The sequence below is a fragment of the Perna viridis genome, chromosome 3 (assembly GCF_037379345.1).
Source record: "Perna viridis isolate PV_CMFRI_1.1 ecotype Kerala chromosome 3, ASM3737934v1, whole genome shotgun sequence".
Taxonomy (NCBI): Eukaryota; Metazoa; Mollusca; class Bivalvia; order Mytilida; family Mytilidae; genus Perna; species Perna viridis.
Genome location: NC_142447.1, coordinates 10,315,284 through 10,439,384, shown reverse-complemented (window position 1 = coordinate 10,439,384; position 124,101 = coordinate 10,315,284). Strand labels below are relative to the sequence as shown.

At 32.6% G+C, this 124,101-nt stretch overlaps 5 protein-coding genes and 2 pseudogenes across 6 annotated transcripts; 3 read left to right on the top strand and 4 right to left on the bottom strand.

Annotated features, from left to right (window-relative positions):
* Window positions 1–5,966: 5,966 nt before the first annotated feature.
* Window positions 5,967–11,577, bottom strand: LOC148620965 (uncharacterized; annotated as a pseudogene).
* Window positions 11,578–14,728: 3,151 nt separating this feature from the next.
* Window positions 14,729–35,702, bottom strand: LOC148620964 (delta-1-pyrroline-5-carboxylate synthase-like). Its single transcript, XM_088574894.1, has 16 exons — window positions 35,447–35,702; window positions 33,813–33,908; window positions 31,256–31,589; window positions 30,129–30,272; window positions 28,194–28,298; window positions 26,755–26,907; window positions 25,864–26,079; window positions 25,421–25,580; window positions 23,629–23,772; window positions 20,394–20,611; window positions 20,117–20,254; window positions 18,811–19,006; window positions 18,145–18,266; window positions 17,484–17,670; window positions 16,503–16,598; window positions 14,729–16,258 (listed from the first exon to the last, which is right to left on the bottom strand). Exons 3-16 carry the CDS (start codon window positions 31,559–31,561, stop codon window positions 16,041–16,043), a joined length of 2,403 nt encoding a protein of 800 aa, XP_088431020.1. The 5' UTR covers window positions 31,562–31,589; window positions 33,813–33,908; window positions 35,447–35,702; the 3' UTR covers window positions 14,729–16,040.
* A 2,774-nt stretch (window positions 35,703–38,476) lies between these two features.
* Window positions 38,477–57,341, bottom strand: LOC148620963 (CDK2-associated and cullin domain-containing protein 1-like). Of its 2 annotated transcripts, XR_015921047.1 has the most exons (9): window positions 57,159–57,341; window positions 48,909–49,035; window positions 48,237–48,345; window positions 46,652–46,750; window positions 45,297–45,399; window positions 44,725–44,814; window positions 42,259–42,400; window positions 41,319–41,424; window positions 38,477–40,584 (listed from the first exon to the last, which is right to left on the bottom strand). XR_015921047.1 is itself a non-coding variant. In XM_088574893.1 (8 exons), the coding sequence occupies exons 1-8, from the start codon at window positions 57,262–57,264 to the stop codon at window positions 41,370–41,372; spliced, it is 831 nt and encodes a 276-aa protein (XP_088431019.1). In that variant the 5' UTR covers window positions 57,265–57,331; the 3' UTR covers window positions 41,352–41,369. The 2 variants fall into 2 exon arrangements, 1 of the variants encoding a protein (XP_088431019.1); XM_088574893.1 differs by lacking the exon at window positions 38,477–40,584 and having other exon boundaries at window positions 41,352–41,424; window positions 57,159–57,331.
* A 202-nt stretch (window positions 57,342–57,543) lies between these two features.
* LOC148620961 (THO complex subunit 3-like) lies at window positions 57,544–91,774 on the top strand. The gene is made up of 6 exons (XM_088574892.1): window positions 57,544–57,731; window positions 83,312–83,468; window positions 83,904–84,108; window positions 86,502–86,663; window positions 87,224–87,324; window positions 88,371–91,774. Exons 1-6 carry the CDS (start codon window positions 57,552–57,554, stop codon window positions 88,532–88,534), a joined length of 969 nt encoding a protein of 322 aa, XP_088431018.1. The 5' UTR covers window positions 57,544–57,551; the 3' UTR covers window positions 88,535–91,774.
* Window positions 78,443–79,798, bottom strand: LOC148620962 (uncharacterized; annotated as a pseudogene).
* Window positions 91,775–94,348: 2,574 nt separating the features above from the next.
* LOC148620960 (uncharacterized) lies at window positions 94,349–95,943 on the top strand. Its single transcript, XM_088574891.1, has one exon. It carries the CDS (start codon window positions 94,370–94,372, stop codon window positions 95,816–95,818), a length of 1,449 nt encoding a protein of 482 aa, XP_088431017.1. The 5' UTR covers window positions 94,349–94,369; the 3' UTR covers window positions 95,819–95,943.
* A 230-nt stretch (window positions 95,944–96,173) lies between these two features.
* On the top strand, window positions 96,174–101,661 carry LOC148620959 (uncharacterized). The gene has a single exon (XM_088574890.1). The coding sequence runs from the start codon at window positions 98,288–98,290 to the stop codon at window positions 100,319–100,321; it is 2,034 nt and encodes a 677-aa protein (XP_088431016.1). The 5' UTR covers window positions 96,174–98,287; the 3' UTR covers window positions 100,322–101,661.
* The last annotated feature ends 22,440 nt before the right edge of the window (window positions 101,662–124,101 follow it).

Here is a 124,101-nt window from a genome sequence, read left to right as displayed (position 1 = left end):
AAAGAAAGGCCAAATGTTTTCCTTATTACTTGTTTTAAATTCATTTAGTGGATTGAAAATTCATTTTTCTTTCCTAGTCGTATGAATGAACATGACAGACGACGAGTCAAGGCAAGGCGAGTCGTATTATTCTTCTAAGTTTCAAATTGGACGAGAACCCATGGTAGAGGGAGCGGGATCATACAGGAGAAATCGCCCGGGACTAAAGTCGAGCCGAACATACGATACCAGAGTATTGCTGTCACAGTTCACCATGAAAGCAACTTTTATGCCTTTGAGAGTCAACATCCCGGCTGTGACGCAGACTAGAATTCCTGGACTGTGAACATGTACATGTGCCTCAGATGTCAGTTTCCACATATTTATACGGCCCTTTTAAGGCCCATCTAGATATTTCAAAAAGATTCTTAGTTTGATAGTTGAATTAAGATTTAATAATACAAATTAAGAAAATAAACAACAAAAACAAAAACAAAAATCCCTGCCCCTCATATCATTACCCACCTATACATGTACATGTACATGTACATGTACATGTACATGTAGTCAGAATAGCATATTTACTGATTTCTACAAAAAAGTCTAGTTCTAAAGTTCTTTGAATACATGCATACATGTATATAGAAAGTGACAGCTTTCAAAGTGTAACATTGTGTGCTACAAGTATTTCCTACGTGTGTATTAAGTCAAAGCAATTCAAACGCCAATTGATCTTTTCATTTTCTTTCATGATCATTTGTTAATACAACAAAAGGTATAAGCATCTACACGTATAAACAATGAAACGACGTATCTGTGTATATAGCCGTAAAGTGTTGTGAGCACTTCTCACCCCCTATCCCCCTTTAAGTATTTTGACTGAAAGACTTGTCCATTTACTAAAATCTATGTCAGTTACCCGAAATGATGATGATTTATTTTCATTGGCATCGCTTTGTTACTGTTTTAATATGAAAAGTCGCAGACGATAGTGAATTAAATGACTGCACGTGCAATACATGTACTTAGTGATTTGATATGCACCATGCACAACTTGTAGGTCAAATAAACTCCAACTTGACCGATCAAAACCTTCTTCCATGTAATGCCAATATGGTTAGAACTACATGTACATGTATATCTGTTCGACTGTCCAACGCTTTGGTCACTATTATACCCGTATCTGACGAAGGATAAACCAGAAAATCGCTAATGTGCTATTAAATAGAATATGTTAATCAATCGTATACAAGGGCGTAAGAGAACCGAAAACATGCGCCCTCGCGCATTTTCCTGCATTTACTATCTACTAGATTGCATTGCATACATGTACATGCACGAAAAGGAAATGTCAGATAATGGAGTTTTGATGTAAGAATTCTGTTTATTTCATAAAAAAAATACACATAGTGTTTACATGTAAGGGAGACAGAAGAAAGACACTGTCTGTGTGTGATTTCTTTTTTTTCTTTTTTTCTTTTTTTTTCAAAAGGTACGTGCGCCTTCGTCATTTGCTCAAAATCAATTCTACCGAGAAGTCAAATTTACTGATCATAGTCATAAATATTGTGTATTCACATAAGTAATGACCCTGCCCCTTTTCCATTCTCCGAACGACATTCTTCGTCAAAGTAAATTGACCAATGACAGTTAATTTTATTTAAAAGCGAGTACCTTTCTATCACAGCCGCTCTGTGACTACATATACAGTTTACATCTAGAAGCTTCGATATAGTACAACCAAGCCGATTGGCTAACATTTAATATGTTAGTTCAATCCGTCCAATAAAAAGAAAACTTGTTCCTATTATGTGTTGTAATTTGTTTGAATCCAATTTATAAGATCTAAATTTCAAGAAAGAAAGGCCAAATGTTTTCCTTATTACTTGTTTTAAATTCATTTAGTGGATTGAAAATTCATTTTTCTTTCCTAGTCGTATGAATGAACATGACAGACGACGAGTCAAGGCAAGGCGAGTCGTATTATTCTTCTAAGTTTCAAATTGGACGAGAACCCATGGTAGAGGGAGCGGGATCATACAGGAGAAATCGCCCGGGACTAAAGTCGAGCCGAACATACGATACCAGAGTATTGCTGTCACAGTTCACCATGAAAGCAACTTTTATGCCTTTGAGAGTCAACATCCCGGCTGTGACGCAGACTAGAATTCCTGGACTGTGAACATGTACATGTGCCTCAGATGTCAGTTTCCACATATTTATACGGCCCTTTTAAGGCCCATCTAGATATTTCAAAAAGATTCTTAGTTTGATAGTTGAATTAAGATTTAATAATACAAATTAAGAAAATAAACAACAAAAACAAAAACAAAAATCCCTGCCCCTCATATCATTACCCACCTATACATGTACATGTACATGTACATGTACATGTACATGTAGTCAGAATAGCATATTTACTGATTTCTACAAAAAAGTCTAGTTCTAAAGTTCTTTGAATACATGCATACATGTATATAGAAAGTGACAGCTTTCAAAGTGTAACATTGTGTGCTACAAGTATTTCCTACGTGTGTATTAAGTCAAAGCAATTCAAACGCCAATTGATCTTTTCATTTTCTTTCATGATCATTTGTTAATACAACAAAAGGTATAAGCATCTACACGTATAAACAATGAAACAACGTATCTGTGTATATAGCCGTAAAGTGTTGCGAGCACTTCTCACCCCCTATCCCCCTTTAAGTATTTTGACTGAAAGACTTGTCCATTTACTAAAATCTATGTCAGTTACCCGAAATGTTGATGATTTATCTTCATTGGCATCGCTTTGTTACTGTTTTAATATGAAAAGTCGCAGACGATAGTGAATTAAATGACTGCACGTGCAATACATGTACTTAGTGATTTGATATGCACCATGCACAACTTGTAGGTCAAATAAACTCCAACTTGACCGATCAAAACCTTCTTCCATGTAATGCCAATATGGTTAGAACTACATGTACATGTATATCTGTTCGACTGTCCAACGCTTTGGTCACTATTGTACCCGTATCTGACGAAGGATAAACCAGAAAATCGCTAATGTGCTATTAAATAGAATATGTTAATCAATCGTATACAAGGGCGTAAGAGAACCGAAAACATGCGCCCTCGCGCATTTTCCTGCATTTACTATCTACTAGATTGCATTGCATACATGTACATGCACGAAAAGGAAATGTCAGATAATGGAGTTTTGATGTAAGAATTCTGTTTATTTCATAAAAAAAATACACATAGTGTTTACATGTAAGGGAGACAGAAGAAAGACACTGTCTGTGTGTGATTTCTTTTTTTTCTTTTTTTCTTTTTTTTTTCAAAAGGTACGTGCGCCTTCGTCATTTGCTCAAAATCAATTCTACCGAGAAGTCAAATTTACTGATCATAGTCATAAATATTGTGTATTCCTATTAGTAATGACCCTGCCCCTTTTCCATTCTCCGAACGACATTCTTCGTCAAAGTAAATTGACCAATGACAGTTAATTTTATTTAAAAGCGAGTACCTTTCTATCACAGCCGCTTCATGACTTTGTAATTAACAAAGGTACGGACTAATTTTGTAGCGAGAGAAAGGGAATGGGATTATTTTAAAAAAAATTAAGATGTTAGTTTTTTATTTGCCACTGACATGAAAAACTATTTTTCAATATTTCCCCCATTTACAATGTAGATTTTTGAAAATAAAAAAAAGAAATAACTCTGGGTGCCGCTTGTGTGGAAAAATTCAATTCAACATATTTTAAAATCCCGGGCCAATCCAAAACCCCCTTTCTGAAAAAAAATCTGTGAATAAAACGTCTGATTCTATACAAGTCATATACATACACTAGGATTTGGGGTAGCAGAAAATTGTAATGATTTATGGAATGTGCCTTAGTGCACAGACACTTAAACATAAATCAAGAGTGGTCCCGTTCAAGGATTTAAGAAGAGGGATCCAACTGGCAAGGTGCGGGGGTTAAAGAAAAAGTAGGTTCTAGGCTATTTGCTAATTTTTTTTCCCGTAAATAAACAAAATATTCCAACAAAAGGGAGGATAGTAATATACTGTGCTAATCCCACTGTTTGTTATCTAGAAGTTGCATGAATCACCTTCCATTAATTTGTTCTTATGATATGGACATGGAAAAATATTCATCTTAGCTCCAACACAACAGGATGCACATTTCTTAGCATAAAATGTGATCGCATTGCTGCATATAATTTCAATATAAACCGCCATTTTCTATAATTTTTTTCACGAAAGACATACATCGGGCTTGTTTTATCCATTAATCTAGAGGTTAGAAATTATGGGGAAATGATTGAAAATTTATAATACATAAAAAACTGACTTTATTACTGAAATAATATGTACATATATAGCAATCTAGTTGAAATACAATTTATCAGCATCTATTGAATATATAATTTAATATAAAACATTTTCTTTTCGTTGTGTTTGTAAGGTGTACGTTTTCAGGACGTTAAACCTGCTTTCAACACGTCTATAGCACTCGACTACTTTCAGTATCTTTATTTTTACGTCAAAAACACTTTGATAGAGATAAAAGAGGCTTTTTATTGTACATGACACACTTATAAAGTGAGCCTTTTACAAATCTCGATACAAGTAACCACATGTTTGTTTGGGTATGTCTAAAGTATTTTTATACTGCTTTGTTGGGTAGATAGCAGTAGGGGATGCTAGGTAGAGTCTTTCTATGAATGAGACCACACAACAGAAATGACTCTAACGTCTTTGGTTGTGGGCTGAAATATATTAATATTAAAACTAAAATAAAGTTTTAATAATTTAATTTGTTCCTCGATGCACACATACAGATGATCAATATAAACAGATTAAACAGATAAAAACAATTCATACTAGTAAATAACTAATCGATATAATATAAAATAACATGTAATGAAAAGTGTCACTGAATTATAAATTGTCTCATGTACTGATAGAACTTTATGTTCGAGCATAAAATTATTGAATTATTGTTTTCTTAAGGACAAAATGAACACTGTCATAATGAAATCTATGCATAGGAACTTAATTGAATTAAAATAAGATAAACACTCTTAACACATCCGAATAATCAATAGAGAAAATAAAACACATACCTACAATGTATCATAATATTCGAAAAAGAGAAAAACATATAAATTCAATTCTTTCAATGAGAAAACGTGTGATCTGGGAAGAGACAGATGCAACGTATTAAAACTTAATTCAGAAGAGACATTTTGTCATTAAAAGTTTAACTAAAATGTTTTACTCCAAAAATCAGAAAACATCTATTTACATGTACAAGGCCTACGTGGGGACACAATCAAGGGATCATAATGCATCGAAAATGAATCGAAAGAAAATGGTATAAATATGAAAGGGAAAGCTAATCATTCTTAAAACATATTTTCAAGTTACGCCTTACAGCATTTGCCATTCTATTGTCTTTGTTTTGGGTAAATTTTACCATAAATACATTTGACAATTTTGTCCCTGAAAAAGCTTCATGAATTAACTCCCTTTAATTATATAAAATAAGTCTTTCGATTTCCGATATAAGACAAAAAAAAATGAAATTGAGTAAATTGAAAACAATAAACAAAACAAAATCGTAACCATTTACATACCAACAAAAAGAAATAAAATAATCGTAATTAACTCTACAGGATCTTTAATACATGAAGCTTTTTTTTGTTACGGCTTAAATAATAAAAGGGATGTTTCTTGAAAATATAAAAGTTAGAATAATTAAAATTTTAAAATGAAGCATCTATAGATAAAAAAAAATATAATTGTTTAAGTACATAAAGTAAGTAATTTAACATACCTGAAATATATTAATATTAAAACTAAAATAAAGTTTTAATAATTTAATTTGTTCCTCGATGCACACATACAGATGATGCGGCATCGAGCGAACATCGTTATTTATACAGGATTAGCAATTAAAATTTACGAACCAATAAAATCAAATCTTTTACAAATTTTGGAAAATGGTCAGTTTTCAATCAAAAATCTTGACCAATAATGTAGGACGTTTCATACATTTTTTGTTTTTTTGTTTTTTGTTTTGGCTTTTTAGGATTAAAATGTCAAACATAAGCAATCAGCTATTTACCCTGAGGTGTATGAAACAATCAACTTAATTACATCATATATCCTGACTTAGATATAACTGCCAATATTTCAAAGGTTTCAGACAAAAGAGTTGATAGGAAAGCATTTTAAAAATTAATCCTTATTACAAAATTTGCCCAACATATAGTAAAAGTTTCAATGTAAAGTGCCAAAGGAAAGAATAGATAATTTATTATGTAAACGGACAAATAAAGAAATGTTTCTAAATTATTTGTAAAATTTTATTAATAAAGCTAAATTACGAAATTCAAATTAAATGAAATTTGCGCATTTTATCTATTTTGTTGAAAAGTATTATTTACAAAAATATACAAAAATCACTCTATGATAAATCTTCCCTACTACGAAAGCTTTGGACCCCAAAGCTAAATTATGAAATCATGATATCATCTGAAAATATAAAACCACAAGTATTAATCATTAATATATAAAATATCAGATGGAATAGTGTTCGCCCTCCTGTCATGCAGGCGAGATAAACATAATAGATATAATAATTATATTAACAATAACATACATGTACATAGGAATGTTACATAATGATCATAATTGTAATTAAGTTCTTATTTGGTAAAGTACTATGGATCAATAGCCTTAACAAAAAAATACAATCAGTTAAAAAGATGCAATGTCTGTATTAATTTATAACTGCGGGTAAAGAGAAAAAGATTTTGGTACTATTTCGCTTTGATCTGGTAACAAAGTACAATAATTATTGTGAACAAACATTACATAGGCACAAAATGGTTGCTTTAATATCTTACGTAGTTTAAACCATGAAACAATATCAATAGGAATGCATGTTGGTACAGAAATATGTTGTGAAGTCAACTTATTTGTAACAATGAAGTTTGTCCATCCAGCTAATAATTTGAAAGTTGGAAATGGGGTGATGCTGATATTTTGAATACTGGGAGATTCAATTTCCCAATAAAATGGGCACAGAGACAAAGAAAGTATTGGTATAAACTTAGTAACACAGATGCATGAGTCCAAGAAAATTCATTTGTAATATAAGACATTAGATCAGTGGTTGATTGTGTAGACTTTGTAACATATTCATTAAATATAAATGAAGGTACTGTTTGTGATTTTACACTTGCAACTTGTTGTAATACTAACAATGCAGTAGCCATTTTACGAACTTTGAAAAATAAGTAAAAAATAGTGATAATAGATAAAAATCCAATACCTAATGCTACAAAAACTAAAACTGCATTGGTATCAGGCCATTCTTTATTTAGGGTGATATCTCCTGTTAACAAGGGTTCAGTAAGTGTTTTAAAAATCTGTTCGTCTTTCTTGGCTGCTTTTGCCATTTTAGTAAGACTTAAATGTTCTTTTTGGTCTGCGACCAAGATTTGTGACATGTCATGGTTATATATTTTGAAGTTTGGTATTTTTAATGAAACTTTGGTAGGAAATGTGGTGTCACCTAATATGTTGTTCAGCTTAGTGTGATTGAAAAATTCTGTTAGTAAAGCTAAATTCACAGGATGAGAAACAGAAAAGGCAGACAGAGGGTCAAATATGTTAGCTTCATTATAACAACTTATTAGTCTTGGTGCAAAGTATAGGAATGGTGATGACAAGGTACATCTGCAAGGTACATGTACTTTACAGAAGGAACAGGATGGAATTTGCTTAGTGTTATCAGGACATGTTAATGTTAGTGGATTGTTATTCTTATAAACAAGTACTGATGTGTGTGTTAGTTCTATGACTTTGTGTGTTAAAGGCTAAAAACCACTAATTCCACTTCCTATAGGCTTCTATGCTAATTTGACAATATTCAATGGCTTCTCTGGACTTTACCTTAACTTCAACCTGCAGAGGACTATATATCAGCATGATTCTACATATGTCAGCTCACAATCCTCAGAATGGCATGTGGGGTTAGCAGACTTGCAGTGCAGTACTGGTCACCGGAAGTGAAGGGTCTATAAAAAGCATGGGAAATCCCAGTGTTTTCACAAGATAGGGGTATATTTAGAAACCATTATGGAGATTAGGCTTCACATCACAAGAACCAAAATGCACCTATAAAATGTACAGAAATGTTTTTCCTTTCAGAAACTGTTTAATTTTTTTAAATAAGATGAGAACTTTTTTCACAGCACTATGAGGAACAGGGGTAATTTCTGCGTAGGACTATTTTTGCGTACATTCCAAATGCTCATTGGTTGAATTGGTGGTCTGTAACCTAAAGAGTCACTTTCTGTCTTAGAAAAAATAAATAACTATTCAAGTATCTTCCTATACACATATTGAATGCATTTGCAAAGTTTCAGTGAAATGTGACAAGCACTTTTTTAAATATTTGATTTTTAAATATAGGGTAACCAAGTTGCGCAAGCAAAAAAGTGACAATATTCTACCATACTTAAATGCATTAAATATTTGCAAAGAACTTTTTCTGACTTTTCAAATAAAAAAAATCAATCATGACTTGTTTTTTAACAATAGTAATAAAGAGATAGCCTTTAAAAGTAAACATTTTCTGAAAAATTGGTCTATTTTAAAAAATTTATGTCGGACATGCCTCCCCCTTTTTCTTGATCACATGTCAAAAACCCTAAATCTTTAAATTTTCACAAAAGTAGATATCTTTGGCTTTAAATTTGTAAATACAGTGTTTTCACATTAAAACATGACCAGTAAAGGGCACCTAAAGCAAAAAAAGTACTCAAAAATGGATTTTCCATGTTGCCATCAGGAAATGCTTATATGTCCTTAACCGCAGTAATGAAAGTGAGTTTTTCCTCATTTCTAACCAAATTTTTGCTCAAATCTACACAAAACTTGATTTCAAGTGCTGATTACCACCATATTGAGGTAAACATAGCCCTCAAAGTTTAATATTTGATATTTTTACTAAATTTTCTACACTTTTTACAAGATAGGACATAAAAATCAGCCAAAAAGACCAATTTTCCATAATTTGGACCTATAACTAAAAAAAAATGCATATTTTGAAGGATTTTTGTAGTGTATTCCTCTTATGGCAAAGTTTACAAGATCTTTAAGTAGTTTAAAGCTATTCCTTGAAACTTTTCATTTAGCCATGGCTTCAACTTAAGGCTAAAAACCACTAATTCCACTTCCCATAGGCTTCTATGCTAATTTGACAATATTCAATGGCTTCTCTGGACTTTACCTTAACTTCAACCTGCAGAGGACTATATATCAGCATGATTCTACATATGTCAGCTCACAATCCTCAGAATGGCATGTGGGGTTAGCAGACTTGCAGTGCAGTACTGGTCACCGGAAGTGAAGGGTCTATAAATAGCATGGGAAATCCCAGTGTTTTCACAAGATAGGGGTATATTTAGAAACCATTATGGAGATTAGGCTTCACATCACAAGAACCAAAATGCACCTATAAAATGTACAGAAATGTTTTTCCTTTCAGAAACTGTTTAAATTTTTTAAATAAGATGAGAACTTTTCTCACAGCACTATGAGGAACAGGGGTAATTTCTGCGTAGGACTATTTTTGCGTACGTTCCAAATGCTCATTGGTTGAATTGGTGGTCTGTAACCTAAATGATCTTGAATGAATCCAAAATTACATTCTTTCTTGACCATAGTTACATTGCTAGTAAAGAGTGCTATCATGCAACTTGGTTGTGAGGATTGAGTGAGCTGGAAATTCTCAGAGCATGTTAGAGTTTCAGCATGATCACAATTTGTTATGTCTTTAGTAGACAGTGTTGTGAAGTAATCATTATTATATGTGATTGCAAAGAAACTAGGAGTGTTCATTAGTTTAGTAGCATGTGACGAAGTATCATTTATTGGAACAGGAAGTGTTATAATTTTGAATAGGTTTAAGGGCTTGGGATGAGAAGAAATTTGAAATCGAAGAGTGATGTAGAGAGTAGAGTGGTTACGTGCAAACATGAAATTGGAGTATGTGTAGTAGTAAGCTGGGTCAAAATGAGTGAGGTAAAATCCTGGATAAGATTTTGTTAAAATTTGTTGGATTTTGTGCAAAACATGTGTTAAGGAATGTTTAGGGATTAGTAGAGGTGAGATTCTACCCTCAACTAAGCTTTGAATGCTTGTACTTAATTGGTTGAGGTTTTCTCTCAATATGTTAGCATCATTAACAAGAGTTGCAAGAATTTGTGAAATTTTAGACATAGAATCCTGAAAAGCAGAAAATGTGTTATTCATACCAGTAAATAACTAATCCATATAGTATAAAATAACATGTAATGAAAAGTGTCACTGAATTATAAATTGTCTCATGTACTGATAGAACTTTATGTTCGAGCATAAAATTATTGAATTATTGTTTTCTTAAGGACAAAATGAACACTGTCATAATGAAATCTATGCATAGGAACTTAATTGAATTAAAATAAGATAAACACTCTTAACACATCCGAATAATCAATAGAGAAAATAAAACACATACCTACAATGTATCATAATATTCGAAAAAGAGAAAAATATATAAATTCAATTCTTTCAATGAGAAAACGTGTGATCTGGGAAGAGACAGATGCAACGTATTAAAACTTAATTCAGAAGAGACATTTTGTAATTAAAAGTTTAACTAAAATGTTTTACTCCAAAAATCAGAAAACATCTATTTACATGTACAAGGCCTACGTGGGGACACAATCAAGGGATCATAATGCATCGAAAATGAATCGAAAGAAAATGGTACAAATATGAAAGGGAAAGCTAATCATTCTTAAAACATATTTTCAAGTTACGCCTTACAGCATTTGCCATTCTATTGTCTTTGTTTTGGGTAAATTTTACCATAAATACATTTGACAATTTTGTCCCTGAAAAAGCTTCATGAATTAACTCCCTTTAATTATATAAAATAAGTCTTTCGATTTCCGATATAAGATAAAAAAAAAAATGAAATTGAGTAAATTGAAAACAATAAACAAAACAAAATCGTAATCATTTACATACCAACAAAAAGAAATAAAATAATCGTAATTAACTCTACAGGATCTTTAATACATGAAGCTTTTTTTTGTTACGGCTTAAATAATAAAAGGGATGTTTCTTGAAAATATAAAAGTTAGAATAATTAAAATTTTAAAATGAAGCATCTATAGATAAAAAAAAATATAATTGTTTAAGTACATAAAGTAAGTAATTTAACATACCTGAAATATATTAATATTAAAACTAAAATAAAGTTTTAATAATTTAATTTGTTCCTCGATGCACACATACAGATGATGCGGCATCGAGCGAACATCGTTATTTATACAGGATTAGCAATTAAAATTTACGAACCAATAAAATCAAATCTTTTACAAATTTTGGAAAATGGTCAGTTTTCAATCAAAAATCTTGACCAATAATGTAGGACGTTTCATACATTTTTTGTTTTTTTGTTTTTTGTTTTGGCTTTTTAGGATTAAAATGTCAAACATAAGCAATCAGCTATTTACCCTGAGGTGTATGAAACAGTCAACTTAATTACATCATATATCCTGACTTAGATATAACTGCCAATATTTCAAAGGTTTCAGACAAAAGAGTTGATAGGAAAGCTTCTTAAAAATTAATACTTATTACAAAATTTGCCCAATATTTAGTAAAAGTTTCAATGTAAAGTGCCAAAGGAAAGAATAGATAATTTATTATGTAAACGGACAAATAAAGAAATGTTTCTAAATTATTTGTAAAATTTTATTAATAAAGCTAAATTACGAAATTCAAATTAAATGAAATTTGCACATTTTATCTATTTTGTTGAAAAGTATTATTTACAAAAATATACAAAAATCACTCTATGATAGTATTGTGTTTGAATAATCGAAAGCAACCACGGAATTTTAAGTAAAAGCTCATTTTGACTTTGGTCATTATCAGAATCTCTCATATGATATTATTACAGATAATAAATTAGAATATTTAATAAACTAAAATAAAAAAATCTTGCCTAATTGCCAGTGAAACTTTGTCCCATTGGTGGAACTGAAGGCTTATTTTGCAACGTACTTTATAATTTTCTTTTGTTGCTACACTCGCTTGTAAAGACGAAATAAAGATATGTATAATGCAACGACATAAGCTGTAAATCAAAAAAAAATATGTGCAATGAGGCCTTGTTTAGCAGTCAACACGTAGCTCTTGTTGTCAGACAAGCTCTTACATGTAGAACTCTTGTTGTTAGACAAGCTCTTTCGTGTAGAACTTTTGTTGTCAGACAAGCTCATACATGTAGAACTAAAAATACCAAAACTTAACAGCAGCAAACCAGTAAGACAACCATGTATTGTAGATAACCACTCATTTTATGTTTGATTTAGCGCGACATGCATTTAAGGTCCTGCAATTTTCTTTACCTTATTCACATTTTCTTCAAAAAATAAAAACCCGTGTACTTTTTTCTTACACATTGCCTCATTTTCAAAATAACGTAATGTGTTTGTATGCATTCTATTGACAAGATACAATTGCTATTAATAAACATTCGTTATGCATTCGCTATGCATTCGTTCCATTCGTTACCTACCAGTTTTCAACGCCTTTAGATCGTGAGCAAGCTGGGATTCGTTAAAGAGTAATCAAGGAACCAGGGTTATAGCGGTAATCAAAAGAATGTAATCCAGGGACAAAGACCCGACATCGAAAACAGACATACACAACAAAGAACATAAAGTAACTAAAATCATACATACAAAGTAACAAATGCAAATGAGCAACTCGGACTCCACTAAAAACTGGGAGCATGGACCAGGTGCACCGGTAGGGTAAGCGTCCTCTGCTTTTCTAGAAACACTAAAAATTCTGAAAAATTGTTCTGAATGCGCTTTACTCATTGCATATTCTTTTTTAACTGTCTTCATCGGACAGGTGAATTTTAATTTTTTTTGTATGCGATATGTAATTTGGTGCATGGCCGTTTTTTTTTTGGAAAAAAAATACATTCAGGAATTGATGTCACTTTTTTTCGGTCACATATCGAATATAAAATGATATTTATAGGTTGGGCAGATCCCTGGACCCATCACCTGTGATTAATGTCCTGAACAAAGAGGAGGCGCAACGGGGAGAAATCAATTTTATTTGATGAATGTATATATCCTATCATTGTCTATTTTAGAACGTTTTCCGTAAGTAGTAGAATAATTTGTTTATTATACTAACGTCTTTATTACAATGGTTTCTCGTTGAAATGAGTACTATTTTACATTATTGTTAAACATGGAAATCACACTGTATTTTCCATTAAAACAAAACGGAATTTTTCTTTTCATTGATAGTAACATATTGAAGCACCTTTATTTCAAATTCATGCTATTTCGTCTGTAACACTGTATTCATAACAATTAAATCACTGAATATCAACCTCTATTTTCTTTATATTTTAAAGTACATTTAGGCAACAAACCAAGTTGGGTTGTTTCCAGTAATGTTATAGTTCATTTCACATCAACAAGAATTACTAAGGTAATAAATACACGGGTATTTTGTATCAACAGAGGTATAGCAATTATTTCGAATGGTGCTGATATAAATCCTGCTAATATTTTTAAACTATTAAATGGTGACAATAGTATGACCAAGTGTGTAAGACAGTATTTTTTTAGAACTAGACAGTTTCTCCTTTTTTATCTTTACAATGTAAATTTATCTTGGCCTTCCCTTTGTTCATCAAATTGTTCTGTTATTTTTCATAGCTCATGCTGGGGTAAATGAGTTCAGTTAGATTTAAGCTAAAAAATTGTGTGTTGTAAAACATCCCTTAAATGTGATTTTGACAATTATATCCATTGGACAGTAAATATTTTTTTCCAAAGTTACTTTTTATTTGCACAATGAAATATATCGGTCTCGTATCTTGATCAACTAAAATTCTAACACTGTTTTTTTTTAACTCATTCTGCAAAACTAGTTATTAAAGTTATTAAAAGTATTGAAATAAAAAAAACTTTTATAATTTCTGAGAACCAAGTGTGCTTAGATAAAAACAAAAACAAAAAAAAAAAAAAAAAAAAAAAAAAAAAAAAAAGGCAAGCAAAATGCTAGGACCATCCTTGAAATAGCAAATTAGATGTTATGCAATCATCTGGAAAATGTTTTCATTGGGTCGAGATCTACCAACAGCCTAAAATTAAAGAACTATGCATAATGCATTTCAATGGGCTATAACTCGATAAACCAGACTCTGAACCCTTTATAATGTGTGCATTCAAGACTTTGTGTCATGTAACTCTTAAAGAGACGAAGGAAGGAGCAACATATTCATACAATGAGCCTAAATAAGCAACTATTCTACACATATTCAAAGCTTCAAAGTGTAACTTTTTCCCATTCATAATGGTCCCTTCATTATTATCCTGAACTTCACAAAAACTAGCTGTAGAAAGAATAAACAATCCAAAATATTTTATAACAAGCACTCATGACCTGACTAGATTCACTATATTTTTTCATGAATATTTGAAATATATTGTTTGCATGAAAGTTTATGAATTCAATATCTTCCTGAAATATTCTCAAGAACCACAAAACATTTACAAATCCATGTATCAGATATAAATATATTTTGATATGTATAGATCAAAATGTGTACAGTACAATCTGTCCATAAACATTTGCAATAAAATGAGCCAAGTTGTGTATTGCACTTGTTTAATATATTGCAATTGGCATTAACCAGCTGCATGCAACTATTTGACACTCAGAAAAATGTTGTAAACATGTATTTACAAAGTGTTATTTCATTCATACACCATGTATTTAAAAAAACTATTCTTTTTTTTACATGGAAGTCGTGTGACTTCTGAGTCTTATAACCATCTGATGTCGATCAAAAAGACATTCCTTTGATAACCTCCTTTAATTAAAAGTAATTCCATTGAAAAGAGATCTGGCGGATGAATATTAAAATGTATCACTATAAATACACTCCCATTTTTACAGTATACAATTGAAATTATATTTTCCATAATTGATTGTTAAAGAAAAAAATCAACTACATAATATAGAAATTTGAAAAAATTGCCATCAGCAGATTATTATTAACATCTTTAAGAGTTTTAAAAATACTTATAACCATCTGATGACTTCCCAGGTTTAGCGCCATTTGTGCTTTGATTATTCATTCTACTAGTATTAAAACAAATGCTAGAAGGTATGAAGTCACAATAATTTAACATGGAATACAATAATAACTTGTCGTAATATATGTAAACAAATAACGACTCATTTTCTAAGTTCAGTCAGCAGTCAGGTGATTGGGCAATAAATTTCTGAGACCTGGTGAATAAAAAATATTGAAAAAATACTATATTATGCTAAATGACCAGACTTAGTATACAGATCTTTTAATCTTATTGACCCCTGATTGGGTCATCAAATTTTTAACATTGTGGACAATTGACTAACTACTTATTAAAGTAACAAAACGAAATGAGACAAAATTAAGCCTTAGATTATGGCAATATGCTTAGTACATGTACACAAACTTACTGACAATATATTAACACAACAACCAATTAATCAAAATTAAATTTTCTATGTCTATACTTAGAAAAGTGACATATAAGTTTGGATCACTGTACAGGTTGTAAACAAAGTAGCCCAGCGGCTAGTAGGACATACTCTAAGTTCTGTGGTCAGGAATCCTGAAGGCTGGGCTCTGCTACCTCCAACTACTAAAAGAATCTCCATAAGGGGCAGTTGTGTGAGATCAAAGTATGATGTGAATGAGTCTCTTCTTTAACATTGATCATTAAAAACAAAAGTTTGTCTCATGGCAGAGAGATGGCTTTTATTTCTTGCCACATCTCATATTCCAGTGAAGTTTTGATGCCATGGAGTATTTTATTTAACTTCTCAACATCCTGTACATTACAGAAGATATTTTAAGTAACTTTAGTCTAATAAAACAATTTTCATATTACAGTGTATAAAATATGTAGTTATTAGCTTTGTTCTGAATTTTTGATGTCCTCATCATCACTGCTGTAAGATTCACTAGATTCTAAAGACAGACTTTTATGAATGAACTGTTGTTTCCCCTCTGTAAAATCTGACACTGTTTGACCATGACCACGCAAGACCCATTTAGTTGTCAGAAGACCTTCGACCCCTACTGGTCCCCTGGCATGGATTCTAGATGTACTTATTCCAACCTCAGCTCCTGTAGGTAACAAAAGAAAAAAAAAATGTGAGTTTTTTTTTTTCCAATTTCTGACTAATATTTCCTTAAATATTCATGTTTTTGGCTAGCTTTGTAGTTCATGAAATATAAACTGCTTAAAATGTGATTTTTTATTTTGACTCAGTCAAAAGTTGATTTATTTTTCATAAACAAGATGAAACTTGTTCAAGGAATATTAACAATAATTAAGATTGATCCTAAAATTCTGATATTTATTACTTACCTAGACCAAATCTATAGCCATCTGAGAATCTAGTACTGGCATTATGGAACACACAGGCACTATCTACTCCACTTAAAAACAGTTTAGCTGATGATTCTGAAAGATACAATGAACTCAGGAACAATTGCAATATTATTTAAAGTAGTTCCACCAAGTGAGTAAACATGTCTCTATTTACTTTTTATAATGCTAAAAAAGGCTCTGCTGCATCCCTAAAAGCCCTCCAGCATCTGCAAATTTTATCATGGTAAAATCCTGAAATTTCAAATCTGTTCCAAATATTTTCATAACCAGTCCGGAATCGACTTTTTAATTAGTTAATTGAATTGTCTGTGCGCTTGACAGAAAGGTAAAAGTATGATGTGAATGAGTCTCTTCTTTAACATTGATCATTAAAAACAAAAGTTTGTCTTGTGGCCTTCACCATGCATCAATTTTGTTTAAAAAGTGGCCTAGGCATTTTTTGTGTGGCCTAAACAGTATGCAAGAAAGGAATGAATGAAATTAGAAACAGTGGTAAACAAAAAAAGAAGCAAAAACTAATTTCTGTAAATGTCAAGATTTCACAATTGTCAGAACTATATCATTATCTAACTGTACCTGAACTATTAGATGTTTCATATCCACTATGTACACACATGTATTGTGTGTTTTTTATGGGAATTTATTAGTGGCAACTAGTATCATCTGTGAGTTTTTAAGAACTTTTAGAGGTATGTTAGGTTATTAATTTTGTAATGGTTTCATAAAATTACTTATTTTTCATCAGATTTTTGCAGTTATAAAATTATAAGAGGTTTAACAGCAAATAATTTTATGTTAACCCCTGCCCTCAGATATACAACCATCCTAATATTCAAAATATTTTATCTTGGATTCAATAGTTAATATGAGAATAAGTCCTTCCAAAAAAAGTTTACAAAGTGTGTATTATTTCATCTTTTTCTGCACGTCACTAATGTTTCCTAGTTAAAACCTTACCTTTTTCAGTAATTATTGAGTCTGTATGAGAACTGCTATATTTATTGATATGGTTGATGGCCTCTGTAGTATCCTCTACCATTTCAATGGTCATTTCTAAACTTCCATATTCTTTCTTTAATGAGACTGCAGGAGGGGGGCCAAACTTTAAAGCTCCTGATAGTCTAGGGCCAGCATATATCTTTACCTGAGAAAATAGCAAGACTTTTGAATAATCATTCTGCTTCTTCATTCCGCACTAAATAGCACTTGCACCATGAATAATACTTAGATTACCGGTATATTGCATATTAACTGAAACATCATAGGATCAATATCAGGGTTGATAGAAATTCACACGGATGTATAAGCATAAAAATTAAGGGGAGATAATCTATATCGAATTTCAAAAGGAATGATGCTCTTATAATGTCTTCATCTCCCCTGGGTATGATTTGACAAGAAGCCATGGCTGTAAAATTGAATTATTACACTGCATTCATATACACTATGATCATCCAGAATTGTTTTCTACCACTTCCTATATATAGTGTAATCTGTATAACTATTCTAACCAATATCAACTTAAAATGCTCATACGTGTATGAATTAAAGATATTGGGAATAAACTGTTTCATGTGTGTACTTGTACGAAATTATGATGCATGAGTACACTACTCACCCCTTCTTGTCTAAGTACATCACACAATACTTCAAAGAAATTGGTTTTGACAAGGTCTTTGTTGATCAGTACAGTTTCTAAGGAATTGCAAGCTGATGGGTACCCACACTTGGAGTCTTTTACTATAATATACATACTGTGAAAGTATCATTGTTCATGGGGTACCAAATTTTGTGGTTTTTGTGGGTAGGCCAAAGCACCATATTTAGGTCCCAACGAAAAAGAAACTTCCATTGATGTTCTTTCTGAAAACCTTAAAACCACGAACTCAAGAAACCACTTACTTTGTTTCTTCCCAAATCCACAAAAATTGATGTCCACAAATTAAAGTACTTTCACAGTAAGTTAATAAAACAAATTATACCATATCCAGAAATAACAGTTATGATTTATACACACAAAATTTAATTTTTTTGTGGGGTTAAATGCCTTTATTGATTGGTTTGAAAAGCACTAGTTTTTTTTTATGTCATAATCACCAAGTTTCAAAAGATGTCCCAAATGGAGGTCAGGTTATTTTATATAACTTGTCTTAATGCTTAATCCCTTACATGGACTGGTGTGCAGTGTGTGATTCAAATGTGTACAAAGTATACAATGTATGCAACATAGAAAACATAAGAGTACATCATAAGAGGAAAGCTTCAGGACAATACACCAACTTACTTATCCTAAGGGCCATCTCTGTGTCAGCTGCACTATCTACATAAACATGACAGACTCCCTCACTATGTCCGAGAACAGGGATACCCTTACTGGCAGACTGGATCTTAGATATCATCTCACTGGATCCCCTTGGTATGACAAGGTCTATATAGTTTGTCATCTGTAGGAGGTCATCTATATCTTCTTTTCTACTGACCTGAATTCACAAAAGGATAATATATTTCAGACATGATTTTGCCATCAAGCAAGTGAACAAAATATCTTTAAAAATAAGTAAATAAAAAATCATGTGCATTTTTTTGTTTGTGCAATTCAGGTTTTTACCTGGGAAATTATATGCAACATGCAAGTTGGTGTTTTCTTAACTTAATGTATTGTAAATAAACCTAATGTCTATTGTTGGTGACAATAATGCTATGGCCACACATTTCCAGAGATGGTAATAAAACATCTCAACAGGTTTTTGATTTTCAATGATTTTGATTTACCAGTATCTGAAATTTTCCTATTAAAACAAGAATTTATTAATATATACTACAACCAAAGAAAATATGTGAAGTACTACCCACTATACTTGGCGTCACATAAATAACATACTGTTAAAATTTGAATAAAAATATTTTCTACGACTTTATTGACACCTACCGTCGTTTAAATTGTCTTAAATGACTTGCTCATTCGTTTAGCCAAACGGCTTCTCCCTAAACATTGAATCGTTAAATTCCAGTCAGATTTTAATTCTCGGTGCCAATATTTACATTGTAAAAAGTCGGCCATGTTTACAGTGATCGGGTTGCTAGGATATGTTGTTTACGTTTAAATGGTTTGTCCAAAAACCGAAGAACCCAGAATGCATTTCGGCGTTATTTCGGATATCTCGGATTTATTTTACGCAAACAACGTACAATACCGAGAAGTTAATCAAGCAAACGATTGTCACCGGAGTTCGACGGGAACTTACGAACTTCGTTTGTAAACAAATCGTCCCGTAGAAACCAACATGGCGGATATTAGTATGGGATTTTCCCGTAAGGATTTGTTACGCATGATTTAAGCTAAAAGCGACTTGTTCAGGGAGAAGCCGTTTGGCTAAACGAATGAGCAAGTCATTTAAGACAATTTAAACGACGGTAGGTGTCAATAAAGTCGTAGAAAATATTTTTATTCAAATTTTAACAGTATGTTATTTATGTGACGCCGAGTATAGTGAAAGACGGGATATATCTATAAAAGAAACATTATGTTATCAAACAGTGAAAAAAAGTGGTCCTTAAATACACTTTAATGAACGTATTGAATAATTTACCAGTGCTATGGTTTCCTTGGGTACATGTGTTGATAAAGCTTCTTCAACCAGTTCATGCAGTAGTTTGTTACTATTTGAAGCCTCTTTACCTCCTTTTAGCAGTAAACCATTGGCACTACTGATAGCTAATGCTGCAACCTATAAACAGCAGGAAAATATGCTAAAATATCTTGGAATAAAATGCTCAACTTACCAAGCAAGTTAAGGGTATTTTAAGGTTTAGTATTTTGAAAGTTTTATGGCATCCTGGCTGGAAGTATACAAGTTAATATAATACCTGAGGTAATGCATCTGGTCTGGATTCAAATATGACCATCAATACACCAATAGGAACAGTAATCTGACAAAGCTCCATACCATCAGCCACTAACGTTCGTCGTAAAACTCTACCAACAACAGATCTACATGTTGATGCTATCTGCTTCAACCCAGTGTGTAATATCCTCAATTTGTTCTCATTTAATACCAGTCTTGATATAAGGACTGACTCTACACCTGTGTAGTAACAGAATTTTTATTTGAGACTTTATAGAACCAAATTTTTACAAAAAGTAGCAAATACAAGACAGCTGGATAAAATAGGACAGGATGTCAAGTCTCCTGTTTCTTTTAATTACTAGTATAATAGAATGGAAAGGACGAGTTTTGGATGATTCCATGCATTTTCTATTGCAATCTGTCAGCAATCATCAATCAGTTTCAAATTAGACATTGTTCTGTCAAATGGATCTGTAAAACTGATGATGACTTCTATTTTACACCCTATATGATAGCTGATCAGTTTATTACTTAAAGAATAATTAGCTCTGCTTTTTCGCCTTTTTTTTTTTTAAATTACTAAACTCATAGATTCAGACATAATTTTTTTTAATGTGAATTTAATATTTTAAATAAAAAGTAAATTTAAAATAGCATTATATGAAATTCATTCCAACAAAAATCATGAACTTCATACAAACCCATCATCCAATATTTTACTTAACAAAACCCCTATCAGATCAGTCACTGATCATTAGTTGTTGATCTGTCAGCAACCAGCAAATAATTGGTCATCAACCCATCAAATAGTTGCATGGATCGACTCAGGGACTATATATGCATTATCTAAGATGCCTGACAAAGTAAAACTAACAGTTGGCGGTAAGGACCACAGTTTAATTTATACAAATCAATATTCAATATAAGAAAATATCAAAATCAATTCAATCAAAGTCATTATCAATCAATATCAAATATCTGCAAATCGCAAGATGAAAATGTCCAAATGGTTACCGCAAAATGCTGGTATGGCAACCAATTCAAATAAATATTCATCACCAAAAATCATGGTAATGTAAAAATCAGATTTTGATCACCGTGGGAAACACAGGTGAGATATCCAAACCCCTTAAACAAGCTGTTAGCACAGCACGAAGTCTATAACATGCAGCAAATGTGCCTGTACACCATACACAATGAGCAAGTCCATCTTTATTATGAAAGTTGTCGAGTCCTTTTGCGATGTACTGATCGAGTCCTCAAGGGATGAAATATACTGAAACTTCATTTCTGGAATCCAATCTTCATATTAAACTGTGGCCGAACTGTTGATAATAGTTAATAACTGAACATTTGATGATATACAAATGAGAGGATCACTGATAAATCTGAAATGACAACGTTTTCTGGCACATCGATAACCGAATTTAAGCTAAATCTTAAATTCTATTATCTAAGATGCCTGACAAAGTAAAACTAACAGTTGGCGGTAAGGACCACAGTTTAATTTATACAAATCAATATTCAATATAAGAAAATATCAAAATTAATTCAATCAGTCATTATCAATCAATATCAAATATCTGCAAATCGCAAGATGAAAATGTCCAAATGGTTACCGCAAAATGCTGGTATGGCAACCAATTCAAATAAACATACATCACCAAAAATCAAGGTAATGTAAAAATCAGATTTTGATCACCGTGGGAAACACAGGTGAGACATCCAAACCCCTTAAACAAGCTGTTAGCACAGCATGAAGTCTATAACATGCAGAAAATGTGCCAAATTGACAGCAACATACTATGTTGTAGCTGTCAACCGCCATAAAATGGGGGTTTGCTGCATGCCCTATGGATCCTTACCACCCAAAATCTAAATTAAAAAGCTAAAACATATATACAATAGAATAATGAATACAAATGCAAGTGTGTCAATAATACATGTATAAGTCAAATCGACTGAATTTTATTTAATATTGATCTGGAAAAGTGATGGACATATTAAGAAGACTGTAACTTCTTTGAAATGTTTCAATAGCTCCCTGAATGTTATTCAAAAACAATTCATTGCCCAAATCAGTTAAATGGACACCGTCATCCTTAAATAGAGCAGGATGTGTTATACAGTAACCATAGCTCGGTGTCAATTGTATCCCAAGAACTATTTGGATCTGTAGCTTTGCGTAACCTATATTGCTCATCATAGAGCTTCCAGCTCATACCATGACATCTGTGAGCCCCCAAACGAACATTTGCCATATATTTTAAAAGTTTCTGGAAAAGAAGTGGGTGGACTGAACAAAATATACTTGTAAAAATAATGAACGCATCAGTCCACTGTTCAATCGATGCAATTTTTATTGAACTACTTTGATCATGCTGCAAGACCAGTTGGCCACCTTCTAATGAGAGTTTCTGTGTTTTTGATTTATGCTGGTTGTTTGACAATATAATCGCCCCTTTAAATTTTTTCCTTGATATTTTGAAGTACATGAATATTTAAATTTGAATAAATACTTGGTATTTGAGCAGGATTTAGTTCATGTTGTGTGTTTGATATGGGAAGGGAATTATTAACCACGCTATTACCTGAAGACTGAATACTTGATGACAGAATCAGAATTGTAGGATTAGGCGTCACCGACTGGTAGGCCAAAGTTGCTGGTACTGTGACTGTAGGCTCACTAGGATATGTCACTGGTAAAGGAGCCGTCATCAGCATGGCTGCTGTGGCATATGATACTTGTATGGATTGTTGAGTTACAGGTAAAGATGATGATGGTACCATTTCATCCACGTTACGTCTTGTAGTTGATTTTGGCTGCTTTCGAGATGAAACACTGGATAAAGCCAATGAAGTAGGTGTTCTCTTACGTTTTGACACCCAGTACATTTTGATGTAAGCTGAATCAAAGTTGCTTCAAGCGATGATGTCGATAGATTAGACTTCAAAAATCGTCAGACCCACACTATCTTTCTGATCAGGAAATGGTCAACGCAAGTGACGTCACTATTCAGATAATAAAACTTGACAAAAGACGGAACGTTTTCCGGCACATCGATAACCGAATTTAAGCTAAATCTTACATTCTATTAATGCTATGGTGTATGATCTACTGTCTATACGCTTATTAACATATCAAAACCTGGTCCAATAGAAAAACAATGAACAGTAATTTCTACAACAATTTTGCCCCAAGAGAAAGTTAAATGGATAAAATAAAAATTCTGAATAAATTAAATGAATTATACCATCTGCTTGTGCCTTTTCAACATCTTTCTCATTAGCTTTTAGAATGTCTGCCTTTCTCTGTATTAATAAATCAGCTAACTTATCAATGATAGCAGCTCTCTCTTCACCACTTAGGGACTGTAGTAAACGACTTCCTTCTCTTGCTATAAATATACAATTAGAACATAGTCAAACCTGTTAATGATGTCCATCCTAATTACTAAGAAAAAACTTAATACCGTATCTTTAGATTGAGACTATATTTACATAGATGTAACAGTCAAGAATGCCTAACAAAACAGGTTTTAACTGTAAGAACAAGGGTACCTTTACAGCAGGTTTGACTGTGGTATAAATCAATCTAGAACTGCGTTTGACTTCACTGAGTGACAGCCTTTGCAATACTCAAACATGGAAACCTTAAAGTTGGATTACCTTCCTATACAAGAATCTGACAATAGTCACCTAGGTTTATGCACATTTGTTTATTGAACTAAAAATTTCAATCAGTTTTATACAAAAAAAACCTATTGAATATTTAGTTGTGCACACAAGCTTAAGAACGTATTAAGTAGCACTCCAGTTAATAATCATGCAAAAATGTGATTCATGGATAAACAGCCAATTTTCGTATTTGATATTTTTTTTAATTGCCATAGTATCAAAAAATTAGCATTCAGTATTTCATATAACCTGTGTTCTCAGGATATAGAAAGATATATAGAATGCACTGTAGTTTCAAAATTAGGGGGGGGAACAATTTACATATCACTCAAATACAATAGAATCTATTGGATTTTCAATGTTGATTATCTCCTAAGAGTAGGCAGATTTGAATGAATAATTGCACATTTCATAGTATAGACACATAAAACAACTTAATTTACGAGTGATTTGCAAATGTCTTGCAATTGGTTTCGAGAATGAACAATCATTTTACCGTTTACTAAGAATGATTCCTATGCTATTACATTAACAGTACATGACTCACTGTGGTTAAATACAAACAATTAACCAATTTATAAAATATTAACAATTGCCAGTACACAGTGAATTGCTATTATTTTGGTCTAAACTTTTACAGATAAAAAACGAATAGTTTATGATAAGCTTACTAATTTTTATGATTTTATGAGTGTTTTACAAATGATTTTTCAATGTGGTTGCATTTTCTCATATAAACTGAAACTTTACAGCTATACATTCTTCAATTGAAAATCCAAAATTTGACAAGTTTCACGTGTTTATCTGTTTAGCCATTGCAAAAGGATCGTAAACTACTCACAACATTTGTAAATGAATTGTAAAACAATTGTATAAAATAGCAAACAAGCCTAAACTGCTTTTGTGAATTCTTTACAAGTTCATGTGACATGTTAAGGATGCCTAAGGAATTGTTAAGAGTTGTGTGCGAGCTCTTAACAAACGAAAAAAACATATGGTAATAAAGATTCATGAACTATTGCATAAAAATTTTTGACTTGTCAAAAAATTTTCATTTTTTGTCACAAATGGATACCAATATAAATGTTTGCAAATGTCTACAAGTTAAAAGATATTTACGGATGCTGTTAAGTAGAATATGAATGACTACATTTTGATTATTTGTAAGGATTTGTAAGAAGGATTCCTGTGCGTGAAAGTAGTATAAAAAATAGACACTAATCTTTATACTAAATTTCATAAAAATCCACTGAATGGTTTAGAAGTCGTTATAATTTTCATGTATATAGACAGATAGATCAGTGAGACCTACATCTTAAGTTGGCATATAAAATTAGTGAGATCCTTATTCATAATTATACTAAATACCTTGTAAAGCTTGAATTTCCACAGGCATAGAGCTTTCTGTTTTGGTAAAGAATGTTCCAACCTTCTTGGAAGCCAGTATGTCTGTTATTGCCCGGTCCTTGTTCCCATTACAGATAACAGTTGCTATACCATTTTCTAATGCCCACTCTGCCGCTTTTACCTGTGAAATAATGTTAAAACACTCTTCTAATATTCTAAACAGCCAGAGAGTGCTAAAACACCAAATCTCAACATCTCTATAGAGTTTCTGTGGGTCATTTAAAACATATGTGAAACAGGTTAAAATGAGCCAAAAAATACCACAACAAAAACACATCAATTTTAGCAGAAAATCAGGTAACAACTTATTTATTATACAAATGGAAAACAATAATTTGCTGAAAATCTAGTTGTAAATTTCAAAACAAAGAGGCCAATATTAAGAAACTCTTTTGAGCAAATACCTTTGACTCCATGCCACCAAGTCCAACCCTGGATTTGGTACCAAATGTGACTTTAGTACTGTCCTGAGGACTGTAAGTATAAAGTAACCTAGAGCCAATCTGACCTGGAGGTCCAGTGTATATACCATCCACGTCTGTCATCAGTATCATTAAATCTGCCCTGATCTCCCTAGCTAATCTTGCTGATAGACTGTCATTGTCTTTCACACTTATAACCTTAAGAAAAGGTATTCATAAAGCACTAAAAATTATGTTATCCGTTTTGTGTTTGGATCACAGATAAAAAACATTTAAGACTTATAAGACATGTTCAATTACAGTTTTCTTAAGTAATTTTTTTTGTATAAATGAAAGTCTTTTGTTTAATCTTTCCTTGGGACTGTGTTGTTTGTTTTTTTTCCTTCCAAATGTATTGATGCATAATACTGTATAACAGGTGATTTTTGCAGTGTGCTTATTTCGGCTATCTGTCTAAAAATGCCAAATTAAATTTTGCAAAATGTTTCTTTTGGTTGAAGAGCTTAGTGCACAACTCAGCATCCACTAAAATTAAAAACCATCAACAAAATACTTTGTATACCTTTTTATCTCAAAATCGCCAAATTTTACACCTGCTAAAATAGCCCGCTATATGGTACTCCTTCTTTTATAAAAAATCATCACACACATATATGAAAACCATACAAGATTAGTTAAAAAAAGTCAAATGTAATTTTTGTAGTTACCTTTGAGTTTTAATTCACTCAATGCTTCTGCAGAAATAAGTCAAAATTGAAGAAAAAAATTAAGGTACACGTATTGCTGCTGAGACAAATAATAATATTAAATATTTGATATTTAAACAACAATTATATATATACAAGTGTAGTTACTACAAAATAAACATTATACCCCAACAAGGTCACTATCTGGTGTAGGAGGAGGAGCTACAGCATCATTAGTATTAAGTATTGGTATTATCTTCAGCCTTAACAGCTCATTAAGTGTTCCACACAGATTTCTACAGCTCTCTGGATCATTCAGGTCTGGTTTGGTTATCAACACCTTCAAATAACAAGTTCATTGGTCAAATATTATAAAAACTCTGGCCATATTTTCTATATTACTAAGACATATTTCTATCTAACAGCCATAAACATTCTCAATGTTTGCTATATTTTTTTTATTTTATATTTTTATTCATTGCTTTTTGGGTATACGTTTTGTTAGAAACTCCCAAAATAACAATTACAACAAACAAACAAACTGCAGTGGTCAAACCCTGAATAGTTCGGGGACTGAGGACACAATATTATTTTTGACACACTTAAGCATAATAACTTACAATTCAGCATGGACACATCAAATGGTTTGGACACTATACTGCACAAGTTTTTAGTTAAAATAAAAATGTACAATCAGACCAAAAATTAAAATGGTTGATTTTTAGGTGTGGTCCCTTTGACCCCTTATAACTACAAAACTGTTTGATGTTTCTGAAATCTGATAGAAAGCATAGGCAACGATTTAGATGAGGAATCCAATGAAAAAAAATTGAAATCAAGCAACACCCCAAAAAAGTATATTTTTTGGGGTGTGGCCTATTTCACCCCTTAAAATGTGAGATATCTGAATCTGATTGAAAAATGCAGGTAAGGATTTTAAGGAGGAATCCAATGAAAAAGAATTTTCGAAATCAGACCAAACATAAAAAAAAAAAAAAGTTGAATTTTTCAGCTTTGCCCAACTTTGACCCCTATAACTTGAAAATGACCAAAATCAAATAAAATCTATTAATACATTTGTTTACCAGAATTAAATAAGGAACACAATAAAAAAAGGATAATTAAAATTGAAAAAAAAAAAAAACATTCGACATAGGTTTGAATAAAACACCTATTTTTATCCTTTTTGACCCCTTTTTCTAAAACATTGGGGCCACAAAAATTATATCAAAGATTATATCACATGTAAACAAATTGTGCTCAGAAGATGACGACTGATGATTGTACCATAACATACGTCAACAAATTTTTTGCAGTCACAGTGTTCTAGGATTCCTATTTCCCGTTACCCGGGGCAAGTGAAATTTAGGTCAGGGAAAGTTAGGTACTTAGTTACACTTTCCCGTGGCAAGTTGAAAACTTCATATGCTGTAAGGATTTGTTTTGTTAGAAAAGCAGTCATTGACTGTGGGAAAGTTGATTTTATATGGATTTTTCCTGAGGAACCTCGATTTTTGAAAAAAGCTAGAACACTGGGTCCTTTAAAAATAACAGGGTACTATATCGTATAGAATTTGTGAAACCACAGGGACAATTAAAATGACCTACAAATTATTTTAGACCTACCTGAGCTGCTTTTACTCCATACTGCATAAACATGGCTTCATATAGTGACATCAGTCCACTCTGTCCAACAGCCGCACATGCTCGTGGAGCTATCAGAAGACCACTCTATAATATATAAATCAGTACCTGCATATACATGCATTTAAGGTATGTCTTCATTAGGACTATAAGTTTTTAAAAATCAGAGTACACTTACAATGCATGTACAAATATACAAATATAAATGTCTATAAATGTAGTTACAAAATGAACAACACCTACCATTTAACACAACAAATCTGGCATTTTCAATCTATATCTGAAGACAGAGTTAGAACTAGTAGCCTGCCCGCCAGCCTGAGACTGGCTATTTTTTGGCAGGGCTGGCTAATTTTAGGAAAAAAATCTATATAGTCATACAATAAATGTATTGAGAAGTTGTATTCAGGACTGGCTAAAATTTGAGTGAGTTTCCTACCCTGCTCAAAAAATATGTCATCTTTATATCGCTATCTATGTTCTTATGTTAAATGTTGTTATAAAGAAACATCATAAAAGCACTTAGCATTAGAAGCAATACCACTAAAAGCATATTTTCCTTTTTACAAGTTTTCTTCTAGGTTTCTAAAGAAAAGCATCCCTAACAATACATTTCTTCTCAAAGAAACCTTGAAGCAATGGGGTATACATGTTTGCAACTGCATATATATTTAAGAACAAGCTGATCTTTATGAAAAGGCAATAAACCAATGGTTTTATATTGGAATCTAAAATATTTCAAGTAAGGTTATAAAGAGAAACATAACTATTGAAAGTTCTGTAACTGGACATTATGGGAGAAGCATTAATAATAATCAGTAGATTAAATACATGTACCAAAGTCTGAAGATTCCATGATAAATGCTCTGAGATATAGTTTATATAGTTTAGATAAGGTCTTTGAAGGAGACATTCAGATAATTTTTTTTTATTTGGGAGGCTCCATTTAAACAAGGAGGCAAAGCCGAGTGTTATGAAAGCAAAATCTGAAAATGATCATGGCAATTTGATAATATTTATTTCTAGCAACAACCTTGCAACTAATGCTGATGTCATGTACCGTCCCTCTGGTTAAACTTTTAACCAGGCAAGGGGAGATAACTCACCTCAAGAATCTGTCATAAATGTTAAATGTCTGATGCAGTTCACTAGTCATATAGTTCATAGCTTTGGGTTTTGATTAATCCCACTTTTTATTTGCTTAAGGCTACAGATTGATAAATAATACTTTGAGTAAGCTTACAAAGTGAATACCCAACTTCAAATAAAGTTCAATAATATGTAACCCTTCAATTATCTCCCTTTGGAGTCCTCTAACAGTAACTATGTTCCTTCATGCACATCTACATAAGATGACCTTATGGGGTTTTAACATGCTTAACCATTAATGTGGATTATCTCCTCTCGGAGACTAAATTCCATCATACATATTACATATCTACATATGATGTTTAACCTTCGATGAAAGTTTTATCAAGATCCTTTGAGCAGTTTAAAAGGGGTTGTGCTTACAAGAAAAAGACTGAAGGATAAGCAGACAGACGGGGTGATACCTAAAAAGAAATTTCGGGACTGAAAACTACTTTTTATCAACTCAATTCAATAAGATTGAAACAAAAACAATTTAGAAAGAGAAATCCTCACAATTTATATGTACATATTCATATTCATTAACTAGACATTCAGAAAAGACTGCCTTTTGACTGAAGTAAAATAAAATGTCCTGAAAGTCATATGTTTCAGATTATAATGCTAAATAATATTTTGTAATTTCAGTGTTCTAAGATTCCACTTTCCTGTTGACCGGGGAATGTGTAATTTTATTTTGGAAAGTTTTATTATATATTCCCCTTTTCTTTGTGCAAGTGTAGAATTTAATTTTCTGAAAGAAAACAATAGCTATTTTTTAATCCTCACCTTACTTCTTTTGTCAGAAGAAGATAGTGTCTGTCGCATGCTCATAGACATAATGATTTCTTGCTGAAGTTTTTGTTTCCCAAAGGCTATTGCACCACTGGTAACCATCATCATCTCCTTCCCTTGGTTTTGTAACTCAGCCACCTACACAGATCAATTTTACACAAATTATAGCAAACAAGCACTGTCATTAAACTAGTTAGCAAAATAGGAGAAAAAAAAGGTATAGAATCTGAATTTTTTATCAGAAAATTAATTATTTCTATGATTATTTTTACTACCTTACACATTCTAACAGCTTATGGTGACTAACTCTTTAAATTAATTCATATCATACTATTTAGATAACAATTTTGGGGTCAACAAAGCTTATATCAACAAAGGGACAGCATTGTTATGCAGGGGATAATAACTTTGGATTAAGAAAATTCAAAGCAAGAAGGCGAAAGTTCAATTTCTGCAATAAGTTCTGTTTTTTTTAAATATTTTTTAAACAAAGAACCATCTGCTTAGAACTTGTTTTTTCTTAAACCTGGTCAACCTCAGATATAGGTTTTTTAACACTGATTACTTATTCAATAATACATGAAATTGTCCCAGAGATAAACTATCGGTACCAGTATCGTATTGCATATCACTGAGCGGGTGTACGTCAAAACATGGATGCTATAAAAATATAGTGCATTTTCTTTTTGCCTCTCTACAAACTAATGTTTTGTCAAAAGATATGAACAATGACTTATAAAATAGAGCAAACATCACACTGTAAGATGAAGATCTTTTTTAAAAGAAAATCTAACATAATAACATAAAAATTTTCCACTGAAAAGGTTGGTTTCGTGAGTGCAAAACGAAAGTGAAAGTAGGGAAAATGGCTATTCATACTTCAAGACTACTTTTCTGTCTGATCTTAGTGGACTCACCCTGTTTTCTTTGCAAGAAATTATTTTTTCACATGTCCTTAGAAATGCTACATAAGTGAAAGTTTTATTGAATCAATTTACATATTTTTTCAAAAAATCCTAAAAATATGCACTTCACTATAGAAGTCTATGGGAAAATTAATACGATACTGAGACCTACAGTCATATTCTCTCAAAGTTATGACAGTTTCCAACACTGATTACCTGTTCAATAATACAAGAAAGTCGTCCCAGAGACAGACCACACTCATCTTCCCTAGTTATGACAGCACTACCTAACTTTACAATGACCCTTTTAGAATCCTGGAGTTCAGCCCGAGTGGAAGCACCTGACAACATCCTATTGTTAAAGTCTCTGTTCACTGGCTGAAACCTTTGGCATAAGGCAAGATTTTTTTTACTAGTTGCTGTATTTATGTGATAACAAGAGTTCCTCCTCATAGCAAAAAATTGCATAACATTTCTGACTGGTTGCTGACAACCACTTCTTAAAACTATACTTTTCATCATCTTTATAAGTCTTTGTGTACTGCTCTCACTGTAAATAGAAGATATTTCTTCCTATATATATATCTTAGTTTTCTCAAGTGCACACTTCACTGCTAATGTAAACTTGTATAAACATTAATATAAATGTACATGTAGCATCAGGTATGAGAGATATCATTAAGATTGTACCAGTCCATTTTTTAACAAGCGATCCTAGGCCAGAACGCACATGTTCCAGAGTTAACTTAGTAACAAGCAGGCTAGTTGCATTTCTCCCTCTGAAAACTTCAGGTATGGTCTAAAATGTGTAACCTGTACCCGTACCAACTTTTCCCCATACCCAAATAGTATTTTGTCACTTTCTTCATTATTACATGATATTTCCAGCTGAAAGTAGGTACAAGTATTTACAAAATGATATGATGGTTAGGCTAGATTTAATGTTTTTTTAAATATTTGTTAAAAAAAACTACTTGATTCGATTTTCTCTTTTCAAGAGTTCTAAAATGTGTAACCAGAAACTCCAGTACCAAAAATCAGTCCGGTATTTTTGTTATCTACAAAATTTTAATGCATATTTGACATTAGAACATCATGGTAGAATCAAAATTTTCATTGACGATAAATTAAAATTGCACCAGACTCTGTTTATGAGACTTTTTTTTCATTCTGGATGAGATCATATCCATGCTTTGCTGGAATGGGGATTGATGCTAGGTACGCTATGGAATTAAAACTCAATCACTTCTTTTTTTAAATAATATCAAATCTTTCAAAACTTTATCCAAAGTCTTAAGGTGAAGTTTCAACATCTTAATAATTTAAAAAAAAAAATGCAAAATTTGGACAGGAATGTGAAAAATAGTCAATAATTAGTTTGGTACGGCAACTTCCCATTACACATTTTAGACCTTTTACATTGTAACTTCAGAAAACTAATCAAACAAGAAATATTAGAAAAATATACATCATTTTCCTGATTAGAAAATGAATTGAAACAGACTTTTCCAAATCTCATGTGATTTTCAGTTCTTAACATACAGTAAGAATGAATATTTCAGAAAAAAACATTATTTGGGTAAGGGGAAAAGTTGGTAGGGTACGGGTTACACATTTGAAACCCTACCAAAACTTCATTCTTTCATTTTATGAACCTTAATCTGATAACACAGTTTACAACACAGTCACAGATCATGAAATCAATTACCAATCTTATGAGCTTATTTTCCATGTGATAGTTAATGGGATTTAACACGCTCTTAAGAGCATGGAAAATTACTTTCTCATTAAGTATCACCGTAGTTGTAGTTATATTTATAGTGAGCTCTACGGTTATGTCATGTACTTTCTAAATTTCCCTCAAGGTTCCCCATTATACTAATGAAAAAAAAGTAATGCCCCGGAAGTAACAAAAAATGACTGTCCTTATGGAGAAAATTCATCATTTCCTTCAATCAAACAAATAAAAAAATATAGGTTAAGATTATGTTTCAGTTTAAATAAATTCATCTTTTCTGATAGCTTTCAAGTCTTTTTCTATTTTTTTTTACTTATTTTAAGAGGTGATTGTTATGTTTAGAAAAACTTCGGGTAACACTTTGATGTGTAAGTATGTGTATGATTGTATCTCCGCTGTTCCACTGATGCAGTTGTCAAGAACTTAACACGCCTTGGAAAAAAATATAACTCTGATTGTATTATCAAAATCGAAGCATAGCTGTTTTAAGATAGGGAAGGCAATCATTTTCTTGTATGGAATTTGCAGCTGTTGTCTGCATTTTGTTTATGTCACATGATACATGTATGTGTAAAATATTCCCACCATCTGTGGAGAACTGTAATATTTCCGGTGTCTGTACAAATTGATCTGACAGGCCAAAACTGAAATGGATATTGCTAGAGATGCCCTTTAGGAATAAAAAATGTACAGTATTGCGAAGTGCTATAAAGTTATTGACCATTTTGCGAGCGGAAAGGGGGTGTGGGGTTGGAATTTTGGGAAAAATTGTTAAAGTTATTCATTTATTTAAAAAAAAAAACCTCCCCCATTAATAAGCTGGACAGATTTTCAAGTAGAAATATTAATTTTACTTGCTGCTTAAATATAAATAAAAATACTGCATTTACGAAGTAAAAATTTTCATCCGTGTTGACCCCCCTTCTATGTAATGTCCTTCATTATTTTTACGAGTCTCGCACTGATGGTACACGTATGGTAAAGCTCACGGTGCTCGCTGATTTAGGCAATGCCTACCCCATACTAATTACTTACTGTAATACAGTGACTTAAAAAAGAAACATCTTGTTCTTCCATCCACGTCTCGATCAGCTGTTTAGTCGGTATTTTATGTTGAATTCACAACAGTCTCTATATAAATAAGAATCTGATAAATTCACAGAAGAATAATGAAGAGTGCCTATAAAATGAAAAAAACATCTTCCAAGCGAGGAAATAGCGGATTTGCAACTAGTCCTGCAAAAACTCGTTCAGACCGGTACAGTTAGGGGTTGTTTTAGAAAGGGGAAGGAAACAACAAAACTTGAGAAATACATATTGATTTGCATCTGGTCCATGCTCCCAGTTTTTAGTAGAGTCCGAGTTGCTCATTTGCTTTTGTTTCTTTGTATGTATGATTTTAGTTACTTTTATGTTTTTTGTTGTGTATGTCTGTTTTCCATGTCTGGTGTTTGCCCCTGCATTGCATTCTTTTGATTACCGCTATAACCTTGGTTCCCTTGATTACTCTTAGATATTCTAAACATGTAAAAAAAACGTAATTTTCCGATTTTTTCAAAGGATCTTGTTACTTGTCCCTTTTTATCCCTAATTCCTAAGATTTTAAAGCCATGCACAATCACATTCTTCATTTTGTGTTATATTATGGCACCTTGTGCTACAATTCCGTATATATCTACATTTACAAACACGTTATTGTCCGGAAACGAAATGTCTACGGACGACGACGACGACAACAATAGCATGATACCATTATACGACTGCAATTTCTTGCGGTCGTATGAAAAGTAAATAAAATCAGAGAGCATGAGGAGTAATCCTAGATCATTAAAAAGCAATACCTGTCAAAGTTGTTTTTTTTAATATAACTAAAATGCTATGCAATTTGAAGCTTGATACGGCTGCAAAAATAGAACCCTTAATACTGGTAGTTAATAGGGATGCAGAAATCACCCTAAAAATAAATCCTAGTCTAATCGGTGTATGGTATGAAATTATACTAAGGTATGATTGAGTTTTATACAGTGACTACATCTATAACTCAATTGTGGCCCGTATTTCTAATAGAAATATTTATAACCATGAAAATCAATAAAAACCCGGCGCGGCTCCTTTTATGGTATGGGAACTTGTGGTACATTGTACAATTTCAGAAGACTATAAAGTTTTACACAATATATCATGCTATTGCTAGGAATCGAGAAAAAATCAAAACATCTTGTCTTATGTTTCTTTCGGTCCCGAATGCCCTAACGGTTCAGGTCATAGCCCAAAAAATCAATCACGGTTTGACCTATTAAGTATAATCTAACATTAGACCAGTACAATATTTTAAAGATCAGTAATTTCATACCTCAGTTGTGAAGTAAAATTTTACTAAATGCTTGATGTCCAACCTCTAGCACGGATTTTAGCAAAAATGTTACATTGAACTTCAGTTTACATAGAAATGAGAGCATGCAGCATTCCTTAAACTGTTTTTTTTCATATAGTCTTGGTGACTAGTTTTATCTCCACAAAAACACAAGAAGTCGCTTTATCTGAATAGGATGAAGAACATACCAAGTGTTAAATGCATGCATTTATCCATACAACATCGTACAATGTATATGTTGTGTGGAATTTCGAAGTTGATAAGAAATTTGTGTTGAAGATAATTATGTTCTTACCTTTATATCTCTTTTTATACTTGTAACTCTCAAATGCAAAATCAAAATAGTGATGCAATCCAATATGTCAGCTGTTTCCCACGTGACCTATAGATTGAAAGCTTAATTTTTGGTATACTGTTAAAAAGACCGTGTTATTTTCATAAATCCTACATCTGAGTGGCATATGGTGTAAAAGCCTATTGAGATTTCATATGGCGATTTACACTTTTACGCTTCATCGAGTGTTCAATTAACAGTGATACAAATGGACTTTGAAATCAGAACAGAATGGTTTGACTGATAAGAGACGTTCGTAAATCTTTTGTTCGTCTGAATATTGTGGTATATTACTATCATGAGGCAATTGTATGATAGGTGAAAGAATGGCTGTCCCAAATTAAGTTCAAGAGTCGTGCGGAAATTCACATAGTGTCGAGAAACATAACAGCATTCAACGACTTGGTAATTTTATTATTATCAGCAATTCCTTAAGGTTTAGTCCCATCTGAGCCTTGATGCTAAAGCATACTTGATATATCCGCAAATTATACATAAGCATCAAAGTACAATAGAACAATACAGTGATAATATACGGCCGGTGGATTTTTAATTTTAAAATGTTATGGGGTACAAAAACTAGGAAAATATACAAATAAAAATAAAATGATAAAATATTTTAATGAAGATTTATATTAATTACTAAGATGCATGTACGGAGGACAACTTAAGAGACTTTGCGTGAGCTTAAATTTTCATTGCAACAAAAAATATTGAAGATACTAAGAAAGGAAAATGACCATCTTAATAGAGACGCAAAAATTCCAATGCTTTTTAGCATACTTAGGGTGATATAGAACAATATAACGAGAATATGTCAAAGAGAAAACAATCGCAACGGTGAGAACTATATCAGCTCAAGAACTGTTTGTAAAATAAACAAGAATCAAGTTGGTTACTAAAAGTTGGCCACAACTATTATAAACCTGGGTACGTATAAAAGAATTGGTAAAATGATATATGATTATAAAACGAAGGATAGGTGTAGAAATATCGGGGTATAGGAAGACATCTGAAGTACTATGAGTATCATTATGTAATGTTCCATACAAGTTATCTCTATGACACGAACTTCTCCTCACTATTTGTATCTTTGTTAATAACGTTATTTATTTTCCTTCGTTTCGTGATACTATATATTTGGTTATTGTGCAACTGCTTTATCTGACAAGGTATGTGATTTTGTACAGTCATATTTGTATGCATCTTTGCAAAAGCAAAAATCAGCTCCCTATAAATATCAAAATGCATTTTATAGCTGGCCATGGGCGACTTGCATAGAGGTGTCATTAGTTTATAAACTACATTTATTACTGAAGACCCTTAATCTAACGTCCATTGCAGATAGCAAGTCTCTATGTTTTGGGCCAATATATTTACAATTTAACAAATCCGAGGATTTTTTTTCTTAACTCATAGTAATTCTCAATTGTAAAAAGAAACTTCTTTTTTCACCCTTAAACGGTCGGTGCAATAATTTCTTTACGTGAAGAGTACAAGATGACACGAATATCATAGCTTGTTATATGCTAGTTATCGACTTAGATAACACATAATACAGTATTTGGAATTTGTTTTTTAAAATGATGACAGGAAATTGCGACTACTAAATCCCCTTTTTATATCATTGGTAATGAGGGGCTCATTTTTATCCGGGAATGATTGAGATATATAACTAAGAGTACAGCAAACTGTTCAAATAAAATGGGAGAATAGTCACGATGTACTCCAGCAATGCTAGAGGTTGTCTGGCAAGCTATTTTCTGACTTGGTGCCATCCTGGAGGAACGCAATTCCAACCTCTTACGTTGTAGAAGTAAGTCACGATGGTACTGCATTGGGTGCATTCACTAAATTATAATTACAGTTTCACAAGTAGAGGCTTTAAATGCATTTTTTATGGTTGAAGGAAAGACTGAAATATTATATCACTTTGACATTTTTCATACGATACTCCATCAATGATAGCGGTTGTCTGACTGGCGAAGTACTTTTGACTTTGTTGGTGTATGGAGGTACGGAATTACAACCTCTTATGTTGTGGGAGTATCCAAACAATTGACTTTTTAATTATTTCACCAAATAAGTGTTAGTATTATAATAAAACGTAAATGTCAATATTATATAGTCTGGGGCGCTGGACTTAGTACAGGCCGTGTTGCCATTGATGTCACAGTGGTACAAGTTCGAGTTCCGCGGAGGGAACGACCAAAAAAGGTCTTCAATAAGTGAAAGCACATCTTTAAGTATGCTATGAAAGGGGTAATAAAATCCACGCCAACACGGAACGATGACAATTCTACTAATTATGTTCTATTTATATACTCTCAATTCCTGGCAAAAGAATTGTAACTTTCCAATATTTGTTCACAAATCATTTACTTGTATAGTTTAGGAAATCAATGTAGTAAGTGACTATAGAGAACATGTAACAACTGATTCCAACAGATGGTCAAACCAGAAACATTATTATATGGAATCTAAGAACTATTATTAAGGTATTTTTTCCAGAAAAGAAAGTCCATATTAAATCTACCTAACTGTACTGATCAAGGAGTAGCTCTCCTCAGCAAGAAATCCTCGCCACCTGATTTTTTGTCCTCTCCTGTCAAACAAGTTAACGCCCAAAATTGAAGAAAAAATGTCAAACAGATTGTTGATATTTTGCTTTTAAAAACGAGTTATCATAAACTGATAAAATTTTGGTGATCAGGTTGGCAAGAATTGGTTCTGTCTTGAAAATGTTGAGATCTACTCTCTGACCAGTACTTCTACTGGAAACAATATCTAAAAATGTTTTTTTGTAAACATCGAAGTATCATGGAAAACATATTTGGGTAATACAATTTGTACATGTACATGTCTTTTGCATAGTAAAATATTGTTGACTACTACTGGTGTTGATCAGAGTGGGTGTTGATGACTTCACTATAAAACTGGAAAGAAATTTAGACTATATGACTGACCTACTACAATAACAAAACAAATGGATTAAGGTTATTAAGTTTTATTTTAATCATTATTGTTCATAACAATAACAAACTCTATAATTGTTTGGAGTAGGGAGTCAATGTTTCATTCTTAATGGCTCATTTATACTAAATCTGTTCCAGTAAACATACATTGTTCGAGTATTGTGCCTTTAAAATATCAAAGTGTTTTAGTTTTTGTTTTACCATGAACATTTGATTGTGAGAATTTGTTAGAATTTCCATTATCTGTTAAAACATGAATATACACAGTGATGTAAAAAATTGTCTTATGATTTATTAACAATTGTAAAACAGATTAGAATGTATATAGTATTTTAACCTGTTAGTTTATAAAAAAAACTAATTCAGTAATAGAAGAATTCAGTAAAAGAATAAAAGGTTCATTTCTTATGACACTAAAACCATTACGAGTAACTGAAAAAGCCAAATTAAGGTTTTCCTAATCCCATATTCATTACAATAATTTACAGATATTAAATATCTGTTTTTCTAGAACAAAACTAGTAAAATGATTATGAATTTCTCAGAGTTTAATATTTATTTATTTGAACCATTAACACGGATAGTAAGTCTGTAGACTGGAAAAAAATCACATCAAAACAGAAATATATTTAAGCATGAATGAATAAAACTTAATGGTAGGTGTTATTTTTATATAGCACTTGACAGAAACACTGACTTCAAACTCCCACCATATGAACATTTAACAAGAATAGTTTTTAATACATTAGCAATCTTAAAAATGCACTAATACATATGTGTCACTCACAACTTTCAAACACATTTAATCAACAATTAATTTACAAAAAAAAAGACAGAATGAAAAAAAAACCATGCATAACTTTAATGCTGTTCCTTTGAATACATAGTTGTTTATTGTGTCTATATTACTGTCAAATTAGTTTTGCTCCTTAAAATGTGAAAGTCCATGAATATCATTTGGATCACAAAATTATTAATATTAACACACTCATATCAATAGAGATTGTTACTTGAGCTTATTTTTCAACACTTGGAATCAGGTTGTTTTAAATAACAAAGTGAATTTAGAATTTTGTAGAAAAAATATTTTGACATTTTTTTTCTGGTATGGGAACTTTTCTCAAATCAGTTTAAAAGAATAATAAAAAAAACAGTACACACAAAAAATATTCACATATTTAAAATTATATCAGCCATTAAAGTTGAGTAAGTGGGATATATAATTTACAGAAAATTAAAATAATGAATGTACAATAATTGAGAAACAGAACTGTAGTAATAGAATGAAAATAGGCATAATTCTGCTGTAAAAAGAAAGAAAAAAGAAAGGACAAATATAGTAAATGCCCATGATAAATACATTTTGTAAAAACAACACATAAATTTACAATTTCAGTAAACAAGCTGATTGGAAATATTCAGAAATATTGTGAAACCATATAGATACACTGCTGCTACAATTTTCATACAAATTTCACAGAAGCAAATTGTTAAAGAATAGTTGATAATATCATACACATGAATGTCACCATTTTCATACTTTGACAAGATAAGGGAGGAATCAAAACGCTATCTTTTTAATTCTACAAACTTTTATTCAACCTTACAATATACATTAAATTAACCAGTGTGGACAAGTGGCAGTCACAAAAATTATTTTTTATTTAATAATTCCTTTTCTACCTGAAATAAACAGATCTGATTATACGAGGTCAACAAACAAATTGGAAATTGGCAAAATCAGAAGTAAATATACAGTACCAGTACAAACAATCATAAATCTGGATTTCAAAAGATTAATTCCGAAAAAAGGCAGAAGAAAATAATGTCTGAATTATCAATAAATTAGCTTTTCACCTATTCTGTAAAGCTATGCTATCTGGAACACAGATTTAGAAAGAAAGGACTTTTTACCCCAGGAAATACAACATTTCAATTTTTTGTTCAATACTGACCCTATCAGCCAGATCTTGTGTTTAACAAAAGTTTTTTCAGTCACTCAGGATATTTACAATAATTACCATAAATTATCATATTTATAAAACAAATACAAAAAAAAAAAGCAGTGAAATGTCAAAAAGACCTTGTATATTCATGTTTTTGCATCAGCAATCTTGACATTATCTAGAAAATAAATAATGCATTCAGTTAGAGATATTGTTATTTAAATCTGCTGGATCGTTAGTTCTACCAACTATTTTTTTTCAGACTGACAAACATGTGAAAAATGTAAACAACACTTAAACTATTTCATTTTCATTTGAAGTTACTTATCCTCAGGCGTCTTGCATTAGAACATGTATTAAGATTCTTCCTTACTCCAAGTAAAAGTTCTCAAATAACCAATGTAGCACTGTATATTTGTAGCAGTATATTTAATAACGTGCTTCCAGAAATTCAACAAAGTTGTAATTTAACTATGAGCACTGTGCTACATTTCTGATAAAAAATATAAAGATCCATTCTATGCTAGAAAGCACTAAGCTATTTCAAATCCATAGAGAGAACACTGACATTATTCCATGAAATAAACACAGAATTTTAAGCATTGGTGAGGTTCTTCAATTATTATCCCTTGAACAATTTTTGAGTTCCATTTTCAGAATTAGGCAGCATTCATTTTCATAATATACATGAGATTGAGGAATCTGTATACAGTTAAACCTGCCTTAATCAAACCCCTTTATAATGGATTAAGTTTAGACAGATGTTTGGTTTACCAAGATTCAAAATATATTAAAATTGATATGCATTTAGATTAGGCAGGTTTTAAAATTATTCAGGGTTCGGTTTCAGACATGTTTCATTGAAAAATGAATAAGCAGTATAAATAATATATAGGTTATAGTAATTCTTACAAAATGATCACAGTTAGTTTTTTCTGTTGTGGTTGTTGTGGTTGTTGTGTGTCATTTTACTACTCCATCTTCTTCTCTGCATCTCTTTCTTGTTTGTTCACAACCCCTACAATAAAGACATATTAGTGTTAATATTTCTACATGTAAATATCAAGTATAAAAGATTAAGAATTGACAACATAATTGGGCTCTGTTATATATATAACACTATCAAAGGTGTCTATCCTCCATTACATGTCCAAAAGGTGTCCAATTTTACATCTCACCAATATGTGTCTCATGTTACTTCTCAAAAAGATGTTGGAAAATTTGGCACAATATTTTGACATAGCCCACAACACCAGACAGCACATTGACACAATCTACAGCCTTTCAAGGCACCCTGGCACAGCCTACTACACAAGACAGCACAATAACACAGTCTACAGCCTTTTAAGGCACCTGGGCACAGCCAATGGCATCAGACAGCACACTGACATAGTCTTCAGTCCATGGCACCAGACAGCACATTGACAAGGCACCTTGGCCAAGGCCCACAACACCAGAAAGCACATGGACACATTATACATCCTTTCAAGGCACCTTGGCACAGCCAACACCACCAGACAGCACAGTGACAGAACCTACCATCCAAGATGGCACATTTATACAGCCTAAGAGCTAGACTGCACATTGGTACAACATACCTATAGTTGGAAAGTAAGAAAACTAACCGTCTTAACTCTAACTGAAGGTGCTAACACTCTGCAGTTCAAGACAGCCCAGTAATACTTCCTATGGCTCTAAGTGCACACTAACACAGTCTTCAGTGCTTTGTTTGGGCTCTATTACTACCTGGACAGGTTTTGTCTGACCTCCTATTACAGATGTTCAATTGGATTGGATACATTTAAGAGAGAGAACATGATTCTTAGTGTTTCATATACATAAATGTACTTACGAATTAAAGCCATCTAATTTTCTCAGTTCTATTTGCATATTTTGTGTTTCTTCTATATATTTGTCTAACTCCGTTACAGATGTATGAGGTAGAACATTAGGAATAAACCGACAAAACAATTCTGGTTTTAATGTTGCATATTCTGAAAAAGAAAAGTATGACTATATGCTGAATTTGATTTAGAACAGATATAAAATTTTCAAATAGTAGAGGGCATTTCAAGTTAGCAATAAACTTAGGAAAGGTATTGTGCATAACTAATTGATGACCTGAGTCCAATTTCATACAACAAAAAACATTTCTCAATTTGTGGAGCCCAGTGCAGGTCCGGGTGTCTCAAGAATAGGCCTGCAGCAGAGCTAAGCTTGTTGTAAAAGGTGACTAAAGAGTGCTCAGTAACCTAGCTGGGCAAGGTGCTCTGCCCACAGAGCAACTGGGATGTGGGCCCCAGGTAGTGGAATGGGGTACCCCTGGCATGTTACATGCTAGGGTTGTCAGGCTATAATACAGAAAACCAGACCGAAAACCATAGTGGTGCACCGTGTTGGGAAAGATGCCTCGTCCCTCACACATTAAAGAACTCTGCTGTGGTATTGGATAGGAGTAGGAACCTTTGCACTCCGCCACAGGAGGCTAAATTGCCTGACCGTACCCATCCCTCCCTTTTATCTTGTGGCAATCAAAATTTGTCGACCCTATTATCCTTGTGTCCCATCCCTTTTTTCATTTCATCATCATCATTTCATGTTCATTTTATCATCCATTTCATGTTCGTCACCTGAATATACCTGAAATATTGCTACTCTGGCTTTAAACTCCAACAATCAATCAATCAATCAATCAATTAATCAATTTGTGGATTTCCTCAAACCATTCTTTGCTCTACTAGGAACAGCTATCTTGTGGTTTGAAAATGAAGGATTTAAGGAAGATCTCAGTCACACCCCATGAGCTGCTCTGGCTTCCAAAACTCTGTTGCCAAAAAATGTGCCAGCTGACAATATTTTTTGGCAATTTTCAGAAATTAGAGACAAAATGGGTGCCAAAAAAATTTTCTATTTTTTTTTTTATAAAATATTTCAGTATTAGGTTCACTGATGAGTTATCTTTGTCAATTCATCATATTTACACCTTCAAACATGTCATACGTACATCAAAGATTCCCTCTTGATGCATGTATAAAGCAGGTTTTTAGTTCTTTCTAGTCCTAGTTAGGATCTAAAACCATTAGTCACTTTTCATATGTAAAACAATTAAGTACTACTCCAGAAACATGTTTTATTTTATCAAGTACTTTATATTACTATGCTCATATAGTCCCTGATTTTAAAATATGTTGGCCTTTGTCATTTGTGGTCTAATTAAATTGATCTTAAATTCGATATAATTTGATTTTTTTATTTATAAATTTTCAATAAACTTGATTCTTTTTTTTCAAGAGATAAAATTTCTAGCAAACTATAAACATTGAGCTTAAATTGTGTCCCTTTTAAATTATCTCTTGTTCTCCTGATACCTGAATATTATGACTAACAGCTTTCAGTATTTCCTTAATAAGATTTTGGGAATCCCTACTTAATTTATTTACCAATTTTCCTGCCAAAAAGGTCATATGGCAAAAGTGTAAACAAATGTCATCCATTTTCTTTTTTCAATTCTTGCATTTCAAAGTGTTTTAGACACTTCCTGGTGGGATAATCATTGTAAATTAGATTTTAGGGAAATCTGTTTTTTAATGTATCATATATTTAAACAGGGCTGTGAAGCTATTGTATGAAGCCATGTGCACATGGCCATGATTGTGTTTACCTTTGATCAGATGATGAGAGTTTTGATTGACTCAATAATGTATTTACATGTGATTGACACCTTCCATGAGGATATTGTGAGTCATGGTCACCTAGTCTAATTACCTTCGATTGGCTTCTGTCGTAAATTGGTTATCATCAATGGGAAAAGACTTAATAAGTAAGATGTTCTTGTGCCTAATCCCTTTTGTACGTTTTTCGACAAATAAAATATGTTTAAATTTATCAATTAACTCTGACCAGGTGTCAACACAATGTCCGTTGCTGACAAACTTTCTGTCATTAACATAACCTAAGTGCCAATAAAATCGCCAACTGGTTATTTTTGTCGCCAGATCAAATAAAAAAATCCAGATTGTGACATTGGCGAAGTCCAGCGCCAACCTTGCATATGTCAGTCAAATACGGCTTTTCCAAATTGATAAACTTTTTGGTAGATACAGTAAAACCTGTTAACCAAACCCTGTATACACTGGTATCCTTCTTCTTTTCAGTACCTATGAACCTGTGTAAACTGAATATCTGCCTTAACAAATCAACAGGAGTTTGATCCTCACAGGTTTCATAGTACTAAAGACAACTGAAAAAAAAGTTTATACTTGCCCACACAATTATTCAACCAACAAAAGTCCGTGAAGTGGGGAAAACCAAAACTTACCTGGGTTAATGGAATGAAGACTTTGTATTGTGTTATACATCAAGGCAGGAGAGATAACAAAAGGTGTTCTGTTGGCTTCTTCAAGAACAGCTTAAAAAAAAACAAAGTTCTGTAAAGCCTCTGTTGTGTTAGAGTAATCAAGGGAACCAAGGTTATAGTGGTAATCAAAAGAATGTAAGCATGTAAGAATGAAAACAGACATACACAACAAAGAACATAAAGTAATTGAAATCATACATACAAAGTAACAAAAGCAAATGAGCAACTCGGACTTCACTAAAAACTGGGAGCATGGACCAGGTGCTAGGTGATAGGATCAATTGATAAATGATCATGTTCCTTTAAATGATGCTCACATCGATGTTAGATTTTTTATTTCATATGGAAAAGTCTTACTTTTCTTTTTTTCTTGGTGTAATATATTTCAATAGTAGAACTTCACAATGTGTTTCAAAATTTAAAACATCTTTTCATTGGCACTCTTTACTATGCCAGCCAAATTTACATCTAAACTGGTCATGTGTGAATAATCTAAATATGATAATTCCTTAATTTTCATAATTTTTACTTACTAAATAAATGTGTTATGTGGTTTTCTAGTATATGTTTTCGAAAAAGTTTCTTTAATTCTGTATGTAAATTTGTCTTTAGTTTGGATTCAACATAATATCTGTTCTGAAAAGCAAAAAGAAAAGTTCTTCCATTAAGTGAGAGGCCTGTACAAGTATTCAATTTTTTAAGTAGCACTCCCGCTAAGAATCATGGAAATTGTGATTCATGGCTGAAAAGCCTACATATTTTTATTTTTGCTATTTTATTTGAATTGGTATAGCAAACAGAAATTAACATTCAGTTTTTCATACACCCCATGTTCTTAGATGATAAAAATTATATAGAATGCACTGTAGATTTCGAAATTAAGGGTGATAACTCTGTAAATGAGACTCAAATACAATAGAATCTATTAGATTTTCAATACTGATAATCTCCTGAGAGCAGACAGATTGAAATGAATAATTACACATTTCATAATATAGACCCATAAAACAACTTAATTACAAAAATAAAAATAAGTAGTCTTTCTGGGGGTGTATCACATTTTTCATATTTTGCATGATTCTTACAAAGACAGCTACTTAATACCTCACTATATTCATTACGCTCTATGTTTTGAATGTTAAATAAACATGCACATTCACAAATCAGTCACAGACATAATATCTCTTGTACAATGTATCATCAGTACAATAAGATGGTGACCTGTAAGTCATATCAAGTGAAAAAAATTGTACATGCAAATTTACAACAAATAAAAAAAGTACACATTTCATTTTGTGCAGTCTAGAAAGAATCACCAGCAGAATGCAACGATTGTAAATTGCAGTCTTTATTGTTAAATTTCTGCCCCATGTCAATTTGTGCTTTGTTATTTTTATTATAAATAAGTTTTGAACTATTCAGTGAAAATTATGTTAAATATATACATTGTACAATAAGTTTATAACATTTTTGGACCTATATTAGATGGGCAACAATTGCATCAAGTGCTGGTAGTAAACTATTACAAACTGATTATTTATGTAATTTTGTGTATTAAATTGATTTGTAAATCAAAGTCTTTGCATATTTATCATATGTATCTGCATACAATCATAAATTCATTATTCAATGTGAGGCTGTTTCTGTAGTAAATGTTCAACCTGGGACTATTTACTTTGATAAGCATTTTGATCCAAATCATAAAGTAAAAAAACATGTAAAGTTCACACAATATCTTTCCTAAAAAAATTTCCTAAAAATTATTAAAAAAAGCTTTCACTACACCTGCAAAAAATCAAAACATACTAAAACTACAAGTAAAAATATGTTCTGATTTTTCATAGTAAAAAAATATTTAACAAAATGAAGAACGAATAGACAGACTTACCATATAATTAAAAATAGGAACAATACCAGCTAACGCTTGCTGATACTGATTCCATACGGAATAATACTTTTCTAAAAACTGTCGTCCTTCATCTTTCTCCTGGTAAAAGGAAAAAAAATTAAATGTTAGAAGTATCAAAACTTGTATTCTCTTACAATAGTTGCTGGTAAAAGTAATACAGTATAACGCAACCTATTGACTAATGAACAATTCAGTCATGGTCTGGCCTACAAAGTTGTTTGCTTATTTGTGGACATTTTCAGAAATGCATTAATTAGGTATGTGCAGTTGTATCCTACTTCATTTTTCTACATAAAAAACCCAAAAATTTGAGAAGAACCCCAAATCAGTTATTGTTATGACAGTTTTTTTTTTTTAATTATATTTTCATTTTGTAATTTTGTGTTCTATGCTTAAGCAAGTCAAAGATGTAATTTTTATGGATTATCTCCATTAGAATACAAATAGCCTTAAAAAAAACCACATTTATTGGTGTTATTTGATTGATGGTTTGGTGTGTTTTAATACTGTTTTGAGATGTAAATGTCACTATTAAAATGAATAAAATGTTTTTTACAAAAACTGTGTCAATTATAAATATGGTATTACACAAATAGTAATAGGATAATTAATTGGAAAGAGTAAATAACCAAAATATGACCACGAGTACCAAAGAACGCCTAGATTTAATGAGTGTGCCTAACTTCCTTCATGCATAAGTTTAATCTTTATGCCTTCTTGGCATGAGTGATTATATTTTGGTTATTCACAATAACCCATTGATTATCTATTTATAAAATAGATTTCCTCAATTATTCATTGCTATTTTCAATATGAATTTTATATTTTGTGAATGGCAGATTGATGTAAGTGTTGCGAAGTTTTGGCAGGAGAAAGTGCGAGAGTGAAATTACTAATTTATTTCACAGCGTGAATTATCAATTGTTTTTACACTGGGAACATTCGTTAAATCATGGCTATCTATATAATGATATAAATAAAGAACTCTTACATGTACTTTCCAGTTTCCTAACATTTTAAATTATAACAAAACATGTATTTTTATTTCATGATACATTCAAGTTACTGTACATTTGAACTGGTGTAGAATTTTTATAAGAATCTGGCCTGAGTTTCATAAAAATTCTCAATTCTTCAATTTCAAGCAATTTGATTAATCAAATTTGACTTAAGGAAGGATTTGAGGAAAATCTCAATATAATATTTCTTATGAAACTAGAACCTGAAGACGGAAACCTAACTAATTAAATAAAATCTAAGTTTGAAATTTCTTATGAAACCAGAACCTGAAATCTCAGAGATTTCTTATGAAACCAGGTTTTGAAGCACATGTCTTCTTCCCTTATAATAAAGACAAATGATGATTTTGATGTACATGTATCAGTTGGACATTTTTACGGATAATAAGCCAAACTCGTCCTTTAAAAGACAGAAAAAAGACCAAATTATATAAACCATTAAGATTATCTAAAAATTACCAAAAAAAATGAAAATTCCATGTACATGTACAACAAATGAAATTCCACTTAAGAAATATCAGTATACCCAAAAAAGGATTACATACCCATGCTTGGAATTCTTCATTCTTTTCATCCAAGTATTTTCCCATGTATTGCATCAAATCTGAATATAATCTTTCTGAAAACTGCTTGCATACACATTTATAAACACAACTGCATGAAATAAAAAAAACAGGTACAATGTAATTTAGATACATGTATTATCATATATGTGTCATGACATGTTTGACAGCTAATTATCTTCACTGACAAAAAAGCTAACTTAATGTAAATATGTTTATAACAGAGGCAATTAGTGAAATGTTTGGATACTCCACTTTTTCTCTGATTATTTTATGAAAATGTTCATTTCATCGAATAAAATTCTTGACCTATTTCTATTTGTATCATATCTCTAACCAAAAGAATTTAAACTCAGAATCTTTTATACTTTGGTGACAAGTGCATGTTTTTTTACTGAGTAATTATTTCATGATCACCTGCTAAAGCTAGTAAAATATTTAAAAAAAAACTACAAGCAGGGTATCAAATACAAATATTAAGCTACTGTTGATTTTAACTTTTGAGCTCTGTATTATTCTTCAAAATCAAAAGTACATACATGTACACCTTGATCTTAGTAAAATTACCTGTCAATTTGTTAATTGAAGATTATCTATTCAAGGTAAAATTACCTGTACATTTGTTAATCTGAGGTTAAATCAAGTTAAAATTACCTGTACATTTGTTCATATGAGATTGGTATTCCTTGACCAGGTACCATAGTCAACAAATGGTTAATTGCTTCCTCCAGTTTTGGCCAGTATTGAGATTCATAATCACCTGATGTTAATGTCATCATTACTAGAATTGAAAATTGAATTTCATTGTAAATTTGGTAACTCGAATTACGCATGAACATAATTATTTTTATACTTACATGTACAAGTACATAAATATCAAACTGGAAAAAAATAACAGTTAAACCCCATCAGCATTGGTAAAGAAGTAAAAAAAAATATGTTAAAAAAAAATAAGGGGAAAACTAGTCTTTCTTTCTTTTGACCTAATTTCTTAATTATCAGGCTGTAATATTTAATTAATACTTACCTTCCGTTAGTAATAAGAATTCTTGTTTTGATTTCACACAGTTCTATTTTAATTTACTCAAATTTTTACATTATATCTACATGTTAGAACAATGTAAAATGTACTTATGACTAGGGACAACAAGAAAGACAATGATGGCACCATATTTACATGATAGAACAGCAGTATTTTGTAATAGTAAAAAGCTCCTTAAGGCTTATGTCCAGGGGTGCTGTGCCCTTAAGTACCCATAAAGTGCCCCTGTGTCACTCTTGATGACTTCAAAGTGCCTCAATGAGATTTTGATAAACAATATTTGCAAAGTCATCTTTTTACACAAGGCATCTTTTTCTTTCAAGTGCCAAATATATGTTACATGTAAGTGTATTTCAAAAATCTGGCAAATCTGAAGGTTTGTAAATTCTATTATTAACCAACTACCCAAAATATGTTAAAATATGTCAAAAACTGACCAATTGATATGAATTCAAACTGAGCATCTATAGGGGGCTAATATGAAAGAAAGAGGGCCAATATGGATCAAACCAGGGCCAATACGGCATCATAACTTTCGGTCGTTTGACACCGCCATTGTGAGTTAGAATTGGATTTCATGATCTTTGATCACCATATCTAAAAGCTGCTGAAACATAAAAAAATCTTCCATTTTATACAAAAAGGATATTTAAGACTGACTAAAGCAAATAAACCTACATGTTCCTGGTAAAACATGACAACAACTGTTCTATAAATCATCTAGTTGAGTTGGCTAATAAAATTGTCAATAAATATGTAATTTCATATTGGCCCTGTTTTGGTCAATCATATTGACCTCGACAGCCGTATTGGTCCTCAGCGATGCCTCAGGACCAATACAACCACATCAACCAATATGACACACCTCAAACCTATAACAGGGCCAATATGAAATAACATATTTATTAACATATAATATGACATGCTTCAAAGCTTTTTAGACCAAAGCAAGTGCTGATAGCACTGAAGGTTTTGGTTAATGTAGAAATGGTAGCATGAACAAATTTTCAAGATTACATCAATAGTAAAGGAACTACAATTTGAAACCTAGAACACTGACTAAGATCCATGCTAGTCATGATGTATAAAATCAACCATGACATGATAGATATACCAGCTGCATCTACTTAACAACACTGAGGTGATGCAAGAACTCAGAAAAACAACAACTATACACAATTGCATACCAACTGAGACATCTACAAATTCTCATTCTTTCCAGAACCATCAGGGACTGGAACAGCCTTCAAGACAGTGCCAAACATGCCAGTACCATCTAGGCATTCATGGGGCAGCTAACCAACACCATAGCTGCACATGCCAAGAAATACCCCATAAAATTTCTTGTCTGCCCCAGCAGATACTAATTATCTTTGGAAACGCAGTAGTACAGATGTGGTAATTAATGTATATTGTATCTATTAACTCAGCACGGTCTAAACTTGGATTCTGGAGCGATTTGTCTTGGCATGGTATAGACTTCAGAAATTCGCATATAAGAAACGTTTTCTTCATTTTGCATTTACTTTTCTATTTTGGGGGGTGGGGGTAATTTTAAATGACGGTCTCAGATTGTTATATATTTACAACCACTATGATTAAATAAAAGAATGAAAAATAATAATAATTAAGAAATTTATCTGGCTAGATTACAGTTTTGAACCATGTCCAAGCAAACCAAATTTGGTACAAGATCGAGTGCCATTTAAAGAAGTTGTGCAACAGCATACATATTAAGGAACTCAACAGTACTGCCATTTCAAAAAAAAAGAAAAAGCAGATCCCTTTCAGAGTTTAAGGTTGTTTGGTTTAGAAAGAAGTTCAGTTTACCCAGGTTAAAATATATTAAAATTGATACAAAAAGACTTCAAGAAGTATCTGATTTAGACAGGTTTTCGGATTATTCAGGGTTTGGTTTTGACAGGCTTCAATATATATAAAAATAGTCAATTACAAGGCCTTTTCAGGTAACCTAATTTAAATTTCCACAAAAGCCTGGGTTTAACATGGCCTCAATCAGAAAATGAAAATTATTCATAAAAATAGCCTAAAAAATCGTAAAAAATAGGAAAAAGATTGTAAAGACTTGATTTTATTTCTTAAAGAAAACCTACAAATAGGGAATAGAACAAGCGCTGGGCAGACCTCTCAGGGTATTCATACTATATATAGAAAGGTATTCCAAAGTACACGAGTCAAGTCGAGGTTCTATATATCTACAAATGTAAATATCACCACAAAAAAATTACACAGATGTGGTCATTTATGTATCTAATATCTCAGCAAGGTCTAAAGTTGAATTCTGGAGCGGTTTGTCTTGCCATGCCTCATCAGCCATAGGCAGCAAGAGGCCATGTTTTTAATCTGTACATAATTTGGTTTTAAATTTGTAAATATGGGGCTTTTACCTGTGTCCTGGGTGCTACATGGAATTTACACTCTAAATGAGTAGAAGGAGAAGACTTTAAGAAGAAGAAGATGAAGACATTCACTCTGCTTTGGACATAAATAAGAGTAGTACATCCTTATGTACATACATATTCATACATTAATCTGGGTAAATTCTTTTTTAATATTTATCACTGCATACATCTGAAGATTTATTTCAAGTACATATATGTGTATATAGCTACAATTCACGTACATTTATTTTCTCCGTTCCATTTTGTTTCGCATTTTACAGTTTCGTTTTGCACTTTACACTTTCGTTTCGCAGTTTATAGATTTCTTTTTGATTCGTTTCGATTTTGTTTCACATTTTTTAGGTACCCAAAACACCCCCTGCCCCGCCCCCCCCCTCCAAAAAAGAAGAAAAAAAAACAATATGTAGAAACTTTAAAAAATGAAGTCCATCAAAATAAATCATAGAAACTCCATTTTATCATTGTTTTACGATGGGCTTTCAATTTATGTCATTATTTTATAACCTCTTGCTATTGCTTAGGTTAAAACATTGCCACATCAGTGACCAACCTGTGAAAAAACAATGATAAAATGGAATTTCTGTGATTGATTTCTGAATTTACACACATACACATGTAAGTACACTCCTCCAATGCCCAGGGTTCTCACTAGGAATTTTACATGGTGAGTCCTGGGATTCATCACTTTTTGGAAAGGTGAGTCCAAGATGAACTTGGTGGGTCCCACCCTTTTCCTTATTTAAACCAAATTTGAGTGCTACATTCATTAGTTTAGTGCGTACATAGTACTACATGTACATACATGTATGTACAATCACACAAAATTATATCTCACTGCAATTATGCATGTCATCCATATTAACTTGTGAAGACTAAACTCAGCATCTTTTTTTTTATTTGAAAACAAACTTATTCTGTTTGCTGGCTTCTTGATACAACTCAATACATAATGTGTATTTAGTTCCATGTATCTACATGTAACTACATTTATAATACTAACATACCTACCAACTTTTGAAAATCCCCGTGGAGGTTTTTATGCAGGACAATGTATGAACCGATATTTTCAGGACATATCTTGCAAACTGCTTGGGTTTTACTGTATGGATGTATGAATGAGATAATCACTATAGCATTATAGTGCCTTTTTCAGTTGAACAACATGCACTGAAGTTTATAAGCCCCTTTTTTGTGTTGGATTCCTCCAAACCGAATTAAAATTCCTAAGTTTTGTCGAATTAAAAAAAAAATAAAATAAATGAGAAAACTTACATATACATTCAAATTTATTTCTACTATTTCAGAATACATGGAGCAAAATTTCCTTCTTCCAATTGATGTCAGTATAAGGGGGTTAGGATTCAAGTTTAGAAATTAGAGAGTTACAGTTCAGCAAGTTTGAGTATATCAATGAAAGCCTTATTAGAATTATGTGTGTGTGGTGCTGTATACATTGAAGTTTCTTGAGAATAAATAGATGAAAACTTGGGCAACTCTTACTTTTAATTAAATGCATACCATGAAGTGCAGTGAGGAAATGTAACAAATATTCAAGCAAGTTGATACTGAAATTCCAAAATTGTCACAATTTTATAGAAATAGTATTTCTTTCAATTACTGCAAACAAAACGTAAGGGTAAAATAATGCACTGATGAAATTACAGGAAATGTGAAGACTGCAGGGGAGGTAACTCATTTTGTATAAACAGTGATAATTTTAAAATTTGTTCACACACCTGGTTCTACAAATTTGAGACCTGTTTAAATGACAGTATTTTCAAATTAATTGTGGAGTCGAAATTAATCTTTAGAAAATGATTGGATGTTCAAATAATAGTGGTATATCCAATCAGGATTCATTTTCCTATTGTCAATGATTGATTATGCCTTTCTATTTTCAGACTCAAGTTACAACAATCTATAGACATGCACATGTATTGTACGTGAGACTGATATCACAGTGCTGTCTATGAAAGTTCTTAGTACCCCAAGTACTCATGCATCATAGACATAAAGATGATTAACAAGTTGGAAGCAAGTAAAACCCCCAATTGGTACATTGCAACCAAATGTATAATCATAGGGTTATGCCTTTTCTGTAACTAAAGATAAAATCCATGTTCCTTTAAGCCTCGTTAGTTGGGAAAAAATGCAGCCGATGAAGGGTATGGAGGGTATGTCTAGCCTTGTGTTTTTTACAGGATAGCTTTTGCCGATTGATGTCCCAATTACATGATATGCAAAAGCCTTTAAGTGCTTTGGTATGAAGGTGGCGCTATTGTAAAATATAACAAAAAAACCCAGCCTGTCCATGTGGGTTGATACATGAATTTTGTATTATTCTTTTCATAGCCATGCAGTCCTTTTCACAAAAAGTTGTAAGTGTAAAACTAGCTGTAAGTTATGATGTCATAAAAGATCAAAGTATTGAGATTTCATAACTTACAACTGATTTTACATTTAAGATTTTTTGTGAAGTCAATCTGACTACAATTAAAGAGATACATGTACCCAACAATAGCAGTAACCAACCTACTCACTTTAAAATCTTGCAGCTGAGTTTGTTGAGAACTGCTGACATCACAAGACACTTGTATTTTTTACAAATGTATATTAATACCAATTTGAGCTGCATGATAATAATCAATATTCTTTGAAACTTTGGTTTATGTTGATTAAAATATGATTAAATTTTAGATTTAAAATAATGATAAATAATGACGTATGGACAATTTTTGTAATGTTTATTGCATTTTATTGAAAATTTAAAAAGGCAAAAACATTCATTTCCAAGTACATATGAAAATGTACATGCTGACCGGAGATGTGTTGCATGTCCACTTATTAAACTATGACTATGTATCATACAACTTTTACAACTTTCAAGAAAGCATTCATATTTGTTTTAAAATGTTGTTGACAAGCTTCAAATTAAGAAATTATGGGCTTGAAGTCAACATTTATTTAAATGTTGGTCATTAATGGTACAAGAAATGGTGTCATTTTCACATTTGTAAAAATCTCTCAAAGAATTTTTTAAACTTGCTGTCAGAAGGAAAGGAAATAGGAATGAAAGTATTCTACAAATTGAATATCAACAGAAATGATATTTTCACTCCCTGGTCTGTGATCCTTAAATATTGGGACATTATGATCAATATTTAAGGTGACTTTACCACGTGCTTGAACTTTTAATTGGTTTGGTAAATTTATTTCAACTATAAAGAAACCTCACTATTTATGTTCAAAATGGCAGTAACACAGTTGGGAAATGTGAAATTGACAGTTTCATGTTAATGGTCCCTGAATGCAGGGGGGATATATATATATATTTAAGTCCCTGTTATTATTACACTGTAAGAGTAATAATTTTTTATTACAAATATTGTTAGTAATCAAGTCTCGTCTCTGAAAAAGTCAGAGATTGCTGTCACGTCCAACAGTTGATTAGTCAGACAAGCTGGGGCTGTGGGACATTAGAGCTTGTTCCATACCAAAAACACAAAATTTTGCACACCAAATTTGGTGTGTGCCTCGACACTAAAATTTACTACTTTCTTGGCCCCTGAAAAGTTAAAACTATGTACAAATGTATGTGATAAAAGTTTAAACAATAAAAAATATCATGCATATGCTTTTCTGCAGTAATTGGTATAGTAAGCTGGGATCCCCATGGATCAAAATGAACACATGGCTCACTCTCCTGTGGACAAATTTTCATCGTGACTCGTGTCCTTTCGCACAGAAAATAACTTGCAAAAAGAAAGTGTGATAAGGTTGAATGTGACATACCAAATAGCACAAGCTACAATACAGAAATCAACAATGGTATTTTTTTTTCTGTCTCTATTGTGTATTTCAATTATACCAAGGTAAAGTTTTCCATTTCCTAAGCTTAACCATAGGTCCACAGCTCTAGAGAAATTAAAACCACTGGTAGTTTTGTCAATACCATTAAACCATGTGCATTTAATAAGTTCTTTATATTTAAACCAAAAGAACTTAAGACAGTAAAACGTTGTTTTCGTCCTAATTGTGTCATTAAACAATTCTTTAGAACTTTTGGGAGTCAATCCATTGCATTTTCACAAAAAGTTAGGCAAACTGAACTGCTTTTCTCAGTCAGATAATTGCCGATATCGTTAAGACATTGTTGTACAAAATAAGGTTGTCTTCCTCCCTCTTCGATCACGTCGATCTTTATCAAATTGAATTTAACTCTTGATACTTTCTATATTTTATTAAATGAAAAGTTGTCAAATTTTATTCATTTAAAAAAAAAACAGTAGAAATTATTCTTATCGATTTTGCCAATGATTTGACAGATCTGAGATGTGTCTACACACCTGTTTCACTCCCTGACACATTAAACCCCGTAAATTACCAATCAAAACATTGGAATTTATCGTTAGAATAAACACACGTGTCAATCTTGTAGATTTATGATAGATATAGGTAGTAATTGGGAAATACAGTGGCAATTTGCAATGCATGAATACATGGTGCACACCAAGTGAACATGTGGCGCTCATTTTGAATTCATGGCGCAAGGAAAGTACATTTTGTAACACATGGCACAGTGCCATGCAAAAAGAGGCCGTAGAGAACCCTGAGTAAGAAAGGAAATATAAAAAAAATAGCAAAATATTGTGATCTTGATCACAGAGTTAAATATTGTGAAATTTTGTAAAACTAAGCAGTGTGCAAATTTCAAATAGAGTGAAAAGCATGTCAAGAGTATTGTCTGATGTACATGCAAGCAACAAATAACTGTCTTTCTTTGAATTTACAGAATTTTGACTTTTTAGCAAAATCCATTGTTTTGAAAATGGGACAAGCTCAAACATCTCTCTGTTTCACATTTGCAGCATGTCTGGCAAATCAGCTATTAGACATCAGAGCAATCTCAGACTATTTCTTAAAAGGAGAACCTTTAGAACGAAGTGCCATACAAAAAGTTGGTTTGGAACGGTGCCAATATGATTTTGGAAACTGGAATCTAACAGAACATTTCATAATACTGGTAGAAAATTATGTGTATTCTTCTGTTCCATTCCAAACTGGTAAAAATAACAAGCTCTGTCTACTCTCTTCTCGGGTAACTTCACGTCTTACAATTCAAAATGTCATAAAAACCGGGTCTCTCATGAGAAATTATAATTACATGTACTTAAATAAAAACTGTAATTTTTGTAGCAAATAAATATGTTAGCATACAGGAAAATGATTAACAGATTAAGGAATTAAACTAGGAAGATGTGACATGGATGATTTCAAATTGAAAGTAGTTAGAAGGGTGTGAAAGGAGGAACTACACGATACCACTGAATGTTAATCTTTTGCCGTGGCACATCGTTCTTACCCCAACCCTAACATATCAAGAGAGGAGGGTTGCTGGGTCGGGAAATTCGGACTAGATGAATCAGTGGCAGTGCATACCCATACTTCCAGGGCGCAACAGTGGGTGTTCTTCAGCTTGTGCATTTGTTTCTTGTCCTAAATCTGGCTGTGTAGAATCGGCCTCAGCTTCCATGGGTTCATCCATGGTTAAATAACTCGCAAAAACAACTTTTTTATGTTTGTGTACACCGGAAGTATTAAAACTAATTATAAAGTCGACCTGGATTTGAATATTACGGGTTAGTTTAGTTTAATGAATATAACATATGGCATTTATAAAAATAAATTTGCACAGTATGCGGAATAAAATTTCTTCAATGAATATTTTTGTAATACGATAACTTTATATTTAATTCTATTCGAATATTTAAGTAAATTACAATAATTATATTTTAGTGCTTAAATAACGGAACATTCAGTATTTAATTTAGGATGATGGCGGCATTCGCTGAAAACACGAGAAAATATTTTGGTAATAATAATCGAGTCAAAGAACTTCAAGCGCACACGGCAAAAGTACATTCTGTTGCTTGGAACAGTGATGGAAGAAAACTTGCATCTGGATCTTATGACAGGACTGTCAATGTTTTTTCTCTGGACAGAGATCGGATGGTAATTATAAAAGAATGTAAAAGTATTTCTGAAAGAAAAATCAACAATACATTTATATCATTTATAAAAGCAGCGTTTCATCCAAATAAGGGAAGTACTTTACAAAGCAAAACAAGCATTTTTTACATCATATGAGGAATGGGTAACTTTAAACACTACGGAAGAACAATAGTAAATTCAAAGCACCCTTCATTAATACATGTAGGCTTCAAAATTTTTGTCAGCCCATAAATTGGCTTAATCCTGATATACATGTAAGGGAAATTCACCTATTTGTGGACAGTTATTCAAATCAGAAGTTTGATTGTCCTTTGAGGCTATATGCAGACATGCTAGTGCTTGTACAATGTATATGGCAGAAGATGATAGATGGCACTGATTATTAAAAATGCCTAATTTCCTCATGTTGTACCGAATTTAAAAGAGAAATACCAAATTTTTAGGATTTACATATTAAATTCGGTGTTCCGAGATAAATTCGGACTTGTGCCGTTAAAATAAGTATAAAATGATTAAATTAAGTTATCGATTTAAAATTCAGATATTCCCCATAAAATTCGGTGTGTACGATAAAGTTAGGATACACAGCGTATTTAAATTCGAGGTTGTTCCCATTTAAATTCGAACTTGTTCTTAATTAAATTTGACGTTGTTCTCGGTTAAATTCGGTGATGTTCCAGTTAAATTTTCACTAATTTTGTTTAAAATGTGTCATTAATTTCTTTTGAAACCTAAACTTTTCACGAGTGTAGGTGGTGCCCTTCGTAAAGAAAAAATACTAGTGCCTGGAGTAAATGCTTTAAAGATGCAGTAATTTGTAAAATTTGATCAGGCTACCGTGAGTAATAAATTAGCATACAATAAAAAGATTTTTATCATATATGATAATATTAATTGGTTATTGAAAATAAATAAAAAGTAATAAATAAAAAATACATTATAAAGGGTATTTGTTAATAAGCAATTGTATTTCAGCTCCTCATTTTTAAACATATGATTGTAAAAAAAATATTTAACCACCTTTACGAAAATGTTCAACAAAAACATAATAGTCTGGCTATAAGAAATAATGCATCATTTCAGAACTTCAGTCGCAATAATAAAAAAAACGAAAAACAAAAAATGAAAAAACGCTCATTCTAAAGTCAGTGGTCGCAACAAAATGTGACGTGTTTGCATGTGAACGAAGTATTGAATATTGATAAATAAATATATCATTTGATGGTCAGATCTAAATTACATTTCGAACATGAAGATTACATGCGTTGTCGCGCTAGGTATGTTGCCACTTGTACAGGAAGTTAATATCGGACATCATCCCAAAAGTCGTATGTATGTGTCATCTATATAAAGACACCCACCAAATTTAAAACCAATCCATCAATTGTGAGCCCTGAAGAGAAATTTAAAAAAGTGAAAAGGGAAAAAGGCTCACAGAACAGGATATCGGAGAGAATCCAAAATCACTTACAACATATGCCCTTTGTAGGTACAGCCTAACACCAAATTTAAAATCGTTCTAGCCATATTGAGAGCCGACAATATTTGACCTGCTGAAATGACAGACAGATGGACGAGGTGTCCACTTGTTAAGTGGGGGTATAAGTTACACAAGTGGTCGTTTACAATTGATTTCTATTGATGCAAGCAGGTGCGACAACAGATAATGTTATTGTGTGTATTTTAAAAAAAAATTGTATATCAAAATTATTTTTTTCATTTTGATACTTCAAATTATTTACATTTATTTAAAAAAAATATATTAAAGTAAACCTTTTGTTGTTATAATAAATTTTTATTCATATTTTGTGAATATTATACCGTAACAGATCTTATTGAATACATGTAATAAATTTATCGGGTAATTGTAGAAAAAAAACTTGCCAGCGACAAGATGTGCGGAACTACCTCCGAAATCTGTTTACAGTTAACTTGCATTCTAAACTAACTGATAGACATGTACATTGTATATATATCCATAAAAGTTATATTTTACCTAATTCCAAAAGAAAATGTCAAGAATTAAAAGCTCCAATAAACACCCTTTAACCACGTCCGTATTCTGTAATGTCGTATACTTGTTTTTGATGCAGTTCTTTATATAAAGTCATCAAATAAAAGATTGCAAACTGCGAAATGCGTTTGCAGATAATGGAAGTTGCCAGCTGACACTGTGCAAAGATATAAGAAGTCGCACGTGCTACCACACCAATCCAGTCACTTTCGCGATAAGTGCAAGATGTTTATTAAACTCTCAATTTCCAAATTAATTCAATTAATCGTGTTTAATTACATCGGCTTTGTTTATTCTAAACACTCACATGTTTCACGCACTATAAAATACATTCTAAAGTGTTAGAAGAGCGTTCCCTTGGCGAGCATGCAGAACAAAAAACCATGGTACATGGAAAGCACTAAAGAATAAAAGTATCACACACTTATTAGTAAGAATGTCTTGTGTCAAATATTAATCTACTTTCCTCCAAGACTTGTTTTAATATACTGTATACCGAATAAACCAGTCATATGTGAAAGTCCTAATTTTTTTAAAGCATTGCAAAATCAGGGGGAGGGTCATATTACATTGAAAGGGGGGTCTGATCCAGATTTGTTTCACTCTTCGGTACGTTGACTTACTTTAACGTGTTTAATACTCTCAGACCCACATAGGGTACATTTGTATGAGAGTGAGCCAGGAAATCAACACAGACACTTGGCTGTTCCATGTAGTAGGACATATTTGCAGGAGTTCTTGGTGAGATTTCACGAAAGCTGGCTCTGCCAATATCTACTAATCAAGATCTCCGTAAGGGGCGCTCATTACATACCAAAAAAATGTATACATGTCAAGTCTAAAAAACATATGGTATTAACAGCTTGTTTTATTTTAAAAGACGATTCTTACCAAATGCCCATCATTTTGCTTTTAATGGATTAAATTCTCAATTATAAAGGGGATAAACACACTTAAATAAACATTAACAGTACCTACATGTGTATACATATAACAACAGAATTATGTAACATGTGTGACATGGTTTTAATAGTCTAAGTTTGAAGATTATAAATGCATCCCCAACATCATTATTAAACTAGACGATTATTGGGTATTACATTTTGAATCCTATACAAAATTTATATGTACTGCGTAAAAAATGGATGAAATTGTCTGTAAACATGTACTGTATTTATGGACATGTAGATGTAATCGGATTGTGCACTGTTTATATCATCCATAGGACCATGACAAGGGCCATTCTCGATTATTTTTTGTGTTCATGTATCAAGTGTTTTATAAATATTTTTTAGAATATTGTTTTTTTTTTTCTGATCTTGGGTTTTGTATACCCCGCCAGGCGAAATAGCGAGGTATTATGCGAATCAGATAACTGCTTTGAAACTACATGTATGCATAGTATTTTGAGTACCATGCAATACGAGCAATCCATTCAGTTCCATTTATGAAGAGTTGGTGCATATTCCGAAGACACAGATAAATCTTCATGCAATTGAGATATAAGTACAAGTAGGTATGCAAATGATTAGGGGTTGAAGTAGCATCAAGTATTTGTAGTGGAATAAGCAGGAATGCAGCAGCAGGAACAGTTTGTATGGGGCCAATTATTTTTGGTTTGAACCACATGCCGTGTGTATGTTTTTTTCGCTGTACCAATCGAGGTTTGAGTGATAAGCCACACCTCTATGTATATAGGTATACAATACACCATCATTGAAATGTGTACACGCAAATAATATTAATATCTACAAGTCAGGAAAAAAAACAATCACCCTTAAATGTCACACTGACAAGATTGTAACATGTTTAGCTATTTATATGGCAAGCCAAAGTGGACGAAAATAAGTATTTTCTAATATTAGAAAATGATTTTTTAATATTATAAATTCATTTTCTAATATTACGAATTTGATTTCTAACATTAAAAAACTCTTTTTTAATATTATAAATTCATTTTCTAATATTACAAAACCCTTTTTTAATATTAAAAAATCGATTGAATTTCTAATATTAAAAAATGATTTTTTAATATTATAAATTCATTTTCTAATATTACGAATTAGATTTCTAATATTAAAAAATGATGTTTTAATATTAGAAATTGATTTGCTAATATTAGAACGGTTTCAATCTGCAAGCATGAATCCAAGGACGGGGGTATCGGGTGTACGCCCCTCCACCAAAAATTGAAAGTTTTTTTGTTTGTGTATCAAATCTTCATTTTTCATAAATATTACCTCCAGATATTGGGTTTATACAAACTAGAAGTACCAAAATAATATAATTTGAAAAATGTTAACGGGAAATGAAACTAATATGATCAATTAAGGCCTTAATTACCTTTGTCCCCCCTTTTTTTTAATCTCGTGTATATATTATCAGAAGTATGAATAATAGTATGAAGTACTAAAAATGAAATAAAAATAGCATACATGTACAACAAACAAAACGGCTTGTATGGATTTTTTCGGCAATTGGGGAAGGGGTACACAAGCTTTTTTCCTGCAATCCAGACAGTTAATGTTATAATATTTAAGTGGATAGAACTCCTCTAATAATTAGGGAAAAAAATAGGGGATAGTGTGCTTTTGATATTATATTATTATGTGTCAAATATTAATCACAATCCAAGTTTAGATACGTGTACAGCTAGAATAGTTATTAATTTATTTAAAGTTGATATAAACCATTTGTGTCGATTTTGTTCTGGCCATGGACAAGCATTTCTGGCCATAGCATTAATGTGAATTAAACATATTTGACCTGTTTTAGTAGAAAAAAATAGTTTTTTGATTACTTGAAGTATGTTAAACAAATCACGGAAAACAGAGGCATAACGACTGTTTGAATTTTCAAGATACACACTTAGATTTATGCACATATGCGCAATATAAGAAACAATATGAAGTGCATTGGGCCGTTAATTACATGTATATCACACTGTCAGTGCAGGGTGTTTACATTTATTTTACAAAACCATATCCACAGACCCCTTGTGAATTCACTTGACACTCGTGTATTGCATAGCCGACCGTAAGTAGGTAATCCCGGCCCAGAGGTTAAGTCATTAATTAATGATACACTCTACCAAACCAAACAATCAAACTAAATCAAAATACCGTATTGCAATTAAACATATGATATACATAAGTAATGACTATGACAAAAATTTGAACATTACTGAATATTAAGCATGTTGTGATAATAATATTGTCCTCAGTTCCAACGATGGCTTAAAAATAAGTCAATAACCCAAAATACTGAACAACAAAAAGGAAAAAGCAGTCCTATTAAAAAGATATTCCTTTTTTTGTGTCATTTTATAAATACATCTAGGGAAATAATTTTGTTATCTAAGCAAATATTCTCTCGAATTATTATGTTAACAACTAATACAAAATTGAGCTTCATCTTCAATTTAAGTACTCGAAATTTTAACGTTTGTCATCCGCCTCAGTGGGATGGCACAAATAACAATGCATTCTACTTTTGTTTTACTATGAAGCCTGTAAGTAAAGTGTTCATTTTTGGAATCTACTAAAATAATAGCAGTGTACAGTAAGCTAAAAAGGGGATTTTGTCTGTCTTTTTAAAACAAATTCTAGCCCAGTGCGGATCAGGGTGTCAAAAGAATAAACAGCAGCAGCACCAGGCTTGTTGTAAAAGGCGACTAAATAGTGCTTGGAACCTTGACCGGGGGCCAGGGCGCTCTGCCCACAGAGCAGTAGGGTTGTGTGCCCAAGGTGTACATGGGGTAACCCTGGTATGTTACATTCTGGGATTGTTAGGCAAAAATACTGAAATCCCGACTGCACATCTTATAAGTGCAATTTGTTGGGAAAGATAGCATTCTCCTCGTACGTTACAGAACCCTGTGTGGTATTCAACCGGAGTAGGAACCTTTGCGCTCCGCTACAAGATGCTAAATTACCCGACCCTACCCACCACTCCCTATTTCCAGTGGCAATCAAGATTTATTGACCCTATTATCGTTGTATCCCGTTTTTTTTTTTTTTTATTTATTCATAATTTCATGTTTACTGTACATATCATTAATTTTATGTTCATTGCTTGGATATTCTTAAAGTTGATATTTAATTGCTCATCTTTAAATGACAAAAGATTACCTGAAAACGAATTGTTCGAAATCAATTTGATAACATGATCTTTGAAAATTATTACTAAGTGAAGATCTATAAAGGGTTAATCTTATCTGTGCAGTTTATACCTGCATCAATTAAATCTAAGCGTGTAGTTTACACACATTAAGTAAAAGTGGCTAACTATCAAAATCAGTACATATTCCGTCCATCTGAAAATAGAAAAAAAAAACCATACATGCATATGTTATTATATTATATACTTTATTGTGATTAAAAAAAATGATAAAATCAATGAGGTAAATATTTGAGTTGTTCTTTGGCTGGATGAGAAACTCAAATCTTTTACTGCCATAAAAAAAGTTTTGTTGCGCAACAGAAAATACAAACAAAAACATGCATTGTTTTTGTAAAGAAGTTGTAGCTCCCCAAACTTGTGGCATGTTTGTGCATATCACACATACAAAGCATAATTTGAATTACATTTTAATATTTTTTTTCAAAATCGTTGACAGTTGGGTAGAACAGCACAGCGGCTCATACCTATCACATCGAAAGTTATTCCCCAAAGAAAACCTCGAGGTTGAAGACACCGATTTTTCAACAAGCCATACATGATTAGGAACATGATGTTTATTTCATTTATATAATTAACAGGTAGTGCCCTGGAGCGTCAATCAATCGGCACGTAGTGTGTGCTCGTGGTTTGTATATATTTGAATGTTTACAGCTCAACTGTCGGGTCTGTCACTGAACATAATATATAGGTATACATAGTGAAGAATGCTGTTTAAGTTGTGTGTAACAATGCTTTTCCTCCACAGCTTGCCGAAGAAGTTTGCTTAGACACTAACCTCGCTGTACACAGCACATGTGGTTGCACTGAAGAGGAAGAAACTGATGGATGCTGTAAACTGCTACCTTAGTGAAGAGGATTATGGGCTTCTGTTAAATCAAATTAACTTTTATTTTTTGTTATTTTTTTTGGTTCTTTTTTTTATTTTATATTCATAAAACTTGAAATAACTTGTAATTAATTAATAACTCCTATAACGTTTGCTCCTGAGCTAGTGAGTTTTTGTGGAAAGCAATGGATACTAACAAAACACTTTAGAAATTAGAAATTAATAGTTACTGACCAACATATTTCGTAAAAACAACAATTTTGATGTATACCATAATACATGGATGTTATGTCACTCATCTAATTTCCCCTTTTATTCTTAAAATGAAATTTGTCATTGTGAAAAGCTAGGATTTAAAAAGTTATTACATAATATTCTCTTGAGAATATATGCATGTACAATATAGGTATTGACCATGGAATAGTGACCTCAAGTAGTAAAGCTATACTATGTATTATATAGAGTCCTTGATACAGTCCTATAAGATGAAAAGGTATTGGGGTTACTGAAGTACGTCTTTACAAAATTATTTTTTTAAGTAAAACTATAATATTTGTTTGAGAATATACTTTGTAAAGTTAATTTCAGAAGTTAAATTGTAATTATTGTTGTAAGGTCATCCAGATTTCCTTTTTACAGTACCGCACAACCATAGACCTGTAACTATAGGTCTATGGCACTACCCGTGGAGACTTGTAATGCAGTAGGTAGCTGCCGAATACTAGTAAATAATATCATTAGAAACAACGTGTGCATGCAAAAATCTATAGAATGTATAAGAGTCATAAAATTTTGCTAATTTTGTATAATATCTATTTTTTTCTTCGAAAGATCACCCATCAGTTAGGAATCTATGGGCCGGACCGCAGTTGACACACTTTTAATGTGCACAGTGTATTCGTAATAGATAGATAAGCTAAAAATCTCACGTACAGTACTAGTGTACTGCCGATTCTGTTCGAATCTGCTTAAAAATATGACATACAGGAAATCAGAATTTCATATGGTTGTCTTACTGTAAAATAAAAAATAAAAACCAATACACATCCCAAAAATACAGCATCAACTTTTCTATTTACTAGCCTGAGACAATTAAGCAATGACACCAGTATTTTAAAATCTAGCAAGTGATATTATAATTATATAAGAGGATGGAATTACACATTCGTCTATACTCTGCTCTCATGCGTATAGTTCCAAGTTACAACATTCATTCCTTGAGAAATATCCCTTAACTGCCCAGCTCCTATAAAATTGTTTTAATTTACAACAGCATAAAGTCTGTACTTTTATGTAGTGGTGGTATCTATAGTTCATAATTTTATATTTCATTGTTACAACACAAAAATTTTTGCTGTTGTACATTGAATCCAACACCTTTTAGCACGTTCACTTTTTAATTTTACAGGTTAACCCGTCTTTAAAGCATTTACCCCGGGCACTAGCATTTTCTCTTTACGAAGGGCGCCACCTACACTCGTGAAAAATTTAGGTTTCAAAAGAAATTAATGGTCTCAGTATCGTATTAATTTTCCCATAGACTTCTATAGTGAAGTGCATATTTTTAGGATTTTTAAAAAAATATGTAAATTGATTCAATAAAACTTTCACTTATGTAGCATTTCTAAGGACATGTGAAAAAATAATTTCCCGCAAAGAAAATAGGGTGAGTCCACAAAGATCGGACAGAAAAGTAGTCTTGAACTGTAAATAACCATTTTCCCTACTTTCACTTTCGTTTTGCATTCACTTAACCAACATTTTCAGTGAAACATTTTTATGTTATTATGTTAGATTTTCTTTTAAAAAAGATCTTCATCTTACAGTGTGATGTTTGCTCTATTTTATAAGTCATTATTCATATCTTTTGACAAAACATTAGTTTGTAGAGAGGCAAAAAGAAAATGCACTATATTTTTATAGCATCCATTTTTTGACGTACACCCGCTCAGGGATATGCAATACGATACTGGTACCTATTACTAATAAACATTTCAATATAATCATAAAAGTTGTTATTTTTCTGCTAGAGTATTCATTTTCATACTGAAAATTCAGAATATCATTGCCCTGCTACAAACATGAGTTTTCTATTAAAATTTTTATATAGGTACCCTATTCCAGGTATAAGACTAATATCTCAATGTTAGCCAGAAAATATTACTTTTGATAAAAAGCTGCTGCATTAGTCAAACAAAGCAAATTTGTGGTTTATTCTGACATGGTAGATACATAAGCTGTACTATAAGTTCCAAATCATTATTTAATCCCCACTTGTGAGTTCCATATATGGAAATATTAATATCTGAACCTCCTTTTTTGTCTTTAACTCATGGGAGTCTCTTGTTTAAAGTAAAGTATATGTACCAGTACAACCGTTTTAAACTATAGATATGGTCATTTCAATTTCAATAAATCCAGAAAAAATTATACCAATATCATAGTTTTAACAAAATATAGCTTTTCATATGCAGAAAATACAGATTTTAAGCCATTTTGGTACCCCAGGCAGATACAAATGGACCTCAATATGACAGGAAAAGGATTTTTTCTTTAAAACAGATAGCTATGATGCAAGAAAAATAGTTTACTGGTATAAATATTATAATAACATTTGTCTGCTTTAGATACTTTTTGAAAAAATTCAGTTTTTATATGAAAAAACACCATTATTTTTCTTGCTGCATTAGAATCTGTCCATTTGAACCACTAAAAAAAGTCCACTAAAAAAATGGCTGTTGACTTTTGTGACATTTCTGTGTTTAAATCAACCACACAGTTATATGGCCACTCATTTTAGCTATTTGAAAGAAAAACAAAAAATAAAAAAAATATTAATTTTTTCATATACAAGAGGCAATGTATGGAAAATGACTATTTTCATGTCCTAACCACATACTTAAAATGTGTTGTAACTTGAAAACTATCCTTTATGCAGGAGTATTACTTGCTTCAGGTTACCTGAATATAGATATGCTCATCATAAATAGTCAAGATAATAATTTTATTGAACTGATATCCTATGAATTCATGAAAAAAAAAATCATTTCCAAATTTGGTAAAGATTAACCATAAATGAAAAAAAACAGAGCTACCATAAAAAATCAGGTTCAAAAGTTGGCTAAATCATCTTAAAAGTGATACTTGCATTGGGGTACTACTTTTTCAGCTGATAAAGACCACTTGCTGAATATCCAACTTTACTTGAAAAACTGGCTTACTAGGTCTCAGTATCGTATTAATTTCCCCATAGACTTCTATAGTGAAGTGCATATTTTTAGGATTTTACAAAAAATATGTACATTGATTCAATAAACTTTCACTTATGTAGCATTTCTGAGGACGTGAAAAAATAATTTCCTGCAAAGAAAAAAGGGTGAGTCCACGAAGATCGGACAGAAAAGTAGTCTTGAACTATAAATAGCCATTTTCCCTACTTTCACTTTCATTTTGCACTCACCAGACCAACATTTTCAGTGAAACATTTTTATGTTATTATGTTAGATTTTCTTTTAAAAAAGATCTTCATCTTACAGTGTGACGTACACCCGCTCAGGGATATGCAATACGATACTGGTACCTATTACTAATAAACATTTCAATATAATCATAAAAGTTGTTATTTTTCTGCTAGAGTATTCATTTTCATACTGAAAATTCAGAATATCATTGCCCTGCTACAAACATGAGTTTTCTATTAAAATTTTTATATAGGTACCCTATTCCAGGTATAAGACTAATATCTCAATGTTAGCCAGAAAATATTACTTTTGATAAAAAGCTGCTGCATTAGTCAAACAAAGCAAATTTGTGGTTTATTCTGACATGGTAGATACATAAGCTGTACTATAAGTTCCAAATCATTATTTAATCCCCACTTGTGAGTTCCATATATGGAAATATTAATATCTGAACCTCCTTTTTTGTCTTTAACTCATGGGAGTCTCTTGTTTAAAGTAAAGTATATGTACCAGTACAACCGTTTTAAACTATAGATATGGTCATTTCAATTTCAATAAATCCAGAAAAAATTATACCAATGTCATAGTTTTAACAAAATATAGCTTTTCATATGCAGAAAATACAGATTTTAAGCCATTTTGGTACCCCAGGCAGATACAAATGGACCTCAATATGACAGGAAAAGGATTTTTTCTTTAAAACAGATAGCTATGATGCAAGAAAAATAGTTTACTGGTATAAATATTATAATAACATTTGTCTGCTTTAGATACTTTTTGAAAAAATTCAGTTTTTATATGAAAAAACACCATTATTTTTCTTGCTGCATTAGAATCTGTCCATTTGAACCACTAAAAAAAGTCCACTAAAAAAATGGCTGTTGACTTTTGTGACATTTCTGTGTTTAAATCAACCACACAGTTATATGGCCACTCATTTTAGCTATTTGAAAGAAAAACAAAAAATAAAAAAAATATTCATTTTTTCATATACAAGAGGCAATGTATGGAAAATGACTATTTTCATGTCCTAACCACATACTTAAAATGTGTTGTAACTTGAAAACTATCCTTTATGCAGGAGTATTACTTGCTTCAGGTTACCTGAATATAGATATGCTCATCATAAATAGTCAAGATAATAATTTTATTGAACTGATATCCTACGAATTCATGAAAAAAAAAATCATTTCCAAATTTGGTAAAGATTAACCATAAATGAAAAAAAACAGAGCTACCATAAAAAATCAGGTTCAAAAGTTGGCTAAATCATCTTAAAAGTGATACTTGCATTGGGGTACTACTTTTTCAGCTGATAAAGACCACTTGCTGAATATCCAACTTTACTTGAAAAACTGGCTTACTAGGTCTCAGTATCGTATTAATTTCCCCATAGACTTCTATAGTGAAGTGCATATTTTTAGGATTTTACAAAAAATATGTACATTGATTCAATAAACTTTCACTTATGTAGCATTTCTGAGGACATGTGAAAAAATAATTTCCTGCAAAGAAAAAAGGGTGAGTCCACGAAGATCGGACAGAAAAGTAGTCTTGAACTATAAATAGCCATTTTCCCTACTTTCACTTTCATTTTGCACTCACCAGACCAACATTTTCAGTGAAACATTTTTATGTTATTATGTTAGATTTTCTTTTAAAAAAGATCTTCATCTTACAGTGTGATGTTTGCTCTATTTTATAAGTCATTATTCATATCTTTTGACAAAACATTAGTTTGTAGAGAGGCAAAAAGAAAATGCACTATATTTTTATAGCATCCATTTTTTGACGTACACCTGCTCAGGGATATGCAATACGATACTGGTACCTATTACTAATATACATTTCAATATAATCATAAAAGTTGTTATTTTTCTGCTAGAGTATTCATTTTCATACTGAAAATTCAGAATATCATTGCCCTGCTACAAACATGAGTTTTCTATTAAAATTTTTATATAGGTACCCTATTCCAGGTATAAGACTAATATCTCAATGTTAGCCAGAAAATATTACTTTTGATAAAAAGCTGCTGCATTAGTCAAACAAAGCAAATTTGTGGTTTATTCTGACATGGTAGATACATAAGCTGTACTATAAGTTCCAAATCATTATTTAATCCCCACTTGTGAGTTCCATATATGGAAATATTAATATCTGAACCTCCTTTTTTGTCTTTAACTCATGGGAGTCTCTTGTTTAAAGTAAAGTATATGTACCAGTACAACCGTTTTAAACTATAGATATGGTCATTTCAATTTCAATAAATCCAGAAAAAATTATACCAATGTCATAGTTTTAACAAAATATAGCTTTTCATATGCAGAAAATACAGATTTTAAGCCATTTTGGTACCCCAGGCAGATACAAATGGACCTCAATATGACAGGAAAAGGATTTTTTCTTTAAAACAGATAGCTATGATGCAAGAAAAATAGTTTACTGGTATAAATATTATAATAACATTTGTCTGCTTTAGATACTTTTTGAAAAAATTCAGTTTTTATATGAAAAAACACCATTATTTTTCTTGCTGCATTAGAATCTGTCCATTTGAACCACTAAAAAAAGTCCACTAAAAAAATGGCTGTTGACTTTTGTGACATTTCTGTGTTTAAATCAACCACACAGTTATATGGCCACTCATTTTAGCTATTTGAAAGAAAAACAAAAAATAAAAAAAATATTCATTTTTTCATATACAAGAGGCAATGTATGGAAAATGACTATTTTCATGTCCTAACCACATACTTAAAATGTGTTGTAACTTGAAAACTATCCTTTATGCAGGAGTATTACTTGCTTCAGGTTACCTGAATATAGATATGCTCATCATAAATAGTCAAGATAATAATTTTATTGAACTGATATCCTATGAATTCATGAAAAAAAAAATCATTTCCAAATTTGGTAAAGATTAACCATAAATGAAAAAAAACAGAGCTACCATAAAAAATCAGGTTCAAAAGTTGGCTAAATCATCTTAAAAGTGATACTTGCATTGGGGTACTACTTTTTCAGCTGATAAAGACCACTTGCTGAATATCCAACTTTACTTGAAAAACTGGCTTACTAGGTCTCAGTATCGTATTAATTTCCCCATAGACTTCTATAGTGAAGTGCATATTTTTAGGATTTTACAAAAAATATGTACATTGATTCAATAAACTTTCACTTATGTAGCATTTCTGAGGACGTGAAAAAATAATTTCCTGCAAAGAAAAAAGGGTGAGTCCACGAAGATCGGACAGAAAAGTAGTCTTGAACTATAAATAGCCATTTTCCCTACTTTCACTTTCATTTTGCACTCACCAGACCAACATTTTCAGTGAAACATTTTTATGTTATTATGTTAGATTTTCTTTTAAAAAAGATCTTCATCTTACAGTGTGATGTTTGCTCTATTTTATAAGTCATTATTCATATCTTTTGACAAAACATTAGTTTGTAGAGAGGCAAAAAGAAAATGCACTATATTTTTATAGCATCCATTTTTTGACGTACACCCGCTCAGGGATATGCAATACGATACTGGTACCTATTACTAATATACATTTCAATATAATCATAAAAGTTGTTATTTTTCTGCTAGAGTATTCATTTTCATACTGAAAATTCAGAATATCATTGCCCTGCTACAAACATGAGTTTTCTATTAAAATTTTTATATAGGTACCCTATTCCAGGTATAAGACTAATATCTCAATGTTAGCCAGAAAATATTACTTTTGATAAAAAGCTGCTGCATTAGTCAAACAAAGCAAATTTGTGGTTTATTCTGACATGGTAGATACATAAGCTGTACTATAAGTTCCAAATCATTATTTAATCCCCACTTGTGAGTTCCATATATGGAAATATTAATATCTGAACCTCCTTTTTTGTCTTTAACTCATGGGAGTCTCTTGTTTAAAGTAAAGTATATGTACCAGTACAACCGTTTTAAACTATAGATATGGTCATTTCAATTTCAATAAATCCAGAAAAAATTATACCAATGTCATAGTTTTAACAAAATATAGCTTTTCATATGCAGAAAATACAGATTTTAAGCCATTTTGGTACCCCAGGCAGATACAAATGGACCTCAATATGACAGGAAAAGGATTTTTTCTTTAAAACAGATAGCTATGATGCAAGAAAAATAGTTTACTGGTATAAATATTATAATAACATTTGTCTGCTTTAGATACTTTTTGAAAAAATTCAGTTTTTATATGAAAAAACACCATTATTTTTCTTGCTGCATTAGAATCTGTCCATTTGAACCACTAAAAAAAGTCCACTAAAAAAATGGCTGTTGACTTTTGTGACAATTCTGTGTTTAAATCAACCACACAGTTATATGGCCACTCATTTTAGCTATTTGAAAGAAAAACAAAAAATAAAAAAAATATTCATTTTTTCATATACAAGAGGCAATGTATGGAAAATGACTATTTTCATGTCCTAACCACATACTTAAAATGTGTTGTAACTTGAAAACTATCCTTTATGCAGGAGTATTACTTGCTTCAGGTTACCTGAATATAGATATGCTCATCATAAATAGTCAAGATAATAATTTTATTGAACTGATATCCTACGAATTCATGAAAAAAAAATCATTTCCAAATTTGGTAAAGATTAACCATAAATGAAAAAAAACAGAGCTACCATAAAAAATCAGGTTCAAAAGTTGGCTAAATCATCTTAAAAGTGATACTTGCATTGGGGTACTACTTTTTCAGCTGATAAAGACCACTTGCTGAATATCCAACTTTACTTGAAAAACTGGCTTACTAGGTCTCAGTATCGTATTAATTTCCCCATAGACTTCTATAGTGAAGTGCATATTTTTAGGATTTTACAAAAAATATGTACATTGATTCAATAAACTTTCACTTATGTAGCATTTCTGAGGACATGTGAAAAAATAATTTCCTGCAAAGAAAAAAGGGTGAGTCCACGAAGATCGGACAGAAAAGTAGTCTTGAACTATAAATAGCCATTTTCCCTACTTTCACTTTCGTTTTGCACTCACCAGACCAACATTTTCAGTGAAACATTTTTATGTTATTATGTTAGATTTTCTTTTAAAAAAGATCTTCATCTTACAGTGTGATGTTTGCTCTATTTTATAAGTCATTATTCATATCTTTTGACAAAACATTAGTTTGTAGAGAGGCAAAAAGAAAATGCACTATATTTTTATAGCATCCATTTTTTGACGTACACCTGCTCAGGGATATGCAATACGATACTGGTACCTAATGGTACAAGATCACAATTAATTCCCCTTGACTTTTCGTTGTATACAAATATAGTGTGTTTTTCCTGATTTTTTTCTTTGCTGTCATAAACTTTATTGCTTAATATTAACTGCAGAAATGTAGGGCAAGGATCAAATTTACAAGGGATTTTTTTTTTCATTCTGTAATTTTTTGTAGAAGTTGTGATTTGGTCCTATGGAAGAAGGTCAAAATTTAGGACATTTGGCAGTGGTCACTTTTCATGTCTAGGGGGTCTCCGAAGCAAAGTTGCTAAAAATAAAAAATGATGGTGAATTTTTCGGGCACTCTTATAGAAATCTGCTTTTATACATGCTTCCAAATTGGTGAAGTTTGAATAAGTTTGAAACGGTGGAATTTTTTTTATATGTCAAGATGGGTCTGTTGAAATGCACTACGAAATTAATTGTGTCCTCGTACCTATTGACACATTTTAAACAAAATTAGTGAAAATTTAACTGGAACATCACCGAATTTAACCGAGAACAATGTCAAATTTAATTAGGAACAAGTTCGAATTTATTTGGGAACAACCTCAAATTTAAATACGCTGTGTATCCTGGCACAAGACCGCAATTAATTTTCAAGTGCATTTCAATATACACATTTGAGCAGATTAAAAAAATTCCACCGGCGCAAACTGAATGAAACTTCTCTGGCCTAAAGATATGTACAAACAGGATTTTATATATAAATTGTAGAAAATTTTACCATCATTTTCTGAAATTAATACATATAATTCAGAGATGGGGTAAACATGACAAATGAACTGAGTTAAAAGTCCTAAATTTTAACCTTCTTCCACTGAACCAAATCACAACTTTTAGTCAGAATTGATTAATGAAAAAAAATCTCATGTAATTTTAACCTATTTTCTACCAATTAGAGGCAAAACTTCAGCAAATAAGTTTCCAGTAAAAATATGAAAAAATGTGGAAGGTACCTACTACCAAAGTTGGAACTATATTCGTATACAAGAAAAACCAAGGGGAATTAATTGTGTTCTCGTACCTATTAGATCAATAAATGTGCCCAATTTGAATAAAAACTGCACTCATGTCAAGATGAACCTTTTTTGACTTCAAGTACAAAGTTTCATCATGATTAGTTGAAAAATATATGTTACAGCAAATTTAGTATCAGTGGTACATTGCATGACTCGCATGTCCAATGGTCGAAGGAAATAAGGCCCCTCTAAAATGTACATTTTTTTTAAATGCAATATTTTTGTGATTTTTTACATTGGTTGCATCATATTATGTGTATTTGATGCAATAAAGTTCAGTTTACTCAAGTTCCAGCTGCTTTAAGGCCAAAAATTGGGTTTTTATACATGCGACCATGGTCAATGCACTTTTAGACCATGTATAGGGGTACACATATGAAAACTCATTTTATGATGCTGACAATGACTTAAATTGATCAACTTCAAAAATAAAGTGGTCTACACATATCAAATGTACATTGAAAACAATAAGAAGTTGTTTCAAAGCTAAAACTGTCACTCCAGATCAATTTAAACCAGACCTGTACAGAGCTTGTTCAAGTGCGATTGTGTCTGATATTAAACGTTAGCCTTTATTTGGGTTTTGAATGATGAAAAATCTGAAACAAATGTAAGATAATGTAAGGTTCTAAGCTTATCAGGTACATAAGCAGACAGTCAGCTGTACTTTTCCAGTTTTTTCTACAAAAAATTTCATTTTTGAAACCTTATAGTGTATGCGGAACTCTAAAATTAGGTGTTTTTTAGACATCACAAGGTATATACATGTAGTGACTTACATTAGATGCATGAATATCAATGGAATGAATATATTAGGTTTTTTTCACATTATTTATATTATTTACTAGCAAATACAAAAGATTCAGACCAATAAAACACATATCTGTGATTTTATAGATCCTAAGACAAGGCTGTGAAAACCCCAGATTTTGCCATATTTCATTGACTGGGTTCATAAAAATTACACTAAATTGTCAGATTTCTGCCTAAACCTTGTTCATAAAGTATGTTTTTTGTTGATTTGATGTTCCTAGTGTATAGTTAGAGGAGAAAAACTCAAAGCTGTACAATATTTTCCCCACTGGTCTATATTTCATACCTAGCACCTTAGCAAAAGTGCAATTTCAATGGAAAATCCCATAGAAACCTTTTTTTTTTATTTTAATTTCAGAAAATAGAGAATAAAGGGCAAAATCTTATTATTTCATGTAGATTTACTGAATTCTTGAAAATAAACACCAAATTACCCCCAGCAAATACTAGCAAATACAATTTCTGATACCCTGGCAACCCCCTTATTAGGCACGAGACCGCAATTAATTTTCAAGTGCATTTCAATATACACATTTGAGCAGATTAAAAAAATTCCACCGGCGCAAACTGAATAAAACTTCTCTGGCCTAAAGATATGTACAAACAGGATTTTATATATAAATTGTAGACAAATTTACACTATTTTCTGAAATTAATACATATAATTCGGAGATGGGGTAAACATGACAAATGAACTGAGTTAAAAGTCCTAAATTTTAACCTTCTTCCACTGAACCAAATCACAACTTTTAGTCAGAATTGATTAATGAAAAAAAATCCCATGTAATTTTAACCTATTTTCTACCAATTAGAGGCAAAACTTCAGCAAATAAGTTTCCAGTAAAAATATGAAAAAATGTGGAAGGTACCTACTACCAAAGTTGGAACTATATTCGTATACAACGAAAACCAAGGGGAAATTAATTGTGTTCTAGTACCTCCTTATTTTATCGTACACACCGAATTTTATCAGGAATATCAGAATTTTAAATCGATAGTCTAATTTAATTATTTTATACTAATTTCAACGGCACATGTCAGAATTCGGAACATCGCATTTAATATGTAAATCCTAAAAATTAGGTATTTCTCTTTTAAATTCGGTAAAACGTGAGGAAATTAGGCATTTTTAATGACCAGTGTGGGTATCAAATGAACTATTTCACACGGTTATACACTACACTCAGTGACTTGTTTCTCTAACAATCAAGTCGGATATTTTAATCCGTGTAGGTCGGTAAAAAACTGCCAGTCAGATTTTTTCACAGTGAAATGTCAGTGATACACAGAAGTTAATCTCATTGTTCTCCGCCAACAGTATGGATGTTATTACCCGAGCTCCCAGATCACTGACTTCCAAAATTCATTGGGGACCCCTGAAAAGCACAACGGGAGTCAGGGGGACTTGTGAAAATTCTTAATCCAATTGGCGAAATCTATACTAGTAACACAGGTCAATAGTTGGTCTGTCCAGCTTTAATCCAAGCCATTGGCACAATAAAACACCGGTTGAGACAATTAGCTCATGGTATTAACAATTGACAAAGTATACTTGTAATGTGAAAATTGTGAAAAAGACATTTATCGTTGATATATACTTCATAATTGTCTGTATTGAGAACTTAATAATTAATTGTAGTCCATTTGGTGACTAGACATAAATCAGAGACATTGTATACAATGTGTTCATTTAAATTTCTAAAAATGGACAACTACATTGTATATATGTACCTGGTGGTTCATCAAGGGATTATTTTTAAACAAATAAACATAGGTCAGCATCAATTTAAGTTTGAAATTGTTTAACAAAACTTATCATTAAGATAAAGATAAATGTACTTAAAATTTGAAAATACTTTAAATACATTTTGTAAGAAATGTCTAAGAGTTAACTTGAAGCATTTTCAGTGGTTCAACTTACATGTATGTGTTACAGAACCATTCCACTCTGAGTGTAGACTACACTCAAGAGTGGAATGGTTCTCTAATACTTAAGTTGGTCCACTAAAAATGCTTCAAGAATCTTCAATCTATCAATCAAGAGAAACCATATACACTACTAGTATATATGTCTTCTCGTGATTAGTAAATGGAAGACTTTTCAATCCTGCAAAAATGCAACATCGTCGGTGTATGGACAGTGGGAATTTAATTGCAGACACCTTGAGGCCAAATTACGGACACTTTTTCAAACAGCACTCATACACAACATGCAAATAATTGAGCTATACGCCTTTGGATAACAACTTTTTAAATTTATTTGCTTTGTTTAACTGTTACACTAGTCACTTACATGTATTTACATGTACAATATGTAACCTTGTTTAACTCTTTTATTTATAAATACAATTCCTGATCTTGTACTCAGTTATATGTACAATTTTTTAAAAAGATTACTTGAAGATCTCATGTAACTCTTTTTCTTATAAATACTGTCTGTAAATCATGCATTAGATGAAATAAAACTGATTAATTGAATAATTTACTGACTAACTGACCATGTTATTTGGCACACAAACAAAAAATATGCACTGTACTAATACTAGTACATGTAAATGTACATTTAAAGGAGCAACCTGGACTCCACTAAAAACTGTGAGTATGGACAATGTGCACCAGTAGGGTAAGCATCCTCTGCTTGTCGTGAAACAGCCACCTACATGAAGTTGCTCATATGATGTCACATCAAGTGGTAAAAAGGTATACAGTATAGATTTATTAATTTCAGTTACAAATGTGGATCAAAAATATGGATTAATTGGTTGATAAATTGTACCATTCACAAATTCTTAAATTAAATAATTACTGGTTACATGAAGACATTAGGATTCATTTTTGCTATGTATATGAAGATAATCATCGCCTTTATCACACAGACCATTAAGACACCAAAAAATGTATAAATGCAAATCAACAAATCAAACAGTTATGAAAAACAATAATTGTTGTTCTGCATACTGTGAAAGTACTATTGTTCGTTGGGTACCAATTTTCGTGGTTTTCGTGGATAAGCCAAACCACGAAATTGGGTTCCCAATGAAAAGGAGAATCCCATTAATGTGTATACTGAAAACCTCAAAACCATGAATTCAAGAATCCACAAACTTTCGTATCCATGAAAATTGGTATCCACGAATTAAAGTACTTTCACAGTATTAGATTATGCCAAGAAACCTGATAATCTAGTTTTTTCAGTTCTCCGTCTTAACTTTTTGCCCTTTTTATTTTTACTTTTAGATGCATTTGGTGATTCAAGTTCAAGCTTCTTTGCTTCCCTCTCAGCCTTTCTTAGTTTATTTTCTGCATTTTTCTTCTCTCTTTCCTCTTTATTCTGTTGAAGCAGTAGTTTTTCCTTAACCACCTCTTCACTGGCTAACAACAGATGTGATTGTTTAGAACCATAATTTGATTTCTTTGATTTAGTTACAGCACTATCATTTACTTGAACATTTGATTCGACCCGGGGAAACAAAGAATGAACTCTCATCTAGCTCTACAGTTTCATTCTTGTCTGTAGTACCAACAACCTGTGTCTTGTCTTGTAAGATAAGTTGGAGTTAAGCTTCAGTGTTTTCCATAGTTACATTTTATATGTAGTTCTATCTTGTACTGGTACTTGCGGTTGCAGTAGATTAAGGTGTAGAGATTTTATCTTTGTTTTCAAAAGCCTCACTTCGTAGATAGGCCTCTGACAGTATGGCAAGTGGATTAAAGGGGCATATCCCACATGCCCTAAATTCCCTTTTTATGTTATCAATGCTAAGGGCTAAGTTCCATGCAGCTTTAAATAAACTTGGAAATGTCCATTTGTTAACTTTGTGGAGCATATTCTCCTGTAGGAACTCTGTGGAGCATATTCTCCTGTATGAACATACTTCGTCATATTGTTTATTGAAAAGACCAAACAATGATTGATCTAATAGTTGAGTAATGTACATTTTATGGTGTGAGGTGGTAAAGATAATATAACAATGTTTTGTTTTCTTCCCTCTTGTATTAGTGTGAGTGATTCATGTGACAAGTGTCTGTCAAGGATCAACAATTGTGGTCAATCCTCCCTGCATTGCTTGATAAATAGATTTTTTAACCACTTTTCACCAGTTCTATTGTGCATCCACCCATTTTCTTGGTAGTCCTACCTTGTTCTGTCTGGAGCATCTGTCATGTTAAATCCAAAAAGTGACCTTTCTGTTTTGCCTTGAACAACAATCAATGGACTCATCTTGTGTCCTTCAGCATAAACACATGCTACTATTGTAACATGAGTGCTCATTTCACTTGTTCTTCCAATGACATTCCTGGTGCCTTTCTCATCTACACTCTCACTGGTTCGTGCTCAAGACTTGCCAGTCTCGTCCATATTCCAAATGACTTTCTGTTGATCTTTAATCTGTTTTGAAGTAAGGACTAAGTCTTCTGATGCCTTGAAATATTCTTCAACCTTCTGTTTGTTCATCATCTTGCAGCGTAAGGAGCCAGTTTTCCACACTTTTTAGCTCACCTGGCCAAAGGCCATGTGAGCTTTTGCCATCACTTGGCGTCCGTCGTCCGTCGTCCGTCGTCCGTCCGTCGTCCGTCCGTAAACTTTTACATTTCAATCTTCTTCTCTGAAACCACAGGGCCAAATAAAACCAAACTTGACACAAATGTTCACTGGTATGATGGGATGAAAGTTTGTGATTTTGGTGCCGATCGGAAATTCAAGATGGCCGCCACCGAGGATCTTAGTTTAACATTGGACCCTATGGGAGAAACATGTAAAAATCTTCTTCTCGGAAACCACTTGACCAAATTAAACAAAACTTGACACAAATGTTCACTGATATGAGCGAATGAAAGTTTGTGATTTTGGTGCCAATCGGAAATTCAAAATGGCCGCCACCGAGGATCTTAGTTTAACATTGGACCCTATGGGAAAAACATGTAAACATCTTCTTCTCGGAAACCACTTGACCAAATTAAACAAAACTTGACACTATTAAATGTTCACTGATATGAGGGGATGAAAGTTTGTGATTTTGGTGGCGATCAGAAATTCAAGATGGTCGCCACCGAGGATCTTAGTTTAACATTGGACCCTATGGGAAAAACATGTAAAAATCTTCTTTTCGGAAACCGCTTGACCAAATTAAACAAAACTTGACACAAATGTTCACTTTTATGAAGGGATGTAAGTTTGTGATTTTGGTGCCAATCGGAAATTCAAAATGGCCGCCACCGAGGATCTTACTTTAACATTGGACCCTATGAGAAAAACATGTAAAAATCTTTTTCTCGGAAACCGCTTGACCAAATGAAACAAAACTGGAAACAAATGATCGTTGGCATGAGGAGATGAAAGCTTGTGATTCTTTTGCCATTTCAAAATGGCTGCCACTGTGGATCTTAACTTAACCAAAGTTTCCGCTCGAGAAAATATACATCTAGAGGGCGCCACATGATCTTCAACAAGTGGGAAATTTCCTCCATGTAGCAAGCTCTAAATTGCCCCAATAAAAACAAAGTGGATAAATCAGTGAACACAATACTGAGGGGGGGCTGGAGGGGGTCTGATCCCGGAATCCCGACTTTATTTTTACTAAATCCCGAAATCCCGAACAACAAAGGAACTTAAAAACTGCTAAAATCCCGATTCCCGGTGGATTTATTTCCCTAAATCCCGGGCTTAATTCTCAGAAATCCCGAAATCCTGAGCTTAAAAACCTCTGATCCCAGCATCCCGAAAAAGGTCCGGCCCTTCCTCAATACTATATCAGTTTATCATTTATGGTAAGAAACTAAAATGTTTAAAAAAAAGACAACTACATGCCAGTGACTATATTTCCTGCCTTGGGACAGGCGCAAACAATATGCAGCGGGGTTAAACTAGTTTTGTTGGATCCAAACCCTCCCCCTCTATACGGTCAAAGGCTAAAATAAATACAAAGTTAGACACACAGTAAAAATCAACCTGAAATACATCCAATTCATTAGAAAAGTACCTCAACAATTATTAACAATAACATAGAAGACAAACAAATGAGGTATAAACAATGAATGCTCGCAGTTACTGAAGGCAAGCTCAGGACACAAATAAGGATGACAAATCTTCAAGCCTCCCAACACAAAAAATATCAGTTACAAAACTTCCAAAGGATTTAGAACTGCAACATCATAGACTATGTTGGTCTAGCAAGAAGTTGTGCAATGACTAAAATGCTAAAATATGAATGATTAAGTTATAATGTAATGATCTAATAAGAGTATCAATATTTTTTCCTACAAAGACAAGATTTAATGATCTGACAACAATGTCGAATTTATATCCTTTATGAATCAGTCTATTTAAATAATTCTTAAGATTTGATGGACATTGTTTGCATTTATGTGCCTTGTAAACTATATTTCCATACAAAACTGGATGTGAAATGCCTAGTTTAATAAGATTAGTTTTTTAGCAAAGTAATCATGTTGGAGGCTAAGAAACGCTGTGTTTTGCAGAAATTTCATGGATTCCGCAAAACAATGGCAATTTCTGCATTTTTAAAGGCCTGGTTCCGGATTTTAGTATGTTGGGGTTACAAACTATGCATTATGTCCCCTTTCCAACCTGTCCCATGCAATAATTCCTGTTTACCAATGCTTTAAATTGCAAGAAAATCTTCATCTAAGGAAAATTCCTTGTAAATTTACGCAAAATTATATGAAATATTTAGCAAGTAATTAAACCAGGTGAGCGATACAGGCTCACGTGAGCCTCTGGTTTTGTAATGCTTTTACCAATTCATTTCATCTTTTATATGGAGTCTTACTATGAGAAGTTACAGATTAAGTTCAAAAGAATAATTAAGGCAACAAAGGTTTTAGCGGTAATTGAAAGAATGCAATCCAAGGACAGAGACCAGACGTTGAAAACAGACATACACAACAAAGAACATGAAGTAACTAAAATCATACATACAAAGTAACAAAAGTAAATAAAGAATTTGGACTCCACTAAAAACTGGGAACATAGATCAGTTGCACCGGTAGGTTAAGCTCCTCTGCTTTTCTAGAAACACACACCGAGTTGCTCATAAAAAGTCAAGTCCGAGGTAGACAAACGAGGAAAGGAAAATTATGACAGTCATTGAATAAATCAGTTTTCATGGTGCAGATGGGTATACCATAACAATCCATGAGTTCATGATGACGACCATAAAACTTCTCTTGTGATGACTTCAGTTTTGTACAAAGGAAAATAATGCTGTTCCAGAAGCTTATTTGTTAGAATTCTAGCACTATACAAAAAGTCCACTAAAAACTGGGAGCATGGATCAGGTGTACTGGTAGGGTTAGGGATGATCAGTTAATCTAGTACTTATTGTCATTCCTATGTAGTTTTGACTATACCAATACAAAGTATTAGTAAGCAAGAGCAATTTACATTTTTACAGAATCATTATCAAAAGAATTTTTAGTGAGAGATGTCAATTCTAAAACTAGCCTCTCATACATTTTCCAAAGACATTAAATTTTGGAATTGCTCTTGTTCTGTGAAGTGCCACAGAAAATGAGAGAAAAATTATGTACATTGTATACAGAACTTGAGCATATAGGGCAAGATGTGATGTTCTGTCAAATTTAAAACTGACGCTATTCTATTAATCAGCGACACTAGTCAATAATGTAATGTTATTAGATATTGCCAATATTTCTTAAGATCATGACGGTAGCGGTGCTAGCCTGAGATGCAAAATTATCAGACAATAGGAACAATTGAAAATTGATAAAGTTGCCGATAAACATGTATCTGAGAAGGATGATGTGACTTCCTGTAGGCACATGTAGATGTATTTATATGTTGCTATAATTAGATCAAAAATCCAATTTTGCATGGGTTGTTGAATTCATCAAGTATACTTGTCATGAAATGCATTAAATAAAACTTGGATGTACAACCAAAATCAATCAATCAATCTTGCATATTTTGCCCATTACTGTCACTTGTAACAAACATGTGGGTTATGTGTTTTTTTTTTTACAGAGCAAAGAAATCACTTTCCGTGGTCATGGAGATAGTGTGGACCAATTATGCTGGCACCCTAAGAATCCTGATATGCTTGTAACTGCTAGTGGGGACAAGACAGTCAGGTTGTGGGATGCTAGAAACAATAAAGCTGTAGCTACTGTCAACACTAAAGGTAACATCAGCACAGGACAGATTGATATGTTCATTGTATATTTAGTATTTTTTATTCCCTATTTCTTATATACAGGTAAAAATTTTTCCCAGTTTCCCTTTGAAATGATCTTGTATTAATTATATACATGTATATATTTTTTAAATTGTAAAATTTTTAGAGAAGAATATATTGCATGTTACACAAATGTAGATGTATCTAGTTTAGTTCTAAACTCAGTTGTTTATTCTCTGATATGTTGTCAGCAGCATCAATGTATAGTACATTGATTTATGATTTTATTTCTAAATCCGTTTATTGAAAGTTTTGTTCCACCAGTATTTGATTTGATTTATATCATCTGTCTTTTATGATATCCAAGGCTGCTATGATTTATAACAATAGTTAAATTCACTTGCATGATCACTGTATAAGTTAAAATATCTTTTTTTATAGGGGAAAATATCAATATATGTTGGTCTCCTGATGGTACAACTATAGCTGTAGGTAACAAAGAAGATTTAATCACATTTATAGATGTTAGATCTCATCGGTCCAAGGCAGAGGAACAGTTTAAGTTTGAGATCAATGAGATCTCTTGGAATAATGATGGTGATCTGTTTTTCCTTACCAGTGGCCAAGGCAGCATCCATATCATGAGGTACATTGTACTTAACATGACCAAAGACTTTTCATGCTACATTGATGTTCACATATGCACAGTATTTTTAATACTGATTTACTTTTTTAGTGATACTTCTTTTCTTTAAAGGACTTTTCATGTTTAAAGCTTGTTAGCTCAACTATTTAGCCATTCAATAGAATGTACTTTAGAAAGGAATATATAAAGGATGATAATTTATTTTGAGCAGTGATCCTTCATTTGCATAAATCAATATTTCTTGTTGATTTGTTAAAGAATATCTTAAATAATATTTTCATAATAAAAATTTGATAATATTGTAGCAGATAATAAAACATAAACTTTATATGTTTAACTGCTGTTAATATTAGATATGATATGAAATACATTTAAGATGATTTATACTGGTGTATATACACATTTATGTGATGACTTGATGTATTAGAACTAAATAACATACCACAAAATTTCCAAATTCCCTTTTTTCCACCATGTGAAAAAATGATGGAAGGGAAATCTCCGACACCTTTTTTGTCAAAAGTTTTAGGTTACCAAAAATAAAAGCAATTTTGAAGGGACAAGCCCCCAATAGGATAGGATGTGATACTTTTTTTTAAAAGAGTCATAGTTTTAAGCTATTTTTAACACTGAATTTTCTAATCACTTTGACATATTACACTGTAATAATAATTGATAATTGCCAATACTATTTAAATGGGTTTTGTTTAAAATTATTTTTTTATTTTGTCGTAATTTTTAAAAGTTGGCTGTTTTTACTGTTTGATACTAGCTATATAGTATGATGGTTCGATTATCTATTTATGTGGAAAAAAAAGAAACTACTTATCATAATGTCAATATGAATAACATACAGAAAATTTTAAGTGACATCTTTCCCAATGCATGGATCACAAGGCTGTATTATGCGACTCTTGACTATTTAAAATTATTTGTTATGATTTGAATCGTTTTTATCCTTTATGATTGTGGATAGTTGTTAAATTGATGTGTATCTTGAGATGTACATAAATCTGTTTCTTCTCACTACATGCCTCACAGTAATATTAGTGTACCAATGTTTTTCAAATGATACAAGTAGCTGTGTGTACCTGCTGTAAACCAAAAAATTTTCGTGTGATATAAACTTTCGCGGTTTTTGGGACCCTGTGAAAGTCGCGAAAGTTTATATCCTCGAACAAGTCGGGGAAATTGGATTGATCTGGTTGGGTGTCCTTTGTAGAATTTTTCCATCGAATTTTCAACTTCTGGTTGATCAAATACATTTATCTTTCTTTGATTTTAATTTTCGTCTTAATACCTGGAAAAAAGGAAGATAGGTATATAAAATATTTATTTTTAATTCACAATAAAATAATGTTTTGAAGCATTAAAATCATTCACCCATAAATATCGATAGGCAGTGGATAAGACAAAGCCAATAACATTAACTATACAATAAATGGCGGTTCCCCATCAAATAGAAGGGATATCCATAGGAAGAGCCTGGTGCGGGTCCGGATGTCAAAAGAATAGGCCCGCAGCAGCTCTAAGCTTGTCGTAAAAGGTGACTAAATAGTGCTCAGAATCCTAGCTGGGGGCTAGGGTGCTCTGCCCACAGAGCAACTGGGTTGTGTGCCCTAGGTGGTGGAATGGGGTATCCCTGGCGTGCGACATGCTGGGGTATAAAACGGAAAACCTGACCGCAAACCATAGTGGTGCACCATGTTAGGAAAGATGCCACGTTCCTCACACGTGAAAGAACCCTGCTTTGGTATTTGATAGGAGTAGGAACCTTTGCGCTCCGCCACAGGAGGCTAAATTGCTCGACCCTATCTATCCCTCCTTTTTTCTAGTGGAATCAAAATTTGTCGACCCTATTACCCTTGTGTCCCATCCCTTTTTTCATATCATCATTTCATGTTCATTTTATCATCCATTTCATTTTCATCACCTGAATATGGCTGAAATATTGCTGCTTGGGCATTAAACCCCAACAATCAATCAATCAATCCATAGGAAGACATGACAAGACAAAGAAAAAGTCATTTTAATTTGTATTTTATTTGACAAGATAGTCGTAGATCCGCGAATATTAATTTTCAGTGATGTCAGTATTGCAAAAATTAGTATCCACGAATCAGTCCATTGACTAAAATTCTTGAAAGTTTACTAAGGTGAATATTAGTTGGTTTACAGTATACATAATGTAAATCACAGCAAAATTAAAAGTGGCAGTCGCTGCTTCTCTGCCAAGCATATAATATATTGGGACAGAGTGATATTCACTCTATTCCCTGAACTGTTTGGCTCAGATTCAGAATCATGTTACTGCCATATGACGTTAAAACATAATCAATCAATTAATCAATCACAAGGTATGTAACATGTATTCATCTGTTTTATAACTGTAGCTATCCCGAGCTGAAGATGCAGCATGTACTGAATGCACACCCAGCTAACTGTATCTGTATAGAATTTGACCCTACTGGCAAGTATTTTGCCACAGGGAGTGCTGATGCTCTATGTAGTTTGTGGGAAGTTGACGAACTTGCTTGTGTCAGAACATTTTCCAGGTTTGTATAGTGCCAATTTAATTACTGGTTCATGGTGAGAAATCAAAGATAGATTAAATATTAAATTTTTATTGAAACTGCCAGGTCTATAATCGTTTTAGTTAGAATATTAATAACCTACTTTTTGTCCTACAAATAACATCAATAGGACTATACATGAATTTACACTTGTCATTTTGTTCTGAATGACCCCAGATTTGTCTCTTAATAACCTTTTAACATCAATGAAACAATTTTATTTTAAATTGTAACATCATTATTTAAGTTGAAAGAGAATTCAGTACTAAAACAACGGGAAAATATATTATTTTCGCCATTGGCGTCCACAAGTGTAAATACGTCTATTTGAGCTCAAAATGTCTGAATTTCAAACACTGTTGGTTACAGCAACAAAATTCCACTCCACTGTCTCCAGTATGAATTATATCTAATATTGTTAACAACTACATTAACATGATTACCTGATTGTATGGTTTTGGAAGAAGAAATAATCCAATTTTGATCGTAAATCTATATCTTCGGAATTCCATGAAAACAAGTAATGCCTGTTTTATTTACAGATTGGAATGGCCTGTGCGAACATTAAGTTTTAGCCATGATGGTAAAATGTTAGCCTCGGCATCAGAAGATTTGGTTATTGATATTGGCCATGTTGATACAGGTAAGTCATATATCCAATTCCTAAGTACTGAAAAATAGTAGATAGAGAAATTGGAAAAGAGCAGCCACTACATTAATCAATTTATCCATTATATAAAGTGAGACATTGCTAAACCATGCAAAGTTCTTTGATGTAAAAAGACACAAAAAAGGTTTAATGCGAAAGAGATAAACATTTTATTTCCTCAGAAGAAGAGTGGCCTGGTTTATTTAGCATTCACTTATAACATGTATAACACTTCTTTTCATAATGAAAGTATATTTGTATAGAGTTGTTCCCCCTTGGCAAAAGCAGTAAAGGTGTTATTAAAATCTCATGCATATTTCATCCTTGTTTGTACACCTATAACAAAATACCATGAGTTTTTGGGACCAGCTGGTATTCATTGTTCTCTGTTATCAGCAGTATGTCATTAACTGAAAAGATCATCCATGAAACATTAGGACATATTTTATTGGAACCATTTAAATTGTATTGTAGGAATAGTGAATGATGTATTGGTACATATTTATAAACAACTCAGTTTTTGAACATGACTTGAAAGTAAAACTTAATTTGTTTGATTTTATCTTGAATGAACGTTTTCATATGTTGACTTTACATTATATGCATCATTACATTTTGAATAACAGTGAAAGAAATTAAAACTTAAATTTACCTGGCATGTTTAAAATTACACGTAATTAAAAAAATTAAGTGATACACAATGTATTATGAAATGGAGTAAGTATTTTTGACGTCACCATGAATTGCAATCCTTGTTCATGATTTAACTCTACTTTTTATGTACATTGTACATAAAAATAGCATAGATGATGTGAGAATTTCATTTATATTTTGAGTATTTTGATGTTCGAATAACAAAATTGTATGCTATTTCTGAATTCACAGTAAAAATAAATTGATAATTTTTTAAAAAATGATAAAATAATCTAAAGTGGAGACCTATAAATAGCCATTTAGTCTTTAAGCTGAATGCAAATTTCTATTAAAAAAAGAGAATAAATAATGCAAGTCACTTTAACAAATGCTGTTCAATTTTTCAGGTGAAAAAGTGACTGAGGTGACATGTGAGACACCTACATTTACTGTTGCTTGGCATCCAAAGAGATACTTACTTGCCTATGCCTGTGACGACAAGTATGAACGTGATAGAGACAGAGATCGGGATGCTGGAACTGTCAGAGTTTTTGGTTTTCCTAGTGACTGAGAAAAAGTGATGATGAACAAAAGGGACCAAAAAGTGCAATCCAGAATTCACCTGAGTCATGGTTTTTGGTGTTTGGATAACAACTATTTATTTTGTTATTCAGGAAAGCACGGAGAGGATAAAGATGGTTTATTTTGATAAGGAGTTATGGTGTTAACAGTGTAAATTATGATAACAAAGTATTTTTTCAATGTAAATGTCAATGTTATTTTGACATGTCCACACTTACAATGTTATCGCAATGTTACTGTTGATTTTCTTGTCCTCTTAGTGTTATGAAATGATCACAAAACATAATTTTCTGTTGAATCAAAATATTTTTGTATTGTTTTTGTCTTGCATGCAACTTTTGTCCTATTGAAGAAGTTGAGACTAAGGTCTATTCCAACGTCAGCATCACATTATGATTTTAGTGTTAAGTTTTCTAGTTACGTCAGTTTTAATGTAAACTATTTCTTGCATTCTCATCAATACATCCCAACTTCTTAACTGTTTTATGCATATGCCCCCCCCCCCCCATTCCCCCCCAGTCATGATCTATTGACATTAAAATTCCTTGTCGAGATTTTAATGCTTTAGTTTCCTAATTAGGTCAGATTTGCATGACACTTTTACAACTTTACATTTACATCTCATGTTAAGGCAATCATATTTACTGCATTGGCATTTCTATATTACACTTTCACATCTGTTACATGCATATGCCAACACAATATCAAATTTTGAATAATAGTGACCATGAGAGTCAGATAAGACATCTATCTGTGATAACAGTTTATTTTCAAAGTATTTTAAAAAAAAGGTATGTGTGCAAGTTTAGGGTAAAGCATTATGCATTAGTGATTCTTCAATCTAGAATTTCATACTCAATAACCTGAAAAATTAGCTCATTCATCAGAAAGGCTGGGCATATTTATCTTTTTCAGTTAATTAAATGTAAATGATCAATATATAGATGAGTGTGAATCCCCTTAATGTAGGATAATCACTACAGGGATGGATCCAGAATTTTTTGAAAAGGAGGGATGGGGCTATTCCAAGCTTTTACCCTAATTTTGTAAGAAATTGGCTCTTTCAAATACATGGAGTGGACAGAAGAGCTAGCAAGTCCTTAGTTCGACATTTCTACTATTGAATGAAAAAAGCAAGATTTTGTTTTCATTTGTGTGAAAAACAATGTAGTAGAGAGACACAAAAGATTTTGCAACCCAAAACATGTTTCAAATTTCTTAAAACATTCTTTAAGTTTTTTTATTATTGGGTTATGAGCCTAATATTTCATGAACTTTTTTTTTTTTAATTTTTGAAGTTGCTAATTTTTGTGAATTCTTTCAAGCAAACATATTGGTCAGCATTACATATTGCTAAAAATCAATTTCACAGATACTATTTTTCACAATTTTCTGTCCACTGTGAAAATACTAAAGAGTAATCAAGGGAACCAAAATTCTATTAGAAATTAAAAGAAACAAAGACCAGACATGGAAAACAAACACAACAAGGAAAATAATATAAATAACCAAATTAATACATACAAAGTAATAAAAGTAAGTGAGCAACTCAAAACTCAACTAAAAAACTGGGAGCATGGACAAGGTGCACTGGTATAAAAAGTCCTCTGCTTTTCTAGAAAATCAGCAAACCGGAAAAATCAATAGTTTACAGTGCATTTTTTAAAACAAATTGCTTAATGTATGATTGTAAACTTTAAAGTTCTTGCAAAATATTCATTTTGGCAAGATTTTGCTGTGACAAACAATTGTAAGTAATCACAATCCAAAATGTGTGTACTTCTTCCTAAACCGATCAGGTTCGACCTCAACAGTCATATTAAACCTTTGCATATAAATTTTATTAAAATATGGTTCAATTTAAAGCACAACAGGGACACCCTTGAAGCCTGTTCCAAATAAGCATCAAAAGTAATTAGTCGGATGATCCTGAAACGTACATGGGTGTACCCCAAATGTGTACTAAACATTTGTCAAGCTTGTATTTTACATTCCTTGCATGTAACATATTGTCAATCGTCCCAACTCAATGGTCACTTCATGCGTGGAAATTTGTCACAGTCGAAGTATATTTATACAGACGTACACCATGCATGTCAAACGTTAACTTATTTAATGGGGGTGTGGACGTGCATCTGATATATACCTGAAAGTCGATATTTTTTTCGTTTTATTGATTCGCCAATGTGTGACAGTATCATACCATTTTGTCTTTAACGAGCTCTATATATGCACACTTAGTCATGTCCAATCATCCTGACAGGAAATCCCTTGGTGATTTTCATTTGGCACCATTTTATTGAAAAAGGTAACCAACTAACTGCGGCAATAATATAGCTTGATTGAATGTATGTTTTCGGTATGAAAACTCGATATTTTAATGTTTTAAACCTAAAAGATATTGACTGGCTAGTACACTCTAAATTGCTCCTTGGGGAGCAACCATTTGATTTTTGTAGTGGGCTAGGATGAGTTTCTATCCTACATTTTTATTTGGAGAAAATATAAGTCCTGCCTTTTTAGTACATCTGGCCTTAAGGCCATGTAAGCTATTGTCGTCATTCGTTGTCGTGTTTGTCATCGTCGTTTGTCGTCGTTAGCTTATGCAGACATCTCCTCTGAAACTACTTGACTAAATGGATTGCACTTTGGCATGGATGTTCCTAAGGATAACTTGCACAAACTGTTCGTTTAAAATCTTTGAAATTATAAAAAAACATGGCTGCTTTACTAAAAATAGAACATAGGGGTCTAAATATATTTTTTATAAATAAATAAAAAAAAAAAAAAACCAGTTGAATTCAGCAAAGTTCTGACGTAAGGTAATATTGTTCACCACCAGAAAACAAACAACAAACCTAGATGTGCATTTTCCTGATGTCCAGACATTAACTTTACTATTATTTATTTTTGGTCCTATATCGATCTTTTTATGTATCTAGCTGCATTTTTCAATCTCAGATATCTTAAAGATTTTTGAGTTTAAGGGGTCAAAGCCCCCCCCCCCCAATAAAAAAAGAAAAAAATCGACTTTTTATTTTTTTAGTCCTATTTGGTATTTTTAGTCGCCAATATTGTTAGTATATTGTTATGAATATTCATTGCTAGCTGCTTAATCTGCTTCCTAAATTGGTTCCTTGATCGACATCTTTTTTAACACATACATTTGTATATACATGTTTTCTGTTTGTATTAGAACGGGAAGCATATAATAAATAACAGGTCCCGGCTTCGTATTTTTGTTTTTGGCCTTTCCTGCCTTTTTATTAATTGAAATTGTCATTCCGTCCTAGCCCCCACCCCCATAAATCAAATGGAAATTTCCTTAGTAGTACTCAGAGCAGGCGTAAAACGCAATTTGAACACATCAACTCACTTCTGATTTCACACACTTGTGAAAAAGTGCACACCAAATCTGCACAAGTGAGCCTGTTTTAGCAAGGAATCACATTTTCTTTTAACTGTTTGTAAATAAAATGGTCACCGCAGGGCCGGATCCAGACACTTTAAAAAGGAGGGGTGCTACCCGAGGTTCCTCAGAAAAAAGGGGGTGCTAGGTTATTATTTGCCATTTTTAAAATAAATTTTACACATGAAAATGACACCCCATCTGGATTCGCTACTGTACTGTTGCTTACTATTTAAACATTTTTATGAGTTCTGTACGCAGACTTCCCTTTTGTGAAATGTAGGGGAATTTGCAGAGTATTTTTAGCTCATTGTCTTGTTGGAGCTGGTGTTCCTCTGCAAGGTAGTTAACCACACAAGATATTTTCAGAGTCATCAGTGTAAACATGCAGCTTTTAGGTGATATATGATAGTCTTCTACTGGTTAAACTTTAGGTAGAAGCTCCATGACACATGGAACTTTTTAGCATTGGAGTTTTTGCCATGTATAGTGACATTATTGATCTATATATATATAGCCTATAACTTTCCGGGTTCTTGATTCGGGCATCTAAGATCTTTAGTTTGTTCCCCTTGGCTCCAGTGTCAATGGTCATTACGGGTTCGCAGTCTGTCCGTTATACCAAGGAAAGTGTAAAATAAAGTCAGTCTGTAAAGTGTGGTTCCGCTCAAATGTTTTCTGATTAAGATGAAATAACGTATGTAATTATGCAGCTACATGGGTATTTGGACAGCACGATAAGCAGAATATACTCTTTTAAATGCATTTGAATTTAAAAAAATTCAGATAACTTTTTAGTCCACTAACAATTGCTGTCTCTCTGTCTGTCCGGAAAATCATTTTTCTCACTTGCTTATAGATATTCAAACAGTGGCGGGTTCAGTTTTACAAAAATATAGGTAAGAGAGGGGCAAAAAAAAATTCTTGACAGGATCACCGGTGAGGATCACGAAGTGATCCGAATTTGCTAGGGGGTTTGGGGCATGCTAATAAAGAAGATTTTGAAATGTCATGCAGTCTGCTGGTATTTTGAACAATTTTTCAACAATTTTTAAAAATTGCAATTTTCACCCCCCACCCTGGATCCGCCACTGTCAAATATTCTATTAGGGGGATTGCTGAATACCATGAGTTCAAATTTTCTTTCAGTATGTTTATCTTTGCTGATTTTAGATTCCGTACTCCTTAAGGCTACTAACGACTAATGTCACTTCCCATAGGTTTCAATGCTAATTTCGCTAAGTTCAATGAGTTATGGAGCTTCTACCTTAAGTTTAACCTGAAGAAGACCATACATCACATAAAAGCTGCATGTGTACACTAATAGCCCTGGGGTTTACTACCTTGCAGTGCGACATTGGCTCCTAGAACACAATGAGGTAAAAATATAATGAGAATTCTCCTTTATTCACAAAAAGGGGTCTTCATACAGAACTCATAAAAAGTATTTAATTCAGTAAGTTACAGTGACCATCTTATGTATAATAAAGAAAATATCATTCCCTGCCAAAACACATGCTCACTTGTGCAGATTTGATGTGCACTTTTGCCACAGCAACATAACACAAGTGCACTAAAACTTGTGTAGGATTATTTGCGTTCGTTTTAAAGCTCATTGGTTGAATTAGTGGTATGTAATCTTAATCAACAAAATATTTAGGAGTTTTCTGCCGATAGGGGAAGAGGTAACGGAGGGGAGTATTTATCCCCGATTCCCTCCCCTAGACCACCGCCTCCAACCCTCCTGATCACCGCCTGTTAAATCCCGATCCCTTTTATTTTAACCCCGGTTGTTGTTCCCAAACAACATACCCGCTTCCCGTATATTTCACTCTCCGTTCCCGGCCCCTTAAACCACCGTTCCTCGTCCCATCCACTACCGTTCCCCACCCTTTCAACCACAAATTCCCGTCCTCTTATCCCCCGTATCCCCACCCTGCCATGGGGGACAAATTAAATTTTTGGTTGTCATGGTGCTGTCCCTTTGTTTTAAATTCAGTATAATGTACTGATACACACATATTGACGATGGTGTTATGCAATCTTTCAATATAAAAACGCACAAGCACATTAAATATAGGCTAACTTGCCCAATTCACGGCTTATAAGTCTCCCAAGTTTGGTCTTTATACCTCTTAGTATTGCTTTCTTATAGCGACACAAACAAATCTTTTTATTTTGTAAAATTGAAATTCTACTGCCCAGACCATAAGTTGCATGGTGAATTTAACGTATAGATATAAGCTATTCAGACTAATCGAACAACTGGTTAGACGAATTAATTTCTCGGTCATTCCTAATCAGTTTCTCCTTGGAAAATGTGTTGGATGTGCATTATCTAATTCAAGGTACATGTACGATGTAAATCGGTTCAATGCCATTCGATGATTCAATTATCAGAACTAGTTTATCTCGATGTCGTTAAGTCCAGTAAGAAAAACAAACATGGACGAGACCAGTAAGGCATTTGAAATCAAAAGAAACGTTTCTTTCGGTAGACGACTTTCAGCAGTTGGCGGGAACAGTTTTGGTGTGAAAAGGGCTCGTGTATCATTTATGATCATAGTTCTTGGTTTAGGAATACTATGTGGAAATTTTGTATGTCGCTTGTTTTTCTCCGAGAAAAAGGAGACTCATATTAAAAATGTGAAAAGACATAGTATACATGAACCCCCGAGTTCCCGCACTGGATTGAGTATCAAGAAAGATATGAGTATACAGTTCCGAGATTATCTACCGAAGCATATATTCATTACAACTGGAAGCTGGTATCAGCAAAAGAAAAGTTTGGAGTTATTTCTGAAGACATATCCGAATGCAAAGGACTACTATTTGTATTGTTTTCTGTTAGACAGTTCTGAAAGGCACTTTTTCACACCCATAAAAAAAATTACTATAATTGAAGGTCAAGTCATTTCAGATACCAATACAACGTTTGAAAAGCGTGTAAAAAGATTTGGAAAACCAGACGTAGTGAAGAACGTTAGCTCCATCAACTTCGGAGCGTGGCTTATGGATACTTTTCATCAAGACGATTATATTATTGTTCGGATGGATAGTGCTGATGAAGTCGCAATTGCTCGTAGACTACATAAAACTGGTGCTTTAGACTGGATTGACAAATACTACACGTCGACGACCGACAATTCCACATTTTCTAAAGTTCTAACAGTATTAAAAGAAATGAATGCTCTTCCATACATTTGGACCAATGAAGAAATGACATACGATGATCTCAACAATCTAACTAGCATCGACGAATCTCTTACTACAACATCGGTCTTCAAGACTTGCGGATACTACGATCAATTTATAGTTGTATTTTATGTCCCATTTGTAAACGAACAAGCAATTTACTCTCTTGAAGTGATGAAATCTTTTGCCACCCAAGTGTTTTTGAAAACGGCAGTGTTTTTATCAACAAACTTTGTTTTGACCCAAAAAGAACTGACAGAGTCTTTGATTCATTTGATTAACGTCGGAGTTTTCCTGGAGAACAAGACAAAACAGGATAGTGTACCATTGTTTAACACCATAAGAAATGATTTCATTGAAGTTAGGCGAATATTTAAGAATTTCGATTCAAATCCAGTTGAACTGCAATATGTTTTAACCAAAAGTTTTAGTGATGAGTTTAATTCTAAATTGTGCAACGACCGATCAATTGACGTTTTCTCTGACGTTAAAAAGATCAATTATTTAGTACCTTATCTAGTTAAAAACGATACCGTTGATATTGAAAACATTAATCGGAAGCAAAACCAGATTTTAGCGATAGACCTAACCGAAATAGATTCTGAAATGCTTTTAATTTACATTCTTACAAATTTTAGATTTTCAATGTTAACCATTGATAGTTGCTAGGTAAATTGTTAAACTCTTTAGGAACACTGCATCGGCTCATTGTCAAACTAAACTGTTCATGATATTGAAAAAAGTACTCAGTGACTGCGCAGGTATTAAAATTCTGATTTTTTTTTAGATTAAAATCTTTACCTAATAGACGATAGAAACCGGATGTGAAGGGCTTAGAAGGTGGTGGTATCCTTTGAAACAAGATAAATCAGTATTGACCTTAATAGTCTTCTTGAGTAAACAACAGGTTCACTCGTCGTTTTGCTTCCTATTATTATTGAAAATGATCTCCTAAAGAGGGAAAAGGGAACGCTAACCGATTATAATTTTTAATATTCTGTATACTGCAAAATGACGTGTATATTGTGCCAATGTCCAAATAATTGAATAAATATATTAAAAGAGTAATTAAGGGAACCAAGATTCTAGCGGAAATCAAGCGGTAATCCAGGGACAAAGAAAGACATGGACAACGGCAACACACAACAAAGAATATAAGATAACCAAAATAATACATGCAAAACAACAAAAGCAAATGAACAACTCGGACTCAAAAACTGGGATCATGGACCGGGTGCACCGGTAGGGTAAGCGTCCTCTGCTATTCTAGAAACACACTCCGAGTTGCTCATAAAAAGTCAAGTCCATGGCAGACAAAAGAGGAAAGGAAAACTATGACACAATGAACAAATCAGTTTTCATGGTGCAGACGGATACACCGTAATCATCCACGAGTTCATGATAACAACCATAAAACTTTGTAGTGATGACTTAAATCTTGTAGCAACACAACCCTGATCCAGAGGCATAACGTATGAGTTATGATATGAAAACTCCATATGCAGTTGCTGAAAGGATCTTGCCTCAGATGAAAAGAAAGTTGACTACGGAATGAAAAGTCATCGTGTTTGTCGTATAGTTTGGTCAATAGTTTTCCTTTACCATCGATCTCTAAGTGTAGGTCAAGATATGAAGATATGCGTTGGTATTTTATTACATTACGTGTATTACATTGTACAGTGGCGGATCCAGGGGAGAGTGCAAGGGGTTGGCCATAAAATGTGTCATTTTCATATGTGTAAAAGTGACAAAAAAGATCAAATAATGTCCTAGCAACCCCTTTTTCTTAGGAACCCCGGCTGGCACCCCTCGATTTGAATGTGTCTGGATCCGCCCCTGGTACAGTTGCTACATGTACAATATTATGTAAAAGTCTATGTAATATAAACATATATTGTTATAGGTACAGTACCACATCCCATTCTTTACGTTGAGTTAACATGTAGTATTATAGCTGGTGATCCCTTATTGCACTACGCATTTCTTTCTATAGGTTGCAGTCTCTATTGTTCCTCCGTCTATTTTATCACATACACACAAATAACATTTTTTAACACCGTTTAAAAGTAGGGGACATGTCCGTCCACCCATCTGTCCCTTGGTCCGTTCCTGGTGTCTATCAACGACTCTCCTGAAACTGCTGAACAGAATTCGATAAATGTGCACGCACATTACAAGATGATGCAGTTGTGCATCTATTATTCTGCATTTCCTTCTGAATGTTTGTTTTAGGATTTCTTGATGCAAAACATTGACCTTGTCATTCGTTCACCAAGGGGGTGGTCTTCTCGTCTGCAACTCCCCTGAAATGCTGAATAAAGTTCAATTAAACTATTAGATGATAGTTTTTGAACACCTTAATTTTGCATTTCCATCTGAATAACTTTTGGGGTTACCTGGTACTAAAATATGTAGTTTCCGGGAAGGGAAGCGGAGGTATCAATAAGTGAGCTTTGCTCATTGTTTTTCTACTCATTACTTGTTGTGTCCATTTAGCTTACCAACCCTGCATGTCCCACATCTTACAATGACTTAACAGCAATCATAGATAAAACACTCCCGGCCTACTAAATTATGCAATTTATCAAGAAAAAGTTAACGGCACATCAATATAACAATCTACACCCGTACAATGGCTTCCCTTGTGTAGGATAATTGTAATAAATTATCTCTATGTTAACGAAAATTAACTTTGTTGGAACTTAATCAAGTTTTTAGAAGTAAATAACTACCATATGAATCAAAGGTAACATGAACTCTTTCGAAATTTTCTTATAACAGCGAGGAAGCTATTAAATTGTTAAAACCAAAAAATACAATAGCGACCGTTGTGGAAAAAAAACACTGTAGACTCTTATCAGCAGCAGTATATAAATTTCAACCAAACTCGATAATAAATGTTTTTACAACAACTTTGACACCAATGCCTACAATCCCTAATTACTGGATAGATGTATGACACAGTCGCTCTCATTGGCCAAAATATGTAAACGTTATGCCATACGCAGTTTTTTTTGTAATTAGCCCACTTGCTTTCCAGAACAATTCTGACGTACTTCATCATAATTATGTTGATTTTTGGCCAAGCATGTTGAATTAAATTTTCGGAAGGATAGAAAGCTTATTTTTCTCTTGTAAATGGAACGATGGGCAAGGCTTACTTTATACTTTGGATTTTGGTTTTTTTTGGTAGTCATTTCAACTATTCTTAACATATTGAACACCAACTGGAATGATGCAAGCATTTTCAGCGGTACCATTTTGATTTTATTTCTTTCGATCTTGCAAGGCTGTGTATTGGAATCTCCTGTACAAGCTGTATTTTGTTTGATCTTTGGAGGTTATCGTAGAACGGTGAAAAGTGCTGATGGACGTAGCTTCACTGCAATTCTTAATTATAATTTGCTAGCAACTAGTAAAGACGAAATTGATGAATGCTTTGAAAACATGTTTGAAGCATATATGGGAAACTTAAGTCCAAACATATCGTGTGTATTGGTTAGTGCTACAAAAACCGACGAATTAAGAGATCGTGAGCTTTTAGTAAGAGATAAATATAGATCTATGATATTTGACATTTTATACCAGGAAGGAATAGCGTTTTGTTCGGGAAGCTTAAAAGACATTGACCCTATTCACATGAAATTCATATGGACAAGATATGAAAATGTACCTAAAACTGAGTTCAGAAGAATTCTACTTTTTCAGATATGTTGCATGTTTGTTGAAAACTTTATGGTTATCCACAGGGTTTCGACAGTATTGCGTAAGTGTGGGCAATATCAGGATTTAATGCTTCTTTCCGAAGGGGAGATGAATGCATTCACATACTGTGACCAAAAGCTTTATTCAACCGCTGCACGGAAATATGGCGAACAAATGTTTATTTATTCGGAGGATGTCAAAAATATAATTAATAGAAAATTTAATTACACTTTAGTTCTCGACAGCGATACTGAAGTTCCAAGGGGAACTATATTTGCCTTGCTAGACATTGCTGCAGCTCATCCCGATCGCGGAATAATACAACCTTCGATAGCTCTTGATTGTAAAAAAGATGCTACATTGTACATGCACCTAGAAAAACTACGACAAGAGATCAACGAACCTTTAACGAATAGTAATGCAGCAATTCTTCAGCAATCTTCCTTTTTCGGAAAGGGACTTCTCAATAACAAAATTTATATAGATCATATTCTAGGAACAAAAAATAAACTAATAGAACTTGTTCCTATTGATGTTCTCAGTCATGACACTTTTGAAGCTTCACTTTTACGTCCACTCTATGTCGGTAGTCTTCGTTTGAAAGAGGCTCCCTCCTACAATTATGTTACATGGAGCATTCGAGAACGTCGATGGAACAAAGGAGAAATATTATTGGCAATATATTTTTTCGAAAACATTTTTGGTAGGCCTGTGAGATTTTTACAAAGACAGTTGCAGAGATCAAAATTCGTGACGACAAAACTTCGAACTAAAACCAAATTGGATTTTGTCAGCTCATATATCGCCCATTCCGCATTAAGAAACATGATGGTGAAACCTATCCTTTTAGTCTATATATTTGTTCACTTGTTCGGTTCTTTGATTTATCCCTACATTTCTATTACTTTTATTTTGTTTTTAGTAATCGTGTTTCCTAAGTTTGCCACATGTAACAAGAGAAATTTTAAATACATTCTCATAGAAACCTTTGCTTCTATAATGCAGTTTACTCCGGAGTCCGTCACGGGCAGCATACGAATTATTAGGGCTTTTAAGGCGATACTTTTGAACAATACAAAATGGACACCTCAGAGGGCTGTAGAAATGGAGTTTCAAAATTCAAATGCTTTCGTGTTGTCATTTTATCATTTGTGGGGATACTCACTTTTTGCTGTTGTACTTAGTACAACGGTGCTCATATTCGTTGAAGACAGTTATCTTTTCCTGTTTATGATGTTTACCGTGATAACATTACCAGTTTTCACAGGAATAACATCCCTAAGGATGGGAATTACTTCCAAATATAGACCAGCAGTTGACGTTGCTGTTACGAATGCCTCCAGTACAATACACTCTAGTACTGACATTTCCCCTCGCATACAATCAAAAATGAAGCAAATACGAATAATACAACACACCGGCCAAAATGATGCATTTTATGCTCTACCAATTGTGTCAATAAATTAACAATTTATTGCAAAAAATTAAACATTATTTGTTTTCTTTATGACCTTTGGCATTGAATAATTATTTGTAGCGAATGTGTCATTATTGTACAGTATTTCTTTTTATTGTTTCTCTGTAGAAATTATATGACAATACGTCGCGCATACATCTGTATCAACAGTAAGGGCCATGATAAAATAAAAATTATAGTAATAGAGAAATAACACACGCGAGCACACACACACACTGACAAACTACAATTAAAAAATACACGATCTATTATTTTTATTTGTATCCTAATCATGGGTGAAGATGTAAAAACACCTTCAATTTCCGTTTATAGTGATAAGAAATTCTCACCATTCAAACCAGTCATACTTTGGTAAATTGATAATAATAAATATCTTCATATTGAATTCGAATTTCTGTGGTTTGTCTGTGTCTCGGTTTCAGTTGGTACTTAATCTAGATGTTTTGTCATCTCTTTTTCCGTGAAAGTAAAAAAATGTTTAAATTCAATATTCCCTTTGTCATGATCGAATACAATTTTAATATAATACTACTTTACAACAAAACTACAACATTTTAGAGAAAACAAATGTGAAATTAAAATTTTCCATCTTTTCAAAATTCAACAAGCGTGATTTATTTCGATTCTAAGTATTACTAGTCCCTTCATATTTTTGAATAGACGCAGCTATGTGTTGGACATGTGTTTATCACTTTTTAACCATGGCTATGGTCTAAAGAGCTTTAAAGCACGTCATATTAGAATAAATATTTATTTCTTCCGTGAAGTTCAATTTTAAGAATTCATGTACCCTCGCAAACATTTGTTATGTAGTTGACGATTTTTGACGAAAAAATTCTCGTTTTAGTAACTGTCTTCATCTTAATTATTCTAAAGAAGCCTTAGGGTACTTTACAGAAACGCAGGAGTTCAGGGCTCTCATCTTGAATTAATATTGAAGTACACAATTCAAAATCTAGCAACTAAAGTCTATGGTACATTATGTATGTTCGACAACGTCATATTTCCCATTGTCACTTATCCCTTTCTATAATCCAGTCGGTTTATCAAAATGTAGTTTCTACGTTCTGTTAGAAGCGTTTGTCATTACACTAATATTTTGATATGTTTCAGGGGATTCCACTTAAACTATCCAGAGTTATCATCCAATGATATATTTAACCGCTGTGGGAAGTCATTTTCCAATACGATAAAGGAATTCCACTTGCCAAAAATGTTTTTTTCTACCACTGGCCATTACCTTTAACGGAAAGCGAGTCGGATGTCTAGAAAAAAATAATAAAAAGATCATTTTATGTCGTGGAACTGCTTCTGTGCTCATTGTTCTAGGTATGTTTCCAATGTTACTTTGTCTAGAAAAAAAATAATAAAAAGATCAAGAACAAAAATTGAGTCCTTTATGTCGTGGAACTGCTTCTGTGCTCATTGTTCTAGGTATATTTCCAATGTTACTTTAATCTAAGCACTTTACAGCGAAAATATAGTTCACGGAATTGCAAGTTTTGTATATTTGGGAGTAATAATTAACTACGTACTTGTTATTAGTAAAAAAATATGTGGTATCGACACCTTAGTTCGCGTCAGTATAGTTTTACTCTTGATGACAAATAGAGGTTGTCTTTAATGCCGAAATACCGAATAGAATTATATTTGTAGATTTTGAAGTTGAAGTCGTTGACTTGTGGAACAGAAATCTCTTAGATACTATCAATTTGATTAATATTTATTTACTTTGTTCTTGTAATTGTGAATTTAAATCATTGAACAGATTTTACAAATCAAATCAATGAATAGTTCTGGTTGCAATCCACGAGACCTAGTTCAGGTTACACCACTTAACAATCTACAACAATACTTCAATATTACCCTACGTGTGGTATTTATAACACTTTTAAGCCATTTATAACCGTCATATCTCTATAATTGACCCACCAAAAGGTTGATTTGTTTGACCTAAAGGTATCAGTTACTATATCGCAACCCTGTGAATGCCGCAATCAGGAAGCAATTAAATTGTTTAAATCCCAAGAAGAAATAATAGGAGTGGTTGTCTAAACATTGCATCAACACTATACGTCAAATAAAATGGTAGGCGTCAGACGACATATTTATATTGGTAGACTATTTCTCTAAATTTTATAATTTTATCATTTCGTGTAATATTGCTATTAATCTATGGTTTCTTCGCGTGCATTTTAAAATTAGTAATATATATTTTTTTTTAAATTTCTTTCAAATATCGAGAATTGATAAGACTTTAGTAGTCATGTGTTTAAATGGAAGCAATCTGTCCTCGTTGACCTGAAGGACAAAGATTTAATAAAATGTAAACAAAGTCATTCCTTTGACATAGTATAAATGAAATAAAAAGTATTATTCCCTATCATCAACCTTTTTATAATTTTATTTTTTATACTTATTATTTAAATGGTTTATAGGACTAACTCATAATGTCCATACAATTCAACTGGTTAGGAACTGGTGGTTTCCTCAATGTTATTCTGAATTCTTAAAAAAAAACATATCGGTGCACAATTGTTACATGTAACAATAATTGAGAAAATTTTACAGGTCAGTTTGTCCATATGCCTGGATGAATGCCAAAGACCTAGAACTCCTACTTATCGTTTATTTAGTGAATCAACGTTTACATATGACAGTTGGAAACGCATGATGTATATATTTCTTTACCTTTCCGAACTCGAAAAATGAGATTAATCGAAAAAAGATATTTTATGAAAAAGAGATAGAATTCCATGAAATAAAAAAAATGTGGATATCACTAAAATATGAAGATAGATATGTTGCCGATTCCCCAAGAGACGAAGATCAACTATATAAGTACGATAATCAATAACCTTAATATTCTCATGTTGTATGTTAATTAACGTTTCCGCACTATATTAAAAGCAATTCTAGTTTACACTGGACCAGAACAGTTATGTTTTTTCAAACACTGATGCCAAGATACCATACGTGGTTTAATCAGGAAATAAAGAAGTAAGGTTTTAAATAGAGAGACTTATAATGGCTGGAATGAGATGTGACTTAGTGAACTGAATCTATTTCCTGATATGAAATCGATTGGCAATTAAAAGCAAGGTGACGTGAAGAACTTTTCAACTTCTCTCCGGGATACTTCCAACATTTCAAAGATATGTCACAATTCATCAGTACACAAATATAAAATACAACTATTGTAGATTTATCTTAGTAAAGAACTTATGTGCGATTGAGTACATAATGTTTCATTGAACATTGAAGTCAGTATTTCTATATCACATTAGGTTTAAGGGTGTTATATCCAATATGCGGGAAAGTAAGAAGTTGCTCTCAATGTTGTTGATGAGTAGCATGTGTGGTAGAGATAGATTTTTAATATATATAAATCTAGGCGTTCTTCGGCACTCGTGATAACATTTTGGATATTCACTCTTTCCAATTAATTATCCTATAATTACTCATCATTGTTATCTTCTGCCCAGACATAAAATGGAGGGTGTTAACATAGGACCATGTGCTTATTGTATGTATTGATGACATAAATATTAAAAAAAACATAAGACGGCATAAGGTGAAGGAATGTGAGTAGTATTATGAGCTATTGCCATCACTTGGCGTCCGTCGTCGTCGTCGTTAACATTTTTTCAAAACTCTTCTTCTCTGACACTACTTGACCAATTGGAACCAAAATTGGTACAAATGTACCTTGGGGTATCTTTTTCATTTTAGTCTGTTAAGCAATATTGGAGTAATTGCCTTTTTTCAACGTTTTTTTTTGCTATTTTTAATGGGATTTCTTTCAAAACTTTTTTCCTCTGACACTACTGGACCAACTGAAACCAGACTTAGTTCAAATGTTTCTAGGGTTATCATGCATTACTCTTTCATACCACTGGGTCGATACCTCTTCTGGTGGATTTTGTCCCCGAGAGTATCATTAACCCAGTAATATAATTTTTTTTTAAATTAATGATTTTAACAAGAGGAACGAAAGAAAAACTGGCTCAGACGTCGCCCAGTATAAAAAGTCCAAACCTGACAGCAGAATGTGATGTCCCCAGATGGGAATCTTTGCACACTCACATCTGGTATGGAAAGTGCCCCGACCAATTCAACTAAAAGTACCCAATCACACGTTCAGTCTGCAGACCATCTATTCCAGTACAAAAAATCTGACTATTTCAAAATTATCAAACCATGTTCCATCACTTTAAATGATATATTTGACTACAACGATGACGAACCACATTGTACCATATCAAAATGTGGTATTAAACATTACAAAATATGCTACATTCTTATAACCGACTCTTACTTCTCCAGTTCCCTTACAAACAAAACCTTCCATACAAGAAGTCACGATGACTTAAGTTGCAAATCAACAAACTTAATATATGGATTAGAATGCAACGTATGTGGTTTAGTATATGTCGGAGAAACGCAAGAACGATTAAATAAAATAATTTGCGGTCATTTTTCGGGAATTAACACCACCAAATTCCCGACAGTTTATCAACACTTTAATTAACAAGATCATTCAATCCTCTCTATGAAAGTTCGTATTTTAGGAAAAAAAACCACCCTACGCACAGTCCCGTTCTAAGTAAAAACTATCGTAGGGAAAGAGAGGAATACTGGATACGCAGACTAGTTACTGCAATACCTTACGGATGCAATGACAACATCAAAAGTATAAGAAACCTTTCAAGCCAATATAACAATAGCATAAATGTGATGAATTTATTTGACAAAAAATCCAAGACGGGAAAGGAATCATGGCTATCGCCACTATACGTCACATAAGTTACATGATGTCTCCATAGATGATCTCCTTCTTTTCATACAAAAACCTCTTGGACTTCATCGCATTAGACCCAAACTTTATTCTATACCTCTCACATTACTACACCCCCTTTACAAAACAAGTCTTGACTCTCCTGTTTCTGACCCCACCTCATCTTTATACAGACTTGTTGCCATCATTTCGGATATTGGTTTCCACAGACTCTTTAAACCAGTTTGTGTGAAAAGTCAAGATGAAGAAAAACGATCATTTCTTCCAATACATCTTGTCAACAAAGGTATAGATGCAATTGGCTAACATCCTCCATCACAAAAACGTTTCCAACAAAATTCCCCCATTTTCAAAGACAAATCCATACCAATAATTTCACATTCCTATAGTTCACCCATTGCATCCAAAATTTTTAATTATAAAAGGCTATTGCAGAACTTCGAGATTCAGGACTTCAAGGCCAAACCAACTGACTGTTCTTGCAAAAACTCTCCATTCATGGTTCTTATGGTCACGTCGTTACAGGAGATTTAACCTTCATCGAAAACGAATCTCTGCGTAATATCCTTTCTAAAGGTCCCAAGTATCATGAATCTCCATAAATTGGAATTATAACTTCAAAATTCTTATTGATGCCGTCGAGGACTATGCAAGAAAATGGATAAAACGAGAACAAGACGACATTTATTCTCTGTCAGGGTGGTTACAGGCCGTGAGGTCTTTAATTTTGAAACGAATGAAAGTTTTAAGTAGGTCAATAAGTGCCAAGGCTACATCGGTTTTCAAAGACACCAATGTAGCAAAAACATTGTCTACTATACATGACAAATATGTTGTCCTACCAGCAGACAAAACAACATTGTTTTTGTCTGCAAAACGTTTTACATCCAATGTTTATTATCAGAGGTAGAGGTAGAAAATAATAGCAATGATAAGACCTATACTGCTCCCACATTCTCCAAAGAAGAGATTGTGGAAAACCATAAATCTGTGCTATCCTCTTTTGGTCTCTCTACCAAGGACGATGATTGTGATTTACCGTCTATGTAATGGATTCCTAAACTCCACAAAAATCCATTCAAACAACGTTTCAGAGCTGGATCTGCAAAATGTACCACGAAACCTCTTTCAAAACTGTCAAAGAGGGTCTACAGTCCTACCACAATACTTGTTACTCCCGTAGTGGTATTAATTCAATGTGGATTCTGAAAAGTTCGAAAGATCTTTTGGAGACAATCAGTTCAAGACTATTATCTGAATATAATAGCATTAAAACCTATGATTTTTCAACACTGTATACTTCCATTCCCCATACTCAGTTAAAATCCCGACTTAAAAACATTATACAACGTTGTTTTCCGAAAAAGATGGTATCCCTAGATACAAATATATAGCTCTTGGTAGAGATTCCTCATACTTTGTAAGCAATAATTCCAAATCATCTTCCAAAAATACAGAGGAAGATATTAACAAAATGCTGGAATTTTTAATAGACAACATATTTGTCCAGTGTGGTGGACGTGTTTTTCAACAAACGGTCGGCATTCCAATGGGAACAAGTTGTGGTCCTTTACTTGATGACCTTTTCCTTCACTCTTATGAGGCTGACTTTATAGCTGATCTGATCCGAAAGAAAGAATATCGTTTAGCTAGATCCTTTAATCTCTCTCAGTTTCCGCTATATAGACGTATTATCTTTAAACAATCCCAATTTTTGGGATTCGATACATCGCATATACTGCAAAGAACTTGAGATAAAGGATACTACAGACACTGTGAAGTCAGCTTCATATCTTGACCTACACTTAGAAATCGATGGTAAGGGAAACATATTGACCAAACTATACGACAAACGTGATGACTTTTCATTCAAAATTACCAACTTTCCTTTAATCTGTGGCAACATTTCTTCAGCACCTGCGTATGGAGTGTTCATATCACAACTCATACGTTATGCCAGAGCTTTCCGAAACTACTTTTTGTATTGCGCTAGAACTCCAACATATAGGCTTCTGGAACAGGGTTATGTTGCTACAAGATTGAAGTCATCACTACAAAAGTTTTATGGTCGTCATCATGAACTCGTGGATCGTTGTGGTGTATCCATCTGCACCATGAAAACTGATTTATTCAACGGGTCATAGTTTTCCTTTCCTCGTTTGTCTACCCCGGACTTGACTTTTTATGAGCAACTCGGCCAGTGTTTCTAGAAAAAAAAACAGAGGACGCTTACCCTACCGGAGCACCTGGTCCATGCTCCCAGTTTTTAGTGGAGTCCGAGTTGCTGATTTGCTTTTGTTACTTTGTATGTATGATTTTAGATACTTTATGTTCTTTGTTGTGTATGTCTGTTTCAGGGATAATATTAGTCTGACAACTCCTTGTGAGAGTTATTGCCCTTGAAAGGGGGAAAACCTAAACCTAAACCTACACATTCCTGTTATATTAACATCATAAAAAACGGAAACCAAACTGTTAATAAAGATAAACGTAAACTTAATGTCCGTGACAAAGTATGTTATGACAGGAAATACTCACTGCAGTAGTGTATAAACCCTGATCCAAGCCAAGGTATGGAATGTTTTAACCCGAACTATTTCGGCCAACCTGTCTCGAACTGTTTGAGACCCCCGTTTCAGAAAATGTTTTAAACCTGTCTCGGACAGTTTGTTCCAAGCCCTTTTATTGTGACCAAAGCAATACTGGTACACCACACCATGCTTAAAGCCTTGAATTATTTATACAACCTTTATAAGTAATTCCCTTTCTTTATATATTTTTCAAAATAATTTCTTTACTTGTACAGCTGCGATCACTTCTAATCTCTCTTCGATCCTGTCAGGATTCGCTGTCATAGAACAGTTCTGAACTGTCAGAAACGGTTCTGACCCGCGACACACCTTGTCAGGGTCTGTCAGGACTTTGGACAAGCTCTGTCATAATATGTCATGTTTTCTGACACCCTCTTGTCAGGAAATGTTCTAGGTAGAACAGATACGTGGATTAGAAGAGTTCCTGACAGATTCTGACAGTCATTAGCTCGAGAATACTTCTCTGACTGAATTTGCATACAATACATGTAAAAAAAAGGCGTAGCACCCGAATCCCGATTTGTACGACGGGAAAGAATAAGACCACGTTCAATCATTCTATTCATTAAAGATTTGATGTCGGTCCGTGACCTAGTGATCCAATTTGTGATCTGCAACGCTTATATTGTACAGCCTACAGCATTTGCTGAATATAGATTTGATCCAGAAAAATACTTTTCGGGATAAAATCAACTGTTTCAAGTGCAGATAGGTAAGTCAACTTACTGGTGCATGCCAGGCAATTGATGAGAAATCTCCAAGGCTGAAAAAATAAATTTTTGTTTCCTATCACAATTCTGAATTTCTGTAGGGTCGGTATGTAGGGATTTATTTTTATTTAAACCTTTTGAAATGAACTAAGTCATTATAGTAACACCAAACTCAGAATACAATGAAAATCAAATGTGCAGAGACTAAACAACTACATTGTAATAATTTTAGACTTAGTCCACGGCCAGATCATTTTTGTGATTCGGCGCTTGAGATATATTTTTTGTTTTGATGGCGGTGGTCTGAGCTCATTTTATTATGATATTGTACACATATGTGCACGCAAGATAAAATACATTGCACATGCAATGTTCTTTAAAAATGTTTTATAGCCATAGTGATGTCAGATGATGTTTTTCTTAGAATATTCAATAGACATTGATCCTGAATTGCACAGTTAGATTTACCGTATATGATTATAGATGTAGAGTAACACCATACACTCAATAAACAAATGTAGGTATTGATACACAACTACATGTATGTAAAAAAAACATTTTTGATTATTTTTGTAAAGTATTAAAAATAAATGGCTACTCTTTTTCTTTTCTTTGCAGATGGACAAATATGGATGAATCGCTTTTCTGTTAAGAGGTAGAAGGTTGTGTTTAGTATCAAGACATGAAGACTACACACGTAAAAATAACTAAGTTTTATTAAATTATGAAGATTTACAGGATTTAATGAAATAGAGATTCTAAAGAAAAGTCAATGACAGTGTTTGGAATGCTGAATATGCATACATGTTACGTTAGTTCTGAAACCAAACGATACTGGCACTGCCTCTGGATATATTTTATACAGCTGCAAAAAACAATACAGTTTTTGTCCAAGGAAACATTTTTCAGGCTCTAAATGTATATAGCTATTTAAAAGTTAATTAAAATTGTTTGATACAAGATTTAGTTGATTTTAAAGTGTTAACTGTGAGCCAGTATCGATGGATTTAGTCTTAAAGTCCTTCAAATACCGGTATTGTAATTTTGTTTCATAAGAATTTCGAATGTTATCTGTTGAGTACATGTCTGTAAGTGGGATTTTTTTCCATTATGCAGTTTTATTCTCTTTTGATAGAAAACTGCTTAACTAGGACTAATGTAAAAATAAAGCCCTAGAGACCTAATAGATGTAAATTCTTTGCAAATCACACACTACCAAGTTGGTACTAAGGAAGAGTAATTGACAGGCTTCTTAGGGAATTGAATATGGAGCATTCAAAAACCCCGATTTAGCCTGTATATATATGTATATATTTAATATAATGGTGTCACCGCAAAACTTTGTATATTGGTATGGTGCTGACAGTTGCGTCATCGTCGGCGGCGTCCATGTCGTCGTCCATATTCACTTTGTTTTCGTACGAGGACTTTATAGTTATGGTTGATCAATTGTTATGAAATTTTTATATGATAATTTTCTAACTACCAAAGAAATGCTCTTATTTGATTTTGAGTTTATGTCCTCTACCATTTTAAAATAAGGGAATTCCGTGTAACTGATAGATACCACACTATAACTTTCTGTTAATCTAAAAAAAACTGAAAGTCCAGAATTTTATTAAACTAACCTATATAAAGTGAAATGGCCAATCCTTAACATGACATAACAAGTTCAACACATCCATGCAAGTACACCTTCAAGGAAGAAGCATTGTAATGTGTATATGACTTGTCTTATGGCAATTTATAGTGGAATTTGTTCCCCATTTAAATGTTTAGTAACACATCTTAATGGATATTTATCAACATGTGCATAATTCATTTATTGATATCAATAAATGGAGAAGTTTTCTAGACAATGCAAACACGTTCAAGACAAATCGTATGTATGTTCAAATTTGCTCTTCGGGCAATACAAGTCTGCGTCCATACTTACCCCTCGGACAATGCCATTCTGTGTCCACACTTGTATTTATATTGAAAAATTGAGCTTTTTAGTCATTAATTGTAGACTCTCATAGAAATTAAACTGCTGGTGCTCATACATTTTGCTTGAATATGATATTTATAAAGCATTTTTGACCCAAACTAATGTATCACAGCCGCCACATGATTTTTATATTGCAAAATTTAGCATTTTATTCATTTATTTTAGACCCTCATGGAAATAAATAGTCCTCGCACCCATACATTTTACAAGAATATGACAGTTTTAAAGAGTAATCATGGGAACCAAGGTTATAGCGGTAATCAAAAGAATGTAATCCAGGCACAAAGACCAGACATGGAAAACAGACATACACAACAAAGAACATAGAGTAACTGAAATCATACATACAAAGTAACGAAAGCAAAGAAGCAACTCGGACTCCACTAAAAACTGGGAGCATGGACCAGGTGCACCGGTAGGGTAAGGACCTCTGCTTTTCCAGAAACACACGCCGAGTTGCTCATAAAAATTCAAATTCAGGGTAGACGAATGAGGAAAGGAAAACTATGACACGTTGAACAAATCAGTTTTCATGGCGCAGATGGGTACACTGTAACGATCCACGAGTTCATGATGACGGCCATAATTTTTTGTAGTGATGACTTCAATCTTGTAGCAACATAATCCTGCTCCAGAAGCCTATTTGTTAGAGTTCTAGTGCGATACAAAAATGCGTAGTCTCGGCAAGATCTGGCATAACGTATGCATTTTGCAGAATTTTGACTCAAATTTCACAGCCACTATTCGATACAAATGTAGTTATATTGAAAAAAAAAAAAAGCTTTTCATTCATTAATTTTAGACTCTCATAGAAATTAAAAATGTGGACACTCATACATAAGCTGGAATATGACATTTTTGAAAAATTTTGACAGAAATATATGTGTCACAGTCACCAACATGATACTTGAATTGAGAAAAAAAAATAAGCATTGTAGTCAATAGGATTATACCCTGATGGAAAATAAAACTGCTCGCACTCATACATTTTGCAGAATTTTTACTGAACTAAAGGAGTCACATGAAACTATTACTTTTCACTTCTATATTTTCTAAATATAAGACCACGTAGGTAAATTGTAAGTCTTCACACTCATATTCGTAGCTAAAAGTGTCATGAAGAATTTTGACCGAAATTGTAGGTATCAGTCACCCATTTAATTCAAAATTGTCAATTTTAACATTTTTTGGAATGATTTGTGACCCTTATGTTATTAAAAGTAGCTTTCACTCAAAAAAGTACTTTGTCAATCTTTAACTTCGTGAGAATTACCAAACATCTGAAAGTTATATATCGGTTACCATTTTTACACTCAGAACAGAAACATATACTTTTAATTTCATAATTAAATAATTTGATTTTATTAATATCATAGGATAAATGACAGAATATAAAAAATATGTGAACTATGATAATTTTTGAACGATGAGTGACTGGACCGGGTGATCGACGAAAATTGGAACATGAACAACTATCGAGTGATTGTGGGATGATGATCACGACGAGCTCTCTCTCTATATATGTAAGACTCGGAAGTGCGATAGGGACGCCGAAGTGCGATGGTTTCGGTGATCTGCAATGGTCAACGCTTTTGGTACTTTTGATGTTTAACGCAACGGCTCGAAAGTGCATAGGTACACTAACGTCGCCACGAAATTTTACGGGCATAAGCGCGTACAATGTTACAGAGAAAACTGAAAGGCAAGTCAAGAAAGTAGCTAGTATATTGTTGCCTGTATAAACAAACGTAGCATGCATCATTATAATTATTGAGTGTTAACAGTACATGTATTTAATGCTGTATCAAAACTTAATAGATACGTTACGACACCTCGAGGTAATTTGATAAACATAAACTGTAGCTATAGGTTACAAAAGATAGCGGATACTGAACGTTTTATTCCATTCATCATGAAAACTATAACTGATATCATTAAAAGATTCACCGGGACAAGTTTGTCACATGAATAATTGTATTAAAAATCGGAAAAATATTGCTTTTTTATAAATTTTATATCATGAAACTTTACCTTTTGAAAAAGTAAGACATGATTTCACAACGAATCATGGAGCATATTCTATAGTTGAAAGACGAAATAAAAACTGCAATATACGAATTAAAACTGTAATATAATGTCGAAGTTCCGGTGGACAAGACTGGCACGTTTCTCTTCATATTGCGTATAGTCCTTTAATCCATCAAATCTAGCATCAAACATTCTTTGATAACCCTAGCAGTAGTGTTTATGATGACACACACGCAGAAAAAAGCGCCGTCTTATACTACATTACATTTGTATTTGCAAATTCTACAGGTACTGTTGATCAGCTATTTATGTAGTACATGTAGTTAATACGCTAATACAGAAGTCTTAAAGCTATCTACAACCATTCTATAGCTAAGTTAGTCAAGAAATATTTTCATATTAAAGAGTACTCGCCCTTCTAAGAGATTGCCAGTTTTATTCAATTTTCAACTGGGTGAAGTAAAAAAAGTGGAGAAAAGTTATTAAATTTGTTTTTATAATTACTCGATAGTTAGAAGTATGAACGCAATGAAAGCTTTTTCTGATTTACGGTATCAACGGAAAAAATCTACACGATAGTCAAAACATTTCAGCAAAATACAAAACAAAACCGCACCTCCCCGTAGTGGCCAACGCATTTATGCGTTGCTATTGGCAGAAAACAATCATGTCTAACCATCGCTGTTCAGTGTGATCATAAATGCACTTCGGCGTACTACCATCGCACTTCCGCGCGACCATCGTACCTCCGCGTCCCATCGCGGTTCCGACTCTTACATATATAATTGGAATTTTAATGGAAATTTTGAAATCAAGATTTTTTTCCTAATCGGATTAGTTAATTTACATTAGTCGCACAGTTTCATTTCTAGTTGCGGACATCCTGGTCTAAAGTTGGGTAAGTATCTTCTGCTTTTCTAGATACACCCTACGAGTTGCTTATAAAAAAGTTAAGTCCGGGGTAGACGAAAGAGAAAAGGAAAACTATGACACGTTGAACAAATCAGTTTTCATGGTAGTTTTTCTACATGTGTTGTTGGCTTTTTTCATGGTTGTATTACATGTAAAACTAAATCAGTTGATCATTGGTACAAAAACAACATCTGTATTGATGGCGTTCGTATTTGCTCCTACTGACCGTTAAGATTTAGGTTGGATTTAACTGATCTAGTGTTTGGTCACGTTATATATCAACCTAGGGCATGAAAATAATTCAATACTAAACTTCCAACTTAAAATGTTTGTGTCTGTTATTAACAATGTAGTACGGTCATATGTTTTTCTCGATACTTTATTGGTCATGTGTTATATGTACTCACCAGTCAACGGTTAAAAACGAAAAAATGAAGAAATATAAATTGTTGCCATAATTGCTTATCTAATGTTCACGTTAAAGTTATATAAAACCTTTTAATTCTAAGTAAATGTAAATTGAGGTTATCTATAAAATTAAAAACTTATATAAACGAAAGTTACTGCCTAGCCAGATTCGGGAGCTCTAGTGTATATGCACATTTCAATTGTTCCAGAAAGAAACCAATCTCTAGAAGTGTTTCACATATCTTATGATGATGATCAATGTTTTCGTCATTTAGCATTATTACCATGTGATTTGATGTACCTATTACCCATCTCGTCAATAAAAAAAAAAAACATTATGTCATATTCTGCTTTTTGCCCAAAATGTATTGTGAATGGTTATTTCGGCCCATTAGTCCCTTCTCCTGTTCAACTGTGATTAAAAAAAATATTCAATCACTTTTGAAGGATCAGTACTTACATAAACATAGTTTCATATCCATGTTTTTTTCATTTTACTGAATCTCTAATATTGACTTCTGTTTGTGTCTTTTCATCATTGCAAATCATTCATCACGCATTCAATTTAATAATATCTGAAGCCGTAATAATTCGATTTAAATAAGTAAACATTGATGAGACGGAAGTGGTGCTACTTAAGAATCAGTGATCGGACAAGCAATGACAAAACGGAAATGGTACTGCTCAGTAATCGGACAAACAATAAAAAACAGAAAGGGTGTTGCTCAGTGATCGGACACACAATGACAAAACAGAATGGGTGCGGGTGTCAAAAGAATAGGCATGCAGCAGCGCCAAGCTTGTCGTAAAAGGCGACTAAAAAGTGCTCAGAAACCTAGCTGTGTGCCCACAGAGCAACTGGGTTGTGTGGTGGAATGGGGTACCCCTGGTGTGTTACATGCTGGGGTTGTCAGGCTATAATACGTAAAACCTGACCGCAAACCATTGTGGTGCACCACATTGGGAAAGACGCCACGTTTCTCGCATGTTAAAGAACCCTGTTGTAGTATTCGATATGAGTAGGAACCTTTGGGCTCCGCCCTTACAAACAAAAGGGAATTTATGGACAGGAAAACATCGGATCAGTAGCTAAAAAAATAAATAAAACAAAAAAAATAAAACAAACAAAGCAAAAACAAACAACTAACACACACAAAAAAAAAATAAAAAATAAAAAAAAATAAATAAATAAAAATAAAAAAACGAAGATTATACCGTAATATTGTAATATTGTATATTAATTTATTTAATGTCAGCTATACAAATAACGGAGAGTTTAAAGAATTTTTCACCTTTCTACCATTTGATAGTAAAAACTGTTTGCAGTGAGAAAAAAAAAGAAGAAACAAATATTATTCGGATACAAACACACTTCTATCACTTATAAATCCTGCTAATGAAGTTAATGAAACTTTTAGAGAATGGTTTTGGAATAATGAATTTAAAAAGAAAAGAAGCAAACCGTACCAGTAGTTTATGACTTACCGATCACAACGTGTCTTTTGAATGTTTATCTCACTTTACATTCAGAATTGTTTTTCCACTTTTAAACTTCTGACGATATTAAGCAGTCATAACGATAAATATTACGCTGGAGAGGTTTGGAACTGACTAACAGGGTAGTCAAGGAAAAATAGGAAATGATTAATGTAAGCTTAATGCAAGAACCGACTTCTCGGTTTGTTTCCTGTGATGCTAAGTCTTTATATAACATACATTGTTTGTTCTTCTTAAAGGCCATGTAACACGTTGACATTCTATAATGCTTAACTCAAAGAACATCATAATGTTTTATCTTTAAGGTTAGAAAGCAGCACATTTCTTCCTGGAGTAATATAAAAAAGCCCCCTCAATTTGCTAAATGAATTCATCGTTAAGTGCTTTTCTTTGCTCTATTACATTTCCCAGTTTATGTTCATGAGAAGCTCGTGCAGATCAGCTTTTGCAAATATAGATCTCCACATCAAGTAATTCAACGAAAAATTAATATTAAAACTGCAGGATTTAAATTCAAAGCTTCCATGTTCGAAATATGCATTTCCTATTTCATATCCTTATGATCGTTATGGTGTATCCATATGCACCATGAAAACTGATTTATTCAACGAGTCATAGTTTTCCTTTCCTCGTTTGTCTATCCCGGACTTTTTATGAGCAACTCGGCGGGTGTTTCTAGAAAAGCAGAGGACGTTTACCCTACCGGTGCACCTGGTCCATGCTCCCAGCTTTTAGTGGAGTCCGAGTTGCTGATTTGCTTTTGTTACTTTGTATGTATGATTTTAGTTACTTTATGTTTTTTGTTGTGTATGTCTGTTTTCCATGTCTGATCTTTGTCCCTGAATTAAATTCGTTTGATTACCGCTATAGCCTTGGTTCCTTTACTTTTAATAGATTTCGTTTGGGATTTCCTCGTATTGATTTTGCATCAAATCATATCGCTTGAAATATACTGTTATTCTTTTGGGCTGTCAATGAAATATTAAAACATAAATTATTGGAATATGACACCACAATGTGAAATTTATATAAAAAAGCTGTCATTCCGTTACTACATATTGAAATGACTATGCAAAGTCTGAAATTTCTAAAGACTCCTGGTCGAAATATTTCATTATTATCAAGATTAAGATAATGTTTGGCAATTGTCTTGCGTTGATCGCATTAAAGATATTCTTTGCTTTATCGTCTAATAAGGTCTGGACATTAGTTTTAGTTGTAAGTGTATTGCGGTTAATTTAAGATAACTAATTTTGGATTTGATGAAATTTGTGGTGGTCAAGTTTTGTTTTTATCCGCCCGTCCGCAAAATGTACTAGTATTTCTTACTTTACTAACGTACTATGTGTTTGTGTAAAGATGTTTTACTAACGTTTGGTCACCATAGTTATTAGGAAAATAGAAGAATAATACAACAGCTTTGTTATAACTGTCACCAAAAAAACAGTCAGCAAAAATTGTTTTCATTTTTAATTGTTCATATCAACATTGTTGTGTGTGTCTATTTTCTTTGTATAGTTATGTTCTTTTTCAACGTTCAAATCCTAGTCAGTTAAAGAGGAAAACAAAATACAAAAAAGAAACACAATGTTGCTATAACAGCAATAACTTTCTGTATCATCTGGGGACAAATAACTATTATTGCCAACGCCACATCTCGCAGTACAAGATTAATGATATATTGTTGAAGTCGAGTTCAAGATTTCGGTTATGTTGAACGCCTGTGTGACATTGTAAAAAAAATAATTGTTTACGTAACAGTTTCTGTATAAGTCACATTTACTGGCACATATTCAGTTCATTAACAACACTTATGATGTTATAGATAGTGCCGCTAAAACATTAAAACAGTCTAAATCTGTTAATATGCAAAATGAAGATATATGTGAAACAGAGAGATAATTACTGTTAATAGGGGATGTTGCTTGATATATTTCCTCAAACAACCGGTTTTTTTACCAAATGGTTAATTTAAAATAGTTTACTGAAAACCCATTCCCCTGACGTTGTAATGTAAATGAATTACCGAATTGATAAGCTCTAAGCAATGGTCAAAAGGAAAAACAAAATAGAAAAATCCGTATAACAAATTGAATTATCAATGTAAAAACTGGAAAGTTGGAACTTATCAACTTAATCAACATATTTTTTATACGATTCAAAATATTATCTTATTCAGCGGCTATTTTTCTTCGCAACTAACCGTGTTTTTCTGTACTTTACAAGTCTTTTTTGCATTTTTTTTTATCGTAAAATTAGCGAAAATAAATCTTTCGCAAAAATGAGGTTGTTTATGGTAATCATTTTAAAAAGACGAACTTTGAACAATACACACATGACTGTTACAATACTAGTCTAGACTAAACAGGAAATTATTTTAAAACAGAGCTTATTAATTTTTTTTGGTGAAAAAATATCTTACATTACACCATTCTCAAACCATTTATCGAAAAAAAAAATAATGAAAAAAATTAACCCTAACGCAAACTTTTCACTATAATTTCTGGCTGTATTGTAGATGTAATCCCAGCTTAATGTAAACAAAAATTCTAAGCTTGATATATATTCAATCCAACGTGGGGCTTCTCTTATTCAAAATATGTCATCCAATGTCGCGCTTGAAAAAAAACCAAAAAGCACACGTTTTTTTGTTTTCATTTATATTTCAATGGCTATTACTGTTACATGGACAGTTTGCAAAAGAAATTTAAATAGATGTAATAGGAATAAAATACTTATTTTATATCAATATGATTTGTTTGGGTTAATGTCCCATGACTTTTTAAACCTTGATATTGCCATTTGTTACACGGATTTTCCCTTTGACCCTTTCTTTTGACTTTTGTTTAGAGCTTATCAGTTCGGTACTTTTGTTACTAACCTTCATTATCATAATTTAGAAATTTAGCCATTTAAAAAAAATAGATGACAAAAATCTACCTTTAAAGATATTTTTAATGATATTATAGAAATCAGAGACACTTGTCCTGGTAAAGTTATTCCTGAACAACTGACATACGGTTGCAATTTTTTTATTTTCGGGCATAAACGGCGTTTCACTTTCAGAGACATATTTTGCTGAAAGAAAAGTTTTTTTTCCGATGCTGTCGGTATAGTTTCGCTTTTTAACGTTGACCTTAAGGACGCTCTTCTATGGAAAGGCAAGTCATCTGATCGCAATTCTGTTTCCCGATTGGTCAAATACTGATAACTTAGTGGCGCTCGAAAAATCTGTATTGAAAGTTTGAAATTGCGCGCTATGGGTTATTTTCTGCAAAGTAATATAGAAATTTAGCAGTTAAAAGATCCAAATTTCACTGCGTCGGCTATATTTTTTAAAATACAGCACTTGATGGACATATTATAACGCCACATTTTCCTTAGTGATAACCACTTAAAATATAATTGGAATAACACATTTTGCATCTTAGGTACACCGTTCAGAGCTCTGCATTATAGCATCACACGGTAATAATGGACATGATTTTCAAGATTTTATGTACAAATACATATTGGTAACCTACATATAAAAAAAACCCATAATATTTTGGTACTTGAAACAGAGTAGAATTACTCAACTCGGAGTAAGGAAATTATTCAAGAATTTTTTTTATTATTGATCCACATGGGAGGAAGTTTCTTGAGAGGAGGTTGAGTACAACAGTATTATTAAATCAAATTTACAATGATCAATTGATTCAAGTATTTTTGAAAATAAAATGTTTTTGTTTCTTTATAGGTCAGGTTAACATGGTTTTGGTCAATGAACAAAAGTGCGCTTTACACATGTATACGCATTTGATTAAAGAAAACCCGTCTTAGAAGCAGACTTATATCTAAACTATACGACAAACGCGATTCCTTTATATTAAAAAAGTGTGTCAATTTTCCATTTGTCTGTGGCAACATTCATGAAGACTTTGTGTATGCAATTTTTATATCATAGCTCATACCGATTATGCTGTACTTTTTCGTACAGTAATAAACTTTCTTATATAATTTATTTGCCACGCGACCACAAGACTTAAGCTATCACTTCAAGTTTACATTCGACATAATGATCTAATCGTTCGATATTGTAAGTTCATATACTATTCAAAGTATCGTTGTTTCTCTTTTTCGATTTAACCAAGGTCTGACATCATATGACAACTCGCCTGGTCAATGGTTTGCTATGGAATATACCTCAAAAACATTTAATGATATGCTTATTTAATAGGGTAACATGTTCGATATTAAACATCAGAAAGACAGATAAAAAGACGTTAGGCAGAGATATATTAAAAATTATATATTTTTTTCTTGCACATACTTTGATTGCATTATCGAAATTTATGTATAATTCCCTTTGAAAAAGAATAATGTTTATATTTGTTACCATAATATAAATCACAGACAAGTGAAATCAAAGAAAACGTAAGATGTCTGCTTCCATTTATTCAATATCTCATAAATACTTTATTGATACTTAACACCACCATAAGTTGTACACGACTATGCAGTGCTCATTCATGCAAGGCAATTATTTTTTAAATACTACTTGAAAAACAGGAAAAGTTCTGCCATACCTCTTTATGTAATTTATATCGAGACCAACGTCGAATACAGTTCCGGCGTATCAAAAGATGTATGGTTGATAAACTATGCTTCACATAAGGGACAACCATCATAGACTGACGAGATCAAAAAATGTTTCCAACGACGTTTGTTTCAATTTTTTTATACTCTCATGAACAATTTCTTTATTTTTTTTCTCACGAAAACACATGGATACCATATGCAACTAAAATGAAGCTTATAGTATATCTGTTTACGTTTACCCTATCGGTACAACCGATAAATGATCCAGGGATGATAATCTGACCGGTACAAGCAATTAATGCTGGAAGGACCTTAAACTTACTAGTACCGATTTATGCTCTCAGGTCAATTATACTAACGGTACAATCAATTAATACTCACAGGACGCAAACCGTACCGGTGTACTTATAAGGCTCCAAAGATGCCTACATGTAACCGTACCAGTACAATGGCTAATAATGTTATCATACGCCTATCTTATATGTACAACCGATTAATGCTCCGACGAGGCAAACTTTAACGGTCTAATCACATTATTCTCCCAAGATACAAATACAACGGTAGAACGCTAGCACAACCGATAGAACGCGATAAATGCTTCCAGGATGTTAACCATACTGAATTTGAAAAGAAAGTAAAGCACATTTGATTTCTATAGTATAATGAATTAAAGTACTCATGTACTGAAACAATTTCTATCGATCGTTTAAATTTTTAATCCTCAAATAATCATCAAATTGCAAAAATAGGAGATTAAAGGAAAGAAAACGGATCGAATTCAAATGTATCTAAACTCACCTTATTGTTGAAAATTGAAAATATTGAACTCAATGATATATCTTGGTTCCCTTAATTACTCTTTTATGTTAAAAGTCATCATTCTGATTACGATGGACATACATATACCGATTTTTTTGGCGTATTATTCAGGTTCGGCGTTGGTTTACATGATGAATGAACACAAAACTATCAGACATATAGCATAATTGAACTACGAACTTCTTATTCTAGGAATTTCCCAGTTTCAAAAGTCAATTTATCAACCTCGATGTCAAACTGTCTGTCTACAGATTATCACATAAGCACTTAGTTTCTGGGCACCTTGTTCTAGAGACACGCACACTAACATAAACGCAAAAGTCTTAGGAAAAAAATCAACAATTATATCTGGTGCACGAAACAATAGCTATACATTTAAAGACCCTGGAGCACCTACAGCTCTATTACTATAACACATGGCCAAATAGCCAAATAGAATGGTTATCACAAAAAGCAATGTTACAAGATGACAGATTGACACCATTCCGGAGAAATACATTATCGAGATTCCTATGCTATTGGCTACAAACCAAATTTTATTTTTGATCGTCATCTCCGGGCTTCAGATGTCACGAGGCGGTATAACCATTGTAAAAACACAATGTTACAGTTGGTGATACATTAGGATGGTTATGCTACCTTTTGTTAAAAAATAGCAACAACAACAACAAAAAAAAAAAAAAAAAAAAAAAAAAATAAAAGAAAAAAAAAATGGAGCGGAAAATAACTGCATAGAACCCATATTTTTCTATGAGTTTCTTGATTAGAATTACTGCCCTTTTTTGTAAATACTTGGATCCACCGTGGCCTGCATGAAATATCTAGAGACAGCTCTTACAATTGGTACTCAGCATTCTTCTTTATATTTTATTTCTATTATTGATGACTATAATCTCATAGGTCTTCATTTCTAGCTAAACATCAAAATTGTTTATTAAAGCAATTGTAGGCAACCTAAATATTGAACGACTAGTTTATTCGGATAAATGCATATAAATGAACAAGTACTGATAAGAGGTTAGAGGTAAACTATTGTTTAATACAAACTAAATAAGCATATTTAGTTTGCAGTAAAAAATATTTTCTTGTTTTTTTTCTGTTGGCGTAAAATAAAATAGAATAAAATTTGATATTATCAGAAATACCTATAAAGTGCACCTAACGGTCTGCATTTGAACCTTAATGGTGTATGCCAATGGGGCTATTTTCCTGCGAAAGGGTAAAACTGCAGTTGCTAACTGGCTTTACAAATCTAAAGGCACTAGAGACTTTTTTAGACTTCGATCTAAATTGATGAAAATAACTATTTTGTTCAATACATTTTCAATATCATACAAACGCATGAAACATTTACAAAACGAATTATCTAGAAATAACAAATAAAAGTAATTATCTCTAATGCAAATCACTTAATTGATATTTTCATTTTCTTTGTAGGAGAGTGACCAGATAAAAGTAAAGGCAATTTAATTATAAATAAAAAAAGAACCATGTAATAAACTTGAAATGTAATGGCTTATTAAAAAACAAGATAAAAAACTCTCTCATTGGATTAAACGCAATACAGACTCAAAAATACTAAGTAGGCATATGGTTTCTATTTTTGTTTCCGATTACCCGGGCTATTTCTTTTACCTGAACAAGTCTACAATAAAGGTAGTAATATTAGGTAAATATTTTGTATTACAAGTCATTGGAAACTTGTTTTCTTTTATGATTATTTTGGTTTTTTGTAAAAGGTTTCAGAGTTCGTATAATGTCAGTAATATGTGAGCCAAAACTTTAAAAGACTGTGATGCAAATCTGATTTTTTTAAGATTATTTTTCTTTTACTATAGAAATAATGGGATATACTGACGATGGTTGCTAACTAGGAACCAGGGATTATACATACATTTAGCGTATGATTTCCTAAACATAGTTACATCAGAGAGTGGATCTTCTTTTCCATCTCGACATTGTAAAATATACAAAGCCAAATTTTGGTGAAAATTGCGGACCAGGATGAATCCGTATTTGAACATTTACTCTTGCAATTATCAATGTTAATATTTAAAAAAAATAGCTACCTGGTTCGAGCTGAACATATTCTTTTCGTCACATCAACCTATATAAATATTAAACATTGAACATACGTATACATATTTTCCATAAGCAAATATGAGCTTAAACAGTTTATAAAAAAGCTAACATACTGAATATTACATGTCAAATATGTGTCAACCTGAAACTCCTAAATTACCCAAGGGCCACCTGCCCGCGGGGTGATATAGGTCGATGGTTGATACAGCATGTAATACAGATTTTAACATGTCATGTTCATTATATCATATATTTTAACCATACTTCAGGTATGGTCTGAAAAGGGTTGCGATATAAGATATAGATCTAGGGTGTGGATGATTATAAATGCTCCGTTAATTCTTTATTATTTTTTTTATTTGTCTTAAGGTTTTGTAATTTGTTATTTTTTATTTTCTTTGCTTTAATTGTTGTTTATTTTTGTCGTTTCACTTGTTTGTCAAAATATTTTTTCTCTTTTTTCCAATATAGTTACATATCTTTTTTTGTTGCGTAGAAGGAGGCCATGTAGCTTATTCGTCAGATTCAGTGGTGGATCTTAAAATAAATTATTTTTATACAGCCAACCAAACATAAAGGGTCCCCATTTGGACCTACTCATGCCATTTCTGCTGTAAATCTTCCAAATTTAATGTTTTTTTTTACATTTGTATTTTATTAGAAATTGGCTCATTCACAAATTTTTAATTCATATCATTCAGGCTGATCTGTGATTTAAATATACTTAAGGAGAAAGACTACCTTTACATTAAGTTAGGCTCTTATGATAAATCATACCCACGTAAACAAAAATAAATAATTTTAATGCAAAATGCGCTTTTATACAATGCTCAAAGCTATGCAAAGTTCGAAATATATGTGGATAGCCATCTTGCAGAACTCTCTTATCTGAAGGAATATCATAGCCAGATTTTATTGATTTTTACCGATAGCTTCCAATTGGCTTGTGACGTCACTAAGTCGGTTTGGTACTGATACAAGTACTGCATATGATATGTGAACAAAGAATATTCCGTAAATATTTCTACGATCATATTTGTCTATCACCAAACACGATGACTTGTCAAGCTTACGATTGCACGAATGATAAGAGAGAAATGTTCTATAAGATTTTTTTACTACCAACACGAACATTCTTCGGAAGTAGCCATAAGATTTTCCTACAAATTCTAGTCATCTGGCTGCAAATCCCGTTGTTCGTCAATGGTGTCTGACATTTGCTTACATGTTGTGCCTCAATTTCTTCTTCTATTTATTTTGGATTGAAATTATAGGGGAAAAGTCCCAAATTTGCGATTTCTTCGTACATCGTAATCAATTACCCATTTACTTTCACTTTACAAACCGACTTTGT

Bases quoted from the DNA above. Each gene is read 5' to 3' on its own strand.
- LOC148620964 (XM_088574894.1), bottom strand. From the start codon at position 31,561: ATGATGAAAAGTATAGTTTTAAGAAGTGGTTGTCAGCAACCAGTCAGA. The intron at 23,773-25,420 runs GTATTTAGTATA...GTATATTTATAG, and splicing joins GGAAATTCAAGCTTTACAAG to CAAGAGAAGGAAGTCGTTTA. The intron at 19,007-20,116 runs GTAAATTATTCA...TTGTGAATTCAG, and splicing joins CCAAGGAAACCATAGCACTG to GTCAGTAGAAAAGAAGATAT.
- LOC148620963 (XM_088574893.1), bottom strand. From the start codon at position 57,264: ATGGATGAACCCATGGAAGCTGAGGCCGATTCTACACAGCCAGATTTA. The intron at 49,036-57,158 runs GTATGCACTGCC...TTTCAATTCTAG, and splicing joins GTTGCGCCCTGGAAGTATGG to TAATGATGACATTAACATCA. The intron at 45,400-46,651 runs GTAAGTCTGTCT...TTTGCTTTTCAG, and splicing joins TTCCTATTTTTAATTATATG to AACAGATATTATGTTGAATC.
- LOC148620961 (XM_088574892.1), top strand. From the start codon at position 57,552: ATGATGGCGGCATTCGCTGAAAACACGAGAAAATATTTTGGTAATAAT. The intron at 83,469-83,903 runs GTAACATCAGCA...CTTTTTTTATAG, and splicing joins AGCTACTGTCAACACTAAAG to GGGAAAATATCAATATATGT. The intron at 86,664-87,223 runs GTTTGTATAGTG...TTTTATTTACAG, and splicing joins TGTGTCAGAACATTTTCCAG to ATTGGAATGGCCTGTGCGAA.
- LOC148620960 (XM_088574891.1), top strand. From the start codon at position 94,370: ATGTCGTTAAGTCCAGTAAGAAAAACAAACATGGACGAGACCAGTAAG.
- LOC148620959 (XM_088574890.1), top strand. From the start codon at position 98,288: ATGGAACGATGGGCAAGGCTTACTTTATACTTTGGATTTTGGTTTTTT.